Source organism: Salvelinus namaycush, chromosome 28, assembly GCF_016432855.1.
Source record: "Salvelinus namaycush isolate Seneca chromosome 28, SaNama_1.0, whole genome shotgun sequence".
Classification (NCBI taxonomy): domain Eukaryota; kingdom Metazoa; phylum Chordata; class Actinopteri; order Salmoniformes; family Salmonidae; genus Salvelinus; species Salvelinus namaycush.
Genome location: NC_052334.1, coordinates 29988451 through 30105185, shown reverse-complemented (window position 1 = coordinate 30105185; position 116735 = coordinate 29988451). Strand labels below are relative to the sequence as shown.

The following is a 116735-nucleotide window of genomic DNA, read 5'->3' as shown; positions in this document are numbered from 1 at the left end:
GTCACTGTACATTTCAAAAGTGCTGAACAAATAGGTATATTGACTACGTCCGTCCTAGCATGCTCATTAATGTCTTAATCAAACTGACTGGTTGCCTCTTATCCGCTCGTCGTCCCCTTATGCCATAGTTTGTACATCTCAATTGTCAGTAGAAACCACATTTGTTTAAGCAAGTCAGCCATATCAGTTATGTTTTTTTTAAACGGCAGTAAATGAGTCTGAATGAACTGTTTTGATGATAACCAGGTGTAGCAGTGGCTGAAAAGAAGGCCCTAACAGTTTGTGAGCACCGTTTGTCACCGTTATAGTGGAATTAATGTATTGTTTAGTGTTGTGTTGCGTAGTGGCTTTGCTGGAAAGCATCGAAAACCATTTTTGCAGTTTGCTCCACCAAGATTTGCATGTGTTAACTTTGACAGCCCTAGTTTAAAACCATGACAAGAGAGACTGTCAACGAATACAACAAAGAGATGCTGTTTTTATGAGTGAGTTAATGTTTAAAGTTCTTACTCAGTACTGTCAACACTTTGTATTCAACATTTGTATAAGCCATAAAATACACGTTCTTCCTATTTCCACTCAGTGCTAAATAAAAATAAAAAGGGAATTATTTGTATGCTTACTCAGCTGTGCTTCACAAGTAATACAACAACAGATCTATTACCGGTGTGATCATATAGCCAGGTTTTCTCCAGATGTTACGCTTGGTATTCAGGCCAAAGAGTTCCATCTTGATTTCATCAGACCAGAGAATCTTGTTTCTCATGGTCTGAGAGTCCTTTAGGTGCCTTTTGGCAAACTCCAAGTGGGCTGTCAAGTGCTTTTACTGAGGAGTGGCTTCCGTCTGGCCACTCTACCATAAAGGCCTGGTTGATGGAGTGCTGCAAAGATGATTGTCTTACTGGAAGGTTCTCCCATCTCCACAGAGGAACTCTGGAGCTCTGTCAGAGTGACCATCGGATTCTTGGTCACCTCCATGATCAAGGCCCTTCTCCCCCGATTGCTTAGTTTTGCTGGCAGTCCGCTCTGGGAAGAGTCTTGGTGGTTCCAAACTTCTTCCATTTAAGAATGATGGAGGCCACTGTGTTCTTGGGGACCTTCAATACTTCAGAAAAGTTTTGATAAACTTCCCCAGATCTGTGCCTCAACACAATCCAGTCTCGGAGCTCTACGGACAATTTCTTCGACCTCATGGCTTGGTTTTTGCCCTGACAAGCACCTTCAACTGTGTGACATTATATAGACAGATTTGTGCCTTTCCAAATCATGTCCAATCAATAGAATTTATCACAGGTGGACTCCAATCAAGTTCTCGAAACACCTCAATGATGATCAATGGAAACAGGATGCACCTGAATACTTGTGTAAATTAGGTATCTGTTTTTTATTTTTAATACATTTGCAAACATTTCTAAAAACCTATTTTTGCTTTGTCATTATGGGTATTGTGTGTAGATTGATGAGGATTTTTTTTATTTCATCCATTTTAGAATAAGGCTGTAATGTAACAAAAATGTGTAAAAAGGGAAGGGGTCTGAATACTTTCCAAATGCACTGTATATCCTATAATTAATTACAATGGTTCCAATTGGCCTAGTTATCTCTCTCTCTCACGTCATTCATGAGGTAATCTCAGTGTAAACTAGTATGTCATGTCTACCCATTTTGTAGAATAATTGATGACATCGTTATGAATTCATCCATTTATGCTGTACCCCTTAGGGCAGGGATCATCAACTAGATTCAGCCGCGGGCAGATATTTTCTTGAGAGGAAGGTAGGGGGGCCGGAACATAATTACAAATCATTTGTAGCCTGCAAATGGAACGCAAGAAGCACAAACCGATATAATATTTGACTAAAACGTAATAATTTCAAACCTTTGCATATGATCACGTGTCTCTCTATAATGGGTGGAAATACTTGGGAACAGATTTCCAAAATTAAAATCATTTGGAGCTGATTTCCTGTTTTTTTTACAGTTTGTGCAACAATGGAAAAAATGTATTTTTTTATGGCTCAGAAAACTTGGGGGCGCAAATAAAACAACCAGTTGGGGAACCCTGCCTTAGGAGGTTTTCTGATAGGATCAGCTTACACCACGTAATTTTTAAGAGACAAACGCCTGATGTAGTTGAAGGAGGAAACTGCGCATTGAAGCTATTTCAGGATGTGAAAGGTTATAGCTGACTGAGCACTCAGTGAGGTCTCACGTAATGACTCAGGTCATTTACCCTGTTCTATCTTTTAACCTTTAACTAGGTAAGTCAGTTAAGAACAAATTCTTATTTATAACGATGGCCTACCTTAATGGACAGACAGACAACAATTTTCTTTTCTCAAGTGTATTTTCAAATTTGTTGCAATTTTTTGTGCATTTAAACAAATACATTGAAAAACAAGCATCTTGAAAACCGCTCTAGTCTGCCTCTAGTCATTTCCCTCATACATTAAATGGATGGCCTTGAGATATTCCTGCATTAGCAGAGTAGAACTCAGTACGTAATCAATATAAAGCACTTACAAATCTACATTTTGCTTTGTGTATATTCAGCAAACATTTTGTAACATCGATTAACACCCACCAAATCCTGTTCAACATTCACTCCCTCAAATTTCCCCCCAAAATTCTTTCAGTTTCTCCCCTCTCTTCCTGAGAACAATATATTTAAATACATCTAAAACTTTGATACAGTTTTTTACTTGGACAACATTGCAGTAGGCCAAGCCTATAATCTACTGTAAAGCACAATGACAGCACATTGGGCTGTGATCTGTCTACAACATCTGGATCATCTAAAGGAAAATAAAAAAGCATGGAGTACTACATAAGGCATCGCCTCCAATAATGTCCTATCACTGAAGCCATGACCCCATGGAGGTCCTTGCTATTTTTGGTCTCAGAAGAAGAGGTGACAGAATGCTGGAATGTGACCTACAGCTTCCTGGGGAGTGTGGACTGGGACTCTGCCAATGCAGAGGGGAGAGAAATGCTTCCCATTGGGCTGTCAAATGTCCCTGGTGGTGTGACTAGTGTTAAGGTGTCTGTATGAAGAGATACATACTTCCTCCTGGGTTGTGATTAAAGTATGGGACTCGTGTTAATGAGTGTTAGCGCTGTGACCATTTTTTCTTTGTCTGAAGAAAGACAATTTCCCTGTGCACCGCTCAAGAGACATCTCTAGTTACAGTACCACTATGGCAGTCAGGCCTATTCTATATGTCAGTGGGTCATCATAACTAATTATCTGAATACAGTGCAATTGATCTGACACCATGGCAATCCAAACTCAAACCATATCCATTCCAGAGCCACACCTCATCACTATCTTCCCTGTTCATCTACTCTGACCTATCAGTCCGCACCTTCCCTGAGGTGCATTGGAAAGGTGCAGCTTTGCTATGGGTGTATGCCGTGCGCCTACAGGGCTCTACTATGGAGGCCTGTGTCTCTCTCACGTCAGGGCTAGGGCACGGATCAGAGGAGTCATTTCCATTTCCTCCCACTTGGCTAATTACAGTCTGCATGCTCTGCCAGCCATTCTTCTTCCCTCATGTCATAACAGAAACCTGTGCAGTGGAAAACCCCTGATTACCCTGCATAGATTAGATAGAGGCTTTAATACAGTAAACCAAGCCTCGCAGGGTGGTATATGTTTTAACAGAGAGAGAAGCGTCGGGAGTTGATGTTCATCTTGGTGAGGCCAAGGTGTTTGAGGGGGGTGGACAGAGCAAAGGCAGCCTTCATGGGGATGTCACAGAGCAGGTCGGACTCCTCTCCACACTCCTCCAGCTCGTAGGTGGCGTCGTCCAGCATCTCCTTGTGGCGGTGACACACCTGCTCCACCTTCAGCCGGTGGATCTCCACACGCAGACGGATCAGCTGGCGTGCCAGACGGTTATCCTGGAACCGCATCTCCCTCTGAGTATGACGAGGAAGGGAAAGAGAGAGGGAAGAGATTAGCAATCAAATATCAATTCAAGCGCTCAATCCCTTGGATTAGGTTTTCGTCATTGATGTGTAAAGACACCAACACATGATCTGTGTTAAAAATTATTTGTTCTATTTTAGGATTTTTCAGCTCTGAAATTAACGCAAGGTTCATGTTGTTTTAGTGTGTTTGCATTGTTTTGGATGCAAAGATAGCACAAAGTCATGCTGTAATCAGAGCTCAACCTGAAAACAGGTTTATTTTCCATAGATGTCTCCATCACATGACACTGGTGGCTGGCACATAGACCCTGCACTATGGCACACTTGCGTCATGAGGATGCACAAACCAGGCAAACCAAACCAGTGAAACTACCTACCTGGTAATTATGTTTGCCAAATAGTCGCATTGTGTCCGATTCAAATTGACTTGAGTATTTTCATTGTATATCTGATTCTAAATATCTAGGACGTTATGCAGAAATATTGCAGCCTTAATTTCTAACATGTCCAAGTAAAAATAACTGAGTCAGAGTTGGAGAAAAAAAGAGACAATATCTGCATTAAAATAAGTGCACTCACCAGCTCTTTTCTAAGAAAATCCAACGCATCATCAATGGTATCGAAGCCACAGATATTGCGGATGGTTAGATCTGAGTTCTCATCCCGCATAATTTCAGGCAAAAACACATATTTCTCTGCAGTCTCTTGACTATTATCTAAACCATTTGGGTTCTCCTTCCACGGTCGGCTCTGCAAGCGCTCCTGCCATTCAAAGTAGGATGGTCTGCGGGTTTGCAACTTTAGTTTTTCGGTAAGTACTTTCACATTGTTCAAATCCTCCGCGTTTCCCTCTGCATCTCCTTCGCAGTTGTCCTCGCCTCCCAGCTCCTTGAAGTCCATTGCAAGTGCACTAGACGTTTTAAATGGATCTGCGTAAAAAGACATCATAGAGGCTGCAAAAACTTTTGAATGAGTTATTCACAGAGCAGGATATGTCCCTTGAGTGTTCAGTCAGTGGGCTTACCAGTTCTGGATTGGAGTGTACTGGTGATCCTTACTTTATTTATAGAGTGATAAGGATAAACAAAAGTTACCGCCCCTTATTGAGCGAGGGAGAAGAGGTGTAGGCCATGCAAGTGTGCAGCCTCCCTCAAGTATCCATGTGACCACACGTTGGTGAAAGAAAGAGTTAGCGGTGTCTACTTATGGCAGCACTCAGGTGCAACTTTTAACATTGGAATGCAATGATTTGATTTGACATATCTATGGTTCAAAGGCTTTAAAAAATCCTACTGGAAAATGGCAATGGGATAAAAGTGACATGGATTTATCCATATCTCTGAAACTTGTGAAGTTAAGATGACACCTAGATATATTTAGCATTTATATGGAATGTTTGTAATTAAAATATTTCTTATTTGATTTGAATTCTTTTGGTGTTACCAATTCATTTTTATTAGGACAGGTACAGTAGCTATACATACAAATTATGTATCAGTGCATGATCCTGGCAGGAACAGCTGACAAACTGTATAATGGTTTCACTTACTAGGACTGTGATATGTGGTTGTCTTACCTAGGTTGTATGTCGCTCTGGATAAGAGTGTCTGCTAAATGACAAAAATGCAAACGTAAACTCAGAAATAGGATTGGAATGTTTTCCTTTAGGGCAATGCCTCCATCTAGTGGTGATATTCTAACACGCACAGGGAATCATTTTGACTTGCTCAATAATGGGCTGCTGGTAAGATGGATGGGATAGCAAGCAGCTTGCTGCATGTTTTACACTATGTGTGAGTGAAAACATTACTCTCTGCCTCTCTATCAAAGACTAGGTCAACACACAGGAAATGAGAATGGTATTCACAAATGTTGACCAATACAGTGGCTTGCTTTAGGTTGGTGACCTGAAGTTACTAGATGAGTAATGTAAACTAACTAGTCTGGGATGGTTCAACAACAGCTAGAAAGAGACAGCTGATTTCACTCATAAAATCTAGTATGATTTTTATACATACTCAACTCCAATGGTCGAATTAAGCAATAAGGCCCGAGGGGGTGTGGTACATGGCCAATATACCAGGGCTAAGAGCTGTTCTTAGGCACAGTGTAAAACACGCCCCAACCACGAGCCGTTCACTCCTGTACCGTCGGGCACACTGTATGGGAGTATGAGGTCTGATGCCAACAGGCTCAGAGACAGTTTCTATCTACAAGCCATCAGACTGCTGAACACTTGAACTGGACTGACCACCTGCACTGACTCTCTGCACCTCAGCACACATGCACTCACGCATACTGATATACACTCACGCATACTGATATACACTCACGCATACTGATATACACTCACGCATACTGATATACACTCACGCATACTGATATACACTCACGCATACTGATATACACTCACGCATACTGATATACACTCACGCATACTGATATGCACTCACGCATACTGATATGCACTCACGCATACTGATATACACTCACGCATACTGAAATGCACTCACGCATACTGATATACACTCACACATACTGAAATGCACTCACGCATACTGATATGCACTCACACATACTGAAATGCACTCACGCATACTGATATACACTCACGCATACTGATATACACTCACGCATACTGATATACACTCACGCATACTGATATACACTCACGCATACTGATATACACTCACGCATACTGATATACACTCACGCATACTGATATACACTCACACATACTGAAATGCACTCACGCATACTGATATACACTCACGCATACTGATATACACTCACACATACTGAAATGCACTCACGCATACTGATATACACTCACGCATACTGATATACACTCACGCATACTGATATACACTCACGCATACTGAAATGCACTCACGCATACTGATATACACTCACGCATACTGATATACACTCACGCATACTGATATACACTCACGCATACTGATATACACTCACGCATACTGATATACACTCACGCATACTGAAATGCACTCACACATACTGAAATGCACTCACGCATACTGATATGCACTCACGCATACTGATATACACTCACGCATACTGATATACACTCACGCATACTGAAATGCACTCACGCATACTGATATACACTCACGCATACTGATATACACTCACGCATACTGATATACACTCACGCATACTGATATACACTCACGCATACTGAAATGCACTCACGCATACTGAAATGCACTCACGCATACTGATATGCACTCACGCATACTGATATACACTCTTATTATGATTGCTAAATGCTGCACAATATAAACACTTGCCCCCTAAAACATGTGTTAATATTGGACTATAAATTAATTTGTTTATTCTATTGTGCTATTTACTTTATGTTCCTATTCTTATCTTTTATTTTCTCTTATTGTTGTTGCATTGTCGAGAAGGAACCTGCCAGTAACCATTTCGTTGGATGGTGTATACCATATGTATCCTGTAGGTGACAGTGTTGTAAGTTGAGCTTCACTCCGTCAAAGGAAATATAGTATTTTTTCAAGCAAAGTTATCTACATATATTTCAGGATTTCCTGTATCCCTGGAAATTATCAGAATTTCATGTAAACGTAGTTTTGAAAACATAGCTCGTCCCAAAAAAGTGGTCTCGGCACAACTTACCCCGGGTATGGGATAAGTTGAGCGGCGGGATAGGGTAAGTTAAGCCACCTACACATTTCTGTACTGAATGAATTATTACCATTAACTTTTTAAAACCATATCTATCTTTAGAACAGAATGGCTGCGGTTCCGGATGTTCTGGAACCTGACTTGCCGTGGCTATTGTTACGGAGATTTCTGCGCATGTGCAGGATTTTTGTTTATGTAGCTACTGCTCCTCTGCCCATCATTGACATGGCTGGACCCTTCTAGCCATGACCCATTGAGATGCAGGGGGAAACTTCATGTTGTACACTAAAGATATAAACTCAGCAAAAAAAGAAACGTCCTCCCACTGTCAACTGCGTTTATTTTCAGCAAACTTAACGTGTAAATATTTGTATGACCATAACAAGATTCAACAACTGAGACATAAACTGAACAAGTTCCACAGACATGTGACTAACAGAAATGGAATAATGTGTCCCTGAACAAAGGGGGGGTCAAAATCAAAAGTAACAGTCAGTATCTGGTGTGGCCACCAACTGCATTAAGTACTGCAGTGCATCTCCTCCTCATGGACTGCACCAGATTTGCTAGTTCTTGCTGTGAGATGTTACCCCACTCTTCCACCAAGGCACCTGCAAGTTCCCGGACATTTCTGGGGGGAATGGCCCTAGCCCTCACCCTCCGATCCAACAGGTCCCAGATGTGCTCAATGGGATTGAGATCTGGGTTCTTCGCTGGACATGGCAGAACACTGACATTCATGTCTTGCAGGAAATCACGCACAGAATGAGCAGTATTGCTGTTGGCATTGTCATGCTGGAGGGTCATGTCAGGATGAGCCTGCAGGAAGGGTACCACATGAGGGAGGAGGATGTCTTCCCTGTAACGCACAGCGTTGAGATTGCCTGCAATGACAACAAGCTCAGTCTGATGATGCTGTGACACACCGCCCCAGACCATGACGGACCCTCCACCTCCAAATCAATCGCGCTCCAGAGTACAGGCCTCAGTGTAACGCTCATTCCTTCGACGATAAACGCGAATCCGACCATCACCCCTGGTGAGACAAAACCGCGACTTGTCAGTGGAGAGCACTTTTTGCCAGTCCTGTCTGGTCCAGCGACGGTGGGTTTGTGCCCATAGGCGTCGTTGTTGCCGGTGATGTCGGGTGAGGACCTGCCTTACAACAGGCCTACGAGCCCTCTGTCCGCAATAGGCTGAGAGAGGCTGGACTGTCTGAGCACTGATGGAGGGATTGTGCGTTCCTGGTGTAACTCGGGCAGTTGTTGTTGCCATCCTGTACCTGTCCCGCAGGTGTGATGTTCGGCTGTACCGATCCTCTGCAGGTGTTGTTACACGTGGTCTGCCACTGCGAGGACGATCAGCTGTCCGTCCTGTCTCCCTGTAGCACTGCCTTAGGCGTCTCACAATACGGACATTGCAATTTATTGCCCAGGCCACATCTGCAGTCCTCATGCCTCCTTGCAGCATGCCTAAGGCACATTCACGCAGATGAGCAGGGACCCTGGGCATCTTTCTTTTGGTGTTTTTCAGAGTCGGTAGAAAGGCCTCTTTAGTGTCCTAAGTTTTCATAACTGTGACCTTAATTGCCTACCGTCTGTAAGCTGTTAGTGTCTTAACGACCGTTCCACAGGTGCATGTTCATTGTTTATGGTTCATTGAGCAAGCATAGGAAACAGTGTTTAAACCCTTTACAATTAAGATCTGTGAAGTTATTTGGATTTTTACGAATTATCTTTGAAAGACAGGGTCCTGAAAAAGGGAAGTTTCTTTTTTTGCTGAGTTTAGGTGGTGGGCGATGGCGAAAACAGTGAAGCTGATCGATCTACGTTGAAGGAGGAGCTGATTTTTTTTTTGTTTATGACAATTACATATTCTTATGATTACTGTCAAATTTGTTAGCACCTTCAATTTGTGCACATATTCTCTGAAAAAGTATATTTCAACACAATTTTTTTTAGTGAACCAATCAGAACTCCCGTACATACCCCTAGTGATAAAGGGAGGCAATGGCCTGCTTCTATCTACGATGTAAACAGCCTGACATTAAATTGTAATCTGCTGTCCGTATAACATTAGCTCCCAAAAACTGAAATAAGATAAATATCTGTTAGAGTACACTTCAAATATCCAGCATGCAATATGAATGGTCTTGATCATATGAAGAAGTAACTCTGTTGACCATTTAACCAATTTATTGGAAGCTAGCCAATGTTACAGTTGACTAGCCTAGCCAGCTAATACTGTACATGTCAATGTGCCTGCTCAGGAAGCTAGTGTTTCATTAGCTATCTCTCTGAAAGCAAAGATTTTGGGTATGCTGACAGAATACATAGCTCCGCCCTAACAATGGGAGTCGTTGTCCACAATGCGGCATGGCGGGCTGTCTAGCGCCCGCCTATCCTTTCTTTGGATTGGTGGTGTAAGGTACTGGGTGTCGGAGTGCGAAGTCAGGCGCAGGAAAACAGAGGATTCAATATAATGTTCATTTAATGCAACACGGAGAACCTCGGCCACCCCACTCGACACTGGGTGCTCAAAATAAACTGCCCCAGACACGGGGAACGAAAACAGTCCAGTATATTACTCGAACATACACAAACACGTAACGTCTGAATAACAAACACCAAGCTTACAATAAACAATCCCGCACAAAGAAACGGGCGGGCCGGCTGACTAATAAAGCCCAACTAATAGAACAAACACAAAACAGGTGTAACCAATAAACACATAAGGAGGGGGAGAAAAGAAACAGTGGCAGCTAATAGGCCGGTGACGACGACCGCCGAGCGCCACCCGAACGGGAAAGAGAGCCTGCCTCGGTCGGAGTCGTGACAGGTGGATACATCTCATTAGTGTTATCCTTTTTTAAATATTCAATAAGGGTGGTTGACGTCAACTGCCTGTATTCAATGGAGAGAGATGCTATGCTACTAGCCTCATACCATGAACATGCATAGCCATCTCGAGACAACTCCGATATAAAGTGTTTTTTTCTCTCAAAGTTGCCACGATGTCACGTGTCCTACTTATATCAGTACACTCATAACAATTTAACCATTCCGAAACCTCTATTCGATCAAATAAATCTCACATAGCAAATAAGCCATGACTTGACAATGACTTGTTTAACTACAAATCTTGGTCTATTTATTGAGGATACCAGACAGCCCTTTTCATTATTTTGTCTACAACACATATTGATTATGTAATAATTAAATTGAACAACAATTGCCAAACGCAAGCTTCATAAGTAAATTATCAATTTCATGCTATTTTGACATACCAAAAGACCAGTAGGCCTAAGCTAGTAATTGTTGCTTGATGCCCCATTGCATCCAAACCTTTTGGGAGCTTCATATCCATTTATGGCAATTATCTCTCCCTACAATTTGATGTTTGCGCTGCACCCGATATAGCTGTACAACAAATCAGCAATCTGTTTGCTAGCTCAGTGGTTTTCAAACTGATCCCCAAAAAGGAGCGGTTCAAAGCTTGCGAACCCCGCGTACGCACAGGGCAAACACAATCGCTGTGCAAATGTAGCCTGTCATTACAGCCATAAACAGTGATGCCTTTTCAAAACGCAAGATACAGAAATGAACTACGTTTTACATCTGCATTTTGAGCTGAAAGTCATTCATGTTAACAGTCAATATCAACTAGGGATATCATGTCTTACATTGTCACTTCTCTGGAGTCCAGAGTAAGCAGGATCATACAGAGACCTGCCTTGCTGTTGACTGCCATGTTGTGCTTCCTTTTTTGTGCTTTTTATTTCGAGATTTGCTAAGCACAATTATGTCTATGTCCAGTTTGAAGGAGCGTCTGTGTGAGCTGGTGAGACAATACGAGAACCTTTACAACTCTTCGATGCGGTTGTATACGGACAAGCAAGCAAAAGTCAACAGCTGGAGGGAAATATCACACAATTTGAACACCGATACTGATATCAAAGAAACATATCTACTTTGCGTTTGTATGTACTCGTCATGCAGCCGAGTTAGGATAGCCTGAACATGTAAAAGTTGGGTTGGTGTATCTAGCTAGAACGGTTCAAGAGTTTAAATGATTATTGGTAGTAATTATATGCACATTTTTGCACATTTAAGTAGTTATAATTTTTAGTGCAGACCAGAGCTGTGTAGTTGTGGTCATTAGTTGTGTGGTCAGAAGTTGTGTGGTTGTGGTCAGTAGTTGTGGTCCCCAAATGTGTTCAGCAGTTGGGTGGTTGTGGTCAGAAGTTGTGTGGTCAAAAGTTGTGTGGTTGTAGTCGGTAGTTTGTGGTTGTGGTCAGAAGTTGTGTGGTTGTGGTCAGTAGTTGTGTAGTCATGGTAACTAAATGTGGTCAGCAGTTGTGTGGTTGTGGTCAGAAGTTGTGTGGTTGTGGTCAGTAGTTGTGGTCCCCAAATATGTTCAGCAGTTGTGTGGTTGTGGTCAAAAGTTGTGTGGTTGCAGTCGATAGTTTGTGGTTGTGGTCAGAAGTTGTGTGGTTGTGGTCAGTAGTTGTGTAGTCATGGTAACTAAATGTGGTCAGCAGTTGTGTGGTTGTGGTCAGTAGTTGTGTGGTCAATAGTTGTGAGGTTGTGGTCAGTAGTTGTGGCCAGGTGGTTGTGGTCAGTATTTGTGGTGGTCAGTAGTTATGGTGATTTAGATGTGTGGTCAGATGTTGTGGTCAGTAGTTTTGTGGTTGTGGTCACTAGATGTGGTCAGCAGTTGTGTGGTTGTGGTCAAATGTTGTGTGGTTGTGGTCAGTTGGTGTTTCAGTCTAGCTCAGTGTTTTCTGTGGTGGTGGGACAGCCAGCATAAAATACGTAGCATAGGGGTTGGTAATGTTCTCTAGTTGCGCTGTGATTGGCTCAGTGTTCTGTCACTCATGGGAACACTACGTCACCGCAAACTCTAACGCTTCGAACACGCTGACAGTGTCCTTGCGCAAAATAGTATGCAGCATCATCTGGATATGTATGCAACAAAAGTTCAACATTCACCTTCTGCTACCATTTCTGTCAAGCCGTCTACATATACAGTGCATATGTTTGATAAATCCAACTTATGCACCACACCGAACGCACTGCAACTGTCTCTGCAACGCAATGCTGCAAGGCAAACTCAGGGTTTTATTGGAAATGAATGTTATTCTGGGTGTACCAAAATGCAATGACGCTGTCGGTGTGTTTGAAGCATAAGAGTAGAGCTTGAAAATTCAAACCCTTGGGTGCTGCCGTAGAGTTACATAAGAAGTGCCCATCTAAGAAGGCTCAAGGTCATTGGCCACAGATAAAATGACGTCAAATCACATTTTATCTACCGTAGCTTTGATTGGACTGATCATGTCAACATCATACTTACAAAATCTTAGCTAGCAAACTAGCAGTCATCATCTTGAATCAAGTCAACAATCTACTGGCAAATCCTTTTCATTCCTTGTCATATGAAGAGAAATTATAGATAAAATGTATCGCTGCTCATCGGCCATTGGACATAAACAAACATTACATGTAACAGTTTAACTTTAGTCCGTCCCCTCGCCCATACCCGGGCGCGAACCAGGGACCCTCTGCACACATCAACAACAGTCACCCACGAAGCATCGTTACCCATCGCTCCACAAAAGCCGCGGCCCTTGCAAAGCAAGGGGAACCACTATTTTAAGGTCTCAGAGCAAGTGACGTCACCGATTGAAAGGCTATTAGCGCGCTCCACCGCTAACTAGCTAGCCATTTCACATCCGTTACATACACAACAAGTTGGAAATCGCAAATTCAACAATGAGTGGTTTGGAAGGAATCAGTGGCTAACTGCAAGCATTGCAAAGCAATCACTAGCCTGCTATTCAGTGGAGTGGGTGTGTGGTCCCAAGTCTGGGTTTAAGGGTTTCTTTTCCAAGCTTAAAAGGATAAACATTCAACATTGGTCAAGCTGTCAATCCAGCATGACTTCTGCCGCTTTCAAAACAACTGGAAACTCAGAACTGGGAAATCTGACTTCAAGTGTGTTCAAGACAACTGGGAATTCTGAAAAAAAAACGAGCTTAGACTGGGAAAATACTTTTTGAACGGTCATCCAACTCGGGAATTGCAAGTCGGGAACTCTGGCCTCTTTCTAGAGCAACAACTTGAAGATCACTGACGTCTTTGATTCAACCTTGTTTTTTTCAGAGTTCGCAGTTGTCTTGAAAGCACCATAAATCCAGATAATGCCTGACTTTGATGACAAAATTGGCCCACGAACGACTGCTGCGCCACCTTCCTATTCAAGTGAGCACACCAAGGTGAGTACAAAAATGTCTTGTATGCTGCTGCATAAATTATGTAATATGCCTGGGAGATACAGTTGAAGTAGAAGTAGATGTCCTAACCGACTTGCCAAAACTATAGTTTGTTAACAAGAAATGTGTGGAGTGGTTGAAAAACAAGTTTTAATGACTCCAACCTTATTGTATGTAAACTTCCGACTTCAACTGTATATACACTTGTTCTGAAAGGCCCCAGAGTCTGCAACACCACTAAGCAAGGGGCACCACCAAGCAAGCGGCACCATGAAGACCAAGGAGCTATCCAAACAGGTTAAGGACAAAGTTGTGGAGAAGTACAGATCGTTGTTGGGTTATAAAAAAATATCATAAACTTTAAACATCCCACAGAGCACCATTAAATCCATTATTAAAAACATTTAGGGAATTACTTTATAGGCCTAAAGACTTCCTCATGTCATTTCTCTCCTGTTCTATTGGTTTCATATCAACTTTCTGTCTTTGTCCAGAAGGCATAATCCTAGTCATATTAGAAACTTATCCTAGTTGTTGTGTCTTCAGATTTCCATAATAATCTATATTAAGCATTTGGCTGACCAGTGGGCAAAGGCTGGGCCCCTACGAAGATGGGTCGGCCCGGTTTTCTGATTGGCTGAGCTGAGGTGGCGCGAATTAACATTCAAAGTAAAGCACACATAATCAAAGAGAGTGAGACCCGCTCTGACTCTCCGTCAGTCACTAAGTCAGAACAGAAAAACAGAAAGGTATAGTAGCGAAAAAGTTAGAGACTAAAAAAAGGGCTTTTGAGGCCGAAGCTGCTAAATTTGTGAAATGAACCGACTTACTTGCTAAAAGTTCTGGTTCAGCAGGTCCTAGTGCTGTGTCTGTGAGAAATGACAGATCAGCTACTGTGGTGCAGAAATTACAGATCAGCTACTGTGGTGCAGAAATGACAGATCAGCTGCTGTGGTGCAGAAATGACAGATCAGCTGCTGTGGTGCAGAAATGACAGATCAGCTGCTGTGGTGCAGAAATGTCAGATCAGCTGCTGTGGTGCAGAAATGACAGATCAGCTGCTGTGGTGCAGAAATGACAGATCAGCTGCTGTGGTGCAGAAATGACAGATCAGCTGCTGTGGTGCAGAAATGACAGATCAGCTGCTGTGGTGCAGAAATGACAGATCAGCTGCTGTGGTGCAGAAATGACAGATCAGCTGCTGTGGTGCAGAAATGACAGATCAGCTGCTGTGGTGCAGAAATGACAGATCAGCTACTGTGGTGCAGAAATGACAGATCAGCTACTGTGGTGCAGAAATGACAGATCAGCTGCTGTGGTGCAGAAATGACAGATCAGCTGCTGTGGTGCAGAAATGACAGATCAGCTGCTGTGGTGCAGAAATGACCGATCAGCTACTGTGGTGCAGAAATGACAGATCAGCTGCTGTGGTGCAGAAATGACAGATCAGCTGCTGTGGTGCAGAAATGACAGATCAGATCAGGCCAAGTGCACTTTTACAAATTAATATTCGTTTTTAATTTGGAATTTTCTGGTGGTGCTGCAGCACCCTCCGAACCCTTACTTCCCATGGCTATGCGTAAGTGGGGTGGGGCCAATAGGTGCCTGCTTGTTCATGAAAGTATAGCCAGTGGTGGAAAAAGTACTCATTTGTCATACTTGAGTAAAAGTAAAGATACCTTAATAGAAAATGACTCAAGTAAAAGTGAAAGTCACCCAGTAAAATACTACTTGAGTAAAAGTCTAAAAGTATTTGGTTTTAAATATACTTAAGTATCAAAAGTAAATGGAATTGCTAAAATGTACATAATTATCAAAAGTAAAAGTATAAACCATTTCAAATTCCTTACATTAAGCAAACCAGATGGCAACATTTTTTATTTGTTTTATATAGGCAGGGGCACACTCCAACACTCAGACATAATTTACAAACAAAGCATTTGTGTTGAGTGAGTCCGCCAGATCAGAGGCAGTAGGGATGACCAGGGATGGGGCGGCAGCGTAGCCTAATGGTTGGACTAGTAACCGAAAGGTTGCAAGATCAAATCCCAGAGCTGACAAGGTACAAATCGTTCTGCCCCTGAACAAGGCAGTTAACCCACTGTTCCTAGGCCGTCATTGAAAATAAGATTTTGTTCTTAACTGACTTGCCTAGTTAAATAAAGGAAAAATAAATAAATGTTCTCTTGAATTGGACCATTTTCCTGTCAAAATGCAACGAGTAGTTCTGGGTCTCCAGGGGAAATGTATGGAGTAAAAAGTACCTTGTTTTCTTTTGGAATGTAGCGCAGTAAAAGTTGTCAAAAATATGAATAGTGAAGTACAGATACCCCAAAAAACTACTTAAGTAGTACTTTTTACTTAAGTACTTTACACCACTGAGTATAGCCTACCAATATTCAAAGGTGGATTGATGGACCATATAGCCTAGAATACAGAACTGCTGCCATATTGCTTAAACCCCATATTTCAACGTGTTGACAGCCAATTGTCATATTGGGCATAGGTCTACTAATAGTTACTAATAAAGTTTAACATGTTAACATTTTCCCATCCTATACACAGGGCCGGATTACCACATTTGGGGCCCTGGGGCACTGACTCCGGGGCCATTCTATTCAAATAATAGAAGAAAACAATATTATCGTTATTTTTTTTTTTGTAAAACAGTTTTTGCCATGGTGCAGAGAGAAATATATGCAGTTATATAATGCTATTTCTACACATTCTTTCATGAGGCTTAGAGAAAATGTTGCAGTTTTAAAGCAAATTTTCTGCAATTCTACACATTTTGCCATGAGGCTGAGAGAACATTTTGCGGTTTCCAATCTAATTTCCCGCAATTCTTCACATTTATCAAAAATAAATAAATTGGGGGGGTTGGCGGCCCCCTGGAGGTTGGGGGCTCCAGGGCACGTGCCCTGCCTGTCTGTTCTGTAATCTGGCCCTGCCTGTCTGTTCTGTAATCTGGCCCTGCCTGTCTGTTCTGTAATCTGGCCCTGCCTGTCTGTTCTGTAATCTGGCCCTGCCTGTCTGTTCTGTAATCTGGCCCTGCCTGTCTGTTCTGTAATCTGGCCCTGCCTGTCTGTTCTGTAATCTGGCCCTGCCTGTCTGTTCTGTAATCTGGCCCTGCCTACAATCACTCAGTGAATGTTGGGTCAGGGTTTCTGTGTATGCATGCATGGCTGTAAGTCGCTTTGGATAAAAGCGTCTGCTAAACGGAATATATTATTATTATTATTACTGTTGTTATTATTATTTTTATTATTATTAAGTTTGCTGTTGATAAGGATGTCTCACTAACCAAAGCCCCCTCCTAACTCTCTCTCCCTCCCTGCCCATTATGGAAAACCTATTGGGCTATTCCAGCCTCTTCTCTAGTACAGGCCAGAGACAAAGGATTGACATAATTGTGAGATACCTTGTGTGTGAGTCTGTATGTGTTTTTTTGTGTTTCGCAGTATGCTGCTATCCATGTCCGCAGCACTGTGCGAAAGGAACAGAGGATTCTTATTGTTTTCCTCCACATGCTTTTTGTCATGAACTGCAAAGAATTGAGGACTTTCAGCATTCATTTGCAGCAGTGATGAATCTGGTTCAGACAGTACATTTGGAGGTGTACTGCAGACAGAGTTGTAATGGAGGGGACATGTGGGCCTCACATACTGTCACTTAGAGAAATTCCACTCCCACCAGCTGCTTTGCTTTTTCATGCAGTTCTTTGGGGGGAGGCAAGACTTTCTTTTTCCGCCCAGATCATAGAACCCTGAGGGGTAGTGTTGAGTGTAATGTGTAGGGTGAGACAGGCCCTTATAATGGTGTGTGTGTTTCATATCAACGCCATCCGGGTCCTCTGGAACAATCACCATCAAGTGTAAGGTACTGTGTGTTCTCTAGCTGGACATTGAGGTACAGTAGCAGGGTGGTAGAATACACACAGGCTCTACATACACACCCAGCATTTTATTTTGGCTAGTTAGTGACTTTTTGTCATTCATACATATCCCCCTCTGCTCTCGCTCGCTCCCCCCCTCTCTCTCTTGCTCTCGCTGTCTGTGGTCTCTCTCTTCTCTGGTAAGTGTGTCCGAAATGTATCAATTTTTCTACAGACCGCTTAAACTCAGTCTGCAGGACCAGTGGGGTCTCTCATCGCCTGCACACAACTACGCTCAAATGGAGGAGCTAGTAAGTGCCACACACACACACACACACACACACACACACACACACACACACACACACACACACACACACACACACACACACACACACACACACACACACACACACACACACAAACACACACACACACAGATATCCTGTCGTTGTTGCATTAAATCTAAAATCAGAGACAATTATCACAGACTATAATCCAGGTCTTCACATGTGACAGGAAAACAGAGCGCTGGGATCAGGAAGTCCACAGAGGGGGTTGGGAACGGAGCAACATGCCTATGGGTCACTGGGCAGACACAACGGAAGGGTCAAGATTCAGATCAATTCATCCTGCTGAGACCACAATACCAGCCCTGCAGCCTAGTACATGTGGTTTCACTTACTACATTATGACTGTGTAGTGTATACAGTACATGTGGGAAACAACATGAATCCCTGCTAAGCTATATAGTCAGCTTCCTGTGAAACCCTTGACATGGTACATTTAGGCTACTGTAGTTCTAAAACATATGATAACCTGGGGATCGCTATGTCAAGACAACCTAATGGCACTGTTAGAAGAAATCATATTATTTCAAACCAAAAAGGGTTCAATGGCTCGCTTCATATATGGCCCTCAAAAGGTTGTATATATAGAACCACAAATCACCCTCATTGTTTAACAGTGAACAATATGTATCTGTGTTGTTGTGTCTTCCGACTCTCATCTCCCCCTGCAGCAGGACAGGTAGAGACTGAGTCATGTGAACAGAGACTACTCTGTGTGTCTTAACCTTTATTTAACTACGCAAGTCAGTTAAGAACAACTTCTTCTTTACAATGACGACCTACGCCAGCCAAACCCTCCCCTAACCCAGACGACGCTGGGCCAATTGTGCGCTGCTCCATGGAACTCCCGATCACGGCCGGTTGTGATACAGCCCGGGATCGAACCAGGGTCTGTAGTGACATCTCTAGCACTGAGATGTAGTGCCTTAGACCGCTGCGCCACTCGGGAGCCCACACACGCACACAAATGGAGTTGCAGTCACACAGATACGTTCATGTCACTACAATGCCATTAATGTTGTCATGATGCACTTTTGTCTTTAGATGGCATCTACAGTATCAAATAGCAAAATTGTGTTTCCCAGGTCATCATGTGCAGCAGCCGGACCCTGACGGGAGCCAATAGGAAGCGCTGTAGGGAGGATGCGCTCCTCCTCCAGTCGGTAATTGACATTTCTGGGCTGGGTTACATCGTTGACACCCGTTCCAAGCAATATGCTCAGCAGACCAGGATGACAGAGTGCAGGTTCGAGTCCAGATCTAGCTACAGCTGTTGGAAGAGACTGCACTGCCAACTGGAAAGGTGTCTGTGTGTTTGCCTGTTGTGTGTGAGTTCTTTCATGTGTTTGTGGCTACGTATGTCTAACGTAGTTGCCAGGCTGTTTCTGCTTCAGCCAACCCCTTTTTTTGTCATGCCAAACAATGCCACATTTGTTTGGCTGAATAGCTCTATGCCTATTGACTGAATAGTTGTATGAGTGTATCCCCAGGAGAAAGGTGCTCCAGGAGAGTCTGATAAAGCTGGTGGAGGCCTGTGGGGATCCCTCCCACAGTGTGGACTGCTTACTGAGCAAGCTGGAGAACTCCCAGTTCTTCCATGGCCTGCATAATCACCCATTGAGCATGTTTGGGATCCTCTGAAAACGACGTGTACGAAAAGCGCGTTCCAGTTCCCGCCAATATCCAGCAACTTCCCACAGCCATTGAAGAGGAGTGGGACAACATTCCACAGGCTACAATCAACAGCCTGATCAACTCTATGAGAAGGAGATGTGTCACACTGCATTAAGCAAATGGTGGTCACACCACATACTGACTGGTTTTCTGTATTCCCAGTCATGTGAAATCCATAGATTAGGGCCTGATTAATTTATTTCAATTGACTGATTTCCTTATATGAACTGTCTACTCAGTAAAATATTTGAAATTGTTGCGTTTATATTTTTGTTCAGTGTATGTTATGTAACCCTCTATGGTGCTCTGTGTGTGTCCAGGAATGGCCACACTGTTCTAGTCCATGGTTCAGAGGGCACAGACACCACCCTTCTGGTGAGCTCTTTGGCCCAACTCATCCTGGACCCAAATACACACACACTGGCCGGCTTCCTGTGTGTGTGTGTGTAAGGTTGGCCATGCGGTTGGATTATAACTGTCACGTTCCTGACCGGTTTTCTGTTATTTTGTATGTGTTTGACGGTCAGGGCGTGAGTTTGGGTGGGTAGTCTATGTTATGTGTTTCTATGTTTGTTAAAGGGTGACCTGATATGGTTCTCAATTAGAGGCAGGTGGTTTTCATTTCCTCTGATTGAGAGCCATATTAAGGTAGGTGTTTTCACATTGATTGTTGTGGGTGGTTGTCTCCTGTGTCTGTGTTTGTCGCGCCACACGGGACTGTCTCGGTTTGTTTGTACGTTCGTTCTTTTGTGTAGTCATTTTCCTGTTCGTGAGTTCTTCGTTGTATGTAAGTTCGCATGTCCAGGTCTGTCTACGTCGTTTGTTATTTTGTTAGTTATTCAAGTATAGTTCGTTTTCGTCTTGTTTAATAAAGTCATTATGTCAAACTACCACGCTGCATATTGGTCATCTGATCCGTCTCGCCTCTCCTCGTCCGAGGAGGAGGAAGAGCTAGAGAATCGTTACAGAACCACCCACCAACCAAAGACCAAGCGGCGTGGGAGAGCGCTACAGCGAAACCAGGATTCGTGGACATGGGAGGAGATATTGAATGGAGAAGGACCCTGGGCTAAGGCAGGAGAGAATCGCCGCTCTCGGGAAGAGAGGGAGGCAGCTAAAGCCCAGGAGCGGTGGTTTGAGGAGGCAGCAAGGAGACGTGGCTGGAAGCCTGTGAGTAAACCCCAAAAATTTCTTGGGGGGGGGCTAGAAGGAAGAGTGGCGAAGTCAGGTAGGAGACCTGCGCCCACTCCCTGTACTTACCGTGGAGAGCGAGAGTACGGGCAGACACCATGTTACGCAGTAGAGCGCATGGTGTCTCCTGTACGTGTGCACAGCCCGGTGCGGTACATACCAGCTCCTCGTATCGGCCGGGCCAGATTGAGTATTGAGCCGGATGTCATGAAGCCGGCCCTACATATCTGGCCACCAGTACGTCTCCTCGGGCCGGCTTACATGGCACCAGCCTTACGCATGGTGTCCCCGGTTCGCCTACATAGCCCGGTGCGGGTTATTCCACCTCCCCGCACTGGTCGGGCGACGGGGAGCATACAACCAGGTAAGGTTGGGCAGGCTCAGTGCTCAAGGGAGCCAGTACGCCTGCACGGTCCGGTATTTCCGGCGCCACCTCCCCGCTCCAGGCCAGTACCACCAGTGCCTACACCACGCACCAGGTTTCCAGTGCGTCTCCAGAGCCCTGTTCCTCCTCCACGCACTCTCCCTATGGTGCGTGTCTCCAGCCCAGTGCCTCCAGTTCTGGCACCACGCACTAAGCCACCTGTGCGTCTCCAGAGCCCTGTACACACTGTTCCTTCTCCCCGTACTCGTCCTGATGTGCGTGCCCTCAGCCCGGTGCCACCAGTGCCGGTACCACGCACCAGGTCCATAGTGCGTTTTGAGAGTCCAGTGTGCCCTGTCCCTGCTCCCCGCACTAGCCTGAAGGTGCGTGTCCTTAGCCCGGTGCCTCCAGTTCCGGCACCACGCACCAGGCCTACAGTGCGCCTCATCCGGCCAGAGCCATCCGTCTGCCCAGCGCCATCTGAGCCATCCGTCTGCCCAGCGCCATCTGAGCCATCCGTCTGCCCAGCGCCATCTGAGCCATCCGTCTCCCCAGCGCCATCTGAGCCATCCGTCTCCCCAGCGCCATCTGAGCCATCCGTCTCCCCAGCGCCATCTGAGCCACCCGTCTCCCCAGCGCCATCTGAGCCATCCGTCTGCCCAGTGCCGTCTGAGCCATCCGTCTGTCCCGAGCCATTAGAGCCGCCCGTCTGTCCCGAGCCGTCAGAGCCGTTAGTCAGTCAGGAGCCGCTAGAGCCATTCGTCAGTCAGGATCTGCCAGAGCCGCCAACCAGACAGGATCTGCCAGAGCCGCCAACCAGACAGGATCTGCCAGAGCCGCCAACCAGACAGGATCTGCCAGAGCCGCCAACCAGACAGGATCTGCCAGAGCCGTCAGCGAGCCATGAGCGGCCAGAGCCGTCAGCCAGCCATGAGCGTCCAGAGCCGTCAGCCAGCCATGAGCGTCCAGAGCCGTCAGCCAGCCATGAGCGTCCAGAGCCGTCAGCCAGCCATGAGCGTCCAGAGCCGTCAGCGAGCCATGAGCGTCCAGAGCCGTCAGCCAGCCATGAGCGTCCAGAGCCGTCAGCCAGCCATGAGCGTCCAGAGCCGTCAGCCAGCCATGAGCGTCCAGAGCCGTCAGCCAGCCATGAGCGTCCAGAGCCGTCAGCCAGCCATGAGCGTCCAGAGCCGTCAGCTAGCCATGAGCGTCCAGAGCCGTCAGCTAGCCATGAGCGTCCAGAGCCGTCAGCCAGTCATGAGCTGCCCCTCAGCCCAGAGCTGCCATTTATCCAGAACTGCCCCTCAGTCCAGAGCTGTCTCTCTGTCCGGAGCTGCCCTTCAGTCCGGAGTTGCCCCTCTATCCTGAGCTACCTCTCTATCCTGACCTACCTCTCTGTCCTGAGCTATCTCTCTGTCCTGAGCTACCTTATCCCGGTGCTGCCCCTTGTCCCGGTGCTGCCCCTTATCTTAAGGTTACCATTTAAATTAAGTGGGTGTAATATGAGGGTGGTCATTCTAAGGGGGAGACGTAAGCTGGGATTGACTATGGTGGGGTGGGGACCTCGCCCAGAGCCTGAGCCACCACCGTGGTCAGACGCCCACCCAGACCCTCCCCTAGACTTTTGGTGGTGCGTTCGGAGTACGCACCTTGAGGGGGGGGTTATGTCACGTTCCTGACCGGTTTTCTGTTATTTTGTATGTGTTTGACGGTCAGGGCGTGAGTTTGGGTGGGTAGTCTATGTTATGTGTTTCTATGTTTGTTAAAGGGTGACCTGATATGGTTCTCAATTAGAGGCAGGTGGTTTTCATTTCCTCTGATTGAGAGCCATATTAAGGTAGGTGTTTTCACATTGATTGTTGTGGGTGGTTGTCTCCTGTGTCTGTGTTTGTCGCGCCACACGGGACTGTCTCGGTTTGTTTGTACGTTCGTTCTTTTGTGTAGTCATTTTCCTGTTCGTGAGTTCTTCGTTGTATGTAAGTTCGCATGTCCAGGTCTGTCTACGTCGTTTGTTATTTTGTTAGTTATTCAAGTATAGTTCGTTTTCGTCTTGTTTAATAAAGTCATTATGTCAAACTACCACGCTGCATATTGGTCATCTGATCCGTCTCGCCTCTCCTCGTCCGAGGAGGAGGAAGAGCTAGAGAATCGTTACAATAACAGTGAGGAGGCAACAGCAGATATTGACTTCTCTTTTCCAGAGTGAACATTTTTATTTGTAGATGGAGAAAATAGACTGGCGAAAACTGTATTTACAAAAGAAAATAACAGTGGTTGATGATCAAAGACAATCTGAATCAAAATATGTGGAACTCTATCAAAGAAAAACCCAGGTGTCTCAAGTATAGCTTTAAAACTGGCAGCATGCTGACCTGTTCCCTGCCTCTCTCAAACAATGAAATAGCAGGGTTCTTATAAGGATACCCACAATGTATCCGCCAATGGGAATACGTTTCACACAATGATTAATTAACAATCAAATCAAATTGTATTCGTTACATGCTTTGTGAACAACAGGTGTTGGTTAACAGTGAAATGCTTTCTTACGGGCCCTTCCCAACAATGCAGAAATAATAGAAAAGTAAAACAGAAAAATAAAAGCAATAATACTGTAAATACACAAACCCAAGGGGTACCAGTACCGAGTATATGTGCAGAGGTACGAGGTAATTACGCTAGATATGTACATATAGGTAGGGGTAAAGTGACAGATAGTTAACAGTAACAGCAGCGTAAGTGATGAGTCCAAGTTACTGCAAATATGGTTAATGCAGATATTCCAAGTTGCTGTTTGGTTAACTATTCAACCAAACTATTTAGCAGTCTTATGGATTGGGGGCAGACTTGATGCATTGGTACCGCTTTCCGTGTGGTAGCAGAGAGAACAGTCTATGACTTGGTGGCTGGAGTCTTTGACAATTTTTCGGGCCTTCCTCTGACACCGCCTGTTATAGAGGTCATGTATGGCAGGGAGCTCAGCCCCAGCGATCAAACAGGCAGAGCGTCAATACACAACTAAGATCGAATCCTACTACACCGGCTCTGACACTCATCAGACGTGGCAGGGCTTGAAAACTATACTGAACAAAATTAGAAAGTGTTTCATGAGCCATATTTCATGAGCTGAAATTAAAGATCCCATAAATGTTCCCTATGCACAAAAAGCTTATTTCTCAACAAAAAAAATGCCACAATTTGTTTACATTCCTGTTAGTGAGCATTTCTCTTTTGCCAAGATAATCCATCCACCTGACAGGTGTGGCACATCAAGAAGGTGATTAAACAGCATGGTCATTACACAGGTGCACCTTGTGCTGGAGACAATAAAAGGCCACTAAAATGTGCAGTTTTGTCACACAACACAATGCCACAGATGTCTCAAGTTTTGAGGGAGCGTGCAATTGGTATGCTGACAGCAGGAATGTCCACCAGAACTGTTGCCAGAGAATTTAATGTTAATTTATCTACCATAAGCCTCCTCCAACTTCGTTTTAGAATTTGACAGTAGGTCCAACTGGCCTAAAAACCACAGACCATGTGTAACCACGCCAGCCCAGGACCTCCACATCCAGCTTCTTCACCTGTGGGATCATCTGAGACCAGCCACCCGGACAGCTGATGAAACTGAGGAGTATTTATGTCTGTAATAAAGCCCTTTTGTGAGGGAAAACTCATTCTGATTGGCTGAGCCTGGCTCCCCAGTGGGTGGGCATGGATCCCAAGTGGGTAGGCCTATGCCCTCCCAGGCCCACCCATGGCTGCGCCCTTGCCCAGCAATGTGAAATCCATAGATTAGGCCCTAATGAATTTATTTCAATTTACTCTTTGAAATTGTTGCATGTTGCGTTTAGATTTTTGTTCAGTATATCACAGATTACAAATGGAAGTCGCGAGCTGCCCAGTGACGCGAGCCTACCAGACGAGCTAAATACCAAATATGCTCACTTCGAGGCAAACAACACTGAACCATGCATGAGAGCACCAGCTGTTACAAACGACTTTGTGATCACGCTCTCTATAGCCGATGTGAGTAAGACCTTTAAACAGGTTAACATTCGCAAGGCCGCAGGTCCAGACAGATTACCAGGATGCATACTCAGAATCAAGGGCAACCATTACAATAGACACCTGTTCATATTATAAACATACATGTATTTCCATAGTGCACACACTTCAATAAAGATTCTACACAATGCTTTAAGCATAAATAGAACCAGGGATATAAACATGTACTGTACGTCCCCATGGGATAAGCTACTACGGCAATACTAGTAAGAAACTATGCGCTCAAACACGCCCCATTTGCCCGTCAATTCTCAGACCAGGAAATTAACAGATAACCCTCTTCAATTAATGAGGAAAACAAGGTAAGCAGCTACATTTCTTAAGCTTAACCCTCATGATTTAATAGTCAAACATGAATACATCAGTTGTACTTCTTGATCATAAATACATGAACATAGAGTTACATACTGGTCAACGCACAACAATGGGTTTTGAGCGCACAAACCTATTGACAGCGTTCGACCATAAACTCTCATGTCTGCTCTCGTTTGCAGGTGATCAGCAACAATCAAGAGGACATCTCTACCGCACATTATTATCAATAAAGAAATGTGCTTCTCATCATCCGTAAATCATCGTCAGTGTCTGGTAATTCATAATTTCTTTAGATCAAGTGATGGAGCACATGGGACAATCAGCAACATCCAGTGTTGATGATGCTGCTGGACTGTGTGTGTCAGCTGGCCCGGCAGTTCCCCCTGGCCGCGGGCTTCTCTGAGCCTCTGCTGCTGCGGCTGGCCAATGAGGTCTACGCTTCAGACTATGGCACCTTCCTCTGCAACAGCGACCAGGAGAGTTGAGACGTGTGACACCTGGATTCATCCGTTGTCCAGACTCCTTATATCCACAGTTCTTGCATATAGTGTATCCACACTAAATCTGCATCTGTCTGTACCTTTCCACTTGCTCTTCATGTCTATTGTTAGGTGTGCTGCAGGGGCGAAGGAGAGAACCCACTGTCTGTTCCAGTCCCTCCTGAGGCCCTGTGAGAGGGAGCGTTACTCTAACCCCCAGTATGAGCCCACTGAGCTGGTCATCTGGCCCTCCGTCCAGCCACAGTCCCTGTAGCTCTGGAGAGGTGAGTTACAGTAATACAGGCAGATCTGGGGCTGCTCTCCCCTTCAGCAGCCCTCTGACATACGCTGAATGTTGGATGGGTGAATCGAAATAGCTATTACATGAAGAGTATTTACTAAAACAGTTAATCGATGAGTAATACGCACCAAAAAATATTTTATTATTCCCGAAGAACATGTCTCTTTCTGGATGTGTCTAAGGTCTGCTCCTGAGGTGGACCCAACATGCTCTTCACCTGAGGGAACATCGGGGGAGATACGAAACCTTGTCATTGAGTGCCGTGAGGAAAGTTGAAAACATTGATGAAGAGAGGACAACAATACAGTGACACACAGAGACACTGGAGGCTCATCCTGGTTGATTGACTGTTGAGGGAGAGAACAAATCTACTTTTATTGCAAGACATTTCTGCTCCTATGGACATCAAATTGCATCGCATACTGTGAAAGTTCCTCATTGTTAAAAATGTTTCTCTCATGATGACACATATCTACTCTAACTACCTTTTTTATACTGTTTTCACTGCAAGTCCAGATTTTGTTTTCTAGAATTTAGAGATCAGAGAAAATGTAATGTGTATTATTGTTCACTATCACACATTTCACAAGATGAATTCAAACGATTTCATAGCTTATTTCTTGCAGGACTAATGTGATGTCCTTTTAACCTTAGCCTAGTACTATGATGCATTCCAGGACAAAACACATATACACTACCGTTCAAAAGTTTTAGAACACCTACTCATGTTGCTTACAGTATCAGGCTACCTACAACACATACAGTACCAGTCAAATGTGTGGACACACCTACTCATTCAAGGTTTTTTTATTTATTTTTACTATTTTCTACATTGTAGAATAATAGTGAAGACATCAAACTATGAAATAACACATATGGAATTATGTAGTAACCAAAAAAGTTCTAAACAAATCAAAATATATTTGAGATTCTTCAAATAGCCACTCTTTGCCTTGATGACAGCTTGCACACTCTTGGCATTCTCTCAACCAGCTTCACCTGGAATGCTTTTCCAACAGTCTTGAAGGAGTTCCCACATATGCCGAGCACTTGCTGGCTGCTTTTCCTTCACTCTGTGGTACAACTCATCCCAAACCATCTCAATTTGGTTGAGGTAGGGGGATTGTGGAGGCCAGGTCATCTGATGCAGGACTCCATCACTCTCCTTCTTGGTAAAATATCCCTTACACAGCCTGGAGGTGTGTTGGGTCATTTGCCCTGTTGAAAAACAAATGATAGTCCCACTTAGCCCAAACCAGATGGGATGGCGTATCGCTGCAGAATGTTGTGGTAGCCATGCTGGTTAAGTGTGCCTTGAATCATAAATAAATCAGACAATGTCACCAGCAAAGCACCCCCACAACATAACACCTCCTCCATGCTTTTTGGTGGGAAATACACATGCGGAGATCATCGGTTCACCCACACTGCGTCTCACAAAGACACGGCGGTTGGAACCAAACATCTGCAATTTGGACTCCAGACCAAATTACAAATTTCCACCGGTCTAATGTCCATTGCTCGTATTTCTTGGCCCAAGCAAGTCTCTTCCTCTTATGATGTCCTTTAGTATTTTAGTTTTTTATTTCACCTTTATTTAACCAGGTAGGCCAGTTGAGAACAAGTTCTCATTTACAACTGCAACCTGGCCAAGATAAAGCAAAGTAGTGCGACACAAACAACAACACAGAGTTACACAAGCGTACAGTCAATAACACATTAGGAAAAAAAGAAAGTCTATATACAGTATGTGCAAATGGCGTGAGGAGGTAAGGCAATAAATAGGCCATAGTAGCGAAGTTATTACAATTTAGAAAATTAACACTGGAGTGATAGATCAGCAGATGGTGATGTGCAAGTAGAAATACTGGTGTGCAAAAGAGCAGAAAATTAAATAAAAACAATATGGGGATGAGGTAGGTATATTGGGTGGGCTATTTACAGATGGGCTATGTAAAGCTGCAGCGATCGGTTAGCTGCTCGGATAGCTGATGTTTAAAGTTATTGAAGGATATATAAGTCTCCAGCTTCAGCGATTTTTGCAATTCTTTCCAGTCATTGGCAGCAGAGAACTGGAAGGAAAGGCAGCCAAAGAGGTGTTGGCTTTGGGGATGACCAGTGAGATATACCTGCTGGAGCGCGTGCTACGGGTGGGTGTTGTTATCGCAATGGTTTCTTTGCAGCAATTCTGTCACGGCATTCAAGAGAAGAAGATGAGGACCAAGGTGCAGCGTGTTGCGTGTTCATATTTAATTAAATAACCGAACACTAAACACGAAAATGACAAAAGAATAACCGAAACAGTTCTGTTTGGTACAGATACGAAACAAAAAACAACTACCCACAAACACTGGTTGGAACAGGCTACCTAAGTATAGCTCCCAATCAGAGACAACGATAGACAGCTGCCTCTGATTGGGAACCACACCAGGCCAAACACATAGAAACACAACAACATAGAAAAAAGAACATAGACTGCCCACCCTAGTCACACCCTGGCCTAAACAAAATAGAGAATAAAAAGCCTCTCTATAGCCAGGGCGTGACAAATTTGACCATGAAAGCCTGATTCACACAGTCTCCTCTGAACAGTTGATGTTGAGATGTGTCTGTTACTTGAACTCTGTGAAGCATTTATTTGGGCTGCAAATTCTGAGGCTGGTAACTGTAATGAACTTATCCTCTGCAGCAGAGGTAACTCTGGGTCTGCCATTCCTGTGGCGGTCCTCATGAGAGCCAGTTTCATCATTGCGCTTGATGGTTTTAGCGACTGCACTTGAAGAAACTATCAAAGTTCTTGAAATGTTCTGTATAGACTGACCTTCATGTCTCAAAGTAATGATGGACTGTCATTTCTCTTTGCTTATTTGAGCTGTTCTTGCCATAATATGGACTTTTACCAAATAGGGCTATCTTCTGCACAACCCCCCTACCTTGTCACAACACAACTGATTGGCTCAAACGCATTAAGAAGGAAAGAAATTCCACAAATTAACTTTTAAGAAGGCACACCTGTTAATTGAAATGCATTCCAGGCGACTACCTCATGAAGCTGGTTGAGAGAATGCCAAGAGTGTGCAAAGCTGTCATCAAGGCAAAGGATGGCTATTTGAAGAATCTCAAATATAAAATATCTTTTGATTTGTTTAACACTTTTTTGGTTACTACATGATTCCATATGTGTTATTTCATAGTGTTGATGTCTTCACTATTATTCTACAATGTAGAAAATAGTAAAAATAATGAGTAGGTTTTCTAAAACTTTTGACCGGTCGTGTATCTTATTGTTTTTGTTAATACATTTTTCTTTATTCTGATTTGGTTGATGTGTGTTTCTGTTGGGTTTTAAAGACAGGAATCAGAAGTCCTCTTCCCAGCCTTTGACTTATACACCACACGCTACACCTGAGGTGACATATATTACACCAAACTGTAGTAAGTAGCATAATGCTTGTTGTCACTTGTCAAATATATTTTGATCCCTTCTCTGACTCTGAAGTAAGCCTCTACGCTCCAGTCCTGCTCAAGCCAAACTCAGCTAAACATTTCTACACAATACAAATCCACTGTGAGCAGCTAGTCAGCATGTTTGCCCACATGTATTGCCTTGCAGGCTGGATATTGTAGTCCTTTACAATTGAGTCACGCCCTCTTGCGCTCTTACATCACAACAAGGAAAACCACATATCCCAGCATGACTTTCATCAGCCGTTTATCTAGCTTTACCCAATGGATGCTTGGTGCGCTTAATCTGTGACCAATCGGAGGGTAATCTTTTAATTCTAAGAGTTAACTACCATGAAAACCGTTTTACCAGCGCAATTTTCATAAATTCGTTTTGTAACATAGCGTGAAATGCGATTGTGCGATCTGTAAAGTCTTCAGTTTGGGCAACAGGTGGTTGGCACGAACAGAGACTTATTGCAGGTTTTTGTCAGCACACAGGTAACATGTTGTTTTGTATCCATTCTACTTCTGAAAGATAACGCGTGGTGTTTCAGTCAATATGAATTGTATAAAGTTTATGTTTTAAAATGGGCTAAACAACAATGTTACATAACTAACCTATAGCCTATCACGGTCAACTAACCTCTTCATTGTTGTACGGATGTGTAACTGAAAAACAGCTTCTATCTCAAGGCCGACTGTTAAATAGACCACTAGCTGGCCTCCATCCAGTACCCTGCCCTGAACTTAGTCGCTGTTACAAGCAGGGTACCACCCGGTTACTCACCCCTGCACCTTCGAGGCTGCTACCATATGTACATAGACATAGAAAACTCGTCACTTTAATAATGTTGACATACTGTTTAACCCATTTCAAATGTATATACTTTATTCTAGTCAAGGCCATCCTATTCAACTATTGCTGTACATTTACTATTCTATCCACGTATTCTTCAGATATACTACATATTCTATCCACACTAGGTCCATAATGTCTATACAGCCCATCACACACAAACACAGACACACACACATATATACATATATATATATATACATATATGCTACTCGCTGTATATTATATCTGCATAGTCAGTTCACCCCCACCTACATGTACAAATTACCTCAACTAATATGTACCCCTGCACACTGACTCGGTACCGGTTCCCCATGTATATAGCCTCGTTATTGTTATTCTTATTGTGTTGCTTTTTATTATTACTTTTTATTTGTCTACTTGGTAAATATTTTCTTAACTCTTCTTAAACTGCACTGTTGGGTTAAGGGCTTGTAAGTAAGCAATTCACGGTAAAGTCTATACTTGTTGTACTTGGCGCATGTGACAAATACAGGTTGATCTGATATATATATATATATATATATATATATATATATATATATATATATATATATATATATACACACACACTCTGGACTCCTGCATTGCTCGTCCTAATATTTCAATATTTCTTAATTCCATTATTTTACTTTTAGATTCGTGTGTATTGTTGTGTATTGTTAGATATTACTGCACTGTTGGAGCAAGGAACACAAGCATTTTGCTACAGCCGCAATAACATCTGCTAACGTTACATATGTGTATTCGACCAATAAAATTTGATTTGATTTTTCCATTGCACTGTTCAAATTGTAATTTTTGAATTAATCCATAGAATGAACCGTGGCTATGGCCTAAATGGTGTCATTCCTACTAAGTGAGATTGATTTGCCGGATGAAATAGATAACATAGCCTATTGTCTTTGATCCAACTTTTTCCACAGGGGCAACAGCTCCACATGCTACCGGGTATGCGGTTCTGTATGCCCTCCGCGGCAGCTCTATTCGGATCGTTGTGCCATGGCTGTCGCAGCCGGGCGCGTAGTTTGTCATTCCGCGGCTTTAGTGGGTCGCCCCGACAGAACAGCCGCTGGAACAGTCAGGATTCAATTGACCTACCTACTGCGGAGAACCCACGAATTCTCATCACAGGTTAACTATTTTTTATTATCTCAAGTAGCAAATAACACTTTATGGCCCATAGTCTATAGATAGGCCATATAGGATGTATATGTGTTTATGAAATTGTGTAAAATCTGTTTTTTTTTATTATACAAGCATAGGCATGCTGTCATTCTAGTTTTTGTCATTTCGAGTTGTTTTCACTGTTCAGTAAGTGGCAATCCTCTTTTCCTTAGTACAATAGGCTGTGAGTAGACTGGGGACAAAAAGGCCCCAGCAAGTGACCACGGGCAGAATAATAGACTGAGGCCAGTTTTTGTCTGTACATAAAGCTTTGGTGAAATCAAAAAAGGTTGCAGCCTGGTTGAAGCGGAATATGACAAAACATCCAGCCCTACTTTTTTCTGAAATTGTACATAAGAAACACATTTTCACCATATATTCTCTGAGACCTTTTAGCAAATACAAATGGACAATTGAGATGGTGTTGTTTCATGAATGCTTATGAATTCTGCATTGTATTATCCATTATTTTTCTCTTCATGGTTAAGGCGGCCTTGGCCAGTTAGGTGTGGGGCTTGCAGAAATCCTGAGGTAAGAAAAAACTAAAGAGCAATCTTTTCTTCAATGCTGATTTCTTCGATGTTGATAGCCTGAATATTCCACAGATTGTAGAATTCTCACTTAACATCTAGTTTACCTTCTGGGGTTGGGCTCCTATCCAATTAAATTCCGTAAATTCCAGGAATTAACTGAAATGTCATATTTTAATTGAATATCAATGTGTAGGAAACAGTACGGAACAGAAAACGTTATCCTATCGGATATTAAAAAGGCTCCACCAGAAGTGTACAGAAGTGGTAAGTTTTCTTAGTTGGACCGATCAACAATTCTCTATTGATCTCAATGTCCATGCACATCTCCATACTGCGCTTCTCAAATCCTCTTCTTTTCTGGAGAAAATAACATGTCCCCTGCCTTGAAGGGGAAATCCGTAGTTTGTCAATCTCTTCTCCTCTCCCTCAGGCCCGTTTGTGTATGCTGACGTGTTGGACTATAAGAACCTCAGAGAGTTGGTGGTGAATAACCGCATCACCTGGCTGGTGCATTACAGCGCTCTACTCAGTGCTGTGGGAGAGGCCAATGTGGCCCTGGCACGCAAGATTAATATCACAGGTCAGCTCCAAATTCACACACACACGCTACCGCAGTATCCAGGGCAGTATCACAGTATCCGTTTTTGCAAGGTTTGTATGTTTTTGTCTAAAGCTTCACTCCTTGCTGTTCTTTCTAGGCCTTCATAATGTGCTGGACCTGGCTCTGGAGAGCTGCTTACGTCTCTTTGTCCCTAGCACCATCGGAGCTTTTGGCCCTTCTTCTCCCCGTGACCCCGCACCTGACCTGTGTGTCCAGAGGCCTCACACCATTTATGGGGTTTCCAAAGTGCACGGCGAACTGATGGGGGAGGTGTGACCTGTTATGTTCACACACACAAATATACACACATCAACACACAAACAGTCATAGATGCAGTCATAATGCGACCACATTGCTGTCAAATGCACACTCTTGCATACACACAACCTGCCGGTCCTCTCTTAAAGCAAGAGCACACAACCTGCCGGTCCTCTCTTAAAGCAAGAGCACACAACCTGCCGGTCCTCTCTTAAAGCAAGAGCACACAACCTGCCGGTCCTCTCTTAAAGCAAGAGCACACAACCTGCCGGTCCTCTCTTAAAGCAAGAGCACACAACCTGCCGGTCCTCTCTTAAAGCAAGAGAGTTTTCACATGTATATTTTTCAGAGAAAGTAAGTCAATTAATTAACATAGTGCAGATTAAGTGAAATATGCTTTTGCTGGTTATTTGCTTTGATTGTGTTAAATCTCTCTCTGTTAGTATCTTCATCACAAGTATGGACTGGACTTCCGCTGCCTACGCTATCCTGGCATCATTTCAGCTAACACACAGCTTGGGGGAGGAACAACAGGTAACCCATATTTATCATATAATCATTTATTAAAGTATTAATGCCATAGGGATATATTCCAATACATTCTGTGTACTTTTTTGCTCTCCTTTCCCATAGACTATGCTGTCCAGATTTTTCACGATGCACTCAGCACAGGTCACCACGAGTGCTATTTACGCGCTGACACACGTCTGCCCATGATGCACATTGGTGACTGCCACCGTGCGACTGTGGAGTTCATGCAGGCCCCGGAATTCCAACTGTCACTGCGCACGTACAACATCGCTGCCATGAGCTTCACCCCTGAGGAAGTTGCCACGGAAATCCGCAAGCACCTGCCCCACCTCAAGGTCACCTATAACCCTGACTCTGTCCGCCAGACCATTGGTATGTTCATTGTTCACCTTATTGGTGTGTGTCTGACTGTCTGTGGAGTGTTTTTAATTGTTATTGAACCTCAAGATGTGTGATTTGAATTAAGCCATAACAGAAGTATATGGAACGTTTTCTCCTTCATGGTGTATAGGCTAGAGTAGATATACATTGTATTTTTGTAGTAGTATTAAATATTGTACGCCTTACATGTCAGCCTTTCTCTCATCCTTGACCTCCTACAGCATTGCTATTTCAAATCGAATCAAATCAAATGTTATTTTATTTGCTCTGGGTTTGCTTCACACGGTCCCCAGTCATGAATCATGTCATTATTGGGTCTTATGAAAGTTGTGATGTGTAAAATAACTCTTGGCCATGATTGTTCCCTGGTGTGTAGCGGACAGCTGGCCAGTGAGGTTTGATGACTCCAATGCACAGAGAGACTGGGGCTGGAAGTCGACTTATGGGCTTGAGGAGCTCGTCTCAGACATGCTAAGCTCCATCCGTGACAAGAAGACCAACGCCGGACTGCCAGTCAGCTAGCGGGCCCCACTCACAGACACTGACCTGCCAATCACTATTCCCTTAAATCCACTCCATTCTGGGTCTGCCTATCACAACAGACCCTCTTTAACCATCATTTCCAAACCAGGAACCTTTTGTATGTCAGGAATATTCTACAAATAAACCAGGGACTATTTTCAAACCAGGAGTCTTCAGCCAGAACCACTCAACTTGTCACGACAGTGGACACTGAAACCACACACACACACACACACACACACACACACACACACACACACACACACACACACACACACACACACACACACACACACACACACACACACACACACACACACGGTAGGCAACAAGCACACGCTCTCATAATAGCAGCCTTACTCATTTCAGGGAATCATACTGTCAATCATTCTCTTCTGTTGTGACTTTCTTCAGTTTATGTTGTTTTAATTGTGATAGAGATCATTTAAGTACCATAGCAGGTTTAACATAAGCCTCAAACCTCTGGGGGAAATAGGCTTCAGGCAAATAATTTTACATATAGTTAAGTCAAATCAAATTATATTTGTCACATGCGCCGAATACAACAACCTTACAGTGAAATGCTTACTTACAAGCCCTTAACCAACAATGCAGTTTTAAGAAAAATAAGTTTTAAGTAAAAAAAAAAAAAAGTAAACAAAAGTAAAATAAAAGAAAAAAATAATTAAACAGCAGCAGTAAAATAACAATAGCGAGCCTATATACAGGGGGTACCGGTACAGAGTCAATGTGTGGGGGCACCAGTTAGTCAAGGTAATTGAGGTAATATGTACATGTAGGTAGAGTACCCCTACCATCAGTTTACAGTATCTCAAGGGGTTGGCTTTCATTTCCCTCTTGGCCTGCTGCATTAGGGTAGTATAGAGGGCATAGTGAAATGACACAGCAGCAGTGAGAGATATAGGGGAACCTATCAAGCATAATGGATGCAGAAGAAACAGAAAATCCACAATGTTTATAAAAAGGCCTGCCTTTACAACACAACTTCAGAAAATGTTCAAATATCTTCATATTTCTTTACAGGCACAGTGTTATTTTGGGTACAAATGGGTACCAAATATATTCAGAATTGAAGCCTTATTTTTAATGAAAGACATTAGAAATATATTTGTGGGTAATGAACAAAATTGCAGTGTACTTTTGATCAGAAATTGAATAAATCTCTTAATTTGCTCATTCTGTTTTGTTATTTGCTGTTGGGGGACTGATTTATTATGGCAGTATTCTAGGCTACTAAGCGGTAGGCCTACTGTGTGTTGATGAACAGACCTTGGCCTACAAACATTTCGCTACATCTGCAATAACATCTGCTGAATATGTGTATGTGACCAATAACATTTGATTTGATCATTCAATAATTTTGAATTTCATCATAGGGTTTCATAACTCCAGCAATATTTTGAGCTACAATCCAAAGAGAACGGTGGTGAAAAATATATTACATTTCATTAGGTTTGATTGATACATAACATACAGTTGATTGTTAGAATGTAACATTGAGATAGAATGTTGCTTACAGTATCAGCCTACCGACAACACATACAGTACCAGTCAAAAGTGTGGAAACACCTATTCATTCAAGTTTTTTTTAGTTTTTTTTACTATTTTCTACATTGTAGAATAATAGTGAAGACATCAAAACTATGAAATAACACATATGGAATTATGTAGTAACCAAAAAAGTGCTAAACAAATCAAAATATATTTTAAATTTGAGATTCTTCAAAGTAGCCACCCTTTGCCTTGATGACAGCTTTGCACACTCTTGGCATTCTTTCAACCAGCATTGGGGAAGGTATTGGTATGTGTTAATTGTAGGGGTGCCCATGGGGCTGGGGATCAGAAATGTCCTGTGCAAGAGAGGCAGTTTGATGTTTCCAGGGTAAGAGTAGTGCAGAAGTTGTCATATGCTGAGGCAGTGAAGAAAGTAGAGGAAAATGGGTCAAGGGGGAGGGATCCTGAGAGGAGTGGTGTGAGTAGTAGAAATGTACCAGTACAGAGGATTAACCAACAAGTGATATATGTTTCAGTTAAGATGAGATTTTTTGCATTTATAGCAATGGTTATCAACTGTACTGCAAGGATGGAACGTAAGGGGTAAATTGAGGTTGTGGTGGCAGCTGCAGAGAGGTATTTGGGTGTGCGAGATTTTGCGTCAGAAGAGTTACAGGGTGTGTTAAGTGGTGGTGTTCCATCCTTTCAGGCTGTAGGCCTGAAGTAGGACTAAATAGATTAAAATAGTGGAGTAGGGTGGTGTTTATTTTTGTATTTTATTATTAGTATATATTTATTTGTGAGTGTAGTTAGATGGTAGGGTATTTATTTATTTATTTTTCAAGCAACGTATAAGGGAGTTATACTCCAGTCTAGTAGGTGGCGGTAATGCAACATTTATTGGATGTCAACAGCCGTTAAACCTCATCGAAGAAGAAGAACCTGTTTTTATTATTATTATTATTTTAATTAACAACTAATCAATACACAAAGTACATGGAACACAAGTATATGTAAAGAATATACAAAGGACAATTGGGCTAGGGGGTACAGTATCACATTACACAAGGACCTTAAGGAACATACATACACTTATTCTAACAGCTTTTTTGTTGGTAGAGTATTTAATTGTCTTAAAATATAGTTACATTTTTTTTGTAAGGTAATAAATCATGGTGTTTTGTTAGTAAATTTACATTTGTGAATATGAAATTTGGCCAAAAGAATAATGAAATGAATTACATAAAATTGTTTCAACTTATTTCTATTGTAGGAAAATAATCCAAACAGTGCATCTCTCCACAATAGTGTAAAATCTTCATAAACGTGTTCAATTATAAATCTACTGATGTCTTGCTACAGTTTCCTTACATGAATACAATGCCAAAAAATATGCAACACTGTTTCTGGGTGGTCATTACAAAAGGTACAGTTTGAATTGATGTTTTTCTTAAACTTCTTCATATAGTGGTTGACAGGATAATATTTATGAATACTTTTAAAATAAATGTCCTTAATTTTGTTATTAAGTAGGTATGTGTGTGGCAACATCCAAACTTTTTTCCAAAAGATATTGTCAATAAAACCATTCCAATAAGGCATGACATACGGTATAGATACAACATCCTGTTGAAACAAGACTCATATAGCTCTATTGTTGTTGAATAGACCAACAACAAAAAAACTTTCATAATGATGAGTCAACAGGGTTAATCGTAGGCAGGTCCTGAGGGTCAGGTCTTGACACGTTCCTGAAAAATAAAGCAACACCTGAGGGAATGGCATCTAAAACAATTGCAAAATCTTTAGGTGTTACAGGGATCTTGTAAAGTGAAAATCATTTCTTATAATTCAGTAAAAGACCCTCTGCATTTACAAGTTGGCTCACCAATAGGATATTATTTCAGAACCAATATTCTAAAAACAAAGAAGTATTTTTATACAATATATCCTGATTATTCCATATATAATATCTGTGTGGAGAAAAATTATGCTTAGAAATTAAGGACCATGACAAGAAAACCTGCCGATGAAAAACAGTTTCACTGGAACTTTGTCAATATTATAACTGCAAACCAACATGAAGTAAAGGCCACCAAAAGTAGAGAAGACATGAAGAATAAAGTTCCACATAGACTTGTGTCTTCTTAGGACTTGTTTTATCCAATTGATCTTAAAGGTATTATATAAGGTAGTAAAGTCCAGAAAATTCACCCTACCATACTCATAAGTGTTCATTACAACAGTTTTCCTAATGTAATGGGTAAGGTTTCTCCACAGAAAGTTGAAAAGCATCTGGTCTATCTCTTTACCGTCAAGATATAAAGATAGAGCGGCATATGCTAGCCTACAGTTACCCTCAGCCTTGGTTATTAGGACTCTTCCTTTCAAAAATAAGTCCCTCTGTAGCCATTGATTAAGCTTCTTCTGGGGGTTTTTAATAAGAGGGTTAACATTTTGTAAGCCTCTAGACTTCTAGTCCTTAGTAATAGTTATGCCTAAATATGTAAGTTCTTCTTTCACTGGAATACCATAATATTTATTTATTTCACAAGGCAAGTTCTTATTTACAATGACGGCCTATCTCGGCCAAACCCTCCCCTAACCCGGACGACGTTGGGCAAATTGTGCGCCGTCCTATGGGACTCCCGATCACGGCCGGTTGTGATATAGCCGGGGATCGAACCCGGGTCTGTAGTGACGCCTCTAGCACTGTGATGCAGACCAGATGCATTGGGAAAGGATTCTATCACATTAATCGTTATGGGAATCTGACTAGCGTCTTTCAGACGTGTAGAAGAACCTGTTGTTCTCGTCATCGCTGCTTCCGTTCTGCTAAGAAGGAGGAGCCCTGTCGCGCGCTGTATCTTGGGGTTTTGTTAGCAGGTCCTGGACAACGCTGTGAGCACGTCTTTTTCCAGACTCCACCAAACACCCACTTTTACATCTTTCTCAACTTATAACATGGACGCGGGGTTCTTCCGCGTAAGATATTTAAAGTTGTACTATTACTCGTTAAATGGTGTTCCAAATGTATAATATATTCGTTTGTATTTGTAAGTATGTGCCATTGTAGACGGACGAGCTCGTGCGCCATTCCGCTGCAATGAGGAGCTAATGTAAAGATGGCGGCTGCGTTAGCTAACTGTTAGCTAGCTAACTAGCTTAGCAATATATACGTTGGATTGAAGCTAGCCGATAAATTGTGCGAATGTTGTGTGTTCCCATTTTCAAATGATTGTCATTACTGATGTAGTTAAGGGTGATAACTACAATCATGTGTTACCTAGTATAAGACTTGGTTGCAAAATGGCTTTGTATAATTCTAGCCATACTACTGTAACGTTAGTCGGGCTGTGCATGTTACAGTGCTCGTACTCGGGCCTTATCGCACATCGCGATTAACACTAAGGTTAGCTAGCAACATAAACTGACGTTTATTCTGCATAATAAGTGATCATATTATGGACTTAATTTCTACATAATTTACTTGTATATGTGTCATATGTTTCTAAAGTCGGCTAACGTTATGTTTAACTGTTGTGACGTAGCTAACATTAGCTGACGTTATCTTACATCGAGGCGGAATTGAGTGTTGCTGGTGGCGCGATTTAACGTTACTGCAAAAAACATCGAGTCACCATCAATAGATAATTGTAAGAATGTCAATTCTGAAAACGTTTACCTGTAAATGTTTGTCCAGTACAACTGCCGTCCTTCCGCGCGATGGTGAAATTCATACTTTGAATAAAACATTTCTAAAATATAATTACCGCCTTTTCCCTAATTTTAACACAAATTAGGAAAAAGTCCGTTGTATTAAATGAAAGTTTATATTAAAAGTAGGAATTTCAGCACCCCGTTTATGGACCGCAGTTGTACAGGAAAGCCTATTGACCGATGGTGACTCAATGAGTACGGTTAACGTTACATGCCCACAATAATGCGATTATTGTGGATAGTCAGATTAATATATATATTTTTAAACGATACCTTACTTTGCAAGAAGAACGGATTCCCTAACAATCCTCTTTACATGGACACTTCTGAAATCAAGCTACCTGGTGGCACACTGTTAAATGTAGAAAATTGCCACTCAAAATTAACGTTATACCACAGTGACCAGGTTATTTTTGGGAAGTATATATGATTGAGTTTGGACATAGAAATAGTCTCCACATACAAACTTAATAAGAGTCATCCATTGTTCCGAACTCCCTAAACGTGTGCTAAAGAGGCAGGCTTGCACAACTGTGCTGGGCACATGGGCTTAGAAAACCAGTTGTTTAAATTGGTGTATGCGTACTTCGATTTTGACCGGAAGCCAATTTAAGATGAGCAAAGTATGTTTACATGACTTGCATAATCTGCCTACTGCCATAATCAGTTGGATATAGAATTATTCCTGTGCGTGTACATGTAGGACAATGTTGTTGCTAGCAAATCGAGCGGCCAGTTATCAATACTCTACGCTGCCTCGATATAAGAAAACGGAGTTTAGCGTTCCTCAGCTAAGTGTCTGAGGCAAGGACAAGAACAAACATGTATTGTAATAGTTGATACAGATGTTTTGTTCTTGTTTCTTACAGGGCACAAGTGCAGAACAGGACAATCGCTTCAGCAACAAGCAGAAGAAACTTCTAAAGCAACTGAAATTTGCAGAATGTCTGGAAAAGAAGGTATAAACAACACTCATCAAAGCACATCTTTTAATTGAATTGAAATGCCCCCACAAGTAAATATGGTAATTTCTATATTGCCTAATTTGGTTTAAAGGAATGCCCTTTACCTACTTCCCCAGAGTCAGATGAACTGGTGGATGCCATTTTTAAATCTGCATGCAGTTTAAAGGAAGTTGCTAAATAGCGCTGGCGCAATGACTGGTTTTCTATGGGTATCCATGCTAACAGATACCCATAGACTTCCAGTCATTGCACTATTGCTAGTTAGCATTGGCTCACGAAACTACCTCAAACTTACTTCATATTAGACTCTGAGACATAAAAATGGAATCCACAAGTTCATCTGACTCATTGCCAAAATCTCTACATATCCCTTTAAGTGTGCAATGGGTTGAAGTTAGGCATGTGTTTGAACTACTTCCTGATTCTTCCTCCCCTAGGTGGATATGACCAAGGTGAACCTGGAGGTCGTCAAACCTTGGATCACTCAGCGAGTGACGGAGATCCTGGGGTTCGAGGATGACGTCGTCATAGAATTTATATTTAACCAGCTGGAAGAAAAGGTAATAGTATTGACTCCAATTCCTCCCTGTTCTTGTATGTACATCAGATGTTATTTATATTAACTTAATACAAGGCAAAGATAGGTTGATTTAATAAAGTGTATTGATAAGACACAATATAAATGCAGATGGGGAAAGAGCGACCACCGGTGTACAATATACATAATTTGAATGACCCAAAGTTTTTGCTGTGATATGTGACAAAGTGCCTTTGTGCCACAGTTTTCTAATGATGATGTGATTTATGATTCAAAAGGCCTGAACCATTATGGATGTTATACCTTGCATCAGAAGTATAGCACCAACACCTTATTAGCTCTCTGCTGAGCCCAAAGTGTCACTGAGCCCAACTCTCCCTGATGCAGTGTGTGGTTTGAGGTGAGTTATGTTCAGGGATCAACATGCTAGTGATAGAAACACTTGGACAATGCCATGCCATTTTCTCCATATACTTTTGAATCGCACCGCTAGTTTTTCTTTATCTCCTCTAGCCTGTCTTTGGATGGTGAAAAAAATTGCCTGAGAATAGAGTTGAACTGTTAGACTATTGATCGTCATTTAATTAGTTCATATTAAAATTACATCCGTAGTATCTTCAATCTGGGCTGTGGCAAAACGGTGCTTTAAACATTATTACCTAGCCCACTACGTGATTTTTGAATACTACATTGCACATGGACCCTGTTCTGCATAAATAAATCAGTGCACTAGATGTCCAAGTTTTCCTTAGTTTGTTACATTTCATTGCCCCTCCTTGAAATTGTCCTCAAGTTGGGAAATCTAATCTCATGGTTAAAATTATACTCGTGCATTCTACCACATTGCCCCCCCCCCCCCCAGCTTAACTAGCATTTGGCATATAAAACATTACTTCAAGGGGAAATTACATATAATTAACTGGATGAAACCCCAGACATAGGAAATGTTGAAGGGTATTGATAGCCTTCTAGTTATTCCACAACTGTTTTTTAATGAACATATGACTCCCAACAACCCTAGGATGCTTTATGTTCATACAAAGGTGTTGCTGGAATCCTGTAAGTTCTCTTACTATTTATTTAGTGAACCTAGCCTAATACTGGGAGGGAAAATACATTCAGCTACCTCTTACCGATTTTATTTAGTTTCTGTGCTGTTATTTTTTGGGGGTGGGTTTTTTAAGCTAAATGCTTTAACCTCTCTAGGCTAGATGGGACGCTACCGTCCCACCTGACCAACATCCAGTGAAAGTGCAGGGCTCCAAATTCAATCTACAGAATTGTAAATATTTACATTCTTAAATACACATGCAATATGTCAAAATAAAGCTTAACTTCTTGTTAATCTAGCCACGGTGTCAGATTTCAAAAAGGCTTTACGGTGAAAGCAAACCATTCTATATCGGTGGACAGCACCCCATCAAACAAACACAGACAATCATATTTCATCCCGCCAGGCGCGATACAAAACTCAGAGATAACGATATAATTCATGCCTTACCATCTGTTGGCACTCCAATATGTCCCATAGACATCACAAATGGTCCTTTTGTTCGATTAATTCTGTCGTTATAGCTCCAAAATGTCAATATATTTGGCGCGTTTGATCCAGAAAATCACTGGTTCCAACTCGCGCAACATGACTACAAAATATCTAATAAGTTACCTGTAATCTTTGTCCAAACATTTCAAATAACTTTCCTAATAGAACTTAAGGTATTTTTTTACGTAAATAATTGATCAAATTTAAGACGGGATAAACTGTGTTCAATACCGGACGAAAACAAAGTGGGGCGAACTTTCGGGTGGCGCGCCCCAACCACAACAGTACAATAGACCCGACCCTCGTTCTGAACAGCCCTACTTAATTTCTCAAAGGAAAAACATCAACCAATTTCTAAAGACTGTTGATATCCAGTGGAAGCGATAGAAACTGCAAGCAGGTGCCTTTTAGAAATCTAGATCCACATAGAAAACCCATAGAATAGAGTGACTTCCCCCCAAAAATTCTGGATGGTTTGTCCTCGGGGTTTCGCCTGCCAAATAAGTTCTGTTTTACTCAGACATCATTCAAACAGTTTTAGAAACGTCAGTGTTTTCTATCCAAATCTACTAATAATATGCATATCCTAGCTCCTGGGCCTGAGTAGCAGACAGTTTACTTTGGGCACGCTTTTCATCCGGATGTGAAAATACCGCCCCCTAGCCTAGAGAGGTTAAATGCACAGTAATGATAAGAAAAGTCCTTAATCGTCATTGTTAGTGAGCTAAAGGGGTATCTAACTTTAATTCTTGACCTACATGTTGAAATAAAACCCCTTTCAAATGTCTTGTGCACTCATTATTGCTTGTTCGTCTCTTGCAATTTAGATAAATGATATAACAATAAACTCAAGGTGGTTGAGTCTCAAGCACTAGGGAGTCGGAAGCAAGCCAAGGGAGCGTCTCTTTCTGCAGGAGACTCGGGCGCTCCATACCCACTGATCCTGCGGGACACGCTGAGGACACCGGGACTGTACTCGCAGTGTTGGGTTTTGATGCACTCTGTTTTGTGGATATCTGTTCATCTCTCAAAGAGTAGACTGGGGAGACCGAGAACAATAGGGCAGGGAAACTAGTGGGAAGACTGGCAGGGAAAGATATCTGGTCAGTTATTTTCTATCATAATTGATGAAAATGTTAGTGATGGCTGGGGGATTTATTTTTCAGATTATTTTAAGGGAAACTGCCTTAATGCATGCAGTGGGGGTGCTTATACATGGATGATCTAGTTTTGTCTCCCCTCTGCTATTCTCAGTTTCAGGTTTCAATTACCTAACTAATGGGGTGGCGATAAAGATTTTGAATTGCACAATTTTATCACAGCCTCAAGTCATCAGAACAAAGTTTGTTTCCATGAAGCAGTCTGTGTTGGGGCACAAGGGTCATACTGTAGCTATTGTTTTGTTATGAAGATGGCTGCTATTATTTAGCAGGCAGGTGTAGCTTAGTAAGGAAACAAGGGGGGGCAGTCGCCTGAGCGAGACCCCCCCCCCCCTCCTTTTACTCTTGTGAGTTCTCCCTCCGTGTTAAATTGGTGTGTTGTCTTTCTCTCCCTTGGTGTGTGTGTTGCAGCACCCGGACAGTAAGATGATGCAGATCAACCTGACGGGCTTCCTGAATGGGAAGAATGCCAGAGAGTTCATGAGGGACCTGTGGCCTCTGCTGCTCAGCGCTCAGGACAACATCGCCGGTATCCCCTCCGCCTTCCTAGAGCAGAAGAAAGAGGAGATCAAACAGAGACAGGTAAGCAACCAGACACAATCTCAATCACAACCTTGTCAGGCACGTGTATTTGTACTGGGCTGAACGATTTAGACACGTGATAATTTTTTGCAAGATATTGACATTTTCTAACACTGGTTATACTTAATTCATGGTTAAAACAAGTGTCGGGGTAGAGAACATCACTTCTAAAATGAGATCATATGGGCCTCCCGGGTGGCGCAGTGGTCTAGGGCACTGCATCGCAGTGCTAGCTGCGCCACCAGAGTCTCTGGGTTCGCGCCCAGGCAGCCGGCCGCGACCGGGAGGTCCGTGGGGCGACGCACAATTGGCCTGGCGTCGTCCGGGTTAGGGAGGGTTTGGCCGGTAGGGATATCCTTGTCTCATCGCGCTCCAGCGACTCCTGTGGCGGGCCGGGCGCAGTACGCACTAACCAAGGGGGCCAGGTGCACAGTGTTTCCTCCGACACAGGAGGACTGTGGTGCGGCTGGCTTCCGGGGTTGGAGGCGCGCTGTGTTAAGAAGCAGTGCGGCTTGGTTGGGTTGTGCTTCGGAGGACGCATGGCTTTCGACCTTCGTCTTTCCCGAGCCCGTACGGGAGTTGTAGCGATGAGACAAGATAGTAATTACTAGCGATTGGATACCACGAAAATTGGGGAGAAAAGGGGATAAAAAATAAAAAATGAGATCATATGAATGAATACATACTGTGCTAAATAAACACAAAACTAAATGAGAAATATTTTCCAACATTGTTGTACTTATGATAATAGATAGGATCATTACACCTACACTACCATTCAAAAGTTTGGGGTCACTTAGAAATGTCCTTGTTTTTGAAAGAAAGCACATTTTCGGTCCATTTAAAAGAACATAAAATTGATCAGAAATAGTGTAGACATTGTTAATGTTGTAAATGACTATTTTAGCTGGAAACGGCTGATTTTGAATGGAATATCTACATAGGCGTACAGAGGCCCATTATCAGCAACATCACTCCTGTGTTCCAATGGCACGCTGTGCTAGCTAATCCAAGTTCATAATTTTAAAAGGCTAATTGATCATTAGAAAACCCTTTTGCAGGTATGTTAGCACAGCTGAAAACTGTTGTTCTGATTAAAGAAGCAACAAAACTGGCCTTCTTTAGACTAGTTGAGTATCTGGAGCTTCAGCATTTGTGGGTTTGATTACAGGCTCAAAATGGCCAGAAACAGAGCTTTCCTCTGAAACTCGTCAGCCTAGTCTTGTTTTGAGAAAGGAAGGCTATTCAATGCGAGAAATTGCCAAGAAACTGAAGATCTCGTACAACGCTGTGTACTACTCCCTTCACAGAACACTGCAAACTGGCTCTAACCAGAATAGAAAGATTGGGAGGCCCTGGTGCACAACTGAGCAAGAGGACAAGTACATTTGTGTCTAGTTTGAGAAACAGGCGCCTCAACTCCTCAACTGGCAGCTTCATTAAATAGTACCCGCAGAACACCAGTCTCAACGGTGAAGAGGCGACTCCGGGATTCTGACCTTCTAGGCAGAGTTGCCAAGACTAAGCCATATCTCAGACAGGCCAATTAAAATAGAATATTAAGGTGGGAAAAAGAACAGACACCGGGCAGGCCAGCATCCTGGAGACTGGTGTTTTGCGGGTACTATTTCACAGGAGTGACGGTTGCTGATAATGGGCCTATGTAGATATTCCATTAAGTCAGCCGTTTCCAGCTAAAATAGTCTTTTAGAACATTAACAATGTCTACACAGTATTTCTGATCAGTTTGATATTTTACTGGACAAAAAATTTGCTTTTCTTTCAAAAACCAGATTTTCTTAGTGACCCCAAACTTTTGAACTGTAGTGTACATATTAACATACATTTTTAACATGAGCCTCAAAATAGTGTGCTATAAGCGCAACACTTATGAATTAATATGAGTTCCTATTTTACCATTAAATAATGAACTTAGGTTATTTAAGTTAATTATTTATACAGGCAGCCATAGGCTGCATATTGAATTGGAAGGAAGCTTATGATTGTGTAATTATGTATAAGTAGGATTAATCATTATTTTAATTGTAATTCTAAGTCCAAGTGCCTTAACATATAGCCTACCAATTGCAATTGGCTGTGTCCAAAACATTGGTGTCTGGTTGTCATTCAATACGATGGCCTTGACAATGTGTGTGCCATTATCGTTGTGCACACTTGCTGCTCCTCATTCAGGCGGCTAAAGCTTCTCGCAACACCAGAGCGATGTTTTGTCCTGTGTGATCTATGGGATGTAGCCTATGATGTTTACAAGCAAAGACCTTTTAAGTTGAAACTCCTCTTCAATAAAGTGTACTGTCAAACGAATCTAGGGGGTCGGTTGTTCTACTACCAAAGGTCTGCTGTAGTCGTGTAATAATCATGTGTGCGCTCTGTTTCAACTTCTTCATTTTGTTATACAGTGTTGGGATGGAGACTTGGGAGAAATATGTGCGAGATGGAATCTTGTATCTCCTGTCTAGCTTGTTAGTCATCTTCTTGAAGCAGTCTTTGCTGACTGTGTAAATCGGAATCATGTCTTTGTCTATGAGAACCTCAGTGATTTCTATCACAAATGTGGCTGCGGCATGGTGTCCGTTAACCGGTTATGGTCGGCCTTTGGCCTATTAAAAAATTTAAATAAATAAAAAGCCAATAAATAATAGTTTCTGGCCAAATTGCAAGGGAGAATGTAAAAATCCGTTGCAAAATAAGGCTTTTTATTGATGGAAATGCCAGTCGATGTGCTCCAACTTCAAAGGCAGATATACTTGAGGCTAATAAATCCTCAAGCTTTTTGGAAATTGGTGTGTTTCTATTATTACTCACGCAAACGACGCACGGTCTTCATGAGGGACTTCAGCTAAGTGTACCCTGAAAAATTGGCAAAGATTGAGTTGATTATCCCTGTTTCCGGTGTACCCCCCCGAGAGGGGATTCTTTATCCAAAACGGGGTACAGGCGTCCTCAAGAAGTGTTTGTCAGGCCTGGTCCGAGAAGTTCTGCTGCTGCCCTAGGCAAAATCAACACATGCTGCCTTTGTCGTGTATAGTATGAAGATTTGGAATGGATTGACAGAGTAATGTGTGCATTTCAGTTGAGCTTATTCAGTTGCACTTGGAAACGAAACATGGTTGCCAACTATTCACATCGGCGTTGCAATCACTAGGCAGCCAACTGCCTATAGTCGGTAACAGAGTTATCAATAAGCCACGTTTATCACATACCACACGAGCCATGACCCCCACGATAGTTCAAATTACAATAAACAACATATATTAACCTCTAATTCCTCCCAAACCCGGATCCGGGAGCACCCCCATCAGTAAAAAAGCTGACTAGCATAGCCTAGCATAGCGTCACAAGTAAATACTAGCATCTAAATATCATTAAATCACAAGTCCAAGACACCAGATGAAAGATACACATCTTGTGAATCCAGCCATCATTTCTGATTTTTAAAATGTTTTACAGGGAAGACACTATGTAAATCTATTAGCTAACCACGTTAGCAAAAGACACCACTTTTCTTACTCCACCATTTTTTTACTGCATCAGTAGCTATCACAAATTCGACCAAATAAAGATATAAATAGCCACTAACCAAGAAACAACTTCATCAGATGACAGTCTGATAACATATTTATTGTATAGCATATGTTTTGTTAGAAAAATGTGCATATTTCAGGTAAATCATAGTTTACCATTGCAGCCACCATCACAACTCTCACCAAAGCGACTAGAATAACTACAGAGACCATCGTGTATTACCTAATTACTCATCATAAAACATTTCTTAAAAATACACAGCGTGCAGCAAATGAAAGACACAGATCTTGTGAATCCAGACAATATTTCAGATTTTCTAAGTGTTTTACAGCGAAAACACAATATAGCGTTATATTAGCTTAGCACAATAGCAAACATCACAACAGCATTGATTCAAGCCAAAAATAGCGATAACGTATAAACCACCAAAATATATAAATTTTTTCACTAACCTTCTCAGAATTCTTCAGATGACAGTCCTATAACATCATATTACACAATGCATATAGAGTTTGTTCGAAAATGTGCATATTTAGCGGCACAAATCGTGGTTATACAATGAGAAAAGTTGCCACGCTGCCCAGAAAATGTCGGGAGAAATCTTTGGAGAGGCACCTATTCTAATCAATAAATAATCATAAACTTGACTAAAAAATACAGGTTGGACAGCAAATGAAAGACAAATTAGTTCTTAATGCAATCGCTGTGTTAGATTTTTAAAATTAACGTTACTGCGCAATACAGCGTGCGCTAAAGCGAGACCGCACCGAAATTCATGGCGGAATTATTATTTGACATTTGTCAACATAAATACGAATTAACAGCATAAAGACTGCTTACTATTTGCTGAGCTTCCATCAGAATCTTGGGCAAGGTGTCCTTTCTCCAGAACAATCGTCTTTTGGTTGAAAGATGTCCTCTTGTCCTGTCGAAATAGCCGCTAACGTTAGCTATGTGCCGGTAAGGTGTCCAACTGGTGATAGCGCGTCACTAAGAAATCCCAGAAAATCGCAATAAACTGCTATAAGTCGGTTTAAATTAACTACCTTATGATGTCTTTAACAACTATAACGAATAAAAACATGACCGGAGATATAGAACTGCTAAAACGAAAGCTTTGCAGGACGCCATTGTCATGTCCCTCTTGCGCCAGGCGCCCCGTTGAAAAGAACGGTACTTCCGTTCCACGGTCTTATATAGGGCCTCAGATGGTGCAATCCACTCCATTCAAATTCTCACCGCTTACTGACATCTAGAGGAAGGCGTATGCAGTGCATGTAGCCCCATAGCTTGCCCCATGGCTAGACGAGATCCAGCTTTTGTCCAAAATAATGGCAAAGGTGGATTTTTTTCAATTTTAGCTAAACCTAACCCTTTCCCTAACCTTGACCTAATTCTCCTAACCTGCTACATTCAGCTAACCTGCTACGAAAAGTCAAGTCTGTTAATTAGACAAAAGTTGGATCTCTTCTAGCCGTGACTGGCCGGCCCTGATATTCGTAGACAGCCATGTTTTTGTTATTTTATTAGGCCTAATTAAAATGTTCATGCCTGTGCTAAATTAAATTAGAGGCCTAGATTGTATTTGAAAACAGCTGTTTTATTTATTAACATTTTCATACAAATAGTCTATAGGACAGGTCACTCGCAAATTATATTATATAAATATATTTTGAGTTTGTTTACTGTGTAGGCAACTTGTTCTTCTAGGCTAAATTATTTTTTATATTCTCTTATGATTTATAGCAGGGATGAAGACGCAACAGGCTATGTTTTGCTTTTCAATTAAAACCTGTTATGGTGACATAACATCGTTCTACTTTATTTTATTACCACTTTACAGGATAATTACAATAATCTAAATATGCTTTTAAGCACCGTGGGTGGATGCCCTAATGCTTTAAGCACACAATGCACATGGATGTCCGGTAAGTTAAAATCTTGCCGGTCGCCAAATTTTCCTAACGAAAAACCCTGGTCTACGGTGGGATGTTTTCTTTTCGTTAGCACTAGCAGCACTCATGTTTCCAACACACTTTGGAGGGGAAGCACTTTCTCTCCGCACCTGCATCTAACTGTGCTTTAAGGGGACACTTGTGATTGACCAGCATGTGTGAGAGTGAGCACAAGCTTGTGATTGGTCAGCATCCTCTGCGTGTAAAGCGTGAACGGAGTCTAGCGCATCTCATTGGAGAAGGCACCATAGTCTAGTTTTTGTTGTATCAAAGAATCTCAGCTTCATGCGAGATAGATGTTGCACTTGTCAATATTGCTATTTTGAATTGATTTCGATTTAATCGTGCAGCCCTAATTTGTACAGTGTTTTACTGCTTTGGCCTCGCATGCTGTTGTCTGTTGCAGATTGAGCAAGAGAAGCTCGCCTCTCTGAAGAAGATTGATGATGAGAAGAAGGAAAAGGAAAACAAAGAAAACAGAGAAAGGGAGAGCCCCAGAAGGTGAAAACCGCATTAAATAAAAGCACTTGAAAGTTGACCTCAATCAAAATGTAAAAGATAGTTCATATGGAGTTGGCTCTTATGGCTCTCTTCTGGTACAGGAGGAAGTCAAGGTCACAGTCTCCACGGAGACGATCTCCAGTGAAGAGGGAGAGGAAGCGCAGTCACTCCCGCTCACCGAGGCGTAAGCCAAGTCCCAGCAGCTCCCCTCCACCACCAGCCCCAGCTGTCACCCTTGTCAGTGTTACCCTGCCCCAGAGCACTGAGGAGCCCCAGCCTGAGCCAGACACCTCAGAGAGCACCATACCTGAGCCAGTCATTCAGGAGGCCTCCTCCACCAGGTAAGGGAAAGGTTTGGGCACCGACTGTATCTGGAAATATGCAGGGATGGGGATTTGTCCGGATTGTTGATTCCATTCTTGACATCAAAATGTAATCTAATTTGTATTATGTTTTAATTTTCCAGTGATGTGGTGAAGCTGGACACTGTGGTTGTGGTACCTGACTCTGTGACTGAGGTCAAAGAACCCTCCCCAGATAAGGCTCCTAAAAAGGAGAGGCCCAAGCCCAGGGAAAGGGAGAAGGACAGCAGGAGAGACAGGCCCCACCACCGATCTCGCTCCCATTCCCGCTCCCGCAGACGACCCAGATCACGCTCCAGATCTTACTCCCCCCGGCGGAGGCCGAGCCCCAGGAGACGGTTGTCCCCTCGTCGTAGGAGCCCCCCCAGACGTGGCCCCCCAGGCCCCAGACACAGGCGCAGTCGCTCCCCTGTCCGCAGGTGAGTGGAGGGCCATAGAAGTGTAGCAGAATTGCCTGTCACTGAAGCTGTCATTAACAGCCTTTTGGAATTAACTAGCTACCTTACCAAACAGCAGTTGTGGTTGATTTGTTCTGTTCGTCTCCCATAGACGGCGCTCTCGCTCCCCATCATCCTCTGGGAGCAGCTCTACGTCTCATTCACCTCATAAGAAGGCAATGAAGAGAACGTCAACCACACCACCCAGGAAACAGCCCCGCGGCCATGCAGCTGACCCCTCCCTCAGCCCCTCCAGGAGAAGAGCCCCTAATGGCAGCCCCTCTGGGAAGACACAACGCTCTGCCTCCCCGCGGGCCAGAAAGGGCCGGGCCTCCGCCTCCCCATCCAGATCAGCTGGTATGTTAGCTCTACTTACTTTTCTCCATTCCATAATGAACAAAATTATAATTGCAGCATGTGAAGTGTTGGTCCCATGTTTCATGGGCTGAAATAAAAGATCCCAGAATTTTTCCATACGAACAAAAAGCTTATTTAAAATGTTGTGTACAAATTAGTTTACATCCCTGTTAGTGAGCATTTCTCCTTTGCCAAGATAATCCATCCACCTGACAGCTGTGGCATATCAGGAAGATGATTATACAGCATGGTCATTACACAAAAGGCCACTAAAATGTGCAGGTTTGTCACATTACACAATGCCACAGATGTCTCATGTTGAGGGAGCCTGCAATTGGCATGCTGACTGACAAAATCTCCACGAGTTGTTGCTACAGAATTTCATGTTAATTTCTCTACCATAAGCTGCCTCCAATGTTGTTTTAGAGAATTTGGCAGTACGTCCAACCGTCCTCACAACTGCAGACCACGTGTAACCACGCCAGCCCAGGACCTCCACATTCGGTTTCTTCACATGCGGGATTGTCTGAGACCAGCCACCCAGACTGCTGATGGAACTATGGCTTTGCACAACCAAAGAATTTCTGCACAATCTGTCAGAAAACGTCTCACGGAAGCTCATCTGCATAATCGTCGTCCTCACCAGGGTCTTGAACTGACTGCAGTTCAGCGTCGTAACTGACTTCAGTGGGCAAATGCTCTCCTTCGATGGCCACTGGCACGCTAGAGAAGTTTGCTCTTCATGGATGAATCCTGGTTTCACCTGTACAAGGACAGATGGCAAACAGCGTGTATGGCTTTGCCTATGTGAGTGGTTTGCTGATGTCAACGTTGTGAACAGAGTGCCCCATGGTGGAGTTATGGTATGGGCAGGCATAAGCTACGGGTAAAGAACCCAATTGCTCTTTATCAATGGCAATTTGAATGCACAGAGATACCGTGACAAGATCCTGAGGCCCCTTGTCGTGCTATTCATTCGCCGCCATCACCTCATGTTTCAGCAAAATAATGCACGGCCCCATGTCGCAAGGGTCTGTCCACAATTCCTGGGACCACCCATACGTAAAATGTATGCATGCATGACTGTAAGGCGTTATGGATAAACGCATCTGCTAAATGGCATATATTATTATATTCATGTCCCAGTTCTTCCATGGCCTGTATACTCACCAGACATGTCACCCATTGAGCATGTTTGGGATGCTCTGGATCAATGTGTACGACAGCATGTTCCAGTTCCCGCCAATATCCAGCAACTTGGCACAGCCATTGAAGAGCAGTGGGACAGCATTTAACTGGACACAATTAACAGCATGATCTACTCTGCGAAGGAGATGTTGCACTGCATAAAGCAAATGGTGTTCACACCAGATACTGACTGTTTTTCTAATCTAGGGGCCTTCCTTTTTCTTATGGTATCTGTGACCAACCGATGCATATCTGTATTCAAAATCAAAAGTAGCAGTCAGTATCTGGTGTGGCCACCAGCTGCATGAAGTACTGCAGTGCATCTCCTCATGGGCTGCACCAGATTTGGTAGTTCTTTCTGTGAGATTTTACCCCACTCTTCCACCAAGGCACCTGCAAGTTCCTGGATATTTCTGGGGGGAATGGCCCTAGCCCTCACCCTCTGATCCAACAGGTCTCAGATGTGCTCAATGGGATTGAGATCCGGGCTCTTCGCTGGACATGGCAGAACACTGACATTCCTGTCTTGCAGGAAATCACGCACAGAACGAGCAGGAATGGCTGGTGGCATTGTCATGCTGGAGGGTCATGTCAGGATGAGCCTGCAGGAAGGGTACCACATGAAGGAGGAGGATGTCTTCCCTGTAAGGCACAGCGTTGAGATTGACTGCAATGACAACAAGCTCAGTCCGATGATGCTGTGACACACCACGACGGACCCTCCACCTGCAAATCAATCCCAATCCAGAGTACAGGCCTCGGTGTAACGCTAATTCCTTTGACCATAAACACGAATCTGACCATCACCCCTGGTGAGACAAAACCGCTCTTTTTGCCAGTCCTGTCTGGTCCAGCGACGGTGGGTTTGTTCCCATAGGCAACATTGTTGCCGGTGATGTCTGGTGAAGACCTGCCTTACAACAGGCCTACAAGCACTCAGTCCAGCCTCTCTCAGCCTATTGCGGACAGTCTGAGCACTGATGGAGGGATTGTGCATTCCTGGTGTAACTCAGGCAGTTGTTGCCATCCTGTACCTGTACCGCAGGTGTAATGTTCGGATGTACCGATCCTGTGCAAGTGTTGTTACACGTGGTCTGCCACTGCGTGGACGATCAGCTGTCCATCCTGTCTCCCTGTAGCTCTGTCTTAGGCGTCTCACAGTACGGACATTGCAATTTATTGCCCTGGCCACATCTGCAGTCCTCATGCCTCCTTGCAGCATGCCTAAGGCACGTTCACGCAGATGAGCAGGGACGCTCATCTGTGTGAACGTGTCTTTTTACGAATTATCTTTGAAAGGCAGGGTCCTGAAAAAGGGACGTGTCTTTTTTTGCTGCGTTTATTTAGACAGATTTCCTTATGAACTAACTTGAAGTCTTTGAAATTGTTGCGTGTTCTGTTTTTTTTTTTTTTTTTTTTAGTCTAAATGTAGCTACGGTGCCTGCAGAAAGTATTCATACCCCTTGACTTATTCCACATTTTGTTGTTATAGCCTGAATTCTAAATAGATTTAAATGTTTTTCACCTATCTACACACAATAACCCATAATGACAAAGTGAAAACATGTTTTTAGCAAATTATTAAATTATAATACTTTGTATAAACACCTTTGGCAGCGATTAAAGCAGTGAGTCTTTTTGGTTAAGTCTCAGAACTTTGCACACCTGATTGTACAATATTTGGTCATTCATTTTGTAAATATTTCGAGCTCTGTCAAGTTGATTATCATTGCTGACAGCCGTTTTCAAGTCTTGCCATAGATTTTCAAGCTGATTTTTAAGTCCGAGCTGTAACTTTGCCGCTCAGGAACATTCAATGTCGTCTTGATAATCGACTCGTGTCTATTTGGGCATGTGTTTTAGGTTATTGTTCTGCTGAAAGGTGAATTTGTCTCGCAGTTTCTGTTGGAAAGCAGACAAACTGTTTTTCCTCTAGGATTTTGCCTCTGCGTATAGCTGTATTCTGTTTTTGAAACGCTTAAAAATAGTTATTGCTGATTAATAAGAATACCCTAACATTGCAGCCACCACCATGCTTGAAAATATGAAGTGGTACTCAGTGATGTTAGATTTGCCCCAAACATAACGCTTTGTAATAAGGACAAAAAGTTTGTTTCTTTTCCACATTTCTTGCAGTATTACTTAAGTGCCTTGTTGCAAACATGATGCATGTTTTGGAATATTTCTATTCTGTACAGGCTTTCTCCTTTTCACTTTGTCATTTTAGGTTAGTATTGTGGAGTAACTACAATGTTGTTCATCCATCCTCAGATCACAGCCATAAAACTGTAACCGTTTTAAAATCATCCTTAGCCGCATGGTGAAATCCCTGAGCAGTTTCCTTCCTCTCCGGCAACTGAGTTAGGAAGGACACCTGTATTGTTTTGTAATGACTAGGTGTATTGATACACCACCCAAAGCCTAATTAATAACTTCACCATGCTCATAGAGATATTCAGTTTCTGCTTTTTTATTTTTTACACCTACCACTCGGTGCCCTTTCCAAGGCATTGAAACACCTCCTTGGTCTTTGTTTGAATCTGTGCTTGAAATTCACTACTTGATTGAGGGACCTTACAGATAATTGGATGTGTAGGATACAGAGATTGGGTAGTCATTCAAAAATGTTAACCCATTATTTAACATGTAATGAGTCCATGTAACTTATTATGCGATTTGTTAAGCACATTTTTACTCATGAACGGTAGGCTTGCCATAACAAAGGGATTGAATACTTGACATTATGGGTTGTTTATAGATCAGTGACATCTACATTTTAATCAATTTTAAATAGTCTGCAGCACAACATTTGGACAAAGTAAAGTTTTTTGAATAGCTTCTGAAGGCACTGTATGCCCCCTTCTCTTTGATCCTTGCCCTAATGTGTATTAAAGCTGCAATATGTAACTTTTTGGGTGACCAGACCAAATTCAAGTAGAAATGTGAGTTATAGCCAGTTAGGGGACAACGCACCCATTTGTCATACTTGAGTAAAGATATAGACACCTTCATAGAAAATGACTCAAGTAAAAGTGGAAGTCACCCAGTAAAATATTACTTGAGTAAGTCTAAAAGTATTTGGTTTTAAATGTACATGAGTATCAAAAGTATAAATAATTTTCTTGTTTTTAAAATGTATGGATTGCCAGGGGGCACATTCCAACACTCAGACATTATTTACAGAAGATGCATTTGTGTTTAGTGAGTCCACCAGATCAGAGGCAGTAGGGATGACCACGTGTTCTCTTGATAAGTGTGTAAATTGGACCATTTTCCTGTCTTGCTAAAAGCATTCAATATGTAATGAGTACTTTTGGGTGTCAGGGAAATGTATGTAGTAAAAAGTACATTATTTTCTTTAGGAATGTGGTGAAGTAAAAGTTGTGAAAAATATAAATAAAGTACAGATACCCCCAAAAATTACTTAAGTAAAAACACTTCAAAGTATTACGTAAGTAATTTACTCCACTGGTTATAGCAGTGTCATTCTCATTGAAAGCAAGTCTAAGAAGCGGTATATATGTTCTATGTGCGCCATTTCTATGTCAAGTTTGAGTCTTTTACTTTCAGTTTTGTACACCAGCTGGAAATGCTTTTTTTTGTTTATGGAAAATATATTTTACAGCAGTTTAGATGGTTCAATAATTCTCTACACTATACGTGCTTGTTTTGTCACACAACCTGAAATTAGGCGAACTATTCCAATTTTAGCAACCAGGAAATGACGGTGCCATTTCTGTATAGTGCAGCTTTAAACAGTTTCCGGGTGGATATTCTATATTTTGGTATTTTTTTAGTTAGTCCACTGTTGATACAGTCCCGGTGTTGTGCATGTCAAGTTTTCAAGATATTGGCATTTTGCATTATCATGATGTGACCAGTGACAGTTTAATTTTTGTTTTGTTTTGCATGTCTGATATCTTTAACGTGACTGCAGACATGCAAAACATTTTGGGACTGTATCGACAATGGTCTGTAATGAACTCAGCCCTATCCAACTTCCTCACCTTTCAAACATGGGGATTCCCTCACCTCATAGTGACTGTCTTGTCACATGATCAGTCAGTGGGAAAGTGATACACAACCATTCCTGGATGCTCTTTTAGAGGATGGATTTATGTCTATACAGTCAGTGACCTGGAAACTGTTTACATTACTTCATCTCAAATCCCTGGATAGCTTTATTCCTAGGCAGGCCTGGTTACAGAAGTGGGACACTTTGTGAGGCCTTACTGGCAGGTTTTGGCTAATGGAAACTGCTGAATCATAAACCTATTTTCAGGCTGCAGCAAGCATCCTCTTCAAGCATGATGTCACTCCTACTACTAGTGTTATACAAGCATCCTCTTCAAGCATGACGTCACTCCTACTACTAGTGTTATACAAGCATCCTCTTCAAGCATGACGTCACTCCTACTACTAGTGTTATACAAGCATCCTCTTCAAGCATGACGTCACTCCTACTACTAGTGTTATACAAGCATCCTCTTCAAGCATGATGTCACTCCTACTACTAGTGTTATACAAGCATCCTCTTCAAGCATGACGTCACTCCTACTACTAGTGTTATACAAGCATCCTCTTCAAGCATGACGTCACTCCTACTACTAGTGTTATACAAGCGTTTGTAGAGTTCTTGCTGGAAAGATTCTGGCAACTAAAACAGTTTTGATTTTCAGGTTCAAAGAAGAAACCAGGAACGCGAAACAATTCACCGTCTCCTGTCCCGAAACCCAGGCAGTCTGAGGCATCAGAGTCAGGTGTGTTTGCCTTCTAGTGCCTGTCTGTCTTGGTCTGGTGTGATGCACCGTGGGTGTGGGTGGATTTTTTTTTTTTTTTTTTTTTTTGCGGTTTTCCATAGCTCTGAATGGAGACTCACTGCTTTCCGTTTCAGAGGGGGCTACAGCCGATTCTGTGCAGCAGCGACGTCAGTATCGCAGGCAGAATCGGGAAACGTCTTCAGGTTACAAGCGTTTTAATTTTGTGTTCCCCACCTCACCCCATCTTTTTTTTCCTAACCCACTCTGTGTCCGTCTCGTCTTGCACCCTCGTCTTGTGGGTCTTAAAGCTGTGCCCTAATCCCCATCTAGGTGCTTTTTTTTGTATATATAAAAAAAAAAAAAAAAAAAAAACATCCACATGTTGCTGCTGGGAAATGACGTGTGCTGTTTTCTTTCGGATTGGTAAGAGGCTGGATCATCATCATCCTCAGAAGGTGAGGGGTCCAAGAGGCCGGGTGGGGGGCCAGTGGCGAGGAACGGGGATGTCAGGCGGCGGCGCAGTCACTCGCCCTCCCCCAGGAGACGACACCGGGACGGCTCCCCCAGGTCAGCTACGGACAGTTCTCTCATGCAGTCATGAATATAGATTTCGGACCTTTTTCCCATACCAACAAGACACACACACACACACACACACACACACACACACACACTGTCTGTCCCACATGCATTCCTCATGTAAGTCTTTGTTTTCCCTCTACAGAAAAAGACGCTCTCCTTCCCCCGGAGGACGCAGATCTCCCCCAAGACGTCGCAGATCTCCCTCTCCTCCTAGGCGCAGGTAAAAGACTTAACGCCTTGTTTTAGGTTCCCTCATTACTGAGAATTCTCCAGAATTCAGTGCACCACACCTGAGATTCAAAGAATAACTTGTCTCTCTGTTTCCCCAGGTCTCCCTCTCCACCACCTCGCAGACGCTCCCCCTCCCCCAGACGGTACTCTCCCCCCATCCAGCGGCGATACAGCCCCACTCCCCTGGGCCCACAGAAAAGAAGGCTATCAGGGTCTCCCTCTCCCAAACGCCTATCCCCGGTGCCCAAGCGCCGTCCCTCCAGGTCCCCTAAGCGCAGGAGTCCCCCTCCCCAAAAGAGACGCACACCTCCCTCATCCACCTCTCCCCCCAGACACAAGAGAAGCCCCATGCTCCCATCCAACCGACCAGGCCGGGACACTCGCTCCCCCCCCCCTGCTCACAGTAACCGCTTGTCCCCTTCCCCTGCCAACCGTGGCCGAACCAGTCCTCAGGGGCGCTTTGACACCTCTCCACCTGGCCAGAGGCCCCCCTCACACGGCAACAGGGCAATCCGCAGGGTGTCCCGGACACCAGAGCCCCGCAAGAACCAGAGGTAAGCAGCCTCTAATTGGTCTTATTAGCGTAATAGCTTCTGCTGCACAACAATAACTCCCACCACTATTTTTAGATGTACGCTGAGTGTACAAAACATTAGGAACACCTTTCTAACATTGAGCTGCACCCCCTTTTGTCCTCAACCGCCTCAATTCGTTGGGGCATGGACTCTACAAGGTGTCGAAAGCATTCCACAGGGATGCTGGCCCATGTTGACTCCAATGCTTTTCCATAGTTGTCAAGTTGGCTGGATGTCCTTTAGTTCATGGACCATTCTTGATACACACGTGAAACTGTTGAGGATGAAAAACCCAGCAGCGTTGAAGTTCTTGACACATTCAAAACCGGTGCGCCTCACACCCACCATACTCCGTTCAAAGGCACTTAAGTAGTTTGTCTTGCCCAGTTACCCTCTGAATGGCACACATACACACTTCATGTCTCAAATGTCTTGAGGCTTAAAAATGCTTTAACTTGTCTACTCCCCTTCATCTACACTGGTAAAAAAAAAAAAAAAAGGGATCAAAGCTTTCACCTGGTCAGTTTGTCATGGAATGAGCAGGTGTTCCTGATGTTTTGTACATTCAGTATATATATCACACGTTTTCTCTCCGGTTTCTCCTTATCAGAGCCTCTCAGAGCCCCCAGCCGATGAGGAGAGTGTCATCAAGGTCACCGTCTGGTTCCCCTAAACCAGGAGCCCTGAAGCGGCCAGCTTCAGGCTCCCCCTCTCCAGGCCACTCAGCCAGTGGATCCCCACCTGCACCCCCGGCTAAAAAGGCCAGCAGTGGCTCTGGCAGCCCTTCTCCAAACAAGGTGAGTCTTTAAAGCTGCTATCTGTTAATAGTATGGCGTGAGATTAAACATTTTGTTTGACTCAACTAAGTGGCTAGATAGAGGATTTCTCCTGTGAGTAAAAGCTGGTGTGTGTGTTTCTGGGCACCAATACCATAACTTGTTGGAAGACTGAAGAGGTTTAACCAATGAAGGTCATCATGCCTTCTGCTTGGCCCCGCTCACTAAATGCCAACGAAATACTTACTCACTCGTGGTATTGCTTTGTAATCCCCATCTCAGAATTCTGACACTGAGCCTGGAGGAAAGAAAAACAAGAAGAAGAAGAAGGAAAAGAAACACAAGAAGGAGAAGAAGCATAAGAAGCACAAGAAACACAAGAAGGAGAAGTGTGATGTGCCGGTTGCTGCTGGGGATGACCAGGAGAACCAGGGGATGGAGGGGGATGCAGACTCCAACCCAAAAAAGGTGAAGTCTACTCTTCTGATTTACTGAGGGGTTTTAGCATGCTTCACATATCATCTGCGCCTTGCATCTAAGCATTTCATTCAAGATTAACAAAGTCAGACAAGGTTGTAGAAGTTCACTTGTGCACCATCAGCTATTGTATTCCTTTATTCTGTTACTATGATGAAGCATGCTGCAGCATCATACCACCTACCTTGCAACGTAACCGAAATATGATATAATTAATGCTACCTTTCCTTAAGGAATCAGACAGTGAAGTAGAAGAGTGTCTGGACGACCTGGAGAAGCACCTGAGAGAGAAGGCACTGCGTTCCATGAGGAAAGCTGGAAAGCTGTCCCCTCCACTGTCCTGAGAAGCCCGGTCACTCCCCTCCCTCTTTCTCCTCCCTTTTTCTCCTTTCCTGATTTTCCTTTCCCTTTGTTTAGAATTTTTCGTTAACCTTGTTCAGCTTTAGAATGTACAAATTGTTTATTCTTTAGTTTTTGTTTTCTTTTTACGGGTTTGGTAATCTATTGAAATATATTTTTTATCAAGAGCTTGATATGTCACGCGAGATCTCCCAATTAATATTATTTTCTAATTGTGTGTTATTGCTTATATCCAAACTGTAAAACTATCTTTGTTGGACCCCTTAATTTTCAAGATAAGATCAGGGATGGGAACGGTTTAATTATGATGCTTGCATTGTACAAGTTTCTCATACTACGACATGCAAAAGATTTGACTTTGGGAATTTAGGATTGCATGTGCAGCTAGCGTGACTCTGCTCTGATGTGCATGAAATGGACTGTAAACAAAAGCAAATACACAGATCAAAGCTGTCACTTTTCCCTTTTGTCAGCAGGCATTGTATCGTATTGCTATGCTGTTTGCTCTCTAAAATGGGGAATGAATCCAAACAGTCTTTTTCCCTTTTTTGTTATGTAATAGAGGTGTTTGGCCTTCCAGAAAATTCTGGCTTTGAAAAAGTCTACACAAGTTTAAAAAGAACTGGATTTTTCATGAGGATTCTGACCTCACCAGAGAGCCGGGGTTTGATTTCCCACATGGGTTGATATGCAGTCATACTTTGAGTTCACACTGGTCCACTCTTTTGCTTTGATCTATCCATTTTTGTGGGACTGCTATTTGACTTGTATTTAAAAACTCCTGCTCTTGTCATCCTTTCAGAATTAAAAGATTTTTTTATATTAAAACTAAAGTGATTGTTGTATATTCTAAATTCATGGTTAAGGCCTGTCTCAGAAAACAGGGTTGGCCACTTAAAATAAATCTTAGATATATAAAGTCCCCTGTTTTTAGAGGACCTACGTGGGTCTGGTACAAGTTCCCACTGACATTTTCGCTTATAAATTGATCTGTGGGCACTGTAGATCAAAATGGCTTGCATTGAGCGATAGCCCTGGATACAACTGACACGCTAGTCTATTTTTTGCGTAGGATGCGAAATCTGAAACCAGTTGGGATGTCCACAGATCGATGGAATGTCCCTCCTACCATTTTCATTCGCTCTTCCGACTGTCCAACTCCTGGCTGAACCCTACGTCACAGCCACTGACAAAGCACATCCCTGCAATCCTTACATTGTAGCGCAGCAGGAGCGAATTTCATCACTATAGCACATTCAGAGATTGATTTATAGCCATTAATCTAAAATTGTATTATTATTTTTTAGCAGGAACACTTTCATAGATGGACAAGATTTGTATGAGATTGAAGGTGAGTTCCTAATGAGTTCAGGAAGCCAAGCTAGAGCTCAGATGCAGGCAGATGTTTTGATCAAGAGCCCTTCAGAAAATATGCACATTTTCTCTAAACATAATTTGTATTTTACAGTTATAAGGAACGTGAACTCTTATAGTTAGTGGTTTTATAATTTGATTATGCTATTTAAAAAGCATATGTCATTTTAAGCCTTATAGTTTTGTTGAATATGAAATGCGTCTATTTTTATGCAGTTGAAGTGGGAAGTCTACATACACTTACGTTGGAGTCATTAAAACTCGTTTTTCAACCACTCCACAAATTTCATGTAAACAAACTATAGTTTTGGCAAGTCGGTTAGGACATCTACTTCGTGCATGACACAAGTCATTTTTCCAACAATTGTTTACAGACAGATTATTTCATTTATAATTCACTATCACAATTCCAGTGGGTCAGAAGTTTACATACAGTAAGTTGACTGTGCCTTTAGACAACTTGGAAAATTCCAGAAAATGATGTCATGGCTTTAGAAGCTTCTGATGGGCTAATTGACATCATTTGAGTTAATTGGAGGTGTACCTGTGGATGTATTTCAAGGCCTACCTTCAAACTCAGTGCCTCTGCTTGACATGGGAAAATCAAAAGAAATCCGCCAAGACCTCAGGAAAAAAAGTTGTAGACTTTCACAAGTCTGGTTCATCCTTGGGATTCATTTCCAAACGCCTGGAGGGACCACGTTCATCTGTACAAACAATAGTACGCAAGTATAAACACCATGGGACCACGCAGCCGTCATACCGCTCAGGAAGGAGAAGCGTTCTGTCTCCTAGAGATGAACTTTGGTGCAAGTCAATAACAACAACAGCAAAGGACCTTGTGAAGATGCTGGAGGAAACAGGTGCAAAAGTATCTATATCCACAGTAAAACGAGTCCTATATCGACATAACCTGAAAGGCCGCTCGGCAAGGAAGAAGCCACTGTTCCAAAAAAGCCAGACTACGGTTTGCAACTGCACATGGGGACAAAGATCGTACCTTTTGGAGAAATGTCCTCTTATCTGATGAAACACAAATAGAACTGTTTGGCCATAATGACCATCGTTATGTTTGGAGGGAAAAGAGAGAGGCTTGCAAGCCGACGAACACCATCCCAACCGTGAAGCGCGGGGGTGGCAGCATCATGTTGTGGGGGTGCTTTGCTGCAGGAGGGACTGGTGCACTTCACAAAATAGATGGCATCATGAGGGAGGAAAATTGTGGATATATTGAAGCAACATCCTGACATCAGTCAGGAAGTTAAAGCTTGCTCGCAAATGGGTCTTTCAAATGGACAATGACCCTAAGCATACTTCCAAAATTGTGGCAAAATGGCTTGAGGACAACAAAGTCAAGGTATTGGAGTGGCCATCACAAAGCCCTGACCTCAATCCTATAGAACATGTGTGGGTAGAACTGAAAAAGTGTGTGCGAGCAAGGAGGCCTACAAACCTGACTCAGTTACACCAACTCTGTCAGGAGGAATGGGACAAAATTCACCCAACTTATTGTGTGAAGCTTGTGGAAGGCTACCCAAAACGTTTGACCCAAGTTAAACAATTTAAAGGCATCGCTACCAAATACTAATTGAGTGTATGTAAACTGACCCACTGGGAATGTGATGAAAGAAATAAAAGCTGAAATAAATCATTCTCTGCTATTATTCTGACATTTCACATTCTTAAAATACAGTGGTGATCCTAACTGACCCAAGACAGGGAATTTTTACTCGGATTAAATGTCAGGAATTGTGAATACTAAATGTATTTGACTAAGGTGTATGTAAACTTCCGACTTCAACTGTATGTACTGTGTACTTGAGCTTGTCCTCAAGTGACTACACATCAGCATTTTATAACTTTTTTTACCAGAAAGGTGAGATTTTAAGCTTTCTTGGAGTATGCAGCATTACTAGTTAATGTTTATGGTATGCTCGTGATAATTACTTTTGGGGATTACATTTTAGATTAAGAGGATAAAATTATATGTATTTTATATGTAAATTTGAATTGTGCAGCATGAAATAATAGCAGGGGTACTGAGTGGTGTGCATTGCTAATAATCATCCACCACACTAAGGCCATAGTGTGTATTAGTAAAGACCGCCAGAGTAGTGACTGCTGCTCCCTTGGCTTAATTTTTGTCCTGTTGGGATGCTTGATGGGTCTGTGAGCAGCTGCTCTAGAGTTTTGGCGAGTCCTAGGTAGAAAGCACCTTCAAGCATGTTGGGGGCAGATACATTGAATGGTTTTACAATCAGCACTGATATGTAGGCAAACGGGATAGGCACACCATGTCATAGTAGACCTATTAGGCACCTTGGCCAAACTGCTTGTCCTGTCCAATACATTTTTATAAATTGTACAGTACTATTACAGTTTTACAATGCCATGCTGTACTAGTTCAACTCGAGATTGAAACCTATCCACTGTAGAGAGCCTGATTACCTGATAGTGCCATTTTCTCTCATCTCTCAGAGCTATGACTCATATGACCTTATTACAAATGTAAAAAATATACCATAAATGGACAAAAGTCTATTCTGAAGTTGTTAATATAATGTACTAGATGCGAGTCATGTAAGTGTTTAGTTACTGTAAAACCAACTTCTCTGTTATGGTTAATGCTTTTGTTGTAACACCTGCTCCAGAGGCGGCAGTGTGAGGACATTGAGCAAGCTGCTGCTACACCAGCATTGCTGCCAGGGGGAGTTGAGCCAGCTACCCAGTCTCTTATAGGTTATCAATAAAATGTCAGGTCACTGGCCATTTCTGAGAGGATTCTAACTGGAGATATATCTCAGGTCCTTCTATACTGCCACCTACTGGTTGGATGAGTTTAGACCTCAGGCCTATCATCTCTCAGGCAGGCTCCTCCAATGCCAGGGCCGTCACTTCCAGGCTAACCTAATGTACCAGGCCTAAACAAAACGCCTGAGCAGCGTGTCCTGATTTCTGGTCCTGACGAGAGGCTGGCCGGAGGTTATCTTCTGTACTGTTCAACCAATCCAGTAAATATGGAGGAGTTAAGATCGACTGTTGCCTGGTTAATGTACAAAAGCAGAAGGATCTCTTCCACTTCCCCTGAAAACCGGTTTTGGTCAACCCCGCTGAGGGTGCATCGGGCCTAACACAAGGAGCAGAGTATTTATTTCCTTCTGTTTACCACAGAGAGGATAGCGTCCAAACGACAACTCACGATATGAACCGTACATAGTGTTGCTTGGCGAGCACTGTTTCCCCACGGTCCTGTTAAAGTTACGGCAAAGGAAGTGTCTAGCTAGGACCCTAGCTCTGCAGTTCTTTACATCTGCTATCCAACACAACAGATTACAAATACATTTCAAGCTAAAACGTTGCACATGAATTATACTAGAATGATAGTTTAAATGAAAAAGGTATACTTTTATTTCCCTTTTGACCCACATTTTAATCGCATAGACAATCAGGGGAAATCCAGAATATCAAAGTGTCAGTTAAACACGAGCACTACGATCCCTGCAAAAAGTGTAATACCACAGATAGAACGAGATAAAAAAGATATTAAAAAATCTTTGGTAATACTATGCTACACATTCATTCTGCCATTTTCATTCAACGCTGAAAACTCGTCCCTCCAGTAGGTGGTAGTATAGTCAAATCATTGAGGGGTCCTGGTATTGGAGATGGGCCTGCCTGAGAGACGACCGGCCTGAGAGATTGTCTGCAGTTAGACTATTGATTTTAGATATAAATATTGGGAATAATGGACAGCACCATGTCTATTGCAATGATATTTTATGTATATTCAATTCAAGAGCCTAATCTCAAGACCTGGAGGTCATTAGGTAATGTGTTCTGTTTGAAGGGAAATTGTGCATATATCCACCCAATTCTCAGACCATGCATACACAGTACGCACAACTTCTAGTTGATCAACTGTATTGCAAAAAAAAAAAGTGGGGACATGGAGGTGTTTGATGAACTGGAATTATAATAATAGTAGGCTAATAAAACAACGTAGGCCTAATGATAAAGCAGATGCCTTTGCCATTGGTAAGGAGATCACATAGCAGCATATCGCCTATATATATTTTTTATTTTACTATACAATGTGTACAAAATATTAGTAACACCTTTCTAATATTGAGTTGCACCTCCCCTTTTTGCACGCAAAACAGCCACAATTTGTCGGGGTATGGACTGTTGAAAGCGTTCCACTGGAATGCTGGCCCATGTTGACTCTAATGCTTCCCACAGTTTTTTTTATTTTTTATTGATGTAGTTCTGTCCTTGAGCTGTTCTTGTCTATTAATGTTTTGTATTATGTCATGTTTTGTGTTTACACCAGGAAGAGTAACTGCTGCTTTTGCAACAGCTAATGGGGATCCTAATAAAACACCAAAAAAATACCAATACCAAAATGTGCGGCCAGTGTTTGGAACTGGCTATGTGCATGCACTTTTTTTTAAGTCACTGAAAAGGTGTTATACATTCTGCCCACACCTCTACAGAAAAGTAAAACATTTTGCCATTGTGCTTTCTTTTAGAAACGGTCATGGCCCAGTTCCAACATCTACAAATTATACAGTAAATGAGGGCGTTTTTGTTACCATAAAAGGTGACTGGAGGGCGTTTTCCATGCGGGGTTGTAACGGTCATTCACGAGGGCAGAAATATAGTGTGCCTCTGATTTATCAATGATAATGTTGCGTGCAACAGTTTGATAAACGACAATAATTTGTTGTGCACGGAAATCCTGTAGAGATACCGAAGAGTCAAAGGGACGGGCTGCACCAATAGCACACTGCTCTTGCCATCTTTGTGCTTGACTTTCTCCTCCCACCACTCTTGTGTGAGAATTGCAGCGAGCCACCAGCCTAGGAAAATCGGTTATCCGAATACTCCGTGGAAAGGGGGTGGCAAAGAAGAGCGATTAGGCTGAAGATAACTGTTTGGTGGGGAAAGACGATTTGGTTTGGAGAAGTTTCTAAAGTTTAGTTCACAATGTCTTTGTCGGTACCCCAGAATGGAATCAAGGCGGATAACGAGCCCGTTATCGAGCTCTTTGTGAAGGTACGTTCCAGAATAGATTCTCCAGCAGGCTGTCTGTCGCATTGGGGAAAGTTTGTTCTTGACTTATTATCTAAATAATAATTTAACGTAGATATTAGGCCTAAATTAACAAATGCATTTAGTCGGGCACGTTTTTTGGGGGGTACCGGTATAAAGTGAACATATAAGCTACTTTTCTTTCTTGGAGTGCATAGGACAGTGAATACGTGTGCTGCTGTCGTTATTGATGTACCAATTGGTTGTATTATATTGTTGCCATTTGCTTTCAGAAACTGTTTCTTGAAGTACTGCGCATACAGAAGTCAACTAGTCTTTCAAATTGCGCAGGGGATCAGTTTTCCCAAACGTTTTACGATTTTTAACAATTCGAGTATAGGTTCGTTTTTGAGACCATCCATGGCCATGTGGGTTTGTCAGACGTGTAGGGCGGATACCGCGGCTCTGTGCTCTTCCCATCATCTTGAGAAGGAGAAAAAGCAACCATCCTACTTTTTAAATGTGCCTCGATTTTATGTAAAGAAACTAAGCGTGAATTATACATGTAAAGATTAACGATAGTTTATTAAACAGTGCAACATTGTAGCATTCACTCTATCGAAACGATAGTGTAGCACCGCCACCGGGTGGTCGCACGCTGGTCGAAACAATGTATCCGCCCTATTGAAATACAATATTTCCAGCCTGTCAAAAAGGGGATATCTGTAAGGTTTGGAAGGAGATGGGAGATGGAAGAAACACTTTTGATATTTGTCAATTGGAGAGAGTTGCAATATATTTACAATTATTGGCCTTTTGTCCTGTTTAGGCTGATAATGGTAGGGGTGTGGTGCAATGAAACAGGCTTTCCCCTCAAGTTTATAAGAAATTGGTGACTCAATAGCTTGGCAATTTCACAGAAAAGACTCAGAAGTATTTGGCTTCCAGTCTTAAATGTTTCCTTTTTCTCCTTCTCCAAGTCTGCCAAAATGAGGATACCTCCCCTTTAGTTGGCATGTATTGGGGATGAAGTAATACAGCTTGTTGTAGTGATGGTCTCTGTAAGCAAGCTATAGCTAGCTCTTTGACGTTGCATTTCAATACTGTAAAGTTACTCAATTTAAAAGGGTATATTATGCACTAGAAAGTTTGGGACATCACAGGCTGATATCTGACCTGGAATAGGACTTTAATGTTTTATAGGGTGTTTCTCAATGTGCATACTACCTGCTCCACACTCTCATGCTCCAAGTGCATTCTCCAAGGATGTTCTCTTGAGTAAGTTCTATTTTTATTTTTTAACCTTTATTTAACTAGGCAAGTCAGTTAAGAGCATATTCTTATTTTACAATGACGGCCTACCCCGGCCACACCCTCCCTAACCAGGAAGACGCTGGGCCAATTGTGCGCCGCCCTATGGTACTCCCGATCGCCGCCTGTTATGATACAGCCCGGGATCGAACCAAGGTCTGTAGTGACGCCTCTAGCACTCAGATGCAGTGGCTTAGACTGCTGCGCCACTCAGGAGCCAGCTTGTTAGCTAGCTTGTTAGGACAAGAGTGTGGAGAACGCATAAAACATTTAATTGAGAAGCACTCACACTCCCCCCTACTGTATTACCTCACACTGCATCTCCCCATTCACTGAACCGTATTCCAGCCACGACAATGGCAACAATAGAGACTAAACAAGATGTACACAAAGCAAACGTTTTACTTCATAACTATCTGCTAGCTACTGTATATGTGAATAGTAATAATGTAGCTAACCAGCTAGTATAACAGGCAAAAATGACCTAAAACCAATGTTATCCAAGGTCCATTCTTCATGGGTAGCTAGCTAACAATTCTTTGTGCCTATCTGGCTAGTTAACAGTGATAGCGAGCCAGTTAGCTCTATTATCTTACTATGGGCTTACGACCTACAATGAGTATTGTAGGCAGGGAACCATGACAAAATTAACACAGCATGTATTTATTAACGTAGAAAGATAAAATATTGTACTCAGGCAACATATGAGATGTGAATAGGCAACATTTCATTCTCAAGTCTGAGTAAATTTTCTCTCGCTTCAGCTCAAGTAATGGCCACCGTTGATTTCAAGAGAATTTGCATAATTATATAATTTTTACGTGGCTGCGTCATATTTCTTTGTATACTTTCCATTGAAGCTTGCATCGATGCATGCTTCAAAATATGTAAAAAATGGAGTAACATTTGATAAGTGCCCTCTGTGCTCTGTTTCGCATACTTTGATTTGGACTTTCCCGTGCTCCAATTTGGGTGCTTGGAGCACAGTAGTATGCATTTTGAGACACCTATTGACTCCCATCAATCCTGTTTGTGACCCGGGAAGCTTTTTATTTTCTTCTGCCTGTTGCTTGTCAGAGTAGGAGAGGGAAAACAGGGTGAGGTGGTGGAACATCAGTGGGGTGAGGGTGTTTGGGAGCCTGAATTAAATTAGGAAAAAAAACCTACACGAGGCCTTGATCCTGAAACCAAGCTTTATTGGTGATGTAAACTCACTGCCTCCTTCTGAGCAGTATTTCACTGGTGATTATGATCATCTCTGGTTATGATGCTGACAGTGTGATCTAGATACATGTGGCTCTGTTCTGCGTCATGCTACAGTTCCCTTGATGTGCCATAGGCCCATTTGAAGTCCCTGTCCTGTGACTGTCGAATTTGTATAATCTCTTCTCTTTATTTTCAACTCTTAATTTTGCAGCTTTTCTCTTATTGAATTGAACTTTGACATTGTCCTTTTTGCCAGTGGATCTTTTTGCCTCAGTGGATAGACATGAACTTTATCTGCCCGTTCCCAAAAGCATTTGGCGATTGACCCTAAGCCAGCCCGCTTCGAGGACATAACCTTGGAGTACTGCGTGTTTTAGGAGTCAACCAGCGCACCACTAACAGGGAGGTGTTAGTGATAGCTAGCTAGCTACCTACCTCAGTCAGCCATCCCTCGCTGCATACAGGAGCAGTTACATCATCCCAGGTGACTTTATATGTTGCTACAACCGCTTCCCAGCCCAACCCTCTCTTGTGCTATGTGTGCTCTCTCTGTAGTGCTTGTGTACACAAGATCGTCCCCCATTGTCCGTGTTTGTTTCTGTCAGCGTGTGCGCACAGCAAGGGAGACTTTGATAGGTGGCACGTTCTCTCCCTACAGCCTATCCATTGCTCTGTGTAGAGGCAGACATGTAACTCACCCATTATTGATGCTCCAGGATGTCCATCATTGTTCCCGCTCTGCTGCTTTAAACACAGGCAGACATCTTAGGCAATGAGGCAGGCGTGCACGTTGCCATAGGCACCACACAAACGGTGGCCAACAGCTGGGAACAGCTGATAAGGCTCACTGTGTGCTCTCTGCATGGACTGGCGTAGTGGCTCCTGATCCCCATTCATCATCCTGCTAGGGGAGAGACTTTAGTGCCTTTTGAAACTAGCTGACCCACCTAGATTGTGATGATGATATAAGGTTATTGCCCGATTTAAATCTACCTGCTGCAGTGTGTACTGTTGTCTTACAAGGTTTCTATGGAAACAGTTTTGATTGTAGAGGTGAGTTGTAGAAGTGAGTTCAGGCCTTGAGGTTTTATTAAAGGGGAATTGCAGAATTAACCTGATGTAAAATCCACCCTTGAGCCCCTGCGATGGCTGATGGCCTGGCTGGTGCCAGTCTACAATTTGAAAATCCATCAGTAAAGAGGATCATTTTTGTCCGCTCATAGAAGCAATACAGTTTTATATTATTTTTATATATCAGGGGGTGCTGCAATTCTATCCATTTTGCTGTAGGGTGGAGATACTTATTTGCAGTTTTAAAGCTAGTTTCCTGCAATTCTACACCATTTGCCATGCCTTATGCATTGTTAATATATCTGATTGAGAGTGACTAACAAAATCGAAAGCCCTGCGTGCCCGGTCGGTATTCGGCCATGATAACTGGCTAGATTAACTTAACAATCAAAATTGTTAGCTGACATGGCTAATTGAGTGACTGTCAGTAGCTAGGTTTCCTTCCAATTGGCGACAGTTGCCTACTCTGGAAGGCACATTTGCAATATGCGCTCTAGCCAACAGCTCATAGATACTGTGCGGGTAGGCTAGTCTACATGATGAGATGATTATGGACAAAAGAGAGATTAATTTTATTTGTCAAACGGCAGTCCAACATCGCTCATCGTGTCACCAGAATAAGACCGTCGATATTTATATTGGAAAAGAGCATCAAGCTCATCAAATGAGAAAAGAGCATCAAGCTCATATTCAATCTGTAGCCCAATAAACTGCATGGTTTTCAGAGTCGCAGTGGGAGGACCACACAACATACAGTAATATCGTTTGACTCTAAGTTTACTTCAATATGATGGTTATATCAATATTAGTGCTTAATTGTGTTTCCGCCGCCATTTGTCCCCCCCCCCCCCAACTACATTTTGAAATTGCACTTTGTGTTCTATTCTAACTCTCAACAGTAAGTTGAAACCCAGATGGCGGGCCTACAAAATGGGGGCATGGGCCACAAGTTGCCCATCACTGCTCTGTGGGTGTATATCAACATTCCAATGTGTCATCTCTGCTAGTTTTCAAGTTATGGGCCATTGTGTACAGAGAAATTGGCATAGTAGGCAATTTAACCATTCACAGCCTTTTTACTTGCATTCTTGCACATATTGCAAATTATCAGCAGTGATAATTTTGAATCCATTTTCACATTCACTCTGTTGGAAATGCTTACAAATTGGAACATAACTCAAACTAGCAGAGATCCCACTCTAGAACTTATGATATGCCAAAATCATGGTCTTGTTTTGTGAGGAATCACCCACTAGCTAATTTAATTAAACTGACTAAACGTTCCGGGTGAAGGAGTTGTAGACTGTAAAGGTTTTCTTTGAACGCATTGACAGATGGTGCTAGAGTAATGACTAAGTGACTATTATGAAGTTCCTTTAAGGAGACTGCACTGTTCATCATATGCACTAATCACTTTGGTTTGACCCTCCAGCACTGGACAGGAAGTGTGGTAATCTTTCCTTGATGACCCATATTACCATAAGACTTAGGGCATCGATGACCCAGCACCCCAATATCATGCTAAATTACTGTATGGAACAGGAAGCAATACAGAACTCCACATATGAACTCCGAAAGGACATGCTTTCATCTTTAGTTTGTATGCTGTCTCTCTGCCAGCAGGTGTGCCAAGGCTGGGATAAAGGCACACCTCCACCTCCCACCAATGAGGAAGGCATAGAATCCATGGATTCTATTTCCATGGATGAAAGCATTGCAAATAAACATCGAAAGTAATCCATTCTTATGTCCCGTGGCTGGAAGGGGGTCCGTCTGTATTTTTGTGTTACTCAGAGAGAATCACATGGAAACTATGGCGACAGAGCCCAATTATGTACCAGTCACTGGTTTTTAAAGAACCCCTTGCAGGGATGTCCACCCAGGACAAAATCCTAAAGGTCAACACACTTCTCCCTCAGTCTCAGGCCAGAGAGACATCACGAAAAGAGCTGCTCACATCCTATACTTCCCTCCCTGTACTGTCTGGCTGTGTGACTCCATGTCATGTGAGATATGCCATCATAGGATAATAATAGTTTGGTATGAGAATTATTAGGAACAGCTTGTACACGGGCAAAAACAGGATATGTTTAGTTGACTTTTTCTTGATGTCTTGGCAACTCTGTCCTCTTTTGCCTCTGCTTAGTCATACCTTTCTGTTGTAATTGTCTAAAAATGCAAGATCCACAGTTTTACACGCTCTGGGTTAACCATCAATACGTTGTTTGTGTCGCTGCAGTAACTTTAACTTGTGTCACAAGTATATACCTGTATCAACTTGACTTCAGCTGGTAGCATTCTACATGTCAATCTCCATTTGCCACTTGTTTGCATAATTACTTTGAGTATAACACATTCTTTCTCCCCAGAGTGGCACAAAGGCAAATGAGTAGCCCGTTTTACAATTTTTAAATTTTTTATAGTAAAATCAATATAGCAGTTTATTCTCTCCAAGCACTATTATGCTGCAGTCAGCATCATGAGTTTAATGGTCTGTAACTGGTCTGTTGTGCAGTACTGTAGCTGTGAGTGCTTCATCATCAAAAACTGTTAGGACTGGGCCTCGGCCAAATGGACACAGCAATGTAACACAAGATGAGGGGGGTATTATAATCAGGGCTGTCCCCAACAAACAAAAAAATCTTTGTCGACCGAAAGTCATCTGTTCTTTCGAAAAATGTGAACATGTATTTTTTTCGTATACACTCCCCATGTTTAAAAAATCAAATCAAATCAACTATATGCATTGAGCTTATGGTTTGATGAAATAAGAAAAATGCCTCGAGGGCACCAGAAATATAGATAACCAGAAGAGGAAAAACCTTAACCTGAGCCAACTATTCTCCTCCTGCTGGCTTTGGCAGATTCTGCCATTACTCTCCTGAAGTTGCAGGTAATAGTCTACACGAGGAGTCGGCACCCTTTCTCATGTGGAATGACCATTTATCTTACCATTTCTACCGATCTGCGTGTCAATTAAGGTTTTCAGATGCACATTTATAAGAATGTCTTCATATCTCAATCATTGTCATGTGGTTAATAAAAATAGATACCGAAAAAGTAACTTCTTGCAACTATGTAAAAATAGCCTACATAAAGCAAACAAATAAAAACATTGCAGCCTGCAGGTAGAAAATATCCTGATTTAAAAAAAAAAAAAAATATATATATATTTTTTTTTGTGTGTGTATATACATGTTCTAATAATTGAGCCAACAGTTGTTGCCTTCTCACCAAGCTGCTTGCCTATTGTCCTGTAGCCCATCCCAGCCTTGTGCAGGTCTACAATTTTATCCCTGATGTCCTTACACAGCTCTCTGGTCTTGGCCATTATGGAGAGGTTGGAGTCTTTGATTGAGTGTGTGGACAGGTGTCTTTTATACAGGTAACGAGTGGAGAACAGGAGGGCTTCTTAAAGAAAAACTAACATGTCTATGAGAGCTGGAATTCTTACTGGTTGGTAGGTGATCAAATACTTATGTCATGCAATAAAATGCAAATTAATTACTTAAAAATCATACAACGTGATTTTCTGGATTTTTGTTTTAGATTCCGTCTCTCACAGTTGAAGTGTACCTATGATAAAAAATTACAGACCTCTACATGCTTTGTAAGTAGGAAAACCTGCAAAATCGGCAGTGTATCAAATACTTGTTCTCCCCACTGTATATATATTTCTATAAGTCACATTGGCTGCACATGGCCTGTCTGCAATGAATTTGAAACATTGTATCAACTTTTAACTTCTTGGTCCAGCCCAACCTTGCCTAGCGAACTTGCAACATTGTGTAACAAATTCTGGGCCCTCCGTTTCCCATGCCAGTGAGCTTGGGACAGACACAGCTGTAAGCTATTTGCGCAAGGTATACGAAGCAGCGCTTGACTTGGGCAGGAGCTCACCGGAGCTGAGTACCAGCACCTCATTTTCTAGTGCTTGAGCTCCTGTTCCTCTTATAGAATACTAGCTCAAAATTATTGTCCTGCACCTAAAATATATAACAGTAGCAGCACCCAAAATGAGTACCGGAACCTATTTCAGTCCAATGAGTACCGGAACCTATTTCAGTCCAAGTCAAGCATGACATTTTCCACTTTCACGCTGAGTGGTTATCGAAAGGGAGAGCGCGTAACCATTTTTCAAATGCATTGAGAGACTATTGTAATTCTCAATGGATGTAAAAACTGACTTTGCTTGCTGTTTTGAAGAGAATAATAGTGAAGACATTAACTATGAACTAACACATGGAATCATGTAGTAACCAAAAAGTGTTAAACAAATCAAAATATATTTTATATTCAAATTGCCACCCTTTGCCTTGATGACAGCTTTGCACACTTGGCATTCTCTCAACCAGCTTCATGAGGTAGTCACCTGGAATTCATTTCAATTAACAGGTGTGCCTTCTTAAAAGTTAATTTGTGGAATTTCTTTCCCTTAATGTGTTTGAGCCAATCAGTTGTGTTGTGACAAGGTGGTGGTGGTGGTGGTATACAGAAGATAGCCCTATTTGGTAAAAGACCAAGTCCATATTATGGCATGAACAGCTCAAATAAGCAAAGAGAAATGACAGTCTGTTACTTTAAGACATGATGGTCAGTCAATGTGGAAAATGTCAAGAACTTCAAAAGTTTCTTCAAGTGCAGTTGCAAAAACCATCAAGCGCTATGATGACACTGGCTCTCATGAGGACCGCCACGGGAAAGGAAGACGAAGAGTTACCTCTGCGGCAGAGGATAAGTTCATTAGTTACCAGCCTCAGAAATTGCAGCCCAAATAAATGCTTCACGGAGATCAAGTAACAGACATTTCAACAACTGTTCAGAGGAGACTGTGTGAAATCAAGCCTTCATGGTCGAATTACTGAAAAGAAACCAATACTAAAGGACACCAATAAGAAGAAGAAACTTGTTTGGGCCAAGAAACAACAAGCAATGGACATTAGACTGGTGGACATCTGTCCTTTTGGTCCGATGAGTCCAAATGTGTGTTTTGGTTTCAACCGCTGTGTCTCAAATAACTTTTCTTCGTCATTATTGTGTGTAGATCCATGAGGAGGAAAAAAATGTTTAATCAACTTTAGAATAAGTCTGTAATGTAACAATGTGGAAAAAGTCAAGGGGTCTGAATCCTTCCCGAATGCACTGTGTGCATATTTATTTTATTTGTTATTGCTCGACTAAAAAATAATATTGGTCGACCCAACAGCTTAACGATCAAACAATCGACCAGTTCACTAATTGGGGTCAGTCCTCTGATTCAGAGGGGTTGGGTTAAATGCGCAAGACACATTTCAGTTGAAGGCGTTCAGTTGTACAACTGACTAGGTATCCCCCTTTACCACTGATTAGAACTAGGGGAATCTCCTCTTTTTTAAATTTTTTAAAATGTATTTTTAAAACATGTAAATCTTGGTGAGGTAAAAAAAAGTGGCATGCATGCCAGCAAAGCCACAACTCTAAACAATACTTTTTAATTGCACTATAACAGTGACAAACTGTTAGGGCCTACATAAAGCTATCCCAACAGCAGAGTCCCAACAGCAGTCCCAACACCTTACCACTGCTACAGTTCATTCAGCCTCATTTACTGCCTTTAAAAAAAAACACAACTGATATGGCTGACTTGCTTAAACAAATGTGGTTTCTACTGACAACTGAGATGTACAAACTATGGCATAAGGGAATGACGAGCGGATAAGAGGCAACCTGTAATTTCTATTAAGACATTAATGAGCGAGCTAGGATGGACGTAGTCAAATAAATATTTGTTCAGCACTTTTGAAATGTACAGCAGCAGAATTCAGAACATGGGTCGTTCTTAGTGTTCTCCCTGTACACCAAGTCAGAACTGTAGGAGGCATATAAGCAGACAATGAAAGCTCTTACAAAATTCTATGATTACATTTTTCTAAAACAACCAAGTCAGAACAGTAGGTGAAATGAGGGATAAATAGACCAAATTATTAGGGTGAGGCACATGGGCTACTAACAACTTACTACACAACATACGCTTAGTACATTTACATTTACATTTAAGTCATTTAGCAGACGCTCTTATCCAGAGCGACTTACAAATTGGTGCATTCACCTTATGATATCCAGTGGAACAACCACTTTACAATAGTGCATCTAACTCTTTTAAGGGGGAGGGGGGGGGTTAGAAGGATTACTTTATCCTATCCTAGGTATTCCTTAAAGAGGTGGGGTTTCAGGTGTCTCCGGAAGGTGGTGATTGACTCCGCTGACCTGGTGTCGTGAGGGAGTTTGTTCCACCATTGGGGTGCCAGAGCAGCGAACAGTTTTGACTGGGCTGAGCGGGAACTGTACTTCCTCAGAGGTAGGGAGGCGAGCAGGCCAGAGGTGGATGAACGCAGTGCCCTTGTTTGGGTGTAGGGCCTGATCAGAGCCTGAAGGTACGGAGGTGCCGTTCCCCTCACAGCTCCGTAGGCAAGCACCATGGTCTTGTAGCGGATGCGAGCTTCAACTGGAAGCCAGTGGAGAGAGCGGAGGAGCGGGGTGACGTGAGAGAACTTGGGAAGGTTGAACACCAGACGGGCTGCGGCGTTCTGGATGAGTTGTAGGGGTTTAATAGCACAGGCAGGGAGCCCAGCCAACAGCGAGTTGCAGTAATCCAGACGGGAGATGACAAGTGCCTGGATTAGGACCTGCGCCGCTTCCTGTGTGAGGCAGGGTCGTACTCTGCGAATGTTGTAGAGCATAGTAATACTTTCTTAGCTACAGTATACATATCTCCCTGGCATATTACATAATTTATGCAACAGCATACATTACATTGTTGGACTCCCCTTGTTGTGCTTTGCTCACTTGAACAGGAAGGTGGCACGGTGGTCCTTCGTGGGCAAATTTTGTGATCAAAGTCTGTCATTCTCTGGATTTATGGTGCATTCAAGACAACTGGAAACTCGGAAAAAAACAAGGTCCAATCATGATGACGTCATTGATGTTCAGGTCGTAGCTCTAGAAAGAGGCCCGAGTTCCCGACTTACAATTCTGAGTTGAATGACCGTTCAAAACATATTTTCCAGTCGGAGCTCGTTTTTTCCGGAATTCACAGTTGTCTTAAACTCACCGAAGTCTGATTTCCCAATGCCAAGTTTCGAGCACGGCACAAATCATGCTTAATTGACAGCATGAAGGTTTTATCATTTTTAAACTTGGAAAAGAGACACTTAATCCCAGATTTGGGACCACGCAGCCACTCCACTGAATAGCAGGCTAGTGATCGCTTTGCAATGCTTGCAGTTAGCCACTGTCACTGATTCCACTCAAACCACTCATTTCCAATTTCCAACTTGTTGTGTAATGTTTGGGCGATGAGCACCGATACGTTTTATCTATAATTTCTCTTGATATGACAAGGATTTGCCAGTAGATTGTCGACTTGATTCATGATGACTGCTAGCTAAGGTTTTGTAAGTATGATATTGACAGTCCAATCAAAGCTAAGGTAGATATAAACGTCATTTTATCTGTGGCCAATGACCTTGAGCCTTCTTGGATGGGCACTTCTAATGTAACTCTATGGCAGCACATAAGGCGCTTGGATTTTCAAGGTCTACCCTTAGACTTGGTGGTGACGTACTGTCCCCACAAGGGACAGAACACAGAGATAATCATGGTGCAACTAGAGAACATTACCAACACCTACACTAGGTGGAACACTACGTTTCCACTGGCTGCCCCACCACCACAGAAAGCATTGATCTAGGCTGAAACACCTGAATGACAGGTTGCCACTTTATATAATGCACTATATTAGTGATGTTTCAAGAGACCTGACCATATACACTGAGTGTACAAAACATTAGCAACACCTTCCTAATATTGAGTTGCATTCCCTTTTCCCCTTCGAACAGACTCAATTCGTCGGTGCATGGACTCTACAAGGTGTCAAGCCTTCCACAGTGATGCTTCCCCATGTTGACTCCAATGCTTCCCACAGTTGTGTCAAGTTCGTTGGATGTCCTCTGGGTGGTGGTGGACAATTCTTGAAACTGTTGCATGTGAAAAACCCAGCAGCGTTGCAGTTCAAAGGCACTTAACGTTTGTCTTGCCCATTCACCCTCTGAATGATACACAATTCATGTCTCAAGGCTTAAAAATCTTTCTTTAAACTGTCTCCTCCCCTTCATCTACACTGATTTTTAAAGTTGATTTTTAATAAGGGATAATAGCTTTCACCTTGATTCACCTGGTCAGTCCATGTCATGGAAAGAGCAGGTATTCTTAATGTTTTATACACTCTGTGTCGTACCGGATAAATATTTTATTTATATTGAGTTTCAACAGTCACGTTTGTTTAAATGTTCTGGACACTTAACTCTCTTGGTGAATGAAAAGCATGCTGTGTGCTCATGCCATTCTGTTCCGAGGAAAGGCTTGGTGCCTGTTAGGAAGTTGACGTATTAATCCTTCTGCTCCCAAGGAAGCCCTCTGTTAATGAGGCATTTCTCCTGTAGACCAATGACAGGAAGTGAGACTGACTTGAACGACAAGGAATGAGGTAGAAGGATGGATGGGCAGTGAGAAAATGGAGGAGAAAGGCGGAACATGGAGAGGTTCAGGATGTGTTGGGATAGGGCAGGCAACAATTCGGACAGAAATACAACTTTTATAGATCAGTTATAATCAGGTTTACAGATGGGCATTGCTTCTGACATTTATCTCTCTGGTACATCAACTTGGCTAACAGGGTGCTCGAGTGCTGGACCTCAGAAATGTAGGGAATCTACCCTGAGGGCAGGCAGTGTAACCCAATTCGATCCCATCTGCTTATGTTTCACATCCCTCTTTACACTGGTAAAATGGGGGATAGCGAGCCATGCCTACTGTAGTTCAAATGTCAAATGAGGCTGGTGTTGGTTTATGGCGATGGTGCAGGCTTTGCTGCCATGTGAACTGACTTACACCTATAGCACAATGCTGGAGCCAAGGGGTTGTTCAGAATGGTCTGGACTTCAGTGGTCTTTTGAGGGAATCACTGCATTTAGTGTTAAAGTTGCCTCTATCAGATTGTAGAAGGCTAAATGGGGTATTTTACGTGTGTGTGTGTGTACACGTGTACAGAGTGAGGGGGAAGGTGAGGAATGCAGTGTATGTTTGAGTCACCTGTTTGGGGTCTGTTTGCGTCGAGGTGGAGTGTCACAGTACACCCAGACCTCGGTGTGAGCCGGCCAGGGCAGAGTTTGTGTTGGAACACACTCTTTAAACAACCGTCACACAGATCAGCAGGAATTGTTTCGTCTTTACTTCTCCTGCACATCTGCCTGTCTTTCTCCCTTCCCTGGTTTCTGTCTTATTTGCTTCCAACTTTACCCGAATCATGTTTCACTCAAATTCATACCCGACTTTGTTATTGTTCTTAACCTGGAGAGAGTAATGGGTCACATTGTTGATGACTCGGAGTGAGCTAAATCTTATCCCTTTCCACCCCTTGGTCAGTGTCCCAAAGAAACGTAAATGTTGCAAGTTTGAAGTCCTCTACCTCTGTAGGCCTGTCTGTCTGGGAGACGTTAGGTTTCCACTCCATGTCATCCACATGAGTCAGCGCCACACCAGGGTGTGACGCATTTCCTTTCCTGTAGGGCCGGACTTCTCCACACTCATCCTTCTGACCACAAACCTAGCCCTAGCCAAGTCAGCATCAGTCCCTTCCCTTCAAAGTAACAGCTTTACATCAGCCAGCCCAACTCCAGCCAGCCCCGTCAGTCCCAGCTGACCCAGTCATCCCAGCCCAGCCACACCTAGTTTGCATGCTTGTCCAGCCTAGGGGAGGCGTGACATAACATAACGTGACCCTTCCCAGAGGACATTCCGCCTGTGTCACGGGGCGAGAGGAGAGCAGCGGAACACTTGTTGGCTGACCCCCACCAAGCTCCTTATTCGGTAAAAGTGTGGCCTGAACTCGAGCCCACCCAATTTAGAATGTTAACTGTGAGTGGAGGGGAGGACATGACCATCATGCTAAAATTAGGCCTGGATCAGACCGGGCAGAACTCTCCAAAGGAAAAACAATAGACGTGTTACCAGTCCTGGTCTGAAGCGTTGATCAGCCACCACTCTGGTGGAGCGTTTTGGCCTCTGAGGACTTAAAAAGGTTAGGTAGATCTTTATTACAAAGGCACTGAAAACTGGTAATTTATACATTCCCAAACGTGTGTTTGTGAGAGAGGGAGGCAGAGTGGGACAGCTCATGATTCTATTGCTGGGATGTTCCTAGCCATAAAATGTTATGGGACATGAGGAAGAATAGACATTTTTGTTAATGGCAGTTAAAATGCCGAGTAGCCAGTCTATTACAACATCCTGATGCTTATTAAAACCTCGTGTCATCAGACTTGACATGCCTCAAGATGGTCATTTATAGAAGTAGCTCCATGAGGGTGAAAGTGATATCATGATCTGAGGTCACAGCAACACTGGTAACGTGGCTGTGCTTGTCTCCTGTAGATGGGTGATGGAGGGGGATGACTGAGGTCCCATTGTGCTCCAATGGGCCCCCCTGGACCTTCAGTGACTTTGGCATGAGTCATCCACTCCACTGGACGGACAACTCTGTGTCTCTTTGTTGAATCAGGTAGCCTAGTGGTTAGAGCGTTGGGCCAGTAACCGAAAGGTTGCTGGATCGAATCCCAGAGTTAACAAGGTCAAAATCTGTCATTTTGCCCCTGAACAGGGCAGTTAACCCACTGTTCCCCGGTAGGCCGTCATTGTAAATAAGAATTTGTTCTTAACTGACTTGCCTAGTTAAATAAAAAATAAATATCAGAAGCTTCTGTATCAGAATGTTCTAGTAGCATGTATTGCTTGCTGTAAGTAAAATAGGAACATTGGCACAATTTATTTGGAATATGATGCAATCATCATCTCCTGACTAATTTTAACCTGAAAATGAATAAGATAAATGGATAGGCTAAATCATGTAGTGAATAATGGCCGACTTGTTAAGTAATATTTTTCAGTAAGTACTGTGTGATTGCAGTTTTCTTACCACATATAAAATGTGAAATTATGATCACTGCTGAATCACTGAAAATAAACGTACGTGTGATCTCATGACCATATTAGGTGCTGGCCCAAAATAATTTCTTACCTCATTAAATTTTATTGGTCTTTTTTAAAAATCCAGTAACATGCGCAGAACTGTCCACAAACAGTTTCTGCTGGGTATTCCCCAAAAGGAGCTCTGTATTCACAATGCTGAATGCAACGGTTCTGGGACACTGCTCAAAGCAATGGATACTTGAGAGAGAACCGTGTTGGAGGGCCTGTTACACCACTGAGAGATGGAACTAAGCCATGATTTAGTTATGACAGTTAACAGACACGACTAGTGTCACAGCTACTGTGCCTGTCAAATACACCAAAATCGGATGGCTTGTATTTTAAAGTTTGTAGCTCATAAATATATTTTTTAAAATAATAAGTAATCTTATTGATTTGAATGTCTTCAACCTTTTTTTCTGTTGCTTTGTGAATATCTACACGACTTCACTGTAAATCAGCTTCTTCGTATGTCTTAAGACTGTTTCTTTGTTTGTTGAAGATACAGCTGTGTCCGAGGGGACGTACAGCAGAAATGCACCGCTACAAGCATCCTCATTTCCGGACTAGTTTCTACCCCCTGCCCCTAGTGAGGGGCCCAGGATGGGGGGGGGATGAGACGAGCACCAAGCAGCCCGCTAATAATGCTTGGTTGGCTTGCGCTCTGCTTGTTTTTCCCCTAGACCCTTTTCACACACTCAATCTATTATTTTTGTCTCCCTTTCTCCTTAACTAGATTTATGCTAATTCCACCAGTCTATTTCTGTCTTCCCTTATTCTCTACCATTTCTCTCTCCCTCCCAACCTCCATCTCAGAGAAGGCAGGGCTGCAGGGAGTTTGTGGCAGTAACAGACTAGGGCTTGGCTCTGCAGCCCTGATGTGTACCTGGAAGATCAGACCGAGGCCTGTTTTTGATGTCTGCTTTAGCAGTCTGCAGCCTCCAGTGGACAAGATCCCTGCCATGTTCTGACTGATATTTTCTCATCTGTTCTACTGTGGCTGGCCATCTGAGCACTGGCTTTGTTTGAGCTCACCCCTAAAGCTGCTGCTTACTCCATTCATACAGAGCATTTGGAAAGTATTCAGACCCCTTGACTTTTTCCACATTTTGTTACGTCAATGCTTTATTCTAAAATTAAATAAAAACATTTCCTCAGCAATCAACACACAATACCCCATAATGACAAAGCGAAAACAGGTTTTTAGACATGTATTAAATTGTTTAAACAGATACCTATTTACATAAGTATTCAGACCCTTTGCTATTAGACTGGAAATTGAGCTCAGGTGCATCGTGTTTCCGTTGATCATCCTTGATGTTTGTACAACTTGATTGGAGTCCACCTGTGGTAAATGCAATTGATTGGACATGATTTGGAAAGGCACACCTGTCTATGTTAGGTCCCACAGTCAGAGGAAAAACCAAGCCAAGAGGTCAAAGCAATTGTAAAGCCCCTGAGACAGGATTGTGTCGAGGCACAGATCTGGGGAAGGGTACCAAAAAATGTCTGCAGCATTGAAGGTCTCCAAGAACACTGTGGCCTCCATCATTCTTAAATGTAAAAAGTTTAGAACCACCAAGACTCTTCCTAGAGCAATCGGGGACGAAGGGCATTGTTCAGGGAGGTGACCAAGAGCCCGATGGTCACTCTGACAGAGCTCCAGAGTTCCTCTGTGGACTCTGCAGCACTCCGCCAATCAGGCCTTTATGGTAGAGTGGACAGACCGAAGCCACTCCTCAGTAAAAGGCACATGCCAGCCCGCTTGGAGTTTGCCAAACTGCACCTGAAGACTCTAAAACCCTAAGAAACAAGATTCTCTGGTCTGATGAAACCAAGATTGAACTCTTTGGCCTGAATGCCAAGTGTCACGTCTGGAGGAAACCTGGCGCCATCCCTACTGTGAAGCGTGGTGGCAGCATCATGCTGTGGTGATGTTTTTCAGTGGCAGGGACTGGGAGACTAGTCAGGATCGAGGGAAAGATGAACGGAGCAAAGTACAGAGATTCTTGATGAAAACCTGCTCGAGGGCTCAGGACCTCAGACTGGGGGCAGAGGTTCACCTTCCAACAGAACAACGACCCCTAAGTACATAGCCAAGACAACGCAGGAGTGGGTTCGGACAAGTCTCTGAATGTCCTTGAGTGGCCCAGCCAGAGCCCGAACTTGAACCTGATTGAACATCTCTGGAGAGACATGAAAATAGCTGTGCAGCAATGCTCCCCATCCAACCTGACAGCGCTTGAGAGGATCTGCAGAGAAGAATGGGAGAAACTCCCCAAATACAGGTGTGCCGAGCTTGTAGCGTCATACCCAATCAAACTTGATGCTGTAATCGCTGCCAAAGGTGCTTCAACAAAGTACTGAGTAAAGGGTCTGAATACATATGTGAATGTAATATTTCAGTTTTATTTTTAATAAATTAGCAAACATTTCTAAACCTGTTTTCTTTGTCATTATGGGTTATTGTGTGTAGATTGATGAGGGGGGAAAGGCACTGTATTCTAAACATGGCTGAAATCCATGTCTTATGTCTACTTAGCATTTTATTCTCAGATGCCGTTCACATGGAAACTACTGAAATGATAATCACCTCTTTATTATGGACTGCTTGTCATGCGAGTCTGTCCTCCATCGTCATGGGAACAGTCACCATTTCATACTGTCATTCCTGCCCCTGACACATTAACCAACAATAACTAATCTCTCTGGACTCTTGATAGCTAACAATTACCTGAGGTTTCAAACAGAGCAATACGACGATTTGATAGCAAACCTTTCATACACAGGACAGTAATGGAATCAAAAGGAGGGGACATTGAACAAAGGCTGTGATCGAATACAACCTTTTTGAGATATTGAAGAACAGAACAGCAACTCCAGCCTCTAGCAGCAGGCCGATCAAACGGAGAGAACACACCGGACCTCCACACCAAAGAGGGAGCGAAACAGCAGGGTGCTGCTAGCTGGACACACTGCCTGGAATAGTCTGGAAAGTCCCCTATTCATTCACAGCATAACTTTAGGCCAAAAAAAACCTAAAATAAATATATTTTATATTTTTGGCTACGTGTTTTTGACGTAGGATCCATGTGAAGTAATACGATTTTATTCATGTTCCAGAAAGCCCGATCTCGGCACAGGTCCATCAGTCCATAACTCAAGTCTGTGGTATGCTATTTTAATTAGTGTATGCATGTCTTTGTTGGAATGGGGCTGAATCTGAGAGGAGATTTCCTCAAGATACTCTCTGCGCTGGTCAGAGGGAGAGCGGGCACAAGAGAAAGAAATATGAAGAGGATGGATAGGCGAGAGGATATCGACAGATACAAAGTGGCTGAAAAGTACACAGATCCAAGAGGGAATGTGCAACCATTCAGTTTAGTGAAAACTTGTTACAGTTGGAAAGGATAGAAATTCCTTTCGTCAATGCTCTGATGACCTTCAGTCCCTGCCCTTCTGAATGGATGAATACTGGGCATTCTTCAGAATGAACTGGCTCTGAGAATGGCCTTCCTCTGAGCTCACTGTCTCTATGGAGCACTCCATAACCAGTTGTGTAAATCTGGGAAGGGGGAAGATTCGGACCATGTGGAAGGGGCTGCGACTGCTTGAGTTGATCCGCTTAAGAGGAAATAACATAATGAAGTTGGACTGATGTCAGAAAATAGTTGTAGAGCGATCAATAATGAGAGTAGCAAGATGATGTGAGTAGTATGGTATTGCTGTCAATGCCAGAAATCAAAGCACAAACTCAGAATGAGCTGGCATTAACTGAAAATACTCTTATTTACTAGAGTGAAATCAAAGGCTACTGGCTTTTCTAGCTATACTATGTTTGCTTACACAAGATCTTTACTCATGAGTATTTTAATTTCACTTTCCAGTTACACTTTACTTGGATAGACAATCTGTTGATAAGCAACTGCTTGATCAGGTTACGGTTTAGAATAAAGGCTAAGTGTTACGTTTGGGGTTAGGATAAAGGTTAGGGTTAGTTAAAATGTTACTGATAGTTTGTAGAACATCTACAGATGGACTATCCAAATTAAGTCTTACCCACTTTCCTAATTTAGTAATTACTGTACACGTGTAACATATTAATATTACATGAGGAAAGGTTAGTTGCATTAAACTCCTCTTCTTCTCTCCCACATCTATTACCCCACTCACTCACTCTAAGCTGGATACTGGCATTTGCCTGTACTGAAGAGCCCTATTGATATGGAACCACTTGAGGGGGTGTGGGTGAGGGGGGAGTGTTTGCTAGCAATGGTAGCTGGAGATATATCTGGTGTGTGTTATAGGACACTGTCTGCCAGTGGAGTGTTTAGTATATTCTGCTCACTGCCTCCTTTTTACTGCTTGGACTGGAGGTCTGTGTGTACATTCTTCCAATGCACAGTAGTAGTTTGTCTTTCAGTGGAGGTAAAAGTAACAGATCTATTTGAGGAAGGGAAAAGCCCCTGGGTGGTGGTGGATCTCTACTGGTGGGTAGTTCCTTGTTTTTCCCCCATGTCCAGAGATGGTCTGATAACAGTTCTTCTAAGAACTAAATGTTGTTTTACAACTCAAAATATGTGAAGGACAAGCAGGCTGATAAAGCACTCAGACATATCCTCCTTCCCCTCCCACTCAAATACATGGTCTAATGAAATGCAAGAACGCTGTCCTGCTCCGTCTTAGTCACATCTGGGGTTTGTGTTCCACTTGGCTGACTGCCAGTGTGGAAGAATGGAGGCTGCTGTGGAAGTGTGCTAAAGTGTTTGAGACAAAGGTCAGCCTGCTCTCTGGGTGTCAGGGAGCTAGTCTCTCAACTGTGTGGAAGAATCATTTTCTGCTCAAAATAGACCTGTGCTGGGTCAGTGTAGTAAAACACCACTGGTCATTGGAAATTGTACAATCGAGGTCTGATAATATCAGTGTTCCAAGACCCTTCTGCATTTAAGGCTCAACCTTGACTTTATTGGGACCCTGCTTACAAGACTCATTTAGATCTGTCAGTCATGTTTGGTTCTCTGCCTCTATTCCAGTGGTTATCAAACTGGGGGCCCTGAGTGTGAAACATAGTATTTTAATAGGCTTTATACACTGAGCATACAAAACATTAGGAACACCTTATTATTGAGTTGCACCCTGTTTTTGCCCTCAGAACAGCCTAAATTGGGGCATGAACTCTGGAAACCGTTAGTGAAAAATCAAGCAGCGTGGCAGTTTTTGGAGCACTCAAACTGGTACGCCTGGCACCTACTATACCCCGTACAAAGGTACTTAAATCTTTTGTCTTGGCCATTCACCCTCTGAATGACACACAATCCATGTCTCAATTGTCTCAAGGCTTAAAAATCCTTATTTAACCTGTCTCTTCTACTTCTACACTGATTTTGAAGTGGATTTAACAGGTGAACAATAAGGGATCATAGCTTTCACCTGGATTCACCTAGTCGGTCTTTCATGATAGAACAGGTGTTCATAATGTTTTGTACACTCATTGTATATTTGTATTTTATATTCATACCTTTGCCTATTCGATCTGGCTAATAACATTGAACTACGGTACTGCACCAAATTCTTGTAAAAAAACCCCATCTGTGGTTCAGAACCGTATCTTGACTGTTATCCAGATTAGTGACCAGAAAGCACTCGTTTCAGTCTGCTACAGATGCATCTTTACCAGAACAATGGGGTACCTGCCACTTTTTCATTGATCATTTTCATAATTCACATATGTCTAAAGATGTCTGTAACATCACACTGCCTTCAATAATTATCGGATGAAGACGTAAACATTCTGGTGAATGTATTATTTGTGAGGAAGAAAAAGGCTACAGACAGACCGTGCTTTCTGTCTGATCCTGCTCTGGACTCCAGAGAAGTGACATCCCTAGTTGATATTGGCTGCAAACATGAATTAAATTCAGCTCAAAATGCAGGTGTAAAACAGTCTTTCTTTATCTTGTTTTTTGAAAATGCATCACCGTTAGTTATGACAGGCTACATTTGCGCAGAGATTGTTTGCGTGTGCGGCGATTGTGAGGTTTGAACCACTTTTTTGGGGGGGTTGTGGGTCAAGTTTGAGAACCACTTCTCTAATCGATTAAGCCTGGTGCATTTTATTTGGTTTTACAGGAGCCTATCATACAAACACAATGTCATGCGAGTGTCATCCATTATCTGTAAATAATGCTGGTGTAATCTGACCTTCTTCCCTATCTCTCTCAGGCGGGAAGTGATGGCGAGAGCATCGGGAACTGTCCGTTCTCACAGAGACTCTTCATGATCCTGTGGCTAAAGGGAGTGGTGTTCAACGTCACCACAGTGGACCTGAAGAGGTGAGGGAGAATACACACCACCACGTTACACTAGCCTTCTCGCTCACTCCACCACCACGTCACGCTAGCTAGCTCATTCCCCCAGAAGGGGTCAGCCTTCTACACTTCCTCTGCTCCTGGAGAGCCAGGGGAATGCTCTCTCTCCTCTCTCCTCTCTCCTCTCTCCTCTCTCTCTCAGAGCTTTTCTGGGCTCTCCACTAACACTCTGATCCAACCCCACCTCAAACATTTTCACCACCCTTACTGCTTATTTCTTTTTCCCATGACCTTTCCCAACCCGGAGAAATCTGGAAAATAAACAAGCTGCATTCTGGAGAGGCTATTTGAGGTTGTGCTCACTTCCTCCCTAGATTTGCGGGTAAATTGTATTTTTCTTACTCTAAAATCAAAGCAGAATCTAAAAGGATCAGCTTCCCCTCCCAAAGTCATTTGAAGTCTATTTAGTCTTGGCTGAAAGTGCAGTAAATGTTCTGTAGAAGGCTGCCTGGCAGCTCCTTGCACAACCATTATATTCCTCAATGCATCATCTGAACACTTCCTGATTTTGTTTTTCCTCTTCCCAGGCCAGGGCTATTGCCATACAGTATGTGGGATTATTTTCAGATATAGTAATGGACTTGATTTCCATGGGCCTTAAATCATTGCTGTCTGACTGACAGTATAGTATACAGGAGGCTCTGAAGTGTTGTAGAGGGTATAGCTCAGCCATGCGGATACTTATGCATCGCTTAGCATCTCTTCTCCTGAGAAAGCTCAAACACTGCTACCTCTGCCAGGGTTGGTCCTGTGGGTAATCTAGAGTTGGAAACAAAACAAGACTGGGTAGTACACAGAGCAACCTTCTCTTTTACATTTGGAAGCACAGGGAAGTTGTCTTTGGCTATCTGTGAATGTATTTGCATATGTATCTATAACTGTGTGTGAGGGTGTGTAAGACGAAACGAGCTTCCAGAGGTCTTGTAAAAGGCAGTGGAGGATGTCCGCCCACTTAAGTGTCTGTTTTCTCCTCTTTTGTCAAACATGTCTTTGTTCAGTTCTGACCACATACTGCTTTGGCCTTTTTTTAAATGACTGATAAAGGCTTCACTTTTTCCACACAGTAGTGTGGTCACTCTCCAGTCAACAGAACGAGGCAAAGTATTGCACAAAATTGTCTTATTTAGTCCTGTTTTATTGCTGTATGGAACTTAAGGACAGTACAATTTCTAACCTTAATGTTATGACCTTGCTTTGGAAAACTATTCAAAAAGCCTTTTTGGCTGAATTTGAATAACACATGAATGCATTTTTATTTATCTTTTTGAGAGTACACTTACCCCCTTCCACTGTTCCTTAATGTTGCCATGGGGCGAGGGTGCTTCCTGTGCTCATGCCAAAGGATTGAGGTCACTTCCTGTTTTGGTGCCCCTGTGACTAGTTGGTCTTACGAGTCTGTTTCACAGCTCCCCTTGTAGGGAGACCGTAACCACTGTACTTTGCACATACCATTGCATGGTGACATGGCCTGCATGTGAAGCGGTTTCTATGGCTAGATTAGTGGTAGGCTGTTCTCTGCATCAAAGGTAATTTGCGCCTCACTTTTTTTGGTCAATTTTGCTCAGACATGACAACCCTGATAATTAGCAGACACAATAATTGTTTTTCTTTCTGCTTTTTTACTTTGTAATTATGTATTTTTGTGTGGATGATTATGGAACATGACTCTAGGCTATGTGCTGTTGATTGGTCATTCATCACTCACTCATTATGTTCTGTGTGTTCATCATATCTCACCTCCCAGAGACATCTGGAACAAAGCAAAAAAAGCCCTGTGGACAGAAGAATGCACATGGACACGCGCGTACATGACCCTGTTGAAAATAAAGTCCAACCCAGGGTGTGTGAGGGGGGAGGACTGTAGAGGGCCAGAGTGGTCTGGAACAGTCTAGCATGAGACGGGGACAGGGATTTGTGTGCTGTCTATTGGCCACAGCCAATTCCACTGATCTGCAATAGAATTGAGCCCTGGGAGACACAGAATAACGCTTAATGATTATTGATGATTTTAAAGAGTAGATAGACTAGATGGATTTTAGGGATATAAAATGATAGATTAGTGAGTAATCCGTGATGGCTTAGTTTTGTAGTATGAAACTTTATTATCCCTAGGTGAAACTTGGTTTTGCAGTGAAGTCATCCATACAAACAAGACAGACATTTCAACAACATCAAGGAGAGGGAAAGTGGGATACCTTGTCAGTTGTACAACTGAATGCATTCAACTGAAATGTTTACCACATTTAACCCAACCCCTCTGAATCAGAGAGGTGTGTGGGGCTGCCTTAATCCACATCCATGTCATTGGCCCCTGGGGAACAGTGGGTTAACTGCCTTGCTCAGGGGTAGAATGACCGATTTTTACCTCGTCACCTCTGGGATTCGATCCAGCAATCTTTCGGTTACTGGCCCAACGCTCCTACCTGCCAGGCTATCCCTTAACACAGTATAAGGTAATCATTTGGCTGATTTGAAAATTTACCAGTGCGTTGTGACATGCCCACTAAATCCCCTCTCTTCTCTGCTCCCTAGGAAGCCTGCAGACCTCCAGAACCTGGCCCCGGGCACACACCCTCCCTTCATCACCTTCAATGGGGAGGTCAAGACCGACGTCAACAAGATCGAGGAGTTCCTAGAGGATGTCCTCAGCCCACCCAAGTGAGTCGTCTGGTTGGCAACAGCATTTCACACCCACTAGGCACTTCACATCAGACTGCCTCCACAAGTATATACCTACAGTACAGTATACACTCTGCTTGTCAGATCTAACCAGGTGTATCATCGGTTTGTGTGTGTAGGTTCACCAAGCTTGGCACCAGACACCCGGAGTCCAACACAGCTGGGATGGACATCTTTGCCAAGTTCTCAGCCTTCATCAAGAACTCCAAACCAGATGCCAACGAGGGTGAGCTTACCATCCCTACATGATAGATGTGTGTGTATATATAACCCCATATTTAACCCCATATATATACATACACATTTTAGTTCCAGGTTACTACTCAGAAGTCAGTGGACAAGCAATACTTAGAAATGGAGTTACACTTGTGGTGCAGGAAGAGTTCTGTGGTTGCTAAGTGACAGTGGTAGCCTGAGGTGATTGGTGGCTGGGTGAGAGTGGGGGTCTGACATGGGAACACAGGGCTTTTGTTCTCTGGGGTGGCCTCTCTCTGTCCCCAGGCCCATTCCTTCCCCTGTCCCCCATGTCACCTGGCTGGGCTCTCTTTAAAACAATTGTTTAACCCCATCCAAACATCCTGGTAAAAACAACCGAGAGAGATGGACTAGAGATGCTCAACACACCTCTCTTCCCTATCATATTGTGTTATGACCATGGGAAGACATGATTTGTACAAGACACCAGGAGATGGTATACTGTAGCTTTGCCTCGGTCATATTGGCTAATGTTTTTCTGTCTGTATGCCATGTTAATCTGGGGTCAGCTGTTTTATGACATACAGTATCAGTTCATGTCCTTTGGTATCTTGGATGGTTTCTATTCTCCACCCTGCTGTAATATTGACCCATCGTGATGGTTGGCTTTGAATTCCTTCTGGGCTATGTCAACACTACTGCTGACAGTCCTATCTGAATGATAAGCATGCCCTGTTTTATAAGACTTTAAAATGTAAAACACATGCCTCGTCACACACTCTCCAACTGGCTATACTCTACAATCAAATGAAATCAGTAGAATTTGCTCAATAAACCACAATGAGTCCAACCCCTGCTATCTATGTTGGCTGCATGGACCATGCCTTATTTGGGGTCTCAAGAAAATGCTAAAAACTGTCAGTGAGGAATGTCTGTGAAAGTACTTATGCACGGCAGCTCTAGTTCTGCCATCTTGCTATGAAATGCTGCCCTCTGCTGTGTGTTTCTTGTAGTGTCTGTTTGGGAAGGGGTCCAGAATATTCAACACAAGGCAGGCTGGTTTGTGAATGCTATAATGCAGTTGACCGTTGCGATAGTGTAATGAGAGATGATGAATGTTCCTTTTTGTGCTGTAGGTCTGGAGCGTGGGCTGTTGAAGACCCTGCAGAAGCTGGATGAGTACCTGCGCTCCCCACTGCCTGACGAGATCGACCACAACAGCATCGAGGACATCAAAATCTCCACTCGCAAGTTCCTGGACGGTGACGAGATGACACTGGCTGACTGCAACCTCCTGCCCAAGCTGCACATCGTCAAGGTGAGACTGAGGGTATTAAACAGGATATTCTATACACTAGCAGAGTCCATGTAGTCCATGAGCCAGACCCCCAAATTTGGGCCTTTGGGCTCACTTGGGGTTACAATGTCTCATAGTGAGTTCTTTGAAGGTCTATGGTCCTAGAGTTGGAAAATGTCTGGTAGTCGTTGCGGGAAGTGGAGCTTTCTCCGGTTATCACTTTCTTCCCTCCTTCCCATTCGTTTTTCCCTATTACGGTCAATGTCAGTATACAAGAAGTTGTTGGTCACGTGTACCCTTTTTAACCATGTGTAATTGGAAAGTTTTGATTCACAGCTATCCGTCAGACCAATTTTTCTGAATGTTCAGGTCAACAGAACTTTGACCTTTGACCTCTAGGGTACATATCAGAATTACCAGTATACATTGCTTTAAAAAGGAACCCTTGATACATTGTTTGACAAGTGATTCTGAAAATATAACCAACTTTGAAAGCCACAGCTATAACTATTTAAAAATCACCCATATTATGCCACTGACAGAATAATTTAAGCTTAGCCATAGAATTCCATGTAGTGGGGCAGTTATGTTTTTCTGTTGCAACTTTGGTGATCGAGGCACCACATTTCACACACACTGCTAAAACAGTTTTTTATTTTTATTAAAAAAGGTTTGTAGATACACGGCCATCCCAGGCTTCACACAATCACACAGAAGTATTTTTCCAATATGGCCACCAAACAACTAAATGGGGTCTTGTTGGATCATGACCACACCTGTATTAAATATAATTGTAGTATGCCCAATATCTTAAGTTCATAGTGATGTAGAATATACAACCAAATGAGCCAGGAGTGTGTGTGAGAGAGAGCTGAGAGCTGTTGCCAGAGAATTTATGTTAATTTTGCTTCTATAAGCTGCCTCCAATGTCGTTTTAGAGAATGTGGCAGTACGTCCAACCGGCCTTACAACTGCAGACCACGTGTAACCACACCAGCCCAGGACCTCCACATCCGGCTTCTTCCAGATGGGGGGGGGGGGGGGGGGATTTCTGTCTGTTATAAAGCCACTTTGTGGGGAAAAACAATATATATTTGGCTGGGCCTGGCTCTCCAGTGTCCAGTGGGTGGGCCTATGCCCACCCATGGCTGCACCCCTGCCCAGTCATGTGAAATCCATAGATTAGGGCCTAATGAATTTATTTCAATTGACTTATTTCCTTATATTTGTATTTATAATGGATCCCCATTAGCTGCTGCTTTGGCAGCAGCTACTCTCCCTGGGGTCCGGCAAAATTAAGGCAGTTTAAAAACATTACAATACATTCATTACATAATTCACAACACACTAAGTGTGTGCCCTCAGGCCCATACTCCACTACCACATATCTACAACGATAAATCTGTGTACGTGTGTATAGTGCGTATGTTATCGTGTGTGTGCGTTTCACAAACTCGGTCCTGCGCCCCCCCACATTTTGGTTTTTGCCCTAGCATTACACAGCTGACTCAAATAACCAACTTATCAAGCCTCGATTATTTGAATCGGCTGTGTAGTGCTAGAGTGGGGGGGGGGCAGGACTGACTTTGGGAAACCCTGGTATAGGCTACTGACATTGTTTGTCATAGGGTAAAATCCATATGGGGGAAATGAATGGGATGGAGGGAAGAAAGCGTGATAACCAGAGATTGTTCCAAATACTGCACTGCTATCATACATTTTCCAACTCTAATAAAAATTACTGCCAAATCGTCACCCATAATCTATTTTTATTTGTCACAAGCGCCGAATACAACCGGTGTAGCCCTTACCGTGAAATGCTTACGTACAGAATTGGTTAGGAGCCCGTAAAACGTCAGCCATCTCCTCGGCACCGTTATTCCCCAAGTGAGCCTGACCGACTATTATAGTGATCACTTATCAAAGCTACCTTTGCTGATAAGGTAGCACAATGCTGGAATGCTGGTGTTTGCAAAACATCTTATGTATGGGAATCTTGGTAGCATATGCCATTCTGCTACCAAGTCATGTTGTACCACTTTTGGCCTGTAGAGGGATGCGTTCTCTAGACGTTTGTTCTGAGACTGATGAAGTAAGTTAATGTCCACCTCCATCCACAGGTGGTGACCAAGAAGTACAGAGGCTTTGACATTCCCAAGGATATGACGGGCATCTGGCAGTACCTGCAGAACGTCTATACGTGTGAGGAGTTCACCAACACCTGCCCCAGCGACAAAGAGATTGAGATCGCCTACCAAGACGTGGCCAAGAGGCTGGTCAAATAGGGCTATTCCCCCCCCCCCCCCCCGGCACTGGGACTGGTCTGTTCAGACACGAGAAAGAACTATGGACTACCTTTCCTTCACTCATTTAAAGCAAACCTAATGCATAAATCTCTCTGTTCCTACCGTTCCCTTTTTATTTTTAGAAGATTTCTTGAGTACATGAAGCTCAAAGGTCCATTGGTTGTTACTTTTTTGTTTTCTTTTTGTTCTGATGATTGTTTCGGGGCGTCTGACTGGCGAGGCGGTCGAGCTACCTGCCAGATTGGACGCAGGCTAGTGTGTATCCGAGCTTATCAGTTGGAGGGCCATCGACACACACTATAAAGTGGCCTTCCGGCTGACACTCTGTTTCCACACGGGAATATGGTCACAAGTGTTTTTTTTCCTTCTGTTGTCTGTTCAATATTGATTTGCATTTCATGCTTGCTTTGAAAGTAACCATTACAAGACTGATTTTGTGTGTTGGTTTAAACAGTGTTGAAAGCTTCAGTGTTTTTGGCTCTAGAGAGTAAATGAGGGCAGGTTTCACTGCATGTACTGCATTAGACGCTAGGCCAAACCACAGTTGACATATCAGCGCGATATTCTTCATTTTACTGTTGCGTTGCTTGAGTCAATTGGTATAACTATAATACAGGTAAGGCTACCTGTTGTACATGCTCTGATACCATTTACTCCATAACCTTGTATGTGGACACATGGGTGCAAAGATCCATGACAATTATGCTACCTGAGCTCAGTCTACAGTAGGCTTAGATGTACCTGTGCCAGGTCCTTAGATGTTTTCAGCTCAGAACAAGGGAACCTAAGATGCGTGAAATATTAGATACTATGTAGCAAACAAAACCAACCATTTAGACTTGTATGGGAATACAAACTGTCCTTCATCACTGCATTGCCTCATATCACTGCTCCATATAGACACTGACTCATATCACTGCTCCATATAGACACTGACTCATATCACTGCTCCATATAGACACTGACTCATATCACTGCTCCATATAGACACTGACTCATATCACTGCTCCATATAGACACTGACTCGTATCACTGCTCCATATAGACACTGACTCGTATCACTGCTCCATATAGACACTGACTCGTATCACTGCTCCATATAGACACTGACTCGTATCACTGCTCCATATAGACACTGACTCGTATCACTGCTCCATATAGACACTGACTCGTATCACTGCTCCATATAGACACTGACTCGTATCACTGCTCCATATAGACACTGACACTCTTGGCAGTAATGCTCATTTTGCCCAAAATGAACATATTTTTTTTCTCTCTCCTGTACAGTATGAAGGGAAATGTTTAGCTTGTGTTGTGCTGGCAGCAGTGGTAGTTTTATATTACACTTCAGCCACCGAAAAGGGGACATTTTATTCGGGTCTCACTGTGGATTGAATGACTCCTGTTATCTAAACTAGTGAAGTAACAAAAACACACTCGCCATCTTTCTATCGCATACAGAAGAACCCCGATCAGCCATCAGAAATGGTGACACTAAAGATATTTATGAGAATAGGCATCGGGGCGAGGAGACTGGTAATGTTATGACTATCATTTAGGATTTCATTTTCTCATTATTTAGAATGCTTTCAAAGGTAGTGAGTGTATTCTGTCATAGTTTCAAAATGCTTTAGTGTGGCTAAAGCAAAAATATGTATCGTTTTGTTTTTTCTCCCCTTTGCCATCCTTTCGGACATTTGTTGTAATACAAATTTGATAAAAGGATTTGTAAATATTTGTTTTGATTATTCAGAGTTCAATGTGTAAATTGTATACATTCATTGGTTGGTTTGAATTGGGGGGGTGGTGTAAGCCTTTTTTACCTGCTTGGGTTTTAGTACTAGAAGACATCTCCTCTGGCCTTTATTTGTTTTCTCTTGCTCAGACGGTTTTAAAAATCACTGCAAATACGACATGTGTATGTCAATTTCAGAAGAAAAGATCCAGGCTATGTCATGGCTTTTTTTTAAACAATATTGACATTATTGAAATAAACCTATTATTGGCACTCTGGTTTGTGGGTGTGATTTGCCTGGGGGTTGTTCCAGAAAAGAGGATCAATGAGTTAGCCAGCTAACTGTCCTAAAAATGCAAAAAATAACCATATTTTTGAGGAATATAGATTTGGAATTGTAATGCTATAATTTACTTATTAATCAACAACCCATATTCAAGACAAGTTAAGCTTCCTAAATGAATCAGACAATCAAGATATATTTAACTGCTTACCGTAGTTAGCTGGCTAACTTAATGATCCTGCTTTCTGGAACACCCCACTGGACTAATGACCTAGTGCTATGTTCAGTGGTGTAAAGTACATAAGTAATACTTTAAAGTATTTTGACTTAAGTTGTTTTTGCGGGTATCTGTACTTTACTATTTTATATTTTTGGACTACTTACTTCCTTACATTCCTAAAGAAAATATTGTGCTTTTTACTCCATAAATATTTAGTAGTCATTACATATTGAATGTTTAGCAGGACAGGAAAATGATTCAATTCACACACTTATCAAGAGAACACATGGTCACCCCTACTGCCTCTGATCTGGTGGACGACTCACTAAACACATGCAGCTTTTGCAAATACTGAGTGTTGGACTGTGCTCCTGGCTATCTGTAAAAAAATATATATAAACAAGAAAATGGTGCTGTCTGCTTTGCTTAATATAAGGAATTTTAAATTATTTATACTTTTACTGTTTGATACTTAAGTATATTTTTGCAATTATGTTAACTTTTTATACTTAAGTATAATTAGAACCAAAATACTTTATTTTGCTCAAGTAGTATTTTACTTGGTGACTTTTTACTTGAGTAACTTTCTATTTAAAACTTATTTGGGATCGGTGTCCCTTCCACGGGATGGTTGCGCTAACGTAGGCTAATGCGATTAGCATGAGGTTGTAAGTAACAAAACAATTTCCCAGGACGTAGACATATCTGATATTGGCAGAAAGGTTAACAAGAATTTTAAGCAAACTGCATTGTCCAATTTACAGTAGCTATTACAGTGAAAGAATTCCATGCTATTGTTTGAGGAGAGTGCATAATTTTGAACAAAGTTATTAATAAACATATTAGGGACATTTGGGCAGTCTTGATACAACATTTTTAACAGAAATGCAATGGTTCATTGGATGTCTAAAACTTTGCACATACACTGCTGCCATCTAGTGGACATATAAATTGCACCTGGGCTGGAATAATACATTATGGACTTTCTCTTGCGTTTCAAAGATGATGGTACAAAAAAAAATACAAAAGAACAGTTGTTTTTTTTCTTTGTTATTTTTTACCAGATCTATTGTGTTATATTCTCCTACATTCCTTTCACATTTCCACAAAGTTCAAAGTGTTTCCTTTCAAATGGTGCCAAGAATATGCATATCCTTGCTTTAGGGCCAGAACTACAGGCAGTTAGATTTGGGTATGTCATTTTAGGCAAAAATGTGAAAAAAAAGGGTTGTATCCTTAAGAGGTTTTAAGGTATGTCTACTTTTTCCACCACTGGTTACAGTATGTGTTATTGATGGTAGATGGAGCTGGACTAAGACCAGTTTTTTGTTTAACTAATTGACCTCTTCATAGTTTTCACTATAGTGGAATGAATGTCCAACCCCTCCTTCCCCCCTGAAGACGCCTTCAAAATCAGCCTCCAGCTTCATGTTTTGGAGCCTGTCTGCTTCTTATTCTCTTCTGTTCCATTGCACAAACAAGTCAATTCTACTCGCAGATAATTCCCAAAGTTGTGCAAGCAGGAAGACGTGTGGGGGCGTACAGTTGGGTGCCCTCCAGATCATTAAAGTATTGTGTTTCACTCCCAGACATTCTCTTTTTTAACTGAATAGCATTGCCACACAGTCTCTCCTCATAACTCACACAGAGGAAATCCACCCAGACGTAAACAGATGGATGGACTGGAGCTGTGTGTGTGTGTGTCTGTCTGTGTCTCTGTCTGACTAAAACAAGGCTGGCTATCATTTAGAGTCAGACCACACATTCATTAGGGGGGAGGTTGGTATAGTGTATTAGGGTAATTGTGTCATTTGTGTGAGGGAGGGGTTGTGTGTCCGAAATGTTAAGCCCGTGCTGTGTTCCAGTCTCTGCTCTGCTCCGGGGGAGAACAGGGAGGCAGGAACCAGAAGACCAACAGGGGGAGCCAGTCACCATGATCTGCGATGGCCTTGTCCCCTGAGAGATGACATGTGTCTGGTTACTATATGGCCATATGAAATTGTGTTAAATTATGTTTTTGAGCAAGTGGTTGAAAGGATTTTTTTTTTTACCAAACAATATTAAATGCACTTAAGACAATTATTCAGCCAATACCCTTGTTCTTTAGAACTGAATGTCTTGTTTATGTGTTTATCTGTTTATCTGTCACAAGAATCCAATAGAAAAAATATATTTTCCCATATTTCACAATTCATGTCTGTTAGCATAGTGACTGACTGGTATCTCAGAGCACAGTAAGGTATTATTATATCTGTACCTGGCATTAGACCTTGTCCAGGGCAGCGCCAGCACAGTTTACACGTTCCACACAACACCCATTTATACAGCTGGATAAATATTTACCCTAGCAAAGTATCTTACTCAAAAGTACATAGTGATGTCCCAACTGGGCTTTAAACCTGCAACCCTCTGGTTACCTTAGCCCTAGAATGGGACATCAGGTTGCTGATGGGAAGGCAACATTAGGGGATAGCAGGCCATCTTAAAAACCTACACACTTCTCTATACTGAATAGAGTTGAATTATGTTAAGTCCAGTTTAGTTTAATAGAGCCAGACAGTCTAAAGTGGATTTATACTGTCGTCTTGAAGAAACAAAATGCAATTCATAGTCATTATCTGGCCTTTCGCATCCCATGGCTCCTGATGAAGAACATGTTTATATTAGAGGCACAGAGCCTGGTGTTAAATTAACTTTTATGGACAAATATTATTTTCATGATCGTTTTTGCGCTGCCACTTTGACTGCCAAGAGCTGTTCACTGTTGATTTGTGCCACGGGCCGCAATACAAAGCACAGTGTTTAGCTTCACTGTATAGGCCCAGGCTGTCCTGTTGAAAAACGTTAACGTACCCCTCACACGCACCAACCCACCCGAGACGCGAAAAGCGCCCGCTTCTGGCATGGCGGGCACGCGGTGTGTTGTTGTTCTTGGAAGGCGACGGGGCAGAAACATTCCTCCCTGACTCCAGTTCTGTAAATCTCACAGTCCCATAATGCTTTCCATGCACTTTATCTGCGCCTTACATCTTCGGCAGCGTTGGCTTTATGGAGAAAATATGTTGGCATCCGACACGTCCCTATAGAAAAACACTGTGTCTGCGACTTGTTAGCGAAAGAAAACCGCCGGGAGTTGGACATGTTGATCCTCCAAAAAGGTGTGTTTTTCTATCCGGCTTTATGAAAGTCACAAGCACCATGTATCGTGCTCCTATGACTTACGTATTCGTTTTTGGCTGTGTTAGAGGCCTTGTCTGTTATTATCTGCATAGGCTTACTGCTCTACAAAAAATACAGCCACAATCACCTTAAATAGCAGAGGTATAGGCCTTTCCCCAGGGGGGTTGCGGGTAGGCTATTTACTGTATGTCTCTCTGCTGTGCTGCTAAGATCTTCATATGAAGTGTTTTAAGTTTTAATTTGCATGTGTTTTGGTTTATATCAGAAGTCAATGTTTTATTATTGGGCTATCAGATGTTAACTGCAGCTGACTGACTGGTTACATGTTTCTTCTGATGGTTGACAGTTTCTGGCAATGTGATAGTGTCAGTGAGTGAGTTACTTTACAGGCCTGCAGTCTCCCATTGAGGACAATGTGCCAGTGGCTCAGCAACACACAGTACTGTAGATGTGACAGGGGTACAGCAGGGTGCCAACAGCATTAAAGGGCATGTACATACAAGGTCTGTGCCAGTTACCACACAGCTTATGGCATTGTGGCGCCGTGTCACCCCTCCATCCTCTTAACAGGGCGGTCTACGAATGGAAAGACTTATATTCTATTCAGAGGAGCCATTCCCCGTATTACCTGCAGTTAACCATTGCGGGTTTGTGTGCACACTGTTTGTTTGAGGGTTCATTAAGATGTGGGAGAGAGGGTAGGTTTCTCAGCAGGGCATGGGGGACTCTTGTGGGAGATAGGGCGTTGTGGTGGTCCCTTTGGGCTTCCCAGTGAGCTTGTCTGGTGTCACCCCCCTGGGCCCTTCACTCACACATTGTGGTGAGTGTGGCTCTGTGCTGGCCTGGCAGTGAGGGGCCTACTACAGTCTGTGGAGGGTGGTCTGTGAGACAGCCCCTCAGGCCCCACTAGAGGACACTGTACCACACCAAGCCTGGAGGGAACAGTTTCCTGACCTGGCAGAAACTGGAGTCATGGCCTGAATCCCAACTCACCCACTTCCCGTTGCCCCTCGCCCCCCATTTGCGCATTCATGTACGCCTCTGCCATTTGCACAAGTGTCCCAAAGCTGAGGGAGTGAAAATGATTGAGGGTGTAGGGGCTAATTAGACCCTCAGCGACTTCGACCGAGGCTGCAGGCTTCAGAGCGAAGTGCTATCCCGACATGCACTGCGATATGTTTGGAGTTTGTGTAATTTCATACAAAATAATGGATAGGCGTGCCTAATAATGCCACGTGCATTTGTTTATCTCTGATTGTGAGACTTGAGACACGTTACTGAGGTTTATATATTGTAAAAACAACAGTGGTGATTTATTTATTAGAATTTCATGCTTGTTTTATTATTTAAAAGTGGAACATGAATTGCATCGTTCAAGTCAGGAGTGTGTCCAGAAGTTGATGAGTTTAGTGATCCCATCGCCACTCCCTGGAAGTCACCCTCTGAGTTTCGTCAGCAACACGTGACAACAGAGGGCTCTCTGAGCGAGTTGGTAGGAGTGGGGGGGGGAGCTTCACCGATGGATAACTGCATACATGGAGTGTGTGTGAAAGTGGGCGTGGTAAATAAGTGGGTGGATCAACAGAAGTGGGTGTATTGAAAGCGAATAAGCTAATTGGGCAGATTTGTTGCTGCTCAAGGTGGTTTTTCGTGGCTGATTGGGCTGCATGACGAGTCTCCTAACCTGCTACGTTAGTTTTCCTAAACTGCTATGTAAACATTTAAGCTGAACCGCGGTGCTCCGGGCTATGGCTGGGCTGGATTGATGGCAGCATTCGCGCGAAACTGAAAGCGCAAACCACTGCTTTTAACCAGGGCAAAGTGACCGGAAACATGACCGAATACAAACAGTGTAGCTATGCCCTCCGCAATGCAATCAAACAAGCTAAGCGTCAGTATAGAGACAAAGTAGAGTTGCAATTCAACGGCTCAGACACAAGAGGTATGTGGCAGGGTCTACAGTCATTCACGGATTACAAAAAGAAAACCAGCCCCGTCGCGGACTAGGATGTCTTGCTCCCAGACAGACTAAATAACTTCTTTGCTCGCTTTGAGGACAATACAGTGCCACTGACACGGCCCACTACCAAAACCTGCGGACTCTCCTTCACTGCAGCTGACGTGAGTAAAACATTTAAACGTGTTAACCCTCGCAAGGCTGCAGGCCCAGACGGCATCCCCAGCCGCGTCCTCAGAGCATGCGCAGACCAGCTGGCTGGTGTGTTTACGGACATATTCAATCAATCCTTATCCCAGTCTGCTGTTCCTACATGCTTCAAGAGGGCCACCATTGTTCCTGTTCCCAAGACAGCTAAGGTAACTGAGCTAAACGACTACCGCCCCGTAACACTCACTTCCGTCATCATGAAGTGCTTTGAGAGACTAGTCAAGGACCATATCACCTCCACCCTACCTGACACCCTAGACCCATTCCAATTTGCTTACCGCCCCAATAGGTCCACAGACGACGCAATCGCAATCGCAACCACACTGCACACTGCCCTAACCCATCTGGACAAGAGGAATACCTATGTGAGAATGCTGTTCATCGACTACAGCTCAGCATTTAACACCATAGTACCCTCCAAACTCGTCATTAAGCTCGAGACCCTGGGTCTCGACCCCGCCCTGTGCAACTGGGTACTGGACTTCCTGACGGGCCGCCCCCAAGTGGTGAGGGTAGGTAACAACATCTCCACCCCGCTGATCCTCAACACTGGGGCCCCACAAGGGTGCGTTCTGAGCCCTCTCCTGTACTCCCTGTTCACCCACGACTGCGTGGCCATGCACTTCTCCAAGTTTGCGGACGACACTACAGTGGTAGGCTTGATTACCAACAACGACGAGACAGCCTATAGGGAGGAGGTGAGGGCCCTCGGAGTGTGGTGTCAGGAAAATAACCTCACACTCAACGTCAACAAAACAAAGGAGATGAATGTGGACTTCAAGAAACAGCAGAGGGAGCACCCCCCTATCCACATCAACGGGACAGTAGTGGAGAGGGTAGTAAGTTTTAAGTTCCTCGGCGTACACATCACGGACAAACTGAATTGGTCCACCCACACAGACAGCGTTGTGAAGAAGGCGCAGCAGCGCCTCTTCAACCTCAGGAGGCTGAAGAAATTTGGCTTGTCACCTAAAACCCTCACAAACTTTTACAGATGCACAATCGAGAGCATCCTGTCGGGCTGTATCACCGCCTGGTACGGCAACTGCTCCGCCCACAACCGCAAGGCTCTCCAGAGGGTAGTGAGGTCTGCACAACGCATCACTGGGGACAAACTACCTGCCCTCCAGGACACCTACACCACCCGATGTCACAGGAAGGCCATAAAGATCATCAAGGACAACAACCACCCGAGCCACTGCCTGTTCACCCCGCTATCATCCAGAAGGCGATGTCAGTACAGGTGCATCAAAGCAGGGACCGAGAGACTGAAAAACAGCTTCTATCTCAAGGCCATCAGACTGTTAAACAGCCACCACTAACATTGAGTGGCTGCTGCCAACATACTGACTCAACTCCAGCTCACTTTAATAATGGAAATTGATGGAAATTGATCAAAAATGTATCACTAGCCACTTTAAACAATGCCACTTAATATAATGTACAGTGGGGCAAAAAAGTATTTAGTCAGCCACCAATTGTGCAAGTTCTCCCACTTAAAAAGATGAGAGAGGCCTGTAATTTTCATCATAGGTACACTTCAACTATGACAGACAAAATTAGGAAAAAAAAATCCAGAAAATCACATTGTAGGATTTTTTATGAATTTATTTGCAAATTATGGTGGAAAATAAGTATTTGGTCACCTACAAACAAGCAAGATTTCTGGCTCTCACAGACCTGTAACTTCTTCTTTAATAGGCTCCTCTGTCCTCCACTCGTTACCTGTATTAATGGCACCTGTTTGAACTTGTTATCAGTATAAAAGACACCTGTCCACAACCTCAAACAGTCACACTCCAGACTCCACTATGGCCAAGACCAAAGAGCTGTCAAAGGACACCAGAAACAAAATTGTAGACCTGCACCAGGCTGGGAAGACTGAATCTACAATAGGTAAGCAGCTTGGTTTGAAGAAATCAACTGTGGGAGCAATTATTAGGAAATGGAAGACATACAAGACCACTGATAATCTCCCTCGATCTGGGGCTCCACGCAAGATCTCACCCCGTGGGGTCAAAATGATCACAAGAACGGTGAGCAAAAATTCCAGAACCACACAGGGGGACCTAGTGAATGACCTGCAGAGAGCTGGGACCAAAGTAACAAAGCCTACCATCAGTAACACACTACGCCGCCAGGGACTCAAATCCTGCAGTGCCAGACGTGTCCCCCTGCTTAAGCCAGTACATGTCCAGGCCCGTCTGAAGTTTGCTAGAGAGCATTTGGATGATCCAGAAGAAGATTGGGAGAATGTCATATGGTCAGATGAAACCAAAATAGAACTTTTTGGTAAAAACTCAACTCGTCGTGTTTGGAGGACAAAGAATGCTGAGTTGCATCCAAAGAACACCAAACCTACTGTGAAGCATGGGGGTGGAAACATCATGCTTTGGGGCTGTTTTTCTGCAAAGGGACCAGGACGACTGATCCGTGTAAAGGAAAGAATGAATGGGGCCATGTATCGTGAGATTTTGAGTGAAAACCTCCTTCCATCAGCAAGGGCATTGAAGATGAAACGTGGCTGGGTCTTTCAGCATGACAATGATCCCAAACACACCGCCCGGGCAACGAAGGAGTGGCTTCGTAAGAAGCATTTCAAGGTCCTGGAGTGGCCTAGCCAGCCTCCAGATCTCAACCCCATAGAAAATCTTTGGAGGGAGTTGAAAGTCCGTGTTGCCCAGCAACAGCCCCAAAACATCACTGCTCTAGAGGAGATCTGCATGAAGGAATGGGCCAAAATACCAGCAACAGTGTGTGAAAACCTTGTGAAGACTTACAGAAAACGTTTGACCTCTGTCATTGCCAACAAAGGGTATATAACAAAGTATTGAGATACACTTTTGTTATTGACCAAATACTTATTTTCCACCATAATTTGCAAATAAATAAATTAAAAATCCTACAATGTGATTTTCTGGATTTTTTCCCCTAATTTTGTCTGTCATAGTTGAAGTGTACCTATGATGAAAATTACAGGCCTCTCTCATCTTTTTAAGTGGGAGAACTTGCACAATTGGTGGCTGACTAAATACTTTTTTGCCCCACTCTATATGTATATACTGTACTCTATATCATCTACTGCATCTTGCCATCTTTATGTAATACATGTATCACTAGCCACTTTAAACTATGCCACTTTTATGTTTACATACCCTACATTACTCATCTCATATGTATATACTGTACTCGATACCATCTACAGCATCTTGCCTATGCCATTCTGTACCATCACTCATTCATATATCTTTATGTACATATTCTTTATCCCTTTACACTTGTGTGTATAAGGTAGTTGTTGTGGAATTGTTAGGTTAGATTACTCGTTGGTTATTACTGCATTGTCGGAACTAGAAGCACAAAAATTTCGCTACACTCACATTAACATCTGCTAACCATGTGTATGTGACAAATAAAATTAGATTTGATTTGATTTGGTCTAACCAATACTGGAGAGCTGATGTTACACCCATCGTTGTTAATCCACCCACTGATGTTACACCCATCATTGTTAATCCACCCACTGATGTTACACCATCGTTGTTAATCCACCCACTGATGTTACACCCATCGCTGTTAATCCACCCACTGATGTTACACCCATCGCTGTTAATCCACCCACTGATGTTACACCCATCGTTGTTAATCCACCCACTGATGTTACACCCATCGTTGTTAATCCACCCACTGATGTTACACCCATCGTTGTTAATCCACCCACTGATGTTACACCCATCATTGTTAATCCACCCACTGATGTTACACCCATCGTTGTTAATCCACCCACTGATGTTACACCCATCGTTGTTAATCCACCCACTGATGTTACACCATCGTTGTTAATCCACCCACTGATGTTACACCCATCGCTGTTAATCCACCCACTGATGTTACACCATCGTTGTTAATCCACCCACTTCTTTTGTAACACCTGCTTTCAGACACACACTCCAAGTGTGCAGTTACCAGCCGATTAAACTCAACTCCACGATTTACGATGAAGTTGAGTGGCAACTAATGTGTGCGGCCTGGAGCGCAGACGTTCTATGTTACTGTGGGTGCTGAAATCAGTGGTGTTTGATTAAAACTTAATTTTATGTGAAGTCGGACTTGAGTCCGCCTACACTAGTCGCCGCTCAACTCCATCGTAAATTGTTGAGTTTAGTCGGCTAGCAGTTACCCATACTTAAGAAACTACCACTGGGAAACCTGCCATTGTTCTTATCTCCTCTACAGTCAGCACTTTTGTAGGAAGTTTGTGTATAAGTTACATGCCTTCTACATGAGTTAAGTATCTTCTTCTTGATTGGTATGTCTGGTCATTTGTGTGGGTGGCTTTATGAGATTACAATAGCGGTCTGTTTTGTTTTGTCTGTGACAAACTATTAGACATAAAAGACTTGCTCCGTCAGCACCCCTCTTTCCGCCCCCACGAGAAGATTTACCTTGCAATTTATATGCTATGCTAGTGTGTCAGAGTTGCCCTCAGGGCATATCTGTCTGGTATGTGGCAAATTATTGCTGTGTGAGTGTGCGTGTGTGCGTGCATGCTTGTGTGTTTGTTTAAGCCTGTATGTGTGTGTGTTTAGCATATAGAACCTAAAAGTATCAATGTTATTCCCTGGAAAAGAACCAGGAAACACCAGTATGTTTAGCAAACAGATAATCCGAGGCGTGTGTGTGTCTGGGAGTGCGTGTTTGTGTGTGTCTTTGTACTAAAGTGAACGAGCAGGTTCCCTTTTTAGACCTGTGGCATACAGTATACAGGGGGAAGAGGTCTTTGAAGTGCTGGGTCTGCCATCCATCTCCAAATTGCTGGCTTTCATTTCACGCCAGCTACTGCAGAGGCCAGGGCTATTAAAGAGAAACGCTCACTCGGCCCCTACCCCTCCCTACCAAGTCTCCATGGTGAAACTACAGCTAGAGTACTAGGCCACTTACTCGGAGCACAACTTAAAGATATGGTGAGGAGATGATTATACTGTCAGAATGCTTTAGTGTAGGGCAGAACACAATATAGAGAACTACAGTGGAGTAGAGTGTTGGAGCACAGTATTGTGTTCAATAGAAAAGAGTAGAGTAGAGAAGACTCATTGTTCAGTAGAATAGAGTACAGTCAAACATAGCACAGTTAGTAGAGTACAGCAGGGTTTCCCAAACTCAGTCTGGCTGTCCCTCTAAGTGCACGTTTGTTTTTTACCCTAGCACTACACAGCTGATTTCAAACAATCAAAACTTGATGAGGAGTTAGTTATTTGAATCAGCTGTGTAGTGCTAGGGCAGAAACCAACACGTGCACCCAGGACCAAGTTTGGGAAACCCTGGAGTAGAGCACAGCAGGCGCATGAGATCCGTGTGACACTCTCTAAAGTGAACCTCTGATCTCTTACCGCAGGTGCTCCTCCGCCCCCAACTTCTCAGTCCTCTGATCTCCAAAGCAAGGTGTCTGCTTTACTCGCCAGGAGCCATAATGGATGCTATCGCATTTAAAATTAACACTGGAGGGGGAGAAGGAAGGAAAACCCGGCCTATATCCATTGCCCTGCCGCTTTACCACAGTAGACAATACACAGGGCCTCCGTGAGTGTCTGAGGCAGGTTGTCTCTCCTAAATCAAATCAAATGTATTTATGTAGTCCTTCTTACATCAGCTGATATCTCAAAGTGCTGTACAGAAACCCAGCCTAAAACCCCAAACAGCAAGCAATGTAGGTGTAGAAGCACGGTGGCTAGGAAAAACTCCCTAGAAAGGCCAAAACCTAGGAAGAAACCTAGAGAGGAACCAGGCTATGAGGGGTGGCCAGTCCTCTTCTGGCTGTGCTGGGTGGCGTTTATAACAGAACATGGCCAAGATGTTCAAATGTTCATAAATGACCAGCATGGTCAAATAATAATAATCACAGTAGTTGTTGAGGGTGCAACAAGTCAGCACCTCATGAGTAAATGTCAGTTGGATTTTCATAGCCGATCATTAAGAGTATCTCTACCGCTCCTGCTGTCTCTAGAGAGTTGAAAACAGCAGGTCTGGGACAGGTAGCACGTCCGGTGAACAGGTCAGAGTTCCATAGCCGCAGGCAGAACAGTTGAAACTGGAGCAGCAGCACGGCCAGGTGGACTGGGGACAGCAAGGAGTCATCATGCCAGGTAGTCCTGAGGCATGGTCCTAGGGTTCAGGTCCTCCAAGAGAGAGAAAGAAAGAAAGAGAGAATTAGAGAGAGCATACTTAAATTCACACAGGACACCGGATAAGACAGGAGAAGTACTCCAAATATAACAGACTGACCCTAGCCCCCCGACACATAAACTACTGCAGCATAAATACTGGAGGCTGAGACAGGAGAGGTCAGGAGACACTGGCCCCATCCCATCCTAATGGCTTTTAGCCCTCAATTAGGCCCAGTGCAGGCTTTATGTAAGTAACAGACGGCTAGACAAAATGCTTTAACCATTAATAAGATGGAATGGTGTTACTCCTGAAGGATGTCAGTTCACCAGGAGGCCTGCTCTGAACATAAGACCTCTACAAAGCCCAGATTAGCCTGCTCCTTTGTTGCAGGGAGCTGTGATCTCAGTGGCCAGACTCAACCCTGTCTGCTGATAATCTCACAGGACATGTTGCAGTAAAGGCTCTGGCTCGGCACAGGACCTCCTGAAGAAAGAATAGGAGGTTGAACAATGGTGTGGTTCAGTACCTTTAACGATGGAGGGGAGGTTGGGCTAATTTGGAACAGGGTCTGAAGTGGATCAGTGTTATATGGTACCAGAACCCTGAGCTGGGCCGCAGGGCTGGCGCGGCTTGAAAGGCAGCGTAGGTTGGAGGAGCTCGGTCGGTTTTGTTGTTCACTTGTGTCTGGTTCTGTTTCCCGGGATGTAAAGGCGGTCATCTTGTTTTTATAAAAGCTATTTATTAGGAGTGAGATCCCTCTCGGTTGTAGTGAAATGCGCTGTAGCCTCACTGTTTCAAATCATGGCGATTTTGGGGTAAGTCTGGCTTTGATGGTACAACAGCCATGGGTTAGGCCTCAGACACACAGACTCACAGAGAAACACACATTTGACGCATGCATGCCCCCCTCCCCCCCCCACACACACACACCAGTCCACCTGTATTTCATGATACTTCCTTGTTGTAGTGCCTATAAATTGAACTGAAAGACAGCCTCAGAAAATCAGTGTATTGGTTTGATCTTCTCTCACTATCCCAGTAAATCCTCTATAGAGAGTTCAGAGACCTTCCATGGGATATCCTGCCCAAGCTTGCCCCTCTAGGTTCTGTCCCTGGTGGGTGTGGTGCCTTCTCCCCAGGCCTATCCATACGAGAGCCACCGTGTCCCTGCTCCTTCTCGTGCTCTGTCCTGCTCTCCCTCAGGCTCCTGGGCCTTCACTTTGTGACCACATTTTTCCACTGAGATGTCTGCCGGGAAAGGGACGTTTGTCTGTGTGTGTGTGCTTGTGTCTGTGCCATTTTTGGAAGAGTCCCTGTTTTCTGTCTGCCCCAATGCTCAGTAGACTCATTGAGCTACGGAAGCCCAGCGGGTCCATTTCTGCTGTGGCTCAACCACATAACCTGGGACGGAGCATCGGTTGGAAATTTGTCTTTTTTTCCACAGATCATAAAACGGAGAGCCTCCCCCGTTCTCTCCAGCCCATATTAAACAGCTCCATTGGCCTGGTTGCCGCTGGTTACAGTAAAAATCAACACCTCGTCTGCCCCAGACTGAGGCATTTCAGTGTGTGTGTGTGTCCATCTCTGCTCAGTCATGTGTGTGTGTGTGTGTGTGTGTGTGTGTGTGTGTGTGTGTGTGTGTGTGTGTGTGTGTGTGTGTGTGTGTGTGTGTGTGTGTGTGTGTGTGTGTGTGTGTGTGTGTGTGTGTGTGTGTGTGTGTGTGTGTGTGTGTGTGTGTGTGTGTGTGTGTGTGTGTGTGTGTGTGTGTGTGTGTGTGTGTGTGTGTGTGTGTGTGTGTGTGTGTGTGTGTGTGTGCGTGTGTGTGTGCGTGCGCGTGCGCCACTCCAGTGCCTTGGCCAAAACTCTCCTCTACCTCTGAAGCTCTGTAACTGCAGCCTCTGAGGGTGTTTGAGAAAGGGGGCTGTATTTTTTCCCCTGTAAACGTGCTGATGAGCATGTGTCTGACTTGGAACCATCTCATCAGTAGTAGACCACAGTGTCAGCCATTGCATCATACTCATTTACAATTATCTGCATTTGATGGATGATGACCCAATGAAAGTCGCTGTCAAATCAAATTACATTTTATTCAATTACGTTTTATTCGTCACATGCTTCGTAAAGAACAGGTGTGGACTAACAGTGAAATGCTTACTTACAGGCCCTTCCCAACAATGCAGAGAGAAAGAAAATAGAGAAATAATAGAAAAGTAAAACAGTAATAATAGATACACAATGAGTAACAATAACTTGGCTATATACAAGTGGTATACCGAGTCGATGTGCAGGGGTATGAGATAATTGAGGTAGATATGTACATATAACTAGGAATAAAGTGACAGATGGTTAACAGTAGCAGCAGTGTATGTGATGAGTCAAAGTTACCGCAAAAAGGGTCAATGCAGAACGGATATCTATTTGGTTAACTATACTGAACAAAAATATAAATGCAACATGTAAAGTGTTGGTCCCATGTTTCATGAGCTGAAATAAAAGATCCCAGAAATTTTCCATACGCACGAAAAGCTTTTTTTTCAAAGATGTTGAGCAGAAATGTGTTTACATCCCTGTTAGTGAGCATTTCTCCTTTGCCAAGATAATCCATTCACCGGACAGGTGGGGCATATCAAGAAGCTGATTAAACAGCATGATCATTACACAGGTGCACCTTGTGCTGGGGATAGTGAAAGGCCATTCTAAAATGTGCAGTTTTGTCACACAACACAATGCCACAGATGTCTCAAGTTTTGAGGGAGCGTCCAATTGGCATGCTGACTGCAGGAATGTCCACCACAGCTGTTGCCAGATAATTACATGTTAATTTATCTACCATAGGCCGCCTCCAATGTAATTTTAGATAATTTGGCACTACGTCCAACTGGCCTCACAACCGCAGACCACGTGTAACCATGCCTGCCCCAGGGCTTCCACATCCGGCTTCTTCACCTGTCTGAGACCAGCCACCCGGACAGCTGATGAAACTGAGGAGAATTTCTGTCTGTAATAAAGCTGTTCAGGGTCCCGTTGGTTCAAGACTTGGTGAATCGGTATCGCTTGCCGTGCGGTAGCAGAGAGAACAGTCTATGATGGGTGGCTGGACAATTTTTAGGGCCTTCTGACACCGCCTGGTATAGAGGCCTAGGATGGCAAGGAGCTCAGCTGGGCCGTACGCAGTAGCGCCTTGTGGTTGAATGCCATGCAGTTGCCATACCAAGCGGTGATGCAGCCAGTCAAGATGCTCTCAATGGTGCCGCTATAGAACTTTTTGATCTGACGGCCCATGCCAAATCTTTTCAGCCTCCAGAGGGGGAAGAGGTGTTGTCGTGCCCTCTTCACGACTGTGTTGGTGTGTTTGGACCATGATGGATCCTTAGTGATGTGGACACTGAGGAACTTGAAGCTCTTGACCTGCTCCACTTCAGCCCCGGCGATGTGAATGGGGTCGTGCTCGGCCCTCCGTTTTCTGTAGTTCATAATCAGCTTCTTTGTCTTGCTGACGTTGAGGAAGAGCTTGTTGTCCTGGCACCACACTGCCAGGTCACTGACCTCCTCCCTATAGGCTGTCTCATTGTTGTCAGTGATCATGCCTACCACCAACGTGTCGTCTGCAAACTTAATGATGGTGTTGGAGTTGTGCGCGACCACACAGTCGTGGGTGAACAGGGAGTACAGGAGGGGACTAAGAACGCACCACTGAGGGGCCACTGTGTTGAAGGTCAACGTGGCGGATGTGTTGTTGCCTACCCTTACCACCTGGGGGAGGCCCGTCAGGAAGTTCAGGATCCAGTTGCAGAGGAAGGTGTTTAGTCTCAGGGTCCTTAGTTTACTGATGAGCTTTGTGGGCACTATGGTGTTGAACGCTGAGCTGTAGTCAATGAATAGCATTCTCACCTAGGTGTTCCTTTTGTCCAAATGGCAAAGGGCAGTGTTGAGTGCAATAGAGATTGCATCAACTGTGGATCTGTTAGGGCGGTATGCAAATCAGAATGGGTCCAGGGTGTCTGGGATGATGGTGTTGTGAGCCATGACCAGCCTTTCAAAGCATTTCATGGCTACAGATGTGAGTGCTACGGGCGATAGTTCTTGGGCACAGGGACTATGGTGGTCTGCATGAAACCTGTAGGTATTACAGACTGTGCTGTGCACCCCTCACAAAGTGGCATTCATTATATACTGTACTGATGTTGTTTAATGTTGAGATGCCTCATGTAACTACTTTTTTTTTCATTTTCAATATTTTTATTTCCTGTTTTTCCTTTTTATAGTATTTCTTGTCTTTCTGCTATCATTTTGATGTGCCAGTACCGTCCCTCTTCTCCCCGCTACTCTACCTGTGACACACCTGACGTGACATAATGTCCTCCTCTCCCCTGTCACTCACCCAGCCAGGTAGCGTCTGCCCACTCTAGCCTGTCTGAGACCTGTACAGTACAGTGTTGTATAAAATTTGGTGGGCAGGTATCCACTCTGAAGGCAGTGGAGGAAACGATAGCAGGCCAGAACAATGGGCTGGCTCCAGATCTGTAGAGCTGTGCTTGGCCTCGCCCAGACGCTACGTCTTATTTCCTCTTTGATTACTCATGCCTGCCTCACGAGCGGTAGGCGCACTCATAGGTTTGTCTGTTTGTCCGTGAGAGAAATTACAAAGAAAAGGCTTTTTGTCAGTGACTGTTTTAGATTTTTGAGGCTGGAATACTTTTGTGATAATGTTGCATACCCCTTGACTTATTCCACATTTACAACCTGATTTCATAATTGATTACGTTTATACTTTTTCTCCTATCTACACACAATACCCCATAATGTCAAAGTGAAAACATGTTTTTCGAATTGTTTTCAAATTGATTGAAAATGAAATACAGAAACATCTCATTTACAAAAAATATACACATCCCTGAGTTAACGTTAGAATCACCTTTGGCAGCGATTACAGATGTTAGTCTTTCTGGATAAGTCTCTAACAGCTTTGCACACCTGGATTGTACAATATTTACACATTCTTTAAAATCTTCTACAAGCTCTTGCCATAGATTTTCAAGCAGATTTAAGTCACAACTATAACTAAGCCACTCAGGAACATTTAATGTCTTCTTGGTAAGCAACTCCGGTGAATAGTTGGCTTTGTGTTTTTGTTTCCTGCTGAAAGGTGAATTTGTCTCTGAATGTCTGTTGGAAAGCAGAAAAAAAGCACTGTTCTGCACTAACTGTCATTTTTATTCAGATATTTGGAACAACACAAATAAATAATCATAAGATTTAAAACTATATAAATATAAAAATATATACAAAAATAAGACTCATAAATGTCAAGAAGTAACAAAGACAAATAGAAACAAATTGTAGTTTATAAATACAATTAAAGAGAAACGAATTATTACACAATTACCCTATTGCTAACAAAAAACACACAAATAAAACTAAATTGCACAAATCCTATATCACACAAATACACAAATAGAATAAAACACTTATAAAGAAGAGAACCTGATTATCACACTATTGCACTTGAAACAAGAAACACACAAACTAATTGCACAACTGTCATCTAAACTTGACCTTGATGCAAAGTCATCAATTACATCATCATAAGAAATCTGCCCAGCAATTGCATGGTTAATACTGATGACAGCAAGGCCACTAAGGCGTTCCTGTGACATGGTGGACCTCCGGTAGGATTTGATGAGCTTCAGCTTTGAAAAGCTCCTCTCTGCTTCAGCTACGGTCACTGGAAGAGTAAGACAAATTCTGAGAGCAGACCACAAATTTGGATACATTTCTGAGAGCTCCCTTTCATGTATAAATATCAGCAGCTCAAGCAGGGTCATGGTCTTCGATGGCAAGTCAGGCAAGTTCTTCAGTTCCTGTGCAAGCTCTCTGCCATCCAAGTCTGAGTGTTCTTTATAGTGCAGTGTCACACTAACAGCCTCACATTGTTCTGTCAGCTCCTCATTTGAGAGACTTTGGCAGGTTGACAGCACTCCTAACTTCTCTCCCACATTTTCCAATGTGTAAAATCTTTCCTGAAGGGCTGAGGTTGCTGCATCAACAACGACATTGAGAAATGTCACCAGCTTCTTCAGGACATCACTCAAAGGCTCATCAAATGATTCGTATGAAAAGTGCAGCTTTGTGGACATCAGCCTTTTTTGTTGTAGAACGGCCTCTACATTCATACCCTCGCAAATATCCTTGGCTGACGTTTGTGCAGTCATAAAGCCTGTTGCCCTGTAGTTGCTGAGACTTCTCTCTGTCTTTCTGAGAAGGCTGACTGCAACATCCACATGCAGACTGGGAGACTGTATCAGCTTGCTCACATGTTGGATCTGGCTCAAGATGTCATACCACACCGCTGAACAGATGCTGAAGCGGTACGATGGCCACATGTTTTTTCAGGATGGCCTATCGCTGTGTGAAGGCTGAGAACAAGGTGTGCAGTTTGTGTAAGATGCCAAAGTAACCTGTGGCATTGACAGAGCTTTTAGCAGCATTTGATGGAGAGTACAGTGTTTATGTGTGTCCCCTTAAGGCCAGATTTCTAATTGCCAGAGACTGCACAATAGCAGTCAGACGTGTCAACACCTCTCTCCATCTTATCCTCTCAGCCTCCATAAGTGCCATCTCATGCTTATCAATTGTTTCCCTTTTTCCCCCCTCATTGCCAGTTATTTTCATGTTTTCATGCAGTTTTGGTGTTCTGGACTGCTGTCGTGTGAAGTCAGCAAAGAACTTGCATGATTCCAATCTGTCAGTCCCGAGTTTGCTAAATTAATGTTCTTCTTAGAAAAGAGTTTGCAACAGAAGAGGCTGTTATTTCTTTCAGAATACACCAACCAACTTCTAGGGATTTTTTCACCACTCAACAAGGTCTTCCTGAAATACTGGTGGTAGCAACTTCTTCCATCACTCTCATTCCTTGGGAAAACAAAGTTAGGTGGTACCTCACTTGGTCTTCTGCAAACTAGTTGTGTCCGAATCCTGTCAGTCAGAACTGAAGGCCAGTCAGCAGGGTCTGTAGACAGTGGTTCATCCTCAGCAGCAGGATTTGGTGGGGATGCTGCTACAGACATTTCTAAAGGAGAGCACATGAGCATTAGTTTACACACATTATTCACAGCCTTTATAGTGGTGGAACATCCCACATACATACCCAGTAATAATTAAATCATCATTGTTACCTACAATATGGAAACTTCAATTTGTATTTTATGTTATGCAGGGATGCACACACAAACACATGTGCATGTACCCACACATACACACACGTGCGCACAAACACACCTGAAGAATCCTGCTGGGGAGAAGTGGAAGCAAATGGGTCTTCATCCTCAGGCTCAGACAACATTTGTGAAGACACCTGTGTGTCTGAGGAGGTGGATGGCTCCTCATCCTAAGGCCCCGAGATAATTTCTGAAGAGGCCTGTGTGTCTGAGGAGGTGGATGGCTCCTCATCCTAAGGCCCCGAGATAATTTCTGAAGAGGCCTGTGTGTCTGAGGAGGTGGATGGCTCCTCATCCTGAGGCTCCGAGATAATTTCTGAAGAGGCCTGTGTGTCTGAGGAGGTGGATGGCTCCTCATCCTGAGGCTCCGAGATGATTTCTGAAGAGGCCTGTGTGGCTGAGGAGGTGGATGGCTCCTCATCCTGGCCAGTGCTAGAGTGTGCTTCAAAATATTTCAGGAGTGCCCCTGAATTTGCATTGAAATACAATATATGAGTCTGACACCCTAAATACATTTGTTGCACAATTAAATATACCTGTCATTATGCACAATTTATCAAACTTTCAGAATAGGAACCAAATGAACCATACAACCTCCTTGGTTAATTCTAGGCATAAGACACCCCAAAATACTCAATATATCACAAAATACCAGCATAATATAGACGTCTTCTAAGTTAGCCTACAGCATTGGACATTCCCCTTACTGAGCTCAGGACCTAGTCAGGACCTAGTTAACCCAATGAAAGTTAACCAAATCAATAATGTGCTAGTTAGGCTGTAATCGTTTTGCTGCAGGCTACACACATTATCATAACGAAACTGTGTGAAATTATATCCAATGTTATGTAAGCTAGTTGGACAGAAAACGGAATATTGTTGCCCGATGTGTAATAGCATAGGAAGCAACATAGGCTAACAAACCTAAGTTTTATACTAGCCTATTTCATTACA

At 43.1% G+C, this 116735-nt stretch overlaps 4 protein-coding genes and 1 pseudogene across 9 annotated transcripts; 4 read left to right on the top strand and 1 right to left on the bottom strand.

Moving 5' to 3' along the window:
* Window positions 1-2328: 2328 nt before the first annotated feature.
* LOC120023589 (protein FAM167A-like) lies at window positions 2329-4952 on the bottom strand. Its single transcript, XM_038967623.1, has 2 exons — window positions 4513-4952; window positions 2329-3921 (listed from the first exon to the last, which is right to left on the bottom strand). The coding sequence occupies exons 1-2, from the start codon at window positions 4879-4881 to the stop codon at window positions 3658-3660; spliced, it is 633 nt and encodes a 210-aa protein (XP_038823551.1). The 5' UTR covers window positions 4882-4952; the 3' UTR covers window positions 2329-3657.
* Window positions 4953-17713: 12761 nt separating this feature from the next.
* LOC120023319 lies at window positions 17714-26704 on the top strand (annotated as a pseudogene).
* Window positions 26705-31739: 5035 nt separating this feature from the next.
* On the top strand, window positions 31740-34779 carry LOC120023318 (L-threonine 3-dehydrogenase, mitochondrial-like). The gene is made up of 8 exons (XM_038967337.1): window positions 31740-31920; window positions 32442-32484; window positions 32680-32750; window positions 32917-33066; window positions 33185-33357; window positions 33789-33879; window positions 33979-34248; window positions 34634-34779. The coding sequence occupies exons 1-8, from the start codon at window positions 31740-31742 to the stop codon at window positions 34777-34779; spliced, it is 1125 nt and encodes a 374-aa protein (XP_038823265.1).
* A 4368-nt stretch (window positions 34780-39147) lies between these two features.
* On the top strand, window positions 39148-61737 carry LOC120023788 (serine/arginine repetitive matrix protein 1-like). Of its 6 annotated transcripts, none has more exons than XM_038967892.1 (16): window positions 39148-39279; window positions 40884-40973; window positions 41417-41539; window positions 44632-44802; window positions 50710-50804; window positions 50906-51145; window positions 51271-51585; window positions 51716-51960; window positions 57828-57908; window positions 58043-58111; window positions 58337-58475; window positions 58633-58710; window positions 58820-59275; window positions 59907-60093; window positions 60355-60540; window positions 60790-61737. In XM_038967892.1, exons 1-16 carry the CDS (start codon window positions 39259-39261, stop codon window positions 60799-60801), a joined length of 2508 nt encoding a protein of 835 aa, XP_038823820.1. In that variant the 5' UTR covers window positions 39148-39258; the 3' UTR covers window positions 60802-61737. The 6 variants fall into 6 exon arrangements, with proteins under 6 accessions (XP_038823820.1, XP_038823818.1, XP_038823819.1 ...); XM_038967890.1 differs by having other exon boundaries at window positions 60783-61737; XM_038967891.1 differs by lacking the exon at window positions 58043-58111 and having other exon boundaries at window positions 60783-61737.
* A 5206-nt stretch (window positions 61738-66943) lies between these two features.
* Window positions 66944-96822, top strand: LOC120023529 (chloride intracellular channel protein 4-like). The gene is made up of 6 exons (XM_038967555.1): window positions 66944-67338; window positions 88189-88298; window positions 90867-90992; window positions 91133-91239; window positions 92345-92526; window positions 94626-96822. The coding sequence occupies exons 1-6, from the start codon at window positions 67270-67272 to the stop codon at window positions 94788-94790; spliced, it is 759 nt and encodes a 252-aa protein (XP_038823483.1). The 5' UTR covers window positions 66944-67269; the 3' UTR covers window positions 94791-96822.
* The last annotated feature ends 19913 nt before the right edge of the window (window positions 96823-116735 follow it).

Coding starts and splice junctions, on each gene's coding strand:
- LOC120023529 (XM_038967555.1), top strand. CDS start 67,270: ATGTCTTTGTCGGTACCCCAGAATGGAATCAAGGCGGATAACGAGCCC. Junction 91,240..92,344: donor CAAACCAGATGCCAACGAGG/GTGAGCTTACCA, acceptor TTTGTGCTGTAG/GTCTGGAGCGTGGGCTGTTG. Junction 92,527..94,625: donor CCAAGCTGCACATCGTCAAG/GTGAGACTGAGG, acceptor CTCCATCCACAG/GTGGTGACCAAGAAGTACAG.
- LOC120023589 (XM_038967623.1), bottom strand. CDS start 4,881: ATGATGTCTTTTTACGCAGATCCATTTAAAACGTCTAGTGCACTTGCA. Junction 3,922..4,512: donor ATTTTCTTAGAAAAGAGCTG/GTGAGTGCACTT, acceptor CGTCATACTCAG/AGGGAGATGCGGTTCCAGGA.
- LOC120023788 (XM_038967890.1), top strand. CDS start 39,259: ATGGACGCGGGGTTCTTCCGC. Junction 40,974..41,416: donor CAGAATGTCTGGAAAAGAAG/GTATAAACAACA, acceptor TTCCTCCCCTAG/GTGGATATGACCAAGGTGAA. Junction 60,094..60,354: donor GCAGCCCTTCTCCAAACAAG/GTGAGTCTTTAA, acceptor TCCCCATCTCAG/AATTCTGACACTGAGCCTGG.
- LOC120023318 (XM_038967337.1), top strand. CDS start 31,740: ATGCGGTTCTGTATGCCCTCCGCGGCAGCTCTATTCGGATCGTTGTGC. Junction 31,921..32,441: donor CCCACGAATTCTCATCACAG/GTTAACTATTTT, acceptor TTCATGGTTAAG/GCGGCCTTGGCCAGTTAGGT. Junction 34,249..34,633: donor CTCTGTCCGCCAGACCATTG/GTATGTTCATTG, acceptor CCTGGTGTGTAG/CGGACAGCTGGCCAGTGAGG.